Consider the following 121,896-nt stretch of genomic DNA (forward strand, 5'->3'; position numbering starts at 1 on the left):
GTTTCTGTAAAGTTTGGAAGGTAGGAGACGAGATACTGGCAGAAGTAAAGCTGTGAGTACCGGGCGTGAGTCGTGCTTCGGTAGCTCAGATGATAGAGCACTTGCCCGCGAAAGGCAAAGGTCCCGAGTTCGAGTCTCGGTCGGGCACACAGTTTTAATCTGCCAGGAAGTTTCAAATGCAAGTTTGTCGTCAGCATTCCTGAAGTTGTTGAGACATTCACCGTTGAAAAGAGCCTCGTCATCCATGTATCTGATAGCTTCTCGGTGAGATTAATACACAAGTGGCTAAAGAGCCAAGAGAACCATATAGAGTGTTAGACGAGTTTACTGTTGATCTGATACTCAACAGAAATATCTACTGTGTATGAGATCAGCACCAAAGTAGGTACCTTCTCGCAACAGATGAAAGAACGATTCACATTGCGACGTTCATTTCATAATGATAGAGTACACCACATTCAGCAAGCGAAACAAAGCAGATTTTGAACCACTATGAAATAGTGCCCTAGTAATCGTTGAGTCACGATGTCACTTGCTTTCCGGCGAGTATCTCCAAGTATACACTACAGTTTGTCTTTGTTCGTTGATTAAATTTTTGGCATTTAGGTGTTGGACGTGAAAATCTCCCTTCCTACTCACAAACCTTTCAACTTTTTACATCAGTATGGATTTTTTTATGCTATCCATTTCGTTCGGCCCTCCTCCCCCCTCCCCATTCTCTTTTCATCGCTTGATAGTTTGGGTATTGCACTGCCACTGTTTTCTGGTCTCGCTTTACTACTTTCAACCAGTATTGACCTCAGAAAATGTTTTGTTTATGCCTCACTATACGCTCAACGACCTTTATTTTTCATTTTTCTACTTTCTCGAGGGACTTTCTTTCTTCTTTTTTTTTCTTGCAGGACATCTGATTTGTTTTTCCTCTGAGGCTATTTCATTTTGAAAACTCCCCTAAACATGCTCATATTCATCGCTAATACTTGTTCTTTACATTCCGCACTCTTTGTACAGGTCTTTCATCCAAAGAGCAGCACATTCCAGACAAAAGAATTAACAAAAACGTTTCTCATTTGATGATTATTGATTTTCTTGTTTAGAGGCTTTTCTTGCCCTTGAACCAAATTTAGTAAGCAGTACCCGCTTTCCAATAACATATATGCAACTATTTTCTTGAAAAATGATGCTCCATCAATAGAAAAAATTTTTACGTTTTCTGTTTTAGGTGTTCCGAGTGTCAAGTTTGTTGTGATATGTTGGCCACTCTTGTCTACTACTACCACTTTTATTTCGTTACTGATTGCCCTTGGTTTATACATTTTAAGCGCTGCTGCAATTAAGTTCATTCTACTCACATCCTTTCCTGAATCAATACCTAAAATATTGTAATTAATAAATCATGTGCAACTGATTGCTTCCCCAATAATTTTAATCCCCTTTGCTCTCGTTGAGATTTTAATCGCTTCTTCAATAAATATGTTGAACAAGTACACTAGTGTCCAGAAGCTAAGCATTATCATGAAAACACGAAAATGAAAAGACAGTCTCCATAAATGTTTATCTGAACCCTGCTTGTTCACTTTGTAGAGGAAACGAGCACTCCTTGCTGTGAATGTCGGCGTAATCAAAAGGTAAACTAAAACAGTGCATGAGATCGCTCATGTCTCAGTATTGTTTGCCCGTTCATTGGGAGTAAAGTATAGTCTCTTTGTGAAACTGACAACGTAATGTCACAATGACGTCATCTGGATCCGCTTCGCAGGGCGGAATAATCGGTTGCCTGGAAGTTGACCAAACACGGACCGAAGTCTCAGTATCCTTGGATGTGCCACAAACTATAATTTTGAGGCTTTGTAATTGTTTAGAGACACAGGAGATGTCCGCCCCACGGCAGGACCAATTTCTGGCCGCAACTGCGTGACGAAATCGGAGTACACAGCAAGAAAATTGGCTGCAGGGCTTACAGAGTCCTCAGGAGTTGCTGTTTCCCGACAAACTTTGTAACGGAAGGTCCGTCCGTGTCCATACCGCTCACTCCTGCACAGAGACGGACCCGTGTGTTGTGGAGTCCAAATTAGACCATAAATGGTGGAATGTGCTCTACAGATGAATCCCGCTTCAGTTTGCAAAAGATTCCCATCACACAGTACTCTGGCGAAAAACTGGTAGCGGATACAACCAGGAAGATCGTGAAGAGAGACCGGTTTGGTGGTGATGGCGTCATGGTGTGGGGAAGCATCACATTGGATGGCCATACAAAGCCGCACATCTACGTTGGTTGCCGGACAAGTGCTGTAAACGCTCAGAGGTACAGATATAAGGTACTGCTGCAACATGTTCGCCTTTTTAGAGGTACAGTTGGGCCAGACTTCCTCCTTGTAGACGATAACATCCGTCCCCATCGAGCAGCTCTGGTGGATGAATTTCAAGAAGGTGAACATATCAGTCACATGGACTGGCCAGCGAGGTGCCAGGATCTGAATCTTATAGCATATGCCTGGATGCAGTAGGGAGGCGAATTCCCGTCAGCCTCCATCGAGGACCTTCAAAACCTCCTCATTGTTCTTACTGAGAAATGACACCGACTGCTAAGAGAGCTCTTGAAACATCTCGTAGAGAGCGTACCACGTCGCTGTGCAGCATGTGTGCCTGTTAGGGATAGCCATATCCCCTATTAACAGGTTCTTTTGTTGTGATAGAGATTTCCCAGTTGTGTTATTTCCTTAAAAATTGAGTATCTTACCTACCAGAACGTTTCTAGCGTTATGTTTCGGGCACTGTTGTATGCCAAATGTCTTGTGATTAAGCTGCAGCTTGTTCAGTAATTCTTCCGATTTTACGATAAGGCAGTCTGTCCTATTTTCGTGATTATGCTTAACTGTTGGACACTAGTGTATAATGGTGCACTTCTCACTACGAGTCTTCTGTCAGGTATCATCCACAATCTTAAAATTACTTTCTTCGCTCCTCTTACAGATTTGAAATTGAAATGGTCTTCCCCTCTGTATGTTCTTTCGTATACAATTTCAGAATAAAAAACGTAATGACCCAGTGAGGAAGAAGAAAACGAAATGAAACTTCACGAGTCTCATGTTATTTCAGTGATGTCAAAATAGAGTCAAATTTAGAAAGAACTTGACAGTAAGAAGGCCATTTATCAGCATGACATTGCACCCCCTCTGGCCAGAATGAATGCACTAAGTGATTTGGGAAGGGCGTCATAAAACCTAAGGCAGACTGGTTCACAACTGTTGTAACTGGTTCTAGATATCCTGAACTTTGGCACTGAGACGTATTTGACGTCCATGCTGGGACAATGTATGCTATATCGAGAGCAGATCTGGGAATATCGCCGGCCACCAAAGAACCTAATCAATCAGACAGTTCATAGAGAAACGTGCCATATGTGAACGAGCATTGTCCTGTTGAAAAATGACACCACCATACTGTCGCATAGGAGGTAACACTTGGGGACGCAGATGCCCGCGACGTACCGTTGTGTCTTCAAAGCTCCCTCAGTCACCAGAAATTATAGCCCACGGCTCCCCGCTCTGTGACGTCAGAAGTAACACTGTTGTCCCTCTCCAAAACAGTGGAAGGATCGGACCTCTCCCTGGGTCGCCACTATACTCGCCGATGATGGTCATCCGTCGTAGTGCAGAAGTGCGGTTCATCGCTGAAGACAGTACGACGCCATTCGTCGACAGTTCATGCTTTCTGGTCACCGCATCAGTTCAAATGCATCTGTTTGTGTTGTGATAATAATAGCAATTTACGCACGGCATAGTAACTCCCTAGTCCAGCTGCTCCTAGCCCCAACCAATAGCGTGGAATGACGCAGAACGTTGCAGAAAAGCAATCCATTACTTGTTTCAGGATGGTAGGCTCAGATGTGAAAGGTTACAATGTACTTGATGCACAATACGGCGATCGTCCTCTGTGGTGTCTGACGTGGTTGACCTGGACCTTGACGACGACTATGGCTGCCCTCACGCACCTATCCAGTCCATCACCACGCCACTATCACACCCGAAAGCTCCAGAAACGTAGACACTGCACGATTCGACCAGCTGGCCGAATAGTGATCTCCAATGAGGCCTGTCTGGTGCTGATAACGATGTTTGACACGAGTACGCAACAGCTTCGTTTTCTTCAGTCATAATTCAACATCTCGCGCTGTTCTAGCACCTTGTATACCCTAGCAGTGCTGGTAACAACAACAACCGCAAACAATGTCCACGTACTCTGGTAACCATTCGTTTGTCACGGAGATATACAACTCTGGTCATTTATATATCCACCGATGGTCTGTACGAAGTTACACTGATAGCCGACCATGTCTTCTGGGTACTTCCCTTTCTATGTCAGGTAGTGTATCTTCGTTGCCCTGTAGCACTAAAACATGATACTTCTTTTGTATTTTCCGCAAACATTACTGCAATGACGGGATTTTTGAGGTGACGTACTAGTTACACGTAAAAGGTACAGCACATACGGACAGTTGTCACGCGGAGACTTTATGTTGAAACGTTGTACAGTGATTACACGAGGAGTCAAACGCGACATGACTCTTATATCCATCATCAAAATACAGGGTTATTAGAAACAATCTGGAAAGCTTCTAAGGGTGCTGCAGGTTAGATTATACTGAGCAATAACGGGCAAGAAAAAATTCGAAACGTTGCGCCGTTTCCGAGTTAATTAACATTGAAGCTAGCCTATCAGGCCATTGCGCGCGCAAATTCAAGCTGCCCGCCATAGACGGTGTGGCCTAAAGCCGAGCAAGACAGCGATAAGCCGGCCGGAGTGGCCGAGCGGTTCTAGGCGCTTCAGTCTGGAACCGCGCAACCGCTACGGTCGCAGGTTCGAATCCTGCCTCGGGCATGGATGTGTGTGATGTCCTTAGGTTAGTTAGGTTTAAGTAGTTCTAAGTTCTAGGGGACTGATGACCTTAGAAGTTAAGTCCCATAGTGCTCAGAGCCATTTGAACCATTTTTCTATTACTGCAAAGCGCCATGTAACAGGTTATCAGGAGTGCCTCACTGAAATATACTGCACTCTCATGAAGGATTGCCTCCAATTTAAAAATAGTAACGACAATATACAATAAAGTAATGTAAATATTATAAATAACGTTTCTTTTGTAAATAAAAACCCCTTCCCTTGCTGCACTACATTTTATGTTCTCAACGCGTTTCGCCTTTTTTTTTTTTTTTTTTTTTTTTTTACTGTAAGGTTCAAATGGTTCAAATGGCTCTAAGCACTATGGGACTTACATCTGAGGTCATCAGCCCCTAGACTTATAACTACTTAAGCCTAACTAACCTAAGGACATCACACATCCATGCCCCAGACAGGATTCTAACCTGCGACCGTAGTAGCAGCGCGGTTCCGGACTGGAGCGCCTAGAACCGCTCGGCCACAGCGGCCGACTCACTTTAAGGCATCAGCAGTGGAATCTATAATGTCACCGTTATGACATACTTTTGTTTTGATATGCATTATTCGTAGAATATAAAACACACGCACACGCACATATAAACATAATAGAAAGGTATAGACGTTAGTTTTCAGCATAAACTTCGTTAGGTTGGCAACATGTACGTGTACGTAAACAAACCAAACAAGATGAGATACACAATGAACGCAAAGGAGTTATTTCTATATTAGTGTTATGTTTGCATTAGTTAAAGAAGACTGACAGTGCATCAAAACAACAAGTGCAAACAAAATGAAAAGTAGGAAGAAAAATGTTCGAAACAAAAAATATGGTTATGTTTCGTAAATAGAGCGGTAGTTCGACCTCCATGTGACAAGATGAGAGAACACACCGATGCCAACTAAAAACAGGAAGAATCGTAAGTAATGCTATACAAATTAATATATATAAGCTAAAATTGCGTTCAATGTTATGTAATGATATACATTTATTTTCTCGACTGATTTCGGTTGAAAAATTGCGGAATTTGTTGTGGGACATCGTGGAACATTACCCTGCAGCCCCTACAGTTTAATGAAGTTCCGGTAGTTTTTGTATATACATATATATAGCTAATGTTCGTCCGAACGTTTATTAGATCACCATGTAAATATCTGAAGTAAGTCGGTCAATAACTTTTCGAGATTTTCGATAACGACGTAAAAACAACGGCTTATCTTTGTACGGTAGTAAATACACAAGGAGCGTCCAATATGCATTTATTTTCTCGGCCGATTTCGGTTTAAAAATCGCAGAATTTGTTGCGGGACATCATGGAATATCTCTACTTCAGCCCCTACAGTTTGACCAAGTTCCGATAGGTGGTGGCGCTATACGTATCCTCCAAAATGGCGTCTGTAACGGAGATGGGCTCCAAACAGAGAACTGTCATTAAATTTCTTTTGGCGGAAAACCAGAACATCACAGGTATTTGTAGGCATTTGCGTAATGTCTGCGGAGACCTGACAGTGAACAAAAGCACGGTGAGTCGTTGAGCGAGGCGTCTGTAATCATCGCAACGAGGTCGCGCAGACCTGTCGTAACTCCCGCGTGCCGGCCGGTCGCACGCAGCTGTGATCACTGAAATGTTGGAACGTGCGCACACTTTCACTCCAGCTGACTGACGGATGACAACCAAACACCACGCTGTTCAACTGGACGTGTCTGTTGATTGTGCTGACACACTCGTCCACCAGTTGGGGAACTCAAACATTTGTGCCCACTGGGTTCCTTCGCTACCTACTGTAATAGAAGACCATGAAGAGCAACGAAGGACCATCAGTACGGAATTGCTGGTGCATTATGGGGCTGATCGTGATAATTTTTCGTCGACATAATCACAATCGATGAAACGTGGATTCACCACTGGAAAAGAAAACGGCAGTCCGTGGAATGACACCACAAAACCTCTCCCCCCGAAAAAAAGTTCAAAGCTGCGACCTCAGTCGGTAAAGCCATGGCGACAGTCTCTTGACTCTGAAGAGATTATTGTGTTGTCCTCCCTTATGGTGTAACGATCATCTCTGAAAAGCATTTGCTACCCTCAGAAACCAGAAGAAGAAACGACTTCATCATGTTCATTGTCACAAAAATGCAAACTTCTCCTTCCCCATGACAATGCAAGGCTTAACTCAGGTCTGTGTACCCGAGAGGATTCCACAAAATTTGATTGGGCTGTTCATCCTCATTCACACTACAGCCCGATCTCGCACCTTTCAGCTTCCTTCTCTTTCGCCCAGTAAAGGATGCACCGCAGGACGCAGTACGTGGATGAAGGTGAGGTTATTGATGCAGCAAGACGTTGGATTCGACGTCGACCAACAGAGTGGTATCATGCAGACATACCGACCTTCTCAATAAGACGACGCAAGGCCGTCGCATTAAACGCAGACTGTTTATAAAAATGGGTTTTGTAGCCAAAAGAGTGAGGAACATGTGATGTACTGGAAACCTAAATAAAACCAACTTGTTTTTAGAAAAAAAAAGAGTGTTGCAGTACTTATGGAATGCCTGTCGTACATTGTCTCTTGGTAATTTGCCGGTGATACGTTTCGAAACAATAACTATATCTCATGTGTAATGTTTAAGGGCAGTGTTTTAGAGAGCTGTCCAAAATTTTGCATGCCGATTCAATTCGAAGTACGATATTGTTATTTAGACCTCCAGTCCGAAGACTGGTTTGACACATTTCCCCACGCTAGTCTATCATTTGTAAGTGTCTCCATCTTTGCGTAACTACTGCAAGCTGCCTGCTTTTGAACATACTTACTGCAGTCAAGTCAAGGTCTTCCTCTAACTGTTTTGCCTCTCACTATTCCGCATATTCCAAACTGACGATTCGATAATGCCTCATGATGTATCCTACCAATCGATCAGTTCTTTTAGGTGATGTATGCCATACATTTCATTTTTCCCCTGTTCTATTCAGTATGTCCTAATTAGTTGTCCGATTTATCCATCTAGTCTTCACAATTCTCCTGTAGCACCACATTTCTTCTTGAATGAACAATTTATTTCCCACGTTTCACCTTGGTACAGGGTCACACTCCAGACAAATACCTTCAAAGAAGTCATCCTAATACTTACATTTTTATTCAACTTAACAAATCTCTCTTTTTCGGAAATGTTTTTCCTGAAATTTCCATTATTCATTTTACGTTCTGTATTTCTGCCATCAGCAGCTATATTGCTGCTGATGTTTCGTGTGCACTGTTAAAGGAGCAGTGGTTTCAGGAGCTATCCAAAATTTTGCATGCCGATTCAATTCGAAAATTAAAACACATTGTTTTTAGTACCATGTTATATCTGAGGAAATCAAGGACAGCATTACTCCAATTTTCTTATCAAAAATACAGTAGTACTCGTTCTCGGACATCCTCGTTCTGACAAGGAATGGAATGAAACTCATATCTAACCACACGTTTACCAGTTCCATTAAACGCTAGAAATCAGGCTGATGTAAGCTATGTATGCTTTATTTTGCTTTGTCCATAACTGCTGGAAACTATAAAATGGCGTTAATAATCGTTTAATGACCTGCTAGGGTAGCTTAATACGCTAGCTTGCGATACGGAGTATTCGACTGGTACCAGCCTTAGTGTCGTTTTCCGCGCTTCTTTAAACAAGTGGTGAGTTGATCCTCAATTTCTGCTTCAGAAAACAAAATACGCAAACTGTTAGAACACGACTACACACACACCAAAGTTTATACGATTCACAGACAGATGGCGTACACTATTTTCCCTGCTCATTATTTTCCCTTCTTTGTTAAGTGACGACTGTGCGACTGGAAGGTCGTCCGAATACAAATAAAACAAATACACAAAGATCACGAAAATAGCGGACCCCGTAGACTGGATACTCGCTAAGAGATATATATGGGTCTGGTCTTTTTTCTTAAGCAAAAACTTGGGGATTTGCTGATGACATTGTAATCCAACCGGGGACGCAAAAGACATGGGAGAGCACTTTAAAGGAATGGGAAGCGTTTTAAATGGAGGATATAAGGTGAACACCAACAAAAGCAAAAGACGGGTCATGGAAAGTAGACGAATTAAATTAGGTGATACCGAGATAATTAGATTGGAATATGATTGATTAAAAGTTGTGGATGAATTTAGCTATTTGGTCAGTAAAATAACTGATGACGACCGAAGTAGAGAGTATATGCACTAAAGACTTGCAATGCGAAGAAAAGCGTTTCTGAAGAAGAGAAATTTGTTAACATCAACTATAGATTTAAATTTTAGGAAAACTTCTTTAAAGGTCTTGTCTGGAATGTTGTTGTGTATGGAAGTGAAACATGGACGACAACCAGTTTAGAGAAGAAGAGAATAGAAACTTCTGAAATGTGGTGCTACAGAAGAATACCGAAGATTAGAAGGTAGATCGCGTAACTAATTACGAGGTGCAGAATCGAGAAATTTGTAGCACAACTTGACTAAAGGAAGTGATCTGTTGGTAGGACACACAGCAAGACATCAAGGCATAACCAGTTTAGTATTGGAGCGGAAAGTGTGTGTGTGTGTGTGTGTGTGTGTGTGTGTGTGTGACACGTGGTTGGTGTGTGTGTGTGTGTGTGTGTGTGTGTGTGTGTGTGTGTATGGACGGTGTGGTGGGGATTATCGAGGAAGACCGAGAGACGAGTACAATAAGCAGGTTCAAATGGAGTTTAGTTATGCAGAGATGAAGGGACTTGCACAGGATGGTGTGGAGAGCTGTACCAAACCAGACTTCAGACTGAAGACATGACAACACACATGAACGTACATTACGGTACGTACTGTTAAATACTTTTTTCATAATTTTTTATCGAGAGCATTCTCAAGTAGTATGCACAGCTCTCTACGACAGGAATTTTCTCGACATTTTTTTCAAAATTGCAACTGTAAACAGCCTCGTATTTTCCTAGCAGCATGAGCGAAATGCTGCTTACGTGTCTCAGAAAACTGAAGAAACGCAGAAAATCTGGTAGTGTTAAGACTTCTCACCTACTTAAAGTGTATTTATATCGAAAAGCAGCAGCTATGTAACCTGTTTAATTAAATAATGGCTGAGGAACTAGCATAAATAAATGCATCTGAAAGTTACATGAACTGCGTCCAGATCTCTACTGTGACCAGAGAGAAAATACGATGGTGGTAACCCTTACCTCACGACGACACTTTAGCGTCTGTGCAAATCTTGTCTTCCGCGCGAGTGGACCTCTCTTGCGTCATACTGCCAGTTGCTAGCTCAGTGCAAAACGGAAAGATAAATAAAGGGCCAGTCATCCGCCTGTCGTGGAGTGACGTTGTGAGTGACGCAAGTGTATGTCGGGAAATGACGCTTGCTCCTGGTTGTTGCATTGTACAGTGTTCATAAATCATGGATATTACAGCAACTAAGAGTTGTGGACGTCAGTAGAGGGAACGATTTTACGGGTAATCTTACCTGTTTGCTTTCTTTGCGTGGTGATACTTCTTTTAATTAAATAGGAAGCCTTTCGCTTTCTTAATTGTAGCAGTCTCATATGAGATGCCTGTCACCAGAATAACCGTGTTCTTCAGAGGAAAATAATAAAAGACCGGGAAGAAAAAAAGGAAAAATCTGTGCAATAGCAGTACCTAAGGTAAGTAGATAGTATGGTGATTTCCTGTGTGTGACAACGTTTAACTACTCGAAAGCAACAGATAATTGGTGCATTCAATAATGTTATTCTGGAAATATCGTAAGAAAATGGCTGCCACTGAGTGGCCTAAAAGACGATGACTTTGTTTCGTTAGCTAAAACTGTAGCTACTGATAAACGTGACCGTGATGTTTATGGAAACATCCATCTGTTTCACGAAGGCTGCTGTATACGCTGATTATTCTTGACAGTTACTGTGATTCCCTTTACATTTAATAGTGAATCGTCCGTGTCGTGTACTTCATCTCCTCGGACAGTCTCACCTTCCCAAATTTCTCGTTTTCTCGTCTGTTTAGATATCACTGTCTAGAAAAAGTATTTTGTTTGTCAGTTTAGAAAAATTATGTTTGTTACTTTACGTCCACCTACGAATGCAGTGCTACTAATCTCTCCGTAAGACACGAGTGAATTTCGCGAGAAATTACTCTGTGTCACCCGTACTGCACTCTCCATTTTGTATGCTTCAGATTACACCTAAACAGCTCTGTTGGCAGTGTAATATAGAAGAAGACGATGAGACATTCCAAGCATAGCCCAGGTTATTTATGTGACTGCAGCGTGCTGCATATTACGTCCGTTGGAATTTTCATTTTTTCGCGAGCTTTGCCTTAAGATGTTGAGCATCCTTCAGCATTATGATTGCAAGAAGCACAGAGAACGTTACGATACGTTCGTAAATTACTTCGCTATAGTAGGTTACGTTTAGTGCGTAACTTCTGGTGGAGTGTGCGTCAGATTATGATCTGAATAAATTGGAATGTAAACGTAGATTGCCTCTGTGAACCGTAAACAGGCTACCTGAAAATATGCTGGAACCACCAATACAGTATGGAAATATCTGAGAGACAAAGAACAGTTTGCACCTCCAACTGGATGTGAACGAAGCTGTTTGGTAATAAAGAACGTGTCAAAACTTTCGGCAGTGCTGTCCCCACAAGTTAAGCAGGAGAACGTCTGTAAAATTTGGAAGGTAGGAGACGAGGTATCGACTTAAGAAAAGGCGAAGGTCGCAGGTTCGAGTTCGGGTCCGATACAAAGATTTAATTCACCAGGAAATTTTAAATCAGCGCACACTCTGGTGCAGAGTCAAGGTACAACGTGGGGAAAAAAGGACATGTAGATGGGGAACACAGCTATAAGATCAAATAAGGACCTTCTGTAGTAGCTACTAGCAGCTGCACTGAAGTAATGTTTAAGCAAATTTATTGTGTTACAATTTTCACAAACAGTTAGCAATAGGTAGTTGCTAACTGTTTGTGAAAATTGTAACACCAAGAAGGAAACGCGTAAATTCAATTGATTTAATACCACAGGTTAGGTACATGGCAAGTAACAAATGATTACTTTTTCAAATCTGTACATGTCCTTTGAGCCCTACTACTTAATATGTCGTGTGGCCACCACGCGCTGCAATTAGAGCTGCTATAAGCCGTGGCATTGAATCAGTAAGGTTCTGAATACGTTCCTGAGGGATTTCCCTCCACGCAGTTTGTATCCGAGCCCAAATCCGTGACACCAGTTACTGAAGGACCGTGACGCACTAGGTGCCGGCCAAGCATATCCCAGACATGTTCAATGGGCGACTTGTCTGGCGAACGTGCAGACCAGGGAAGAAGTTGTACTCGTCGCTCATCGACGAAGGCCTGTGCATTCCTCGCAATATGTGGCCGGGCATTGTCCTGCTGAAACGTGGCCTGTGGAGTTGCCTGAAGGAGGGAGAGTACCTCAGGCTCCACAACCTCCGTTCGGTACCGGCTGCTGTTCAAAGTGCCCGCAATACGTACGCGGCGAGATCGGTTGTTGTAACCAATGGCGCCCCAAACAATCACACCTCGTGTTAGTCCGCTATTCCCCTCCACAATTTAGGCCTCCAAGTTGCGTTCACCCCGTTACCGCCGGACACGTATGCGGCCATCACTGTAGGACACGCTGAAGCGGGACTCATCCGAAAAGATTACATGTTACCACTCAGCATCCCAGTGAAGGTGCTCACGTGGCCACTGCAGTCGGAGGAGCCTGTGGTTTCTGGACAATGGAAGCCGACGTAATGGCGTGAGTGCAACCAGTCCAACCTGCAGCAGACGGCGACGAACCGTCGATGCAGACAAGTTCACACCAGCTTCAGTGCTCCAACGACGAGCCAACACTGTTGATGAACAGTCCGTAATGGCCATGTGGTCAAGATGACGGTCATCCCGTGCTGTGGTCATGTTCTGGGGTCCAGTTCCCGCTCGTCGCTGCGTACTACTTTCCTCTATCCACTGCTTCCACACACGCATCACTGCCGTAGCAGCATGCCCTGTGCGAGCCGAAATGTCATGGTATGACAACCTCGTTTCCCGGAGATCGATCATTCTGCCCCGTTCTAACTTGTTCATATGCCGATATGGCTCCCTTTGACGTCGTCGAGGCATACTGGCACTCACTGCATTGTTTCCACCTTGTGTGATAGCTCTGTACCGACTACACTAGGCGCAACACTGACCCTGTCGGACCGATAAAAGAGGGCCTTGCTCGGCCTACGTGTACCCCATCTCGCTGCAAAAGTATCACGTATTGCTTGCACACCCTTCGCCACTTCCACCAAGTGTGGCGCTATTCGGTTAATTCCTTCTCGTTGTTGCACTTTTCAAAAACGGCAGTGTATGTCTACAGTATATACGTAACAACACTGAAATCAAATAATCAAGTAGATCAATCCAACAGTGCATTTCCTGCAGCATCCTTCATGTTAGGAGCATCTGAAAGGTTCTTCCAGGCCGAGATTCGAAGCTATATCTCCCACTTATCATGAGTTTATGTTTCCCTCGTATCTCTCCAGAACAGTATTACCAGAGTTTCTCTGAATGGGTATGTGGAAGAGCAAAGTTATGTGAGCGTATTTGATGGAGACACAGGGCTGTATCACAGTTACTAATATTCGCGGAAACAGTGAATATAAATAAACCGGAAAAATCAAATAGCTAACACGGTCACTGGCTGTAATCCCGAGAAGAAGTGGGAGGGAATATTCGTGTTTAGCATGCCGACTCCAATGCGGTGAATAGACACGGAGCACGAGGTCTGATTAAAGAAGCCTGGGAAATTTATGGAAACAACGGGAAACCTGAATTTTTGTGTCTGGACGTGGATTTGGACCACCATACTCCCGAATGCAAGTCCACGTTAACTTAGACAACTGCACTACTTCGCACGGTACGAAACTCTCAGATCACTGACTTCGTAGCCATAAAATAAGATCGCAAATAACGATCCGCTCCGCACATTTGATTCTAGAGGTTCAGTTTTTGGGCGCAATTACTTTAACTCCAACTGCATAGACTCTTCATATCACGGATATCTGCTTATCTAGTCTCCGCAAGATGAACAACGTGCAGTAGAGCTATATCTCGAGGGTGGTGAACCAATCACTGCCTTATAACTCAACCCAGCTGTTGGTTGTCCGTGTAACAGAGTCACAGGTACACCGAGTGGGTGAAGGCGTTAGATCGTTCTGCTGAGTCGATTAACACGACCACTCGGCCGCCGTGAAACATAACCCAGCCGCCAAGGTGAGGCGGCTTACGGGCTGCCCGCGGAGGCTGTAGGGTTTGCAGCCGGCCGAGAAGAAGCCCATTTTATGAGGAGCGTATGTACATGTACACGGATACTCTACAAATCACATTTAAGTGCCTGGCAGAGGGTTCTTCGAACCACCTTCACAATTCTCTGATATTCTAATCTCTTATAGCGCGTGGAAAGAAAAAACACCTATATCTTTCCGTACGAGCTCTGATTTCCCTTATCTTATCACGGTGATCGTTTCTCCCTGTGTAGGTCGGTGTCAACAAACTATTTTCGCCGGCCAGGGTGGCCGAGCGGTTCTAGGTGCTACAGTCTAGAACCGCGCGACCGCTACGGTCGCAGGTTCGAATCCTGCCTCGGGCATGGATATGTGTGATGTCCTTAGGTTAGTTAGGTTTAAGTAGTTCTAGGGGACTGATGACTTCAGAAGTTAAGTACCATAGTGCTCAGAGCCATTTGAACCATTTTGAACAAAATATTTTCGCATTCGGAGGAGAAAGTTGGGATTGGAATTTCGTGAGAAGTTTCCGTAGCAGCGAAATACACCTTTCTTTTGACGATGTCCAGCCTAAATCCTGTATCATTTCAGTGACACTCTCTCCCATATTTCGCGATAATACAAAACGTGCTGCCCTTCTTTGAACGTTTTCGATGTACTCCGTTTATCTGGTAAGGATCCCACACTGCGCAGCAGTATTCTAAAGGAGGACGGACAAGCGTACTGTAGGCAGTCTCCTTAGTAGGTCTTCTACATTTTCTAAGTGACCTGCCAATAAAGCGCAGCCTTTGGTTAGCCTTCTCCACAACATTTTCTGTGTGTTCCTTCCAATTTAAGTTGTTCGTAATTGTAATACCTAGGTATATAGTTGAATTTACGGCTTTTACATTAGACTGATGTATCGTGTAACCGAAGTTTAACGGATTCCTTTTAGCACTCATGTGGATAACCTCACACTTTTCGTTATTTAGGGTCAACTGCCACTTTTCACACCATTCAGATATATTTTTAAATCGTTTTGCAGTTTGTTTTGATCTTCTGATGACTTTATTAGTCGATAAACGACAGCGTCATCTGCAAAAAACCTAAGACGGCTGCTCAGCTTGTCTCTCAAATCGTTTACATAGATAAGGAACAGAAAAGGGCCTATAACACTGTCTTGGGGAACGCCAGAAATCACTTCTGCTTTACTCGATGACTTTCCGTCAATTACTACGAACTGTGACCTCTCTGACAGGAAGTCACGAATCCAATCACATAACTGAGACGATATTCCATAAGCAGGCAACTTCACAACAAGCCGATTGTGTGGTACAGTGTCAAAAGCCTTCCGGAAATCCAGATATACGGAATCAATCTGAAATCCCTTGTCAATAGCACTCAGCACTTCATGTGAGTAAAGAGCTAGTTGTGTTTCACAAGAACGATGTTTCCTAAATCCAAGTTAACTCTGTGTCAGTAGACCGTTATCCTCGAGGTAATTCAAAATGTTCGAACAAGGAGTGTCCAGTATTCAGCTGGCAACTGAATCTGGGAGAAACGTAGAAGATAGTATGATGTAACATCTCTTTCAAGTACTGTAGCTTATTATGCAGAGTAAAACATTTGCAGACATCATATCCAACACTAATATAGACATAAGCTCCATAGCACTTGTAAAGGGAAAGCCACTACCCCTACATATTAAAAAATCGATAGCATAGTGACTGAGTACCCGAGTGCAAGCAGAAATGACCGAAAGAAACATTTACACAATCACACAGCCATAGTCTGCAGACCAGTGTTAACGATTGTAGTGCTATGTGAATTACGTAATGGTGAATGCACACTTCAATTTTGTATTGTGTAGATTTGGATATTGTAAAAGTTGTCAAGATTTGTTACTATTACAATTCTTAAATCAATTGCATGACACATTTATTTTATAAAGGTGTGTAATACAGGCGGCCAGGAGGGAGGTGATCGTGGTCCGTGGTGAATAATTTGCGTAGTCTTCAATTTGCTGAACTGGTCGGAGATGAAAGGAATTGTAATGCAGAGAAAAATAGAAACCAGTTCCTTCATTTATTAATCCATTTTATGCGTTTCGGCGTTAGCTATCATCAGAATCTGTATATAAAAATGGAGACATATGTAATACAAATGTATGGAGGCACCTAGGGCTAGCATATAGCGTACAGAAGGTACGTCGAATAATTACACATGAGAAACATGTTGCAAAATGGATCCATATTGTATATGAAGACTAGAAACATTCGTTTATTTTACGAAAGAATACCTACCCTGGTTCAGATAAAAAAAGAGATTACACAGTTACATGCTTGACTTGCAGCGAACATGAGAACACTGATAAAATTCACGTTGTGAGTACAGAGCGATACAACGGCATGGTCACTAGGTGGTATCTCAGTACATTCTTGCTGCAACCAGCGCCACCCAAGTAGAACAACAGCAACACAATTACCTAATTACAACAATAAAATAAATCGTCAACGACACTGGATAATCTGTATAGATAATAAATTATTTTAATATACGGTACATAGTTGCCCAACATCTAAAACAATTGTACGAAGAGAAACACAGAGACTTCTTTATTACTACATGGCACATGCACAGTGAATAATCTAGAAACGTCAATTGTCAAATTACGACAACGTTACTCATTAAAGGGAGAAAAGGATAAATATAATAAAGAGCATATTAAGAGAAACATAGGTACTTCATATACAACTGTATGTAAAAACTGCCCTCCTCCTCGGGCATTTCCAAACAAGTGATCAGTGCGCTCATGTATATTTCACATTTTGCCGTTATGTTGTTACCTCTAACTTTGTTGTTTTTTTTTTTTTACTATTTCATTATGTTGATGTTGTGGTCTTCAGTCCTGAGACTGGTTTGATGCAGCTCTCCATGCTACTCTATCCTGTGCAAGCTTCTTCATCTCCCAGTACCTACTGCAACCTACATCCTTCTTAATCTGCTTAGTGTATTCATCTCTTGTTCTCCCTCTACGATTTTTACCCTCCACGCTGCCCTCCAGTACTAAATTGGTGATCCCTTGATGCCTCAGAATATGCCCTACCAACTGATCCCTTCTTCTAGTCAAGTTGTGCCACAAATTTCTCTTCTCTCCAATTCTATTCAATACCTCCTCATTAGTTATGTGATCTACCCATCTAATCTTCAGCATTCTTCTGTAGCACCACATTTCGAAAGCTTCTATTCTCTTCTTGTCCAAACTATTTATCGTCCGTGTTTCACTTCCATACATGGCTACACTCCATACAAATACTTTCAGAAACGACTTCCTGCATTTAAATCTATACTCGATGTTAACAAATTTCTCTCCTTCAGAAGTGCTTTTCTTGCCATTGCCAGTCTACATTTTATATCCTCTCTACTTCGACCATCATCAGTTATTTTGCTCCCCAAATAGCAAAACTCCTTTACTACTTTAAGCGTCTCATTTCCTAATCGAATTCCCTCAGCATCACCCGACGTAATTCGACTACATTCCATTACCCTCGTTTTGCTTTTGTTGATGTTTATCTTATACCCTCCTTTCATGACACTGTCCATTCTGTTCAACCGCTCTTCCAAGTCCTTTTCTGTCTCTGACAGAATTACAATGTCATTGGCGAACCTCAAAGTTTTTACTTTGTCTCCATGAATTTTAATACCTACTCCGAATTTTTCTTTTGTTTCCTTTACTGCTTGCTCAATATACAGATTGAATAACATCGGGGAGAGGCTACAACCCTGTGTCACTCCCTTCCCAACCACTGCTTCCCTTTCATACCCCTCGACTCTTATAACTGCCATCTGGTTTCTGTACAAATTGTAAATAGCCTTTCGCTCCCTGTATTTTACCCCTGCCACCTTCAGAATTTAAAAGAGAGTATATTTCTGATTTCACTATACATTTGTAATTTAAATGGCATTATTAGTTTTTACATCTGGTTGTAGATAAAGTTTTTCGTAATATGCCCTCTATTACATTTGTCCTTTCACTTCCTTCATAATTATTATCGTTATCATAATTGACAATTGACATTTCTGTGGCTATTCACTGTTTTTATCTGAATCAGGGTAGGTATCGTTTTGTAAAATTATGGGAATTTCTAGGGTTCGTCTACAGTATGGTTCCATTTTGCTGCACGTGTCTTACGTGTAATTATCTATCATTCTGTTTGCTCTATGTTAGTCATAGGTGCCTCCATTCGTTTGTATTACATATGCGTCCATGTTTCATACTCAGATTCTGATGATGGCTAACGCCGAAATGCGTAAAAATTGATTAATACTCGTAAATGAAGGAATGCTGGCTTCTATTTTTCTCTGCATTACGCTTCCTTGATCTGTGACCAATTCAGCAAATTGCAGACTATGCAAAATATTTATTTTTCAAATTTTCGGACGAATGCGTTTCAAATGCTGTAGTCTCTTAATTGCAATTTCTTGAAAGTTATGCGAAAATAATTTACTAAGCACTGACATTATGTTTAAAACAATAGCAGGGCACATATACTTCTCAAATATGTGAACGAATGTTTTTCGATGCTATATTTCACTGGATTGCAATTACTTGGAAGTTATGTTAAACCAATATGCTAAGCACTGTTTTAAACAGATCCACGCCTGTTTTCCTTGCGTGCATGAACCCTGGAAAACTTAATGAGCAGAGCAGTTCCACTGCCAGACGGACAAGTGTCTTCTGGGAAAGCGTCATAAGGGAAACAATATTCAGTAAAAGCTCAGTAATTATAACTAAATGTGGCCAGTCTTAGTACGGTTTAATGGAAATCCGAATTATAGAAATATTTTCTAAAACAGTTTTCTGAAGCTATAGTTAGAAGTATGTCACACCGTGTATGTAGTGATTAACCAAAAATAGATGAAGTATGAAATTATGTAAAATTCTGTACTATAATTTAAAAGCAACTAATGTAATGATATCACAGTAACGAACAAAGCGATAAAATAAATTAAAGTCTTAGTACATATTAAAGAATTACATTACACACTCGACATAAATTACTATAACCATTCAAAAATGAAAGTACGCACTGTACTGCAAATTTGTGCGTTCAGTTTATTGTGCAATGGTACGTACTTTACAGGTGTTTACAGTTGTCATCAGGATCTATAATGAAACAGTCCACAACAACCAAAGAGACGCTATTACCTGATACTTATGCGATAACGATTCCATAATAGTTTAAAGAAAGAACGTATTTGTGGTTGACAGTCTTTTGTGCGCTGTTTCTTTTATCACTGCATCTCTTTTAGTATAATATAATACCTTTAGCAATCCGTATTAATCTCAATAAAATCGTTTAAGTGTCCGAAGACAAATTTCACTCTTCCAGAATAGCGTTCAATTCTTTACGAAATACAACGTCTCCACGTAAACTTTCCCCACATATTTTTCTGTTAGAGATGCCGTGCCGATCACTGAACAGCCATCCAGTATTAGCTCCGAAACCTCTTTGGCCTAAGTAATCAGAAAATCTTTCGGCTGCAGCCTGCAGATAGACTCCTCGTAACAGGAACTGCAACAGAGCGTTGTTGTTTGTGCTCGGCGTACGCAGCATCAGCAATGATGGTCAGTTTTGGTCCAGATGGTTGTTTACGTTTTTCAGTTAGTTCTTCTCGTCTTAGCACGAAATATTAAGTTTTATTACAATGTACCTTAATTTCGTAAAATGTTGACTTAGCAAAGTCGAACTTTAGCATGAGACTCGGAGCTGAAGCACCGGCTTTGATTTTATCAAGCACACTCATTTTTAGCATTTAAACTTAAGAATTTGTATTCACTTCTAACTCTTTATTATTGCAGTGGACTGTACACTTAAAGCCGGTCGCTGTGGACAAGCGGTTCTAGGCAGTCCGGAACCGCACTGCTGCTACAGTCGCAAGTTCGAATGCTGCCTCGGGCGTGGGTGCGTGTGATGTCCTTAGGTGTCCGCCCCAGTAGCTGAGTGGTCAGCGTGACGGATTGCCGTCCTCTGGGACCGGGTTCGATCCCCGGCTGGGTCGGAGATTTTCTCCGCTCAGGGACTGGGTGTTGTGTTGTGTTCATCATCATTTCATCCCCATCCGGCGTGCAGGTCGCCCAATGTGGCGCCGAATGTAATAAGACCTGCGATATGGCGGCCGGACCTGCCCCGCGAGGGGCCTCCCGGCCAATGACGCCAAACGCTCATTTCCATTTCCATGTCCTTAGGTTAGTTAGGTTTAGGTAGTTTCTAAGTATAGGGAACTGACGACCTCAGATGTTAAGTTCCATAGTGTTTAGAGCCATTTGAACCATTTTGTACACTTTAATAGAAGTTTATGCGATCACAAAGACAGGATTTAACACATCTAGTCGTGTGGGCTTCAGTAAGTGAACTGAGCGGGCTTTGACTTTGTTGTCTACATCTACATCTACATGGATACTCTGCAAACCACATTTAAGTGCCTGGCAGAGAGTTCATCGAACCACCTTCGCAATTCTCTATTATTCCAATTTCGTACAGCGCGCGGAAAGAACGAACACCCACATATTTCCGACGAGCTCTGATTTCGCTTGTTTTATCGTTGTGATCGTTTCTCCCTACGTAAGTCGGTGTCAACAAAATATTTTCGCATTCGGAGGAGTAAGTTGGTGATTGGAATTCTTGAAGATTCCGTCGCAACGAAAAACTCCTTTCTTTTAATGATGCCCACCCCAAATTCTGTATCGTATCAGTGACACTCTCTCCCATATGTCGCGATAATACAAAACGTGCTGCTGTTGTGTTCTCATGACCCTGATATGTGACAGTCTATTGTTGAACTGACACGTCCCATGTTTCATTTCCATATTTTATGTAAATTCACTTGGTTTGTGACTGATCGTTGTAAGTTAATGAACGCTCATATTTATAGGTACTCAGAGATTACGCAGATTAGGGACGTCTCTCCACATACACTGGTGGAAGTTGCATGAATTCCTTCCATAATTTTCTTGGAGTTGGTGAACCACAGACGGGAACTCCGCCTGTGAACAACGAGGCCGAAATCCCGTTCGGACCGCGGGGTGAATACCCTCTTATAATGGGAGCCAGGAAGTGTGGCTAAGCCAGGTTAGCCGTGGCACTGTCTGAACCTAGCGACCATTCTGCTGGGGCCGCATAGCGGATCACTAAGTACACTTCACGCTGTGTGTGGTCCAGTCGCCTTCTTGAGAAAATCAGATAACACAGCGGGCGAGCACTTGAACCTGGGCCGAAGCTGGGATAGCCGACCGTAACTGTTGACAAAAGAACTTTGTTTTCGCAACGAATGTTCTTTCCAGAAGAGAGTGCGACCTTGCGCTGCCATGGAAACGAGGAAGCCCTGTTCCTCCACCGGGGTGCATCCAGGTCACTTGTTGAAGATTTGCAACAGGAGTACTTATGGATTAGCAGTGGTCATTTAGCAGAAGGCAGTAGCCGAACACTGGTCTTCCGAAAATCCAAACGTGGAGCTCTGCACATTCGCTGGTGACAATACTCACATGCAGAGAAGGGACTTCAGACAGAGTTGTTAACAAATGCGTCCTTCTGTAGGTTAATACTACAAATCTGTAGCTAACTCGGCAAATTGTTGGTTTATTTACTACTGTACCATTGTTCAGAATATTGTAAAGTAGTGTCATTGGCGTACTGAATGTAGTGAAGGATCGGAAGCTCACTTAGAGTAGCCTGGAGAGCTAACCGAAATCACTTCTTCTTCTTCTTCTTCTTCTTCTTCGGCGATGGCCAGCGAGTAGAGACATCTCCGTCATTGGGCAATTAGTAAAGACTTCTTGTTCTCCGGCGGGCAGCGCGGAAGGACTTTCTCTCTTACAGCAGCAATCAGTGACAGTCATGGCACACACAGTCTTCTGCTTGAAAACTTACAGAATTTTGTGAAATTATGCCAGCTTAAGCAAACGGGTGACGAGACTTGTGGGCGTGATGATAGGAGTGAGTAACTGTTGCACATCTTGTAATTTCAGGAATAGTTTGAGAGCTCATTCACAATTTATCGTTTAGCGTAATATGCATGTTTTAGTTAATCATTCAGTCAGCGTAATAACGCAATCACTGAGCGGGCACTGCGAATTTGAACTTACGCGGCTGATTTATTAGATGACAATCTAACATATTCCCATTACCTTCCGAACATTGCCAAGACTTTGTGTTACCAGCATATCTGAAGTTCAGTTAGATCTGGTAACTGAATTTTTATTCACTTATTTAAGCAGCAGAACTACTGCAATAAATTGGTTTGATTTAGAAGTCTATTTCATTTCGTAGTGAGATGATATCCTGTTTAAGTTATATATTGCTATGTGGTTGACCCATGACACAGGTTTTATCAGGGCCATCACTTTGTAATTAATTTAATCCTTTGCGCACAGTTTTAATTAAAGTACCTCAGCTTATGGAAGTAAACAAATGTTTAACTCATTACAGGCCTGTGGGTGATCAATAAGCTTGGTCTGAATGACGTTCGGTACAATAAAACGCCGTTTCATTTGGCATTGAAGCAGCCAGCCAGCATTATTTCAAATAGCAGCATCAGTTAGGACTGTTGGTTTCAGCTGAGTACAGTGTGAAACCCAGACATAGTGAGGTTGAAGCCTGCACAGCAGGTCGAAGGCTGCACAGCAAATACAGATGAAACGGTCTATTACATTAGAACAGCACCTGTGACGTTACGACCAGGAGTACGTACTTACACGAAAATTATGCTCTGATACAGCCGAGAGTGCAGCGTACTAGATTGTGAGATAGGTGCAGTAGGTGAGCCAGTCCCAGTTCGAAAACCGCCTGGCGGATTACCGACAGTCGGTCTGATGCCCAGCCAGGCTTGAGTATAGGTTTTAGGTGGTTTCCTACACTCGTTTAGACAAATGCTGGACACTGATCGCCAGTCTCCGCCTCAGAAATAACGATACGCAAACACTTAAAATATGATAAAACGCAGAACAGAAGAAAGTTCAGGCGATTCACAGACGGTGGGCGCACACGACTCTCCCGTGTAGATTAACTGGTCATTCTGGTGGGAGGAAGGCTATCCGGCCACAAAGCTGAAGCGAAAATAAAATTAATTTGTCAAAACATGAAAAACAGTGGGGCCTGTACGACGGGATGAACGAGACACGAGAGATGCTCTCAATTGCACGAGGTCTGCTCCCCCCAGTTTATCACTTCCCTGTCCCTGAACATTACGAATCTCCGCCTTCTATTCGGCATCAGACTACCCCCTCCCACACTCCTCCGCTCCTCCTTAGATTCCTACAAAAATGAAACTTGTGTTCGTCACATAATGATACAAATTTCATTCGATAATGGCCATGAGTGTGAGACTACGAGAGAACTTCAAAAACTAAATTACTCATTATTATGAACAGAATTTGGCATAAAATAACAATCTGAAGAGCGATCATGATGTACATAATTTTTATTAAATTGTCTTGATCGCCAAGTTTTTTGAACAGAATTACCGATTTCAGCTTTGTAGTAGTCATCTTCAGAATCTATAGTGTCAGTAAAAGAACGTACATTACTAACTCCTTCATTAAGAGATTAAAGAAATGACAGAACGTATAACAAAAGCACCATATACCTCCCATTATCCGGCACTACAACAAATCATAACTTGTAAAAATAAAACGAATCAGAACTGCCATGCATATTTCAGCCAGCCTGCAAATCTATCCTAGAGGTCACTGTAGCATGGATAACGTACACATACTCATAAAAAGTAATTAAATGGAAATTCATTTACAAGCACAGTTCTTTAAAATATCCTCAGTTGTATATAAGGAAGTAAGATTTTTAAAAGTATTAAACCGTATGAAAAATGTACGTATTTGCCTTCTTACAGTTTAAAGTTGGTCAGAATTTAACAAAATATTCAGAAAATAAATACTAATTACAGAAATAGTTTAAAAATTGAACACACAGCGATGCCTCTAAAATTAGTCTTATAAATGACAAAGACAGAATAAAGTTCGAGAAGATGCATATTGTTCCGTTTCTCATATTACAGTTTATATTTCGATTAGAACAATAAATAATAAATACCTGTACTTTGCGCACGTGTCAACAACCTCTAGGATAGTTTGCTTCATATCCTTCATATACACTGAAGAGCCAAAGAAACTGGTACACATGCCTAATATCGGATGGGACCCTACCCTCCCCCGCTCCCTCGAGCACGTAGAACCGCCGCAACAGAACGTGGCATGCACTCGACTAATGTCTGACATACTGCTGAAGAGAACTGACAACATAAATCCTGCAAGGCTATCCATAAATGGGTAAGATTTAGGGTTGAGATCTCTTCTGAACAGAACGTTCCAAGGCATCCCATATATGCTCAATAGTGTTCATGTCTGGGGAATTTGGTGGCCAGCGGAAGTGTTTAAACTCAGAAGAGTGTTGTTGGAGCTACTCAGTAGTAATTCTGGACGTGTGGAGTGAGGCATTGCACTGCTGGAATGGTCAGAATGCACAATGGACATGAATGGATGCAGGTGATCAGACAGGATGCTTACCAACGTATCACCTGTCAGAGTCGTCTCTAGACGAATCAGGGGTCCCAATCACTCCAGCTGCACACGCCCCAAAAAGAAATGACTGTCGGAAGGACAGACTCAGAATACAGGAAAGTCAGAACAACCATCGGTGACATTAAAAGCAAAGGTGATAACATTCAGAGTGCAACGGGAATTCCACTGTTAAATGCAGAGCAGAGAGCGGATAGGTGGAAAGAATGCATTGAAATCCTCTATGAGGGGGAAGATTTGTCTGATGTGATGGAAGACGAAACAGAAGTCGATTTAGAAGAGATAGTGGCTCCAGTATTAGAATCAGAATTTAAGAGAGCTTTGGAGGACTTACGGTCAAATAAGGCAGAAGGGATAGATAACATTCCATCAGAATTTCCAAAATCGTTGGGGGAAGTGGCAACAAAACGACTATTCACGTTGTGTGTAGAATGTTGAGATACCATCTGACTTTTGGAAAAGCATCATCCACGCAATTCTGAGGACGGCAAGAGCTGACAAGTGCGAGAATTATTCGCTAAATCAGCTTAACAGCTCACACATCCAAGTTGCTGACAAGAATAATATACAGAAGAATTGGAAAGAAAATTGAGGATGTGTTAGGTGACGATCAGTTTGGCTTTAGGAACTGCAAAGGCACGAAGAGGCAATTCTGACGTTGCGGTTAATAATAGAAGCAAGACTAAAGATAAATCAAGGCACATTCATAGGATTTGTCGACCTAGAAAAAGCGTTCAACAATGTAAAATGGAGCAAAATGTTCGAAATTCTGAGAAAAGTAGGGGTAAGTTATAGGGAGAGACGGGTCATACACAATATGTACAACAGCCAAGACGGAATAATAAGAATAAAGGGTATAAGACAGGGATGCATTCTTTCGCCCCTACTGTTCAATCTGTACATCGAAGAAGCAATAATGGAAATAAAAGAAGGTTCAGGAGTGGAATTAAAATTCAAGGTGAAAGGACATCAATGATACGATTTGCTGATGACATTGCTGTCCTGAGCGAAAGTGAAGAAGAGTTACATGTTCTGCTGAACGGAATGAACATTCTAATGAGTACAAAGTATGCACTGAGAGTAAATCGAAGAAATACGAAGGTAATGAGAAGTAGTAGAAATGAGAACAGCGAGAAATTTAACATCAGGATTGATGGTCGCGAAGCAGATGAAGTTAAAGGATTCTACTAACTAGGCAGCAAAATAACCAGTGACGGACGAAGGATCCAGGACATAAAAATCAGACTAGCGCTGGTTAAAAGAGCATTCCTGGCCGAGAGAAGTCTACTAGTGTCAATCATAGGCTGTAATTTGAGGAAGAAATTTATGAAAATGTACGTTTGGAGCACAGCATAGTATGGTAGTGAAACGTGCAATGTGGGGAAATTTGAACAGAAGAGAATCGAAGCATTTGAGATGTGGTGCTACAGACGAATGTTGAAAATTAGGTGGGCTGATAAGGTAGGGAATGAGGAGGTTCTGCACAGAATCGGAGAGGAAAGGAATATGTGGAAGACACTGATAAGGAGAAGGGACAGGCTGATAAGACATCTGTTAAGACATGAGGTACTAGAGGGAGCTGTAGAGGGCAAAAACTGTAGAGGAAGATCGAGATTGGAATACATCCAGCAAATAAGTGAGGACGTAGGTTGCTAGTGCTACTCTGAGATGAAGAGGTTGGCACAGGAGAGGAATTTGTGGCGGGTCTCATCAAACCAGTCAGAAGACTGATAAAAAAAGAATAAAAAGATTTCTCATTCCAAGTGCGGTTGTTGCAGCTGAGCACTGCTGGACCTCTTGACAAGCTCACCTCTACTGGCTCATCTCTCAGCTGAAGAACGACCGTTCAGCCTGTAATGATAGAAATGATTTTCAGACACGTACCATACACCTGCCAGCTTGAACCTTGCAGCGCATTTCGTAATACGGTCTGTTCGTCTAACTGCATCGCAGGATCTTGGATATGTTGCATCTTGCTGGTGAGCTCCATATTGCACCTATGACGTCTGAGCTGTGTGCTTAAACAATCTGACCTTCAACAGGGGCGCCGATTTATAAAAAATATTGGGGGAGGGGCATACTGGGGGTCTTGCCCGGGAAATTTTCTAAATTTTAGATGAAAAATAGTGAGTTTTAAAGTTTTTTAAGCATTTTAGAGTCCTATGATCAACATTAGAACCCCGAAAACTGGACTCTCGATAACTCAACACTCCGGGAAAAGATACAAAACATAAACATTCACGGTATTTTCGTAAAAAGCTAATTTAATTTACAGTAATAATCATGTTTATAGACTATTACAGAGTAGTGAATATATAGCTCTGAAAAGACTGAAATTATATTTAAATAAATTCTAAGCTATCATTAAAAGAATAAAACATAAAATATTGCTGTCACACAGTAATAGCACTTTGATTAATAAGTGAAACAGCTAGTTTAAGCTTACTTTGAATAAGGCTCAGTGTTCATTAAATAAAAACAATATCTCAAAGTTAATGCTTTAATACAGTTAACGCCTAATATTTCCGTCAAAAAGCATGTAAATAGCGGTTTTTAATTGGGTCTTACACCCTAAAAATATTTAAGGATTTGAAAATAACTAATACTGTACTATAGTAATATAATAATTCAGTACTAAACTAGTACTAATATTTCGAAACTGAAAATTTAACATTATGTATGCATTTAATTCTCTATTTCATAAAGATTTTTAATATCGGTCTAAATTCCATTACTAGGGCTAGAGTGTCTTTAGAAAGGTGCAAATGTCGACCGTCTGACTGGATTACTGAATATGAAGTCGTTGATGACTGGCCGGATATCCAATCCATCCGAAACATCACGGTGGGCATGAAGAACAGCCAATTTGTTCAATCGCTTCTGTCCCATTGTTGATCGGAGATATGACTTCAGACGACTAAGGGCGCTAAATGACCGTTCTGCTGTTACTGGCGTGATTGGAACTACTTGGAGAAGCTTAATGCACTTCACTACTTCACATAACATTTCTCCAACTGCAGGCTCTTGTGTAATGTACTTTTTTACATCACGCATTTTTTAAGACCAGTTTTTTTTTATTAGTGATTTCGGGTACCATATTCAAGTGTAAGTGCAGTCTCTCAATGTCTAGCTCATTTTTGAAAAACTCAGTAGATTTTTCCAAATTTGTTTCACCTCTGTTTACTAAATGCAAGCACTCTTGTTCAACTGCAATGGCCTGTATGAGTCCAGTTGAAGCAAACCGCTCAGCATTGCAAGATTGCGCCATTTTACAAACTTCAATGTAAATAGCTTTGTAGTATTCCTTTGGGGTTTTGAACGTGTGCGGTGAGCTGGCTCCGTTGTTTTCATACTTCTTTGGTATACTTTGATTCCGAGGAATCGAAGGATCATCAACTTGTGAAGATTTTTCTTTTGAACACAATTCCCAAAAGTGTTCAAAACTGTCACGCCTTCCATTCAGTATACAAATCAAACCCTCATATATTTTTTCCAGATCAGCAACACTTAGATGAGGGAACTGAATTTTTTTCATTGACATCCTCTACTGGATTCATTGCATGGCAATAAAGACGTAAAAAGAAATAATTCAAGAATTGTAACATTAACTCAAGGTAGCTTGCACATTTGTAACCTGCCTCTGTTTTGTCCTCTGCAGAAAATGTTCCAAAAAACTCCAGAAGTTCTTCAAAGTTTTTCAATATTCTCAAGATACTAGAAGTTCGCATAGTCCATCGAGTCGGCACTCTCACAGCGTATGTTTCTGAAAAGTCCCATCCTTTTGTTGGATTCGCTTATGGTGTTTACTAAGTCCTTGGCTAAAGCCATAATGTCCCTCAGAGATGTAAGATGGTGGAGACTGTCTACAACTGTCAAGTCTAAACTGTGAGCAGTGCAGTGCACATAACGTGCTTTTGGTTGTATATCCAAAACTAACTTTTTTAGTCCTTTGAACTTACCTCTCTTATTCGAGGCAACATCAAAGCACTGTCCTCTTAAATTATCCATTGCCAAATCAAGACGAGCAAACACGTCTTTTAAAATACTAAACAGAGTTTGTGATTGAGTGTGGGAGGTCTCGTATAAGCCACTAAAGTCTTCGTTGGCAATTAAGGAATCATCGACAGTACGAATACACCATGACGTTTGTTCATGAATCGAAGAATCACTTGTTTCCGTCAACCATAATAGAAAAATGTTCAGTCTTCTTGATGAAGCCAATACCTTTCTCAGCACAGACTTTCCTAGTTCATCAATGATCTCGTTTTGAATATCGTGGGACGTCCACGTATACCCCAAGCGCCCTAACCAGCCTTTAAACTCAGGAATGTCATTCTTTCGGAGTTCCAACAATTGAAAAAAAATGAGTTTACATCTTCGTGCCCTCTAATTGCTAGTCCTTGTCAGCATAGAAATTGCACGGTAGTAAAAATAGTCTCAAGAGCTAAATGGCCTTTCTTCACATCACTGTCTAACTGTTCATTCAATTGGGAGGCCACATTTTGGTTAGTGATAGAATTTAGTTACAGAACACCTTCTTTATGCGTAAACGTATTTTCATGAAGATGGTATTTTTCCAAAGCCTTTTTCCATTTAATAGACCCTACAGAAGTAAATGCATCTTCTTTTTTTGAAGAAAATGGCAATAGATTTTTAGCATCTGCCTCTTTGCAGGTTTTGCAAAAAACTTTTTCGGTAGATGCTTCATATTCTAGCCATGTATATTTGATCAACCAAGACTTCGAAATGATCTTCCCTTACCGGATTGTCCAGGTTTTGGCTGTGAATGGTTCTCGCCTGAAGACGACAAAGCAATTGACGACACAATAATTGTTGTAGGTTTACTTGCAGTATCAACTTCCAAGCGCGCCTCTTTGATAGCAAATTTATCCATTACAAACTTAATTCACAATACACTAGGTGACTAAAGTAAACGCATAAAATATAGTCATATAAAATAGGCCACTACACACTAAAGTTCGAACACGAAACACGTCTGCAGGATGCACTGAATGAAACTATCCGTACTGAATGACTGCGACAGCAGGGTGACATTTATGTAGGCGCGGCGTCACAATGTCTCGAAGCGTCAAGGCGACGCGAGGCCTCAGAAACAGACCTCCAGTAAATATGCGTGTCAAAATAAAACAAAACGTCTTGTCGACGATGAAGTGATGAGTGATGTACTGACGGAGCAAAATCTCGAATTAGGGAAGGACAGGAAAAGAAATCACCATGTTCTTTTAAAAGGAAGCGTTCCGACATTTGCTTTAATCATGATGAAGTGATGATTGTTGTATTGACGGAGCAAAATCTCGAATTAGGGAAGGACAGGAAAAGAAATCGACCATGTTCTTTTAAAAGGAAGCGTTCCGACATTTGATGTAATCATTTTACGGAAACCATGGAGATGTGAACTGCAGTGCTCCAGTGTGCCACTCACTGAGCCACTCCCCTGGAATCTATCTGTGTGAAATAGAAGACGTCGTCGAAAGTAGGACTACGAAAGAAACTTAGTTTGATATTTTTACTAGCGTCTTTAAGCTGAATAATTATTACCAAGTTAAAGCTAAAAAGTTCATTTTATCTGTCCTTTTCGGTCTTAATTTCTGTTTTAACTGAGCCTCGGCGATGTTAACAGTGTTTATAGCCACACAAATGAGATGGATTGACAAAGGTTTTAAAAATGATTATGGTTCAAATGTACTCATGCTCATCTACTGCTGAAGGCTAAAGACTGGGCCACAGTGTGCAATGTGTAATATTATTTCTAAGCCATTGTATGCGACGCTGCTTGATCACTAATTAAAACTGTGTGCTGGGCGGGCTGACAGAAGTGGACGTTTGGTCTTGTTATACAGAGCTGAACTGACAGAGCACGCGTAATGGGAGCGATTACGAAGTTCGATATCGCTTTTAATAATTGGAAACTGAGAAATTTCGGTCAAGTTCCGTAAAAACGTCACACTTCGGTTTCGATGTTGCCTGCACAGCTTTCAGCCCAGGGATCTGCATAAAGTTGGACAGTCTAAGGCTAATTAAAGTTTGATGGATATTACCATCCGTTAACCTGAAGATATTCTGGAACACTACATTGTACATTGCTCACCGGTATTTCATGCGTACGCCCTTCTGACAAGCAGCGACTGAAGCGATCTCCTCTCGTCGGAACAGGCCTTGGAAGAGTCAACGGTACCGACCAACTGCCATATCATCCTCCGCCGATAGGCCTCGATTCGGATGTGGTCAGCACACCGCTCTCTTGGGCGTTCTTTCTTGACCGGACGCTACTTCTCAATCAAGTAGCTTCACAACTGGCCTCACATGAGCTGAGTGCACTCCGCTTGCCAACATCGCTCGGCAACCCGGACAGTGACATCCAAGTGCTAGCCAAGCCCAACAGCGCTTAACTTAGGTGATCTGACGGGCGCCGGTGTTACCACTGCGGCAAGGCCGTTGGCGTACTGAAGCGATCACCGTGATATAAACTGGTTAGAAACAGTCTGAAAACTTTGCAAGCGTGTCCCAGAGAAGGTTGTGCTGAGAAATAATTATTGAGAAGAAAACTCGATACGTTGCGCGGTTTCCGAGTTAATTAGAGCTGAAATTAGTCAATAAGGTCGTTACAGAAAAAACGTGCAACCTTAGGCAGCCCGCCATATACAATTAGTGTCAGTTGTTCTCATAGCATACATGATAGCGCAAGAGACTGCTCAGCCTGTTGCTCTGATTCGATCCTTACTACCATCCCATGTCTAATTTTTGTATCGCTCGCTTGTTCGGTTTTAGGGAAACCAAACGAAGAGCACGTTCGGAGACACAGTCTCCGGCGGGCCACTTGAATTTGCGGGCCCAACGGCGTGATTGGTTAACTTCAATGCTAGTTAACTCGGAAACGCCGCAACGTATCGAACTTTTTCCTTAACAATTATTTCTCAGCACAACCTGTTCTGCAACACCATTACAAGCCTTTGAGCCGGTTCCTGGGCAGCCTCCATATAAAAATAATTTGTGTGCGTGGTGCACCACGTAAGAGCAACACATCTAAAAATGGACAGTATCCTAAGGTTACTCCGTTGTATACGTGCATTTTACCCCCGACAACGATGATGCAAAAAAGTTTTCTCTCTTAATACCACGACTGGAATGGTGGCATGTAGTGTGCTAGTTGGTTGATTGTGATTCACTTCGAAGATTGGAACAGCTCTCTACACTGGTCTGTACTATGCAAACTCACTCACCTCTGCGAAACTACTGCAACCTCCATCCATCTGTATCTGCTAACTGTATTCATCCCTTCCTCTTCCTTTATAATTTTTACCGTCCACTTTTTCCTCCATTTCCGAGCTGATGCTTCCTTGATGTGTCAGGATGTGAAGTTGTGCCATAAATGTCTTCCCCTCAGTTCATTTCAGTACTTCCTCTATAGGTATCCGGTCTACTTATCTAATATTCATCAAGTTGCAGCAGCACCGCATTTCAGAAGCTTCTGTTCTCTTCTTGTCTGAACTGTTTATCATCCAAATTTCACTTCCGTGCAAGGCCACATTCCAGAAAAATATCTTCAGAAAAGACTTCTTAACGCTTAATTTATATCTAGTGTTAACAAATTTCTCTTTTTCTGAAACATTATCATTGCCATTGCGAGTACGTATGTTATATCCTCTCTACTTCGGCTATTGTTAGTTATGTTGCTCCCGAAATAGCAGCATTCTTCGTCTACTTGTATTGTCTCATTTTATAATTTAGTTTTCTCAGCATAATCCGAGTTAGCTGTGCTGCGCTGTATTGCCGTTACTTCAGATTCGTTGGAGTTCATTTTTAACCTCTTTCCAATTCACTGTCCATTACGTTCAGCTGCTCTTCCAAGTCATTTGCGGACTCTGACAGAATTACTCTGTCATCAGCAAACATAAAAGGTTTTATTTCCTCTTTCTTTCAAATCCCTCTCTAGTTTTCCTTGCTGCTTGCCCAATATACAAAATGAGTGACATCGAGGATAGGCTGCATCCCTGTCTCACCCCCTTCCGAACCACTTGGAGTCAACATTGTAAATAGCTTTCTCTAAATCTACACTTGTACAAACCTAGGATTGCTTTTCTTTAACGTGTCTGCTAAAGTAAATCGTATCATCGATATTCCTACATATCTCTCCAACCAAAACTCATCTTCCCTGCGGTCAGCTTCTACCAGTTTTTTTATTCTTCTGTAAAGAATTCGTGTTAGTGTTTTGCAACTATGACTCATTAAGCTGATAGTTCAGTAATATTGCCACCTGCCAGCACCTGATTTCTTTGGAACAGGAATTATTGCATTCTTCTTGACGTGTGAGGCTATTTCGCCTGCCTCATACATCTCGCACATGAAAGGGAAAGTTTGGTCACGGTTGGCTCTCTCAAGGCAATCAGTAGTTCTGACGGAATCTCGTCTACTATAGGGGTTTTTGTTTCGACTTAGGTCCTTCAGTGTTCTGTCAAATTATTCTCGCCGTATCATATTTCCCATTTCATCTTCATCTACGTACCCTTCCTTTTCTGTAAGGTTCTTTTCAAGTTCATTTCTCTTTCATAGCTCTTGTATTCATTCCTCACACTTTTCAGCTTTCGTTTGTTTGGCTAGTACTGGCTTTCCATCTGATCTGTTGATGTCGATACAGCTGCTTCTCTTTTCTCTCGACATTTCTTTTATTTTCCTACAGCCACCACTTACCTTTTTCCTAGTCATGCGTGCATATGGACACTTATATTTGTTCTTTAGTCATCCCTGCTTAGCCGTTACCTATACCCTGTCAGTTTCAATTTTTAGACGTCTCTCTTTCCTTATGCCTGCTTCATTTGCAGCATTTTAACATTTTCTCCTTTCGTGAGTTGAATTCAGTATCTCTTGTATGATCCAAGGATTTATATTAAGTCTTGTATTTTTGCCTACCTGAAGCTCTGCTGCCTTCACTATTTCATCTCTTAAACCTACCCATTCAACTTCTGTTGTATTAATTTCCCCTGTTTCGGTCGTTGTCTAGTACTCCCTTTGAAAGTCTCAGCAATTGCTGCTTCTTCGTATTTATCAATGTCCCTTCTCTTTAACTTCCTATTTTTCTGCAGTTACTTCATTTTTAATTTGCAGCTCATAAGCAATATAATAAATTGGATTTGATTGACGGATCCTACAAGTTTTTTAGAAATCTGGTTTGGAAATCACTGCCTTACCTTTATATTATCTGCCTGAAAACTTCCGGCGCCAAATTTCTACCAGGCGATTTCCCCTTTCATTTCTTTCACGGAGTCTGTATTTTCCTGCTATTTTTCCGTGTCTTCCTTTTTCTACTATCTATTTCAATTCTCCATAATAATTTTAAGTTTCCTGACGATAAACAGTTCGATAGAAACTGATAGTAACTAATGGACTGATTTACTAACAGCTCTTGATGTTATTCAAAAATGTCTTGATTTACATCTGTTAGCTTTGTGGACATTCTGAAAAAAAGCTGTTGCTCTTTACCCCAGATAAGTAACTTAAATCTCTTTATCATTTAGAATGAACACTTATGTTATTTTGTGATGCCCAAACAAAATAAAGAGTGTCTGACAAAATGCGAAGAATGTGCTAATGTAAATGGGCTGTAATTTTTCTTCGTAAATGGAAAGGTATTGTTCGGTCTACATAAGACAATAATTAAAACAACATTTCATTTGTTCATCTTTCATGATTAACCACATTTTGATAAACTTTGACAGGACTGCTTTAATGAGCTCACATCAGTCTCAGAAGCCGTCCGGGGTGACCGAGCGGTTCTAGGCGCTACAGTCTGGAACCGCGCGACCGTTACGGTCACAGGTTCGAATCCTGCCTCGGGCATGGATGTGTGTGATGTCCTTAGGTTATTTAGGCTTAAGTAGCTCTAAGTTCTAGGGGACTGATGACCTCAGAAGTTAACTCCCATAGTGCCATTTAAACCATTCAGTCTCAGAAGTGTAACTCTGGGAAATCGACAATAGGACTATATCCTTCATCTGCAGCATTGCCTTCAGTAATTCAGTTGTTTCCGAAAGTGCAACTTAATCGCCGTTGATGGGCAGAAATGAAACCACGAGGAACCTTTGATATCTGCAGAGAGGCTGCAGTAACAATAATGATAATAATAATAATAATAATAATAATAAGTCCATTCTGGTTCTGTCTTGCCCTGAATCCACTATCCAACATGCTAAATAATACAAATTATGGATACAATATTACTGGAACATACCCACACAAAATCACACATTTGCTATACATGGATGATCTAAAACTACTGGCAGCAACAAATCAACAACTCAACCAATTACTAAAGATAACAAAAGTACTCAGGAATGATATAAATATGGCTTTTGGAACAGACAAATGTAAGAAAAATAGCATAGTCAAGGGAAAACACACTAAACAAGAAGATTACATATTGGATAACCACAGCGACTGCATAGAAGCGATGGAAAAAAACAGATGCCTATAAATATCTAGGACACAGACAAAAAATAGGAATAGATAATACAAATATTAAAGAAGAACTAAAAGAAAAATATAGACAAAGACTAACAAAAATACTGAAAACAGAATTGGCAGCAAGAAACAAGACAAAAGCTATAAATACTTATGCTATACCAATATTGACCTACTCATTTGGAGTAGTGAAATGGAGTAACACAGACCTAGAAGCACTCAATACACTTACACGATCACAATGCCACAAATATAGAATACATCAGATACATTCAGCAACAGAAAGATTCACATTAAGCAGAAAGGAAGGAGGAAGGGGATTCATCGACACAAAAAACCTACATTACGGACAGGTAGACAATTTAAGAAAATTCTTTCTAGAACGAGCAGAAACTAGCAAAATACACAAAGCAATCACTCGCATAAATACATCGGCTACACCACTGCAACTTCATAACCACTTCTACAACCCTTTAGATCACATCACATCAACAGATACGAAGAAAGTAAATTGGAAAAAGAAAACACTACATGGCAAGCACCCGTATCATCTAACACAGCCACACATCGATCAAGACGCATCCAACACATGGCTAAGAAAAGGCAATATATGCAGTGAGACGGAAGGATTCATGATTGCAATACAGGATCAAACAATAAACACCAGATATTACAGCAAGCGTATTATTAAAGATCCCAATACCACAACAGATAAATGCAGACTTTGCAAACAACAAATAGAAACAGTAGATCACATCACAAGCGGATGTACAATATTAGCAAATACAGAATACCCCAGAAGAGATGATAATGTAGCAAAAATAATTCACCAACAACTTGCCATACAATATATACTAATAAAACAGCACGTTCCCACATACAAGTATGCACCACAAAATGTACTGGAGAATGATGAATACAAATTATACTGGAACAGAACCAGTATAACAGATAAAACAACATCACATAACAAACCTGACATCATACTGACCAATAAAAAGAAGAAATTAACACAACTAATCGAAATATTCATACCCAATACAACAAATATACAAAAGAAAACAGGAAAAAAATTGAAAAATACATCCAACTGGCTGAGGAAGTCAAGGATATGTGGCATAAGGATAAAGTTGACATTATACCAATTATACTATCAACTACAGGAGTCATACCACACAATATCCACCAGTACATCAATGCAATACAGCTACATCCAAATGTATATATACAACTACAGAAATCCGTAATTATTGATACATGTTGAATTACCCGAAAGTTCCTAAATGCAATATAACATATGCCGTACAGTTAAAAGGAAGTCACGCTTGATCAAGGTCCACGTCACTTTCCATTTTTAACCAGACTTAACGTCTGAGAAAGTAAAGAAATAATAATAATAGAGCATGAGTCAATGACCTGTTGCCCGTCTTTCAGTTAGACGCCGCTTCGACCCAGTTGTCCAACCGGGGAAAGAGGACCTACAGTGTAACGTGGAATTCGAACCACGTGTCGGTCTTGGTGCATTTTACATTGCTGAGAGGAGAGGCGAAGGCTACTTGAATACAGAATGAAATATTTCATGGTTCGACTGGAACTTCATTCCGCACCCTTTCGGTTTCGAGCCGCTGTGATTCAGCAAAGAAAAGTCGTATGACATTATTTCCCAGGAGACCACGAGGGATAGAAGAGGGCTACTGCTACCTCCGAGTGAAGAATCCTATACGTTACTACATTAGCAATCTCGTTTACGGCGGCGGGAATGGATTCAATTTTTTTTTATGAACTTGGTAGTTGCTCCAGTTATTTTTGGTTTTCCTTTGTGTCGAGCTACTTTCCGCAGATTCTGCAAAAATGTCGAAATTTTAGCACAGTTGAAGAGATACAAATATATCGACTGAAACTTAAGAGGATCGATAAACCGTCGCTGGAGGAATGCCTGGAAACTGCCTGCGATGTCCCAAGAGAGATTTCGGCAAAATGGACAGCTAGTGGACGGGCACGGAGGCCTGGTCGATGTCGTACCGCGTCGCCCGGCCCAATAGGCTCCGTGGCCGCGCGAGTCCTGCCGCTTTCAGTCGTCAGGAACGACCGCGCCTCTACATGTCTCAGCGGTGTTGCTCGACGCAGCCATCAGGAAATTCCAGTGCCCTGCGGGCACCACCGGTATGTTGCCGTGTCCATCACGACATAAATTTTATGAGCAGAACGTTTTATTTTATTTAACTGTAATTTCTGGTGTCAGTGCCGTAAAGCCATCTTCAGATCTAAAACTCAAATACAGGAGGACAGTTGCTACCACTGGCGTCAGCTGTCACGCGTCTTTCCAGCTAAGCAGTTAGCATGCATACAGTGTGAACTATTTTGTTTCAAAACGACAGTCTGCAACAAAAATATTTGAATGGTTGTGTCTGAATCTGCTCAGAATGACGTTTGGTCTACAGATTACCCGGAGACTCGCATTGATGATCCAAAACATTATTAATTTATGCGTTTATCGTATGGCTTTTCAAGTACACACTATACTACTAATAATGCTGTACAACGACGTGAACACGGTAATCTCCAAAACTACTATACGAATTTTCATGGGGTTATTAGGGTAACTTGAGCCTACCTTGGGGCTACATGTAGGCTTTATTTAATCAAAATCGGAACATGGATGAAAGAGAGATCGTAATTTAAAGTTTTATCTAAAATCGTTAACTCAGCTTACTAGTCCTAATGTTTACCCCATTGGCACCTATATCACGACGTAGCACACCAAAAAGCCAATAAATGGGACTGTTAGTTTTTTAAGTCAAATGGCAGATCTATTTTTGGAAGTTAACGCCAATGATAGAATTTAAGCCCACTGCAACTGTGAAACGGAACGAAACCTAAAGTTACTTCTCTCCAACGTACTATCATAGAAGGGGAAACTTTGACGGGAAGTGGCGCAGGGGGGCGAGTTTTTAGCAACTGCAACAAAAGTCTTATTAAGACCAGGCGCGTTTTCGCTTTATTCCAAAGCCTCTTCAGAGGTCACAGTAACAATGTTTTTTCTCTTACAATTTTATTTTTATCATTTAACAGTTCGCATGCTTTACTTATTACTATAAACAGTTTTTATTCTTTTCGTTACTCACGATTTTGTTGTTGTTTATTCCGTTCTTCTTCGTCTTCCACGTGTGTGTGGTGAGTATTTACACTTTCACTGCATTTAACGCATTTATACTTCTATGCACCGTCCTCTCGCCATTTTGCATGTTTTGTTTTGCTGTTTCGGTGTGCGTTGCTGTTTTTTTTGGTTTGATAGTGGTGGAGGCGTCTGCTATCGCTCTGATTGTATTTATTTTTTCTGAGCAGGAAGAATGAGTGTGTGTGTGTGTGTGTGTGTGTGTGTGTGTGTGTGTGTGTGTGTGTGTGAGAGAGAGAGAGAGAGAGAGAGAAAGAAAGATAGCTCGTGCGCTTGAAGGAAAGAGAGAGAGAGAGAGACAGAGACATATCTTTTTCTGTGAAGTACTTTTTTCCCTTTCTGTAAGGTTTTGTTCTTTTTATTTTACTTTATATTTTATTATTTTTTTTAATAATTGGGGTAATTATCTTTGTGTGTGTGTGTGTGTGTGTGTGTGTGTGTGTGTGTGTGAACGGAGCTAACATGTCCTGGCTACTACGTGAGTAAATTATTGCTTTATTATGGTACAGTGGTCGATGATTTAGGGTGGGGATATTGCCTAGTTTGTGGTATTATTTTGTGCAGTCTGTGGGTGTTGTTCTTCCTCAACAATATGCTTTATTGGTTTAAATAGCGTCTGGTTGATGAGTTTGTCTGGTTATTTATTGTGTTCTTCTCTATTATTATTTTTTTTATTTTGAAGTTTTCTTGTACGTTTAGATGTCTCTTGTTGCTGAATCTGACTACTTTCATGTCCTTTTCTATTGTGGTAGGGTGGTGGTTTTCTTGACAGTGGTGTTCTGCAAACTATGAATGGCTGCTGCCATATTTCCATCCTCTTTTGTGTTCCTTATACCTGTTCTGCCTGTCTGTTCTGGGTACAGTGCTTCACAGCTGTTACACTGGACTTGGTAAATTCCGGATTTTTCTTATGTGTCTATTTGATCTTCCTTTTTTAAACTTCTCTCTACAGAGATGTTATTTTGGTATGCTATTTTTTATTCCTTGTTTCTTGAGGATTTTCCCAGTCCTGTTTGTCACTTTATTTCCGTATGTGAGTGTGTACCAGCTTGTCTGTTGAGTTTCTGTGTTGTTCTCCTGTGTAGTGGTGATGACGCTGATGTGTGCGTTTGTGCTCGATAGTGTGAGTCTTTGGATTTGTGTGGTGTTTTTTATTTTTATGTGTTTCTGGATTTTTGTGCAGTTTTGTTACTAGGGATTCTTGGTATCTATTATTTTTTGCTATCTGAATAACTATGTCCAACTCCTTATTATAGCTATGTTTGTCAAGTGGTACTGTGTTTAATGAGTGGATCATCTGTCTGAGGATGGACTCTTTTTTGGGCCTGTGGGTGGTTAGATGATTGATGTAATATTGTGTCTGTTGTGTTTTTCCCATGAAGGCTGACTGAGTGTTGACTATTTTTCTTTGTGATGGATATATGTAGGAAATTTATTTGGCCTCTTTGTTCTGTCTCTGAGGTCAACTTTGTTTTTGTATAACGTGTTTATCTCTGCATGTAGTTGTTCTATTTTATCTTCTGGTTCATCTAGCAAGCAGAGGATGACATCCATGTATCTCCACCAATACAGTATATTTAATTTTCTTGATACCATTTTCTGGAAGTATCTTTCTTCTGTTTTGTTCATGAAGATATTTTCCAACTTTCCTGAAATTGGGCACCCCGTTGGCAATCCTTCTTGTAGGTATAAATCTTTGTTGAATTCAAAGCAATTTTGACCAGTAAAGAGTTGTTCTTGTGGTAACTGATTGTAGGTATCTAGTCCTTGTTCTATTATCTTGATTGTTTCCTTGACTGGGATAGTGGAGTACATGTTTTCTACATCAAATCACATCAACTGTCTGGGATATATAAATCTTTTATGTCATTTATTAGTTCTTCTGTGTTCTTCATCGTTCTGTCAGTTTGTGTTTTATACTGTTGTGTAAGAATCTTAAGCATATGCCTGGCGAGGTCATATGTGGGTGCTTTTCTATAGTTCATAGTTCACGATGGGCATCACAGCGGTATTTTCTTTATGAAGCTTTGGTTGGCTCCAGAGTTTTGGGGCATAGGTTCAATATGTGTCATATGTGTGTTCGACTGTCATTAGCATATTTTTCATTTTTGTATGGAACCTGTTTGTTGGATCTGACATCAGTTTTGTGATTTTATTTTGTGAAATGACTTCTTGCATCTTACTACTGTATGACTTTTTATCCATAATGACAACTGTATTCCCTATGTTGACCTTAGTTATCATTCTTATGTCTCTGTGTAGTTTTTCTCTTAGAGTTTTCAATATTTTAGCTTCTGTGGTTATCTCCCTTATTTTATTGTGTTCATGTCTTGTACCTATGATTTAATTTCTTTGCCTATTAATTCTCTTGTTAGACTTTTGTTCGTGATACTCGTGTCTTTCATCTGTTCTTGAGACATTTTGTTCTCAGATTCTATGATCAGATTTTTTATGAAATGTTCATTAACTTTTGTGCTTATATTGTGTTTTAAACTTTTCTGTAGTAGCTGTGTTTGTTAATCTTTTAACTTTGTTGTCTGTGAGGTTTATGAGGCGTGGGTAGAATTGATGTGTGTGTGTCGGTCTGTCTGTCTGTCTGTCTGTTGGAGACTGTATTTGTTTGTCCATAAGTGTATTTAGTTTCTTATTCTGTTTTTGCTTTAGCTGTTCTATGGTGTGTTCCTATTCAGTATATATATCCTAAGTCCCTCCTATTCCTAATGCTTTACCATTTCGCCTTGAACGTGTACTATTCCCGGTTTGCCTATGTTTTGCCATGACCGTAAACAAAACACAAGGCCAGACATAGTGTGTTTCGGGCGTGGACTTAAGTGTCAGTTGTTTCTGCGCACGGCCAGCTCTCTTTGGCTCTCTCCCGTGTTAGAGAAGCAAACAAGCTTTTCATTCGTGTCCCTAATCAAACTGCTTCAAACGCCGTATACAAAGAAGCACTGTAAGTCTCCTGCACAGTTATTAATAAATACCTGGAAAATGACGAGTTTCTCAGCTGCTATTAAATAACATACAATCTGTGACACATTTAGTTTACAAACAGACATTGAAATGTTTAATGTAATTAGTTACGTCGTTCGTTGCTATCAGGAAATTGTCGAAAGTTCCACGATATGAACTCTGGGGCATTCCCCTATGACAACGTAGCAAACGGTTTGCCTGGCTGCGCTACGGCTGCATTTTGGAGATGGTGCCTTGCCACATCTATAAAGACAGTTTGCGGTTCTGCCATGATCGGTGGGTATTTTGTTAATCACTGTCCATGTTCTGGGCGATTGGTCGAAGGCATGGGGTTTGTTTCATATGCGGGGCAAGTTCTGGCAAAGTGGAGGCCAAGTCTCTGTCCAATCTCGGTCTCGTGAGTCAGTCAAGTTTAACTGAGACTGTAAGTAGGTTGTTTATGTTTTCTTATTGGCAACGTTACGTAGCGCACTGTATGAAAATCACTGGCTGTGCTGTGTGCAGTCTGTGGCTAGTTTGCATTGTTGTCTGCCATTGTAGTGTTGAGCAGCAGCAGCTGGATGCGAACAGCGCGTAGCGTTGCGCAGTTGGAGGTGAGCCGCCAGCAGTGGTGGATGTGGGGAGAGAGATGGCGGAGTTTTGAAATTTGTCATGAACTGATATATATATTATGACTATTAAGGTAAATACATTGTTTGTTCTCTATTAAAATCTTTCATTTGCTAACTATGCCCATCAGTAGTTAGTGCCTTCAGTAGTTTGAATCTTTTATTTAGCTGGCAGTAGTGGCGCTCGCTGTATTGCAGTAGTTCGAGTAACCAAGATTTTTGTGAGGTAAGCGATTTGTGAAATGCATAGGTTAATGTTAGTCAGGGCCATTCTTTTGTAGGGATTTCTGAAAGGCAGATTGCGTTGTGCTAAAAATATTGTGTCAGGTTAAGGGGACGTTTCATATTTTAACTGAGACGTGTACAGTTCCTTAGCTGTTTTCGTGGATGATTTCCTTGCTATATGTCGATTTCTTTCTAGTATAACCGCGTCTTGATGGACAGGGAGTTACGGGTTGCCTTGTATGTGTTTAAACTCGCAGAGAAAAACTGATTTTCGAAGACCAGTGGGCGGTGGGTGACTCAGTATGTGCAGCCATTCGATGGGGATTCGTGTCAGTGTATCACTGATAATTCTCACTGTGTTGTTCAGATGTGCGTCGAGCATTTGTATGTCGCGGTACTGAGCCATACAGGAGTGCCATCCCTTGCAATAGAGTAGACTAGTCCAAAGTTCGAAGTGTGCAGAAATTCTTCAACGGAATCCCAGATTTTCGACTCTGTATGTTCAGAACAGGGAATCAGTGATCATAAGGCCGTTGCAGCATCCCTGAATATGGAAGTTAATAGGAATATAAAAAAAGGGAGGAAGGTTTATCTGTTTAGCAAGAGTAATAGAAGGCAGATTTCAGACTACCTAACAGATCAAAACGAAAATTTCTGTTCCGACACTGACAATGTTGAGTGTTTATGGAAAAAGTTTAAGGCAATTGTAAAATGCGTTTTAGACAGGTACGTGCCGAGCAAAACTGTGAGGGACGGGAAAAACCCACCGTGGTACAACAACAAAGTTAGGAAACTACTGCGAAAGCAAAGAGAGCCTCACTCCTAGTTTAAAAGCAGCCAAAACCTCTCAGACAAACAGAAGCTAAACGATGTCAAAGTTAGCGTAAGGAGGGCTATGCGTGAAGCGTTCAGTGAATTCGAAAGTAAAATTCTATGTACCGACTTGACAGAAAATCCTAGGAAGTTCTGGTCTTACGTTGAATCAGTAAGTGGCTCGAAACAGCATATCCAGACACTCCGGGATGATGATGGCATTGAAACAGAGGATGACACGCGTAAAGCTGAAATACTTAACACTTTTTTCCAAAGCTGTTTCACAGAGGAAGATCGCACCGCAGTTCCTTCTCTAAATCCTCGCACAAACGAAAAAATGGCTGATATCGAAATAAGTGTCCAAGGCATAGAAAAGCAACTGGAATCACTCAACAGAGGAAAGTCCACTGGACCTGACGGGATACCAATTCGATTCTACACAGAGTACGCGAAAGAACTTGCCCCCCTTCTAACAGCCGTGTACCGCAAGTCTCTAGAGGAACGGAAGGTTCCAAATGATTGGAAAAGAGCACAGGTAGTCCCAGTCTTCAAGAAGGGTCGTCGAGCAGATGCGCAAAACTATAGACCTATATCTCTGACGTCGATCTGTTGTAGAATTTTAGAACATGTTTTTTGCTCGAGTATCACGTCTTTTTTGGAAACCCAGAATCTACTATGTAGGAATCAACATGGATTCTGGAAACAGCGATCGTGTGAGACCCAACTCGCTTTATTTCTCCATGAGACCCAGAAAATATTAGATACAGGCTCCCAGGTAAATGCTATTTTTCTTGACTTCCGGAAGGCGTTCGATACAGTTCCGCACTGTCGCCTGATAAACAAAGTAAGAGCCTACGGAATATCAGACCAGCTGTGTGGCTGGATTGAAGAGTTTTTAGCAAACAGAACACAGCATGTTGTTATCAATGGAGAGACGTCTACAGACGTTAAAGTAACCTCTGGCGTGCCACAGGGGAGTGTTATGGGACCATTGCTTTTCACAATATATATAAATGACCTAGTAGATAGTGTCGGACGTTCCATGCGGCTTTTCGCGGATGATGCTGTAGTATACAGAGAAGTTGCAGCATTAGAAAATTGTAGTGAAATGCAGGAAAATCTACAGCGGATAGACACTTGGTGCAGGGAGTGGCAACTGACCCTTAACATAGACAAATGTAATGTATTGCGAATACATAGAAAGAAGGATCCTTTATTGTATGATTATATGATAGCGGAACAAACACTGGTAGCAGTTACTTCTGTAAAATATCTGGGAGTATGCGTGCGGAACGATTTGAAGTGGAATGATCATATAAAATTAATTGTTGGTAAGGCGGGTACCAGGTTGAGATTCATTGGGAGAGTCCTTAGAAAATGTAGTCCATCAACAAAGGAGGTGGCTTACAAAACACTCGTTCGACCTATACTTGAGTATTGCTCATCAGTGTGGGATCCGTACCAGATCGGGTTGAAGGAGGAAATAGAGAAGATCCAAAGAAGAGCGGCGCGTTTCGTCACAGGGTTATTTGGTAACCGTGATAGCGTTACGGAGATGTTTAATAAGCTCAAGTGGCAGACTCTGCAAGAGAGGCGCTCTGCATCGCGGTGTAGCCTGCTCGCCAGGTTTCGAGAGGGTGTGTTTCTGGATGAGGTATCGAATATATTGCTTCCCCCTACTTATACCTCCCGAGGAGATCACGAATGTAAAATTAGAGAGATTAGAGCGCGCACGGAGGCTTTCAGACAGTCGTTCTTCCCGCGAACCATACGCGACTGGAACAGGAAAGGGAGGTAATGACAGTGGCACGTAAAGTGCCCTCGGCCACACACCGTTGGGTGGCTTGCGGAGTATAAATGTAGATGTAGAATGTAGCGCACAGCTTATGTTGGATGTTGTTCCTAATTCGATTTTCGCTGTGGTGTTTTCCAGGTGTCTTTTATAGGACAGTGTCATGTCCAATGTATTTCCTAAATATTTTTGTTGCTGATTTTGGTATAGTAGTCTGTCACCAAAATTTACCTGGTGGTGTGTATTCGCCGCTCTATTGCACAAATGAAAGAAAGCCGTCTCTGCCTTTGCGGGGTTTGGTCTCAGTCTCTTCCCCTCCGAAAGTATGTTCCCATTATCGCCAGATCAGATGTTAAAAATGGCTTTCGTATCTTCAAAATTTCGGTGTCCCACTACCAGCACCCGGTTATCGGCATATCCAAATTAACGAAATCTAGTTTTAGGCATATCGGTGATGAACAGATTTAATAGCAGTGGAGGCAAGGACAGATCCCTTAGCAGCTCGTGGTCGTGCGGTAGCGTTCTCGCTTCCCGCGCCCGGGTTCCCGGGTTCGATTCCCGGCGGGGTCAGGGATTTTCTCTGCCTCGTGATGACTGGGTGTTGTGTGATGTCCTTAGGTTAGTTAGGTTTAAGTAGTTCTAAGTTCTAGGGGACTGATGACCGTAGATGTTAAGTCCCATAGTGCTCAGAGCCAGATCCCTTAGGTAGTTCATTGTTTAGCGCCTTTGAAGACTTTATCTTGTTTCTCAGTGTGACTAGAAATGACCTGCCGGCAAACATGTCATTAATTAGTTGGGGGATTATTTGAATTCGTTTGTAGAGAAGACTGAGTTTCGAGACTGTGTCGTAAGATGCTGAGAGAGCCATAAATGAAGTTGATATTTTTAGATTCTTATGAAAGCCTGCTTCTATGTAGGTCGTGAGTGACGTTTTCTGGTCTGTACAGCTTCTTGCTAGGTGAAAACCAGCTTGTTCAGTCAGAATTTCCTATATTATTATAGCTGATATTCTTTTGCAGATCACTCTTTCAAGAAGCTTGTATACTGAACTAAGAACGGCTATTAGACGATAACTTTTTGGCTCCTTACTTGGTTTTCCTGGTTTCAGGATAACGATGACGTTGTACTTTTTCATTTGTTCGGGATCTTCGCTCTCATTGCAATTTCGGTAAAGAAATCTGCTAGCCATCTTTTGGTTTGTTTACCACAGTTGCGGAGGAATTTTGGATGAATTCCATCAGCCCCTGGTACCTTTCTCTCTTTAACACCTTCGAATCCATTGTTACGATGTCCTTGACACTAAGTGCCCGGCAAAATAAAATCTGGTCGGGACTAGATATATTCAAAGCCGTGATTCATGTCTGATGTTGTTGGTGTTCGCTTTGTCCCGCGGGGTTCTTGAAATAGTCTCGACGTGATTCGCTGTCGTGCCTGGGTGTAGGGCCGTTTCACCTCCTGCAATTTTAACACTTCCGCCTGATTTGCTTAGAAGTGACCTGGCTTCTCTGCTAGACTTTTTGGAGTCCAGTTTCGCAACTATTTCTGTCCATTTGTTACGTCTTGCCACGTGCAGTGTACGTAGCAGATAGTCAGCTACCTCTTTGCCCTCTCCTTTGAGGAACTTTTTGTATAAATTTTCACATTCAGTATTCCATTCTGGTATGTATGCCTTACGGAATCCTCTATGAACAGACTTCTTTGCTGTTTCACTGATGCCCTTGTAAACCTTTGGTAGCTTTCGACGATAGGTGGATTTCAGTCTAGGCAATTGTCAAGGTGGTTGGAGAAATAGTTACAATCTGCATTCCTTAATTTCCATCTAGGAATTACACCGTCTTAACGGCGCTTTTGTTCACCTTTGGATCGCAAAGTAGGTTTGCAGAAAAGGTATGTGGAACCAGATGCCTACACACAATTTAGTCAGTTCTCGTAAATTCTAGGCTGGTGACGTGTGGCCGACGAGCTGTCGTAGGATAACGTCCCAGATCCCTTCCACTAGATGCAGATCACGCGAGTTTGGTGATCAAGATATCAACGTGAGTGCACTGTCATGCTTCTCAAACCAGGATTCTGGCCATGTAACACATTTACCTTGCTGGTAGATACCCTCACTGTCGATGGCGACATTAAGTATGAAAGGATGCAGGCGACGCGCGATAATGTTCAAGTAGTCAACATCGTGCTGCCTTTGGTCATAACCACATGTGCCATAGATCGAATGATCAAAAGTCCAATCTCGAAGATCCCGTGCCCGCTGCAGTTCAGTTGTTATCGATGATGTCGTTGGGTCAACGTGGGAACACGTAGCGGTTGTCTGCTGCAGAAACCTATGTTCAACAATGTCCTCTGAACGGTTTACTCCGAAGCGCTTGTGTCTTCACTGGCACTGCGCTCTGTCATTAGGCCTGCCACAGATCGCCGCTATTATGCTTTACAGAGTTGGCAAGCCTCTGACCCCCACATTCTGTAATGATGTCGTCCACTCGTAGTTTCACCGTTTTTCAAGCACCTCCCATCGGTTTCACAGCAGTAGAATGCGTACAGCCTGTCGGTTTCGCCGTTTCCAAGATGCACGTTCGCAGGTACCGCGCCATAATAATCCGTCCTTTGTCAAAGGGAATTATGTCAGTGTACTTCCGCACTTGTAGCTCATATTATTGATAAGGATGATTCCTCCTTTGCTTCTACTCTGTTTATATACACTACTGACCATTAAAATTGCTACATGAAGGAGAAATGCAGATGATAAACGGGTATTCATTGGACAAATATATTATACTAGAACTGACATGTGATTACATTTTCACGCAATTTGGGTGCATAGATCCTGAGAAATCATTACTCAGAACAACCACCTCTGGCCATAATAAAGGCCTTGATACTCCTGGACACTGAGTCAAACAGAGCTTGGATGGCGTGTACAGGTACAGCTGCCCATGCAGCTTCAACACGATACCACAGTTCATCTGGAGTAGTGACTGGCATATTGTTACGAGCCAGCTGCTCGGCCACCATTGACCAGACGTTTTCAATTGGTGAGAGATCTGGAGAATGTGCTGGCCAGGGCAGCAGTCGAACATTTTCTGTATCCAGAAAGGCCCTTACAGGACCTGCAACATGCGGTCGTGCATTATCCTGCTGAAATGTGGGGTTTCGCAGGGATCGAATGAAGGGTAGAGCCACGGGTCGTAACACATCTGAAATGTAACGTCCACTGTTCAAAGTACCGTCAATGCGAAGAAGAGGTGACCGAGACGTGTAACCAATGGCACCCCATACCATCACGCCGGATGATACGCCATTATGGCGATGACGAATACACGCTTCCAATGTGCGTTCACCGCGATGTCGCCAAACACGGATGCAACCATTATGATGCTACCTGGATTCATCCGAAAAAATGACGTTTTGCCATTAGTGCACGCAGCTTCGTCGTTGAGTACACCATCGCAGGCGCTCCTGTCTGTGATGCAGCGTCAAGGGTAACCGCAGCCATAGTCTCCGAGCTTATAGTCCATGCTGCTGCAAACGTCGTCGAACTGTTCGCGCAGATGATTGTTGTCTAGCAAACGTCCCCATCTGTTGACTCAGGGATCGAGACGTGCCTGCACGATCCGTTACAGCCATGCAGATGAGATGCCTGTCATCTCGACTGCTAGTGATACGAGGCCGTTGGGAGCCAGCACTGCGTTCCGTATTTCCCTACTGAACCCACCGATTCTATATTCCGCTAACAGTCATTGGATCTCGACCAATGCGAGCAGCAATGTCGCGATACGATAAACTGCAATCGCGATAGGCTACAATCCGACCTTTATCAAAGTCGGAAACGTGATGGTACGTATTTCTCCTCCTTACACGAGGCATCACAACAACGTTCCACCAGGCAACGCCGGTCAACTGCTGTTTGTGTATGAGAAATCTATTGGAATCTTTCCTCATGTCAGCAAGTTGTAGGTCTCGCCACCGGCGTCAACCTTGTGTGAATGCTCTGAAAAGCTAATCATTTGCATATCACAGCATCTTCTTCCTGTTGGTTAAATTTCGCGTCTGTAGCACGTCATCTTCGTGGTGTAGCAATTTTAAAGGTCAGTAGTGTGCTTCCCGTACCCAGTCACCTGATTGCAACGCCACCAGGCGGCGTTCGGACTCGCGGTGGGCAGCAGTGACGATGTTTGGCTAATCAGTGTACCTGTCAAGTTTGCAAAGCCATGGAGTAAAATGTTTTCGCACACTTCCAAGTGGTAATGTTCATAACTTGTCACAAGAATTCAGTGCATATCTAAACGTTCGTACATTTTGCTTGCAACATAAAAATGCCATAATACGCCATCTGAGTAAGACTTTAAAGTAGGTGCCTACGCTATAACCAGATTAATTCCGGGCGTAACAGGTCTCTGTTGTCGGTTAGCGAACAGTGACAACTGCACTGTAGAGAGTGGCTGACAGTGAAATGATTCATCTAGGAGATATAAAACAATGATGACGCTACTTAGAAAAATAACTTTCACGTTCGGCTTCAAAGCAATTTCTGAAAATATTGACATATCATCCCCTGAAATCGCAGAATAGTCCAACAAACTCAGAAGAATTATGGTCTTTGCGAAAAGGATTGAAGCATCTGGTTTCTTCTAACGGGGCGCCAGGTTGTAGCGTTTCGTACTTTAGTCTAAAGTGTATCATACTGTGTTTGGAGATATTGGGAGTATAGCTGTACAGTGGGAAGCGGGTGCCGTGTTGTGCTTACGAGGGAAACAGATGAGCACCTTGTTTAAGCATTGCAAATTAAAAATGAAGATCCACATATACTGTTCGGTTACATTAATGTGACCTCGTGTAAGAATCCTGGGTAGCCACATTTTGTAGCGCTGACCGCTGCCAGACGTGCAGGAAGAGATTTTCTGGAAGTACCAGCAGGGATGTGGAGCAATGCTGACTACAGTGCTGTGGCCAGCTGCACTAGGAATCTCTGTTGAGGATTCATGACGCGAACAGCCCGACCGAAGTGATCCCACAGATTCTCGATTGGGTTTAATGGGGAATGTAACGGAAAATGTGAACATTTATTTACAAAATCATTACAGCCATATTTATTAATGTACAAATCTAACATTTTGCGTGTGTAAAGCAGAAGACCTGTGTTTTAACGGAAAAATATAATAAAATATGCAGGATTAATATTTTTAAACTTCCTGACAGATAAAAACTGTGTGCTCTAACACACTTGCCCACGAAAGGCGAAGGTCCTGATTTCGAGTCTCGGTCCGGCACACAGTTTTAATCAGTCAGGAAGTTTCATATCAACGCACACTCCACTGCAGAGTGTAAATCTCATTCTGGATTAATATTTTGCCAGAAATTTTAATTTTTAATTTTTTATTCTTTTTTATAAAAACCTATAACTGAAATTCTTGTCATGCAATTAATCTGAAAATTTTATTTAGTGTCCTTAAAATATTATAAGGTCACTGAACTACAGTTATTAATTTATTGTACAAATTGTATGATTAATAAAGTTTTTAATTTTGCACATACAAAATTAACTGTTTTTTCTACATACAATCATCAAAAAAATCAGAATGTAGTTATAGGAACTCGTATTTTTTTATATCCAGGGAGACAGCAACACGTTGCGAACAGTTCCTGAAAATTTCATAACATTAGCGCTTATAGTTTTAGCGAAAATGCTTCTAATAACGTAAAAAATGTAAAATAGAGAAAAGGAGGTTCAAAGATTTTCTTCTCATATTTCTAAATGTAATAAGCTTATCTCAATTTTAAAATCCTCCATACTGATACTCCTCATCCTCCAGGTTTCTCTTCTCTCCTCTTCGAATCTGCCTGGCCTGTATTTGCAGGTGAGACACTGATCTGTTAGCTTTCTTGACCCCGCTCTCGTCGATGGTGTAAAAAATGTTTTTCTACATGATTACTCTGCAATTCACATTTAAGTGCTTGGCAGAGGGTTCATCGACCCACAATCATACTATCTCTCTACCATTCCACTCCCGAACAGCGCGCAGGAAAAACGAACACCTAAACCTTTCTGTTCGAGCTCTGATTTCTCTTATTTTATTTTGATGATCATTCCTACCTATGTAGGTTGGGCTCAACAAAATATTTTCGCATTCGGAAGAGAAAGTTGGCTACTTAAATTTCGTAAATAGATCTCGCCGCGACGAAAAACGACTTTGCTTTAATGACTTCCAACCCAACTCGCGTATCATATCTGCCACACTCTCTCCCCTATTACGTGATAATACAAAACGTGCTGCCCTTTTTAGCACCCTTTCGATGTCCTCCGTCAATCCCACCTGGTAAGGATCGCACACCGCGCAGCAATTTTCTAACAGAGGACGAACGAGTGTAGTGTAATCTGTCTCTTTAGTGGACTTGTTGCATCTTCTAAGTGTCCTGTCAATGAAACGCAACCTTTGGCTCGCCTTCCCCACAATATTATCTATGTGGTCTTTCCAACTGAAGTTGTTCGTAATTTTAACACCCAGGTACTTAGTTGGATTGACAGCCTTGAGAATTGTACTATTTATCGGGTAATCGAATTCCAACGAATTTCATGTGGATCACCTCACACTTTTCGTTATTTAGCGTCAACTGCCACCTGCCACACCATACAGCAATCTTTTCTAAATCGCTTTGCAACTGATACTGGTCTTCGGATGACCTTACTAGACGGTAAATTACAGCATCATCTGCGAACAACCTAGGAGAACTGCTCAGATTGTCACCCAGGTCATTTATATAGATCAGGAACAGCAGAGGTCCCAGGACGCTTCCCTGAGGAACACCTGATATCACTTCAGTTTTACTCGATGATTTGCCGTCTGTTACTACGAACTGCGACCTTCCTGACAGGAAATCACGAATCCAGTCGCACAACTGAGACGATACCCCATAGGCCCGCAGCTTGATTAGAAGTCGCTTGTGAGGAACGGTGTCAAAAGATTTCCGGAAATCCAGAAATACGGAATCAACCTGTGACCCCCTGTCGATAGCGGCCATTACTTCGTGCGAATAAAGAGTTAGCTGCGTTGCACAAGAACGATGTTTTCTGAAATCATGCTGATTGCGTATCAATAGATCGTTTCCTTCGAGGTGATTCATAATGTTTGAATACAGTATATGCTCCAAATCCCTGCTGCAAACCGACGTCAATGAAATAGGTCTGTAGTTCTATGGATTACTCCTACTACCCTTCTTAAACACTGGTGCGACCTGCGCAATTTTCCAATCTGTAGGTACAGATCTATCGGTGAGCGAGCAGTTGTATATGATTGCTAAGTACGGAGCTATTGTATCAGCGTAATCTGAAAGGAACCTAATCGGTATACAATCTGGACCTGAAGACTTGCCCGTATCAAGCGATTTGAGTTGCTTGGCAACCCCTAAGGTATCTACTTCTAAGAAACTCATGCTAGCAGCTGTTCGTGTTTCAAATTCTGGAATATTCCATTCGTCTTCCCTGGTGAAGGAATTTCGGAAAACTGCGTTCAATAACTCCGCTTTAGCGGCACAGTCGTCGGTAACAGTACCATCGGCACTGCGCAGCGAAGGTATTGACTGCGTCTTGCCGCTTGTGTACTTTACATACGACCAGAGCAAGTATTTTTGCCAACATATCGAGGGAAGGTTGAAGTCCCCACGAACTATAACCGCATGAGTGGGGTATTTATTTGTTACGAGACTCAAATTTTCTCTGAACTGTTCAGCAACTATATCATCGGAGTCTGGGGGTCGGTAGAAGGAGCCAATTATTAACTTAGTTCGGCTGTTAAGTGTAACCTCCACCCATACCAATTCGCACCGAGTATCTACTTCGACTTCACTACAAGATAAACCACTACTGACAGACACAAACACTCCACCACCAATTCTGCCAAATCTATCTTTCCTGAACACAGTCTGAGACTTCGTAAAAATTTATGCAGAACTTATTTCAGGCTTTAGCCAGCTTTCTGTACCTATAACGATTTCCGCTTCTGTGCTTTCTATTAGCGCTTGAAGCTCAGGGACTTTCCCAGCACAACTACAACAGTTTACAACTACAATTCCGACTGTTCCTTGATCGAAGCACGTCCTGTATTCGCCATGCACCCTTTGAGATTGCAGCCCACCCCGTACTTTCCCGAGGCCTTCTAACCTAAAAAACCGCCCAGTCCACGCCACACAGCCTCCGCTACCCGTGTAGCCGCCAGCTAAAAACACACCAGGATCTACACCAACTCTCTTCACCACTTCAATTCGGCCGTTATTTCCGTTATTGTAACGTAAAACTGCATTACAGACACCTATTTTGAGTACTTCAAGTCCACAGAATGGCCCTTTTGAGCATCTAATCCAAATTCCTCAATAAATCAGGGCTTAATTGCATTCATAACAGGTTCTCGTAATGAGTGTTATGTGAATACGTCTCACTTATGTTCTTGAGCTTACATTAATCGTCTTTCGGACACAGATTGTGCATCAGTGTTTGGTCAGTGGATAGTTTGTGGAAAAAAATTTCCCATACAGCACGCCTCATTGCCTCTAAATTATGTGTGGTTTTCCTGATAGCTCTCCCATAAAATAACTGAAGAGAATCAATTTCTTACAGAGTAAGCCTGCCTTTTCTTCCTAGTGGTTTTCCATTCTCAAGTACTTTTCTTCTCTTTCAGCAAGCGACGAAGCCTACCATCACGCCTCTTTTGGATGTGGCCAACACATCCCAGCTTTTCTATTGTTGTATTGTACTAGTACGGATTTATATCTGTTACAGCTTTGAACGAAGAGGAGTCTCCATCACCAAGGTATTTAGTATATCTAATACCATACTGGTCCTCAGATCTGGAGAACATCCTCACAACTGCAGCAGCTTCCATGTCCGCACTTGAGCCACTGTAATTTTTAGAACATGCTACTGCATGCTTTTCTTGCTCAGTTTCTCACTGTCTTCATTGTTGGAAATTTTCCTTGTTGCACAGTGGCGGCAGTATTTAGACATAATTCCTACATCTAAAACTTTACCTGAGTCAATACCAGTAAACAGATCAACTCCATACAGAGATGTGTGACCCCTTTTCATCCAGGTCCCATCTACAGACACACACATGTCAGTAGCATTTATAGGAGATTCACTGTCATGAATATCTACCCCAGAATCTATTTCTTTTTGGTTTATGTCCACTAATCCCTCCTCTACTTTCTTCATAGAAACTTTGGCAGTATCGCATACAGCATCAGACATTTCTTTATTTATTTTTTTCTAACCTTACACAAGGTGGAGGCATGATCAGAAAACCACACAATAAATTACCACCTTCCCTGCCCTGTCCATAGCATCTCAGAGGATATGCTAACCTAAAATTGCTTTCATAGGTACCAGTGCCATCTTTTTGGAGGAGGAAAATGAAAATTCATAGCCACATGAATTACAAATTAATTTAACATCACAAGCTATTCCCATTCTTCTTTCTTCAACACCAATATGCATTTCGAAATTTTAAAGCTAACACACAACATAAGAACTTTATAGCCTGGCAGAGAAGCTCTGAAACCAGTGGGATCCATATCAACATCATTCACTCATCTGTACAATTCTCTTGTTCCAAGTTTCGATACTGAAGCTGAGAGCTTATGTTCTTCATTTCGAGCTGCTTCCTCTTTTTTATTGGTAAACTGATTTCCATGAAACCTCCGTTTCCTACACAGTTTTTCCACCACCCATTATGCATAAATCTTGACTTCCACGTAAAGGTTTGCGAAATCAGCCTTCCACCTACTAATACATCGTCAAAACGTAAATAAACCACATGCAAGAAAGTTTTCAGGCAAAGATATAGAGGTCAGCCAGAGGTATAGATGTCAGCCAAAGAAAATAGCCTTCACACTGACAAAAACTCCGCTGAAGCAAGCAGTTTCCCAAACGTCGGAAAAGGTGGGAGTAGCCGCCAGTGCAGGGTTAAATCAGTTTAACAATTTTACGGCGTTTTTATAGCTGCTAATACGATAAAACTCACACACAACATAGCTGTGTGGGTCAAGAAAACATTTTTGAAAAATCGATTTTTTGGACCATAATCCATTTCATCCCCCCGTAAATCCGAGGGGTTTGGTAGGCAAGGCAGCACTGTAAACTTATACTGTGCTCTTTGAATCACGCAAGTAGAACACGAGCTGTGTCACACGTTGCATAGTCCTGCTGGTAGATGCCGTCGTGCCAAGGAGAAACAAACTGCATATAGTATGTTAAGATGGTATCTGTTCTTTCGCACATGTCCGAAAGAACAGATACCACCTTCATATAATTAAGGCTAACCGGCCATTGACCTTCATCTTCTGTGCTGGATGCACACGCCTTGCGCGACCTCTTATGGGACTCGGTAAGATTGTCTGCTGCGAGTAATGAGTGTAATGGGCAGGGGCACTACGAATGTAGTGTGTGGACATTAAGTTGGGAATGTGGGTCTCACGGGGAGCATGCAAAGGATAAATCCCTGCAGTCGCACTACCCTTTGTGCCCTCGGTGGCTCAGATGGATAGCGTCTGCCATGTAAGCAGGAGATCCAGGGTTCGAGTACCGTTCGGAGTACACATTTTCAACTGTCCCCGTTGATGTATATCAACGCCTGTCGACAGCTTAGGGTCTTGATTTCATTATCATTTTAACTGCATGTAGGGATGGACATGGTCCCCAGGAACAGAGGAATACTTGTGTTGGTCCATTGAGCCTTCCAGAATGACGAGATCACCCAGGGAATGCCACGAACACATTCCCCAGACCATAACGCTCCCTCCTCCAGTCTGGACCCTTCCGACGATTGTTGCAGTGTGCTTGCTTTCAGACGTTTCACACCGATGGATCATAAAACGTGGTTCATCTGTAAAGGCCACCTGTCACCACTCAGTGCATGTCTAGTTACGGTAAGGGGTGCAAATTCCAACATTCATCGGCAATGAACAGCAGACAGCATGGGTGCATGAACCAGGCGCCAGCTACGGTGGCCCATATGCAGCAACGTCCGCTGACCGACGTTGAGGAGACACTGTTGCTAGTTCCTTGGTTCATTCGGGCGATTAGCTGCTCAACAGTCACACGGCTGTTCGTCCGTACGCTTCTCCGCAGCCTTCGTTCACCCCTGCATCTATGCCCGTGGTGTACCACAGTTGCCTCTGCTCTGGTTTCGGATAGAGCCATTTTTTCAAACACAGTATACTTTAACCCACGGCGGTACGCGAACAGTTTACAGACGTAGACATTTCGGAAACGTTTCCAACCTTAGCTCGAAATCCAATGACTATGCCCTTTTGGACGTCAGATAAATTGCTCCGTTTCCTCATTACGACAGCGACTGTACAAGATTTCCGTGTCCCCTATACACGCTTTATACGTGCCCTCCACTGCTAGTGCTGCCACCTGCCGTCTGTCAGTGGCTATTCCACGTTGACGTCGAACACAGGCAGAGGCCACATTAACGTGACTGGGCCATGTAAAATTTTTTAAATTGCAGTCCACTTGAAAGGACTGGTTCGCAGGAGAGCTTCTGTGAAGTCTGGAAGGTAGGAGACGAGGTACTGGCAGAAGTAAAGCTGTGAGGACGAGGCGTGAGTCGTGGTTGAGTAGCTCAGACGGTAGAGCACTTGCCCGCGAAAGGCAAAGGTCGCGTGTTCGAGTCTCGGTCCGGCACACAGTTTTAATCTAACAGGAAGTTTCATATCAGCGCACACTCCACTGCAGAATGCAAAATCTCGTTCTGCAGTCCATTTTCCTAACTCAGAAATAGTCAACATCAATACTCTGTAAACTACTATAAAGCGGATGGCAGAGAATACTTCGTATTGCTCCCGCTCCATTCACGTACAGAGCGCGGGAAGAATGACTGCTTAAATGCCCCTGTACGCTCTGAAGTTGTCTAACGTTCGCTACCCGGTCGCTATGGGAGCGACGTAAAAGGGGCTGTAAGATATAGCTGGATTTCTCACCTAATACTAGTTGTTGACACTTTGGAAGTCGAGTTTAGAGAGATAGTTGGAATTTAGCTTTAAACATCTGCCGGTTCTGGCTTTTCACCATTTCCGTAACGCTCTCCCGTTGGTCGTGCAAACCTGTGACCATTCGTGCAGCTATTCTTTGTTTACATGCAGTATCCCGTGTGTGTCGAATTTGGAATAGTCCCCGACATGCTCGAGCAATACTCTAGGATTTGTTGCACAGTTTTTTGTAAGAAATATACGTTTACAGGCAGAGTAAATAAATCCCGGGGTCCTACCAATGATACTCTTGATTAAGCCGACGTGATCATGACATTTTAAACCTCCACAAACTTCTACATCCACATATTTGTGTTTGTTGACTGTTACCATTTGTGGCTAACTGATATTCTGCTCATAGAAAGCTCTTTTTTTTTCATTTTGTGAAGTGCACGATTTTAGATTTTTCAACATTTAAAGCAAGTTGCCAGTCTCTGCACAACTTTGAAATCTTATCATACTTGTGCAACGTTTTTCGGACAGCACTACACTGTACAACAAGGAGCAGAGACCACCTGCAGATACAGGACGTAAAGTAGTACATAAATCCTCTATTTTCCTTGCAGACACACTGTTCAGTTGGTTAGGCAGAACAGTTAAAATCCGTAGACGTTCAGAATATTGCAGCAATTCGTGGTCGTCCCTTACTCTTCACGCTAACGGTGGACAGCAGAATCTATTGCTTGCGTGATCAGTACGATCGCCTGACCTAAAGCCACTACGTTTATCCTTATCGAATCATGTGGAAGGCAGAAAACAGCTTGTTGTCAGAAAGAGAGGAACGGCGAAACTCAGCTAGAAGTGCGAGACAAAAATAGCGATAGGTGTCCACTTAGTATTGATACTAACTATTTACCCGGTATAAATACTAACTGTTCTTAATTGTGTAAATAATACATTTATAAAACAAAACCTCTATTAACATTACAGCTGAGGATGCGTTTAAAGTAAAGCGAAAAGCTTTTTTGGTAAGAATTACTTAACACATTGCATAAAAAAAACACATTGTTTTTCGAATAGATTACTGGGAGATCATGATGTTCAACGCTTTGGTTGGAATGAATCCTGATATTTGCTCACTAATAGTGCATTCTCTGGCTAAGCTGTTCCATTCTTTCGTGTAATCAGAGAATGCTTGTTTTCTTACAAGAAGTTTTGTCCTGGACTCTTCTGTCTTAGACGTTCCTAAAGGTTTACCAGTCTTAATCACTTTTTGTTACGCCAGGTTCTGTTTTTAGTAGCAATTGTTAGGCACTATGTTTAGATACACCGCTTACTACAGACACCAATCATTTTACTGTCTGGTACAGTCCTCCTCTTCCAGCAGCAGTCTATCGTGGGTCGCTATAGGAACGAAGCGTCCAAAGTGATTCGAATAATAAGCAGGTCATACAAGCCGAAAACCTCGTCTAGTGGAATCAACATGGATCGGTTCTGCGAACAACGCTAGTATGAAGTTAAGCTCCTCTGTTCGTCAACGAGACCTACAGGGCAGTAGAAATCGGCGGTCAAGTTGATGGCGTGCTCCTTGCTGCTTAACGAACAAAATAGGATCATACGAAATACCAGACCAGCTTGGTGATTGTATTACGGAGCTTCTATACTCTGTTCGTCATAAGAATAGACCTGATGTAAGCAAACACAAACGCGATGATTGATCAGAAGCCGTAGCACACGTTCATTGGTGTTGTTACACTCTTGGAAGCAGAGCCTACTTACGTATTAGATATCTTATCATTAAGTTACGTTAATGAAACTTTGAGATATTCTAATGTATTAACAGTCATCACGCTTTAGCTACGTAGTTTTTATTTAAAAAATCGAGGACAGTCACAGTTACTGTTGTGCTCCGATTGTTGCGCCGGTAACACACAGTACGAAAATGGCTGCGACTGTTTCCTGCTCCGCAGTGAAACGCGCGTTTGGAGCACGGTTAAAAAGTGCCAAGAAATAGGTTGTTCGTAATGTTCTCATAAATGTAAAGAAGGAACCGGCTTTGAAGTTTTCCGAAGGATTGTGTTTGATACAGCTGAGATACTAACACACATTGGATGTTTAGAGGAATCGGTGGCGTGGTAGATTGATAACGTAATACAGTTCTTGGACCGCTGCTACAAGTCTCGCCTTATTCTATTTTTCGTTAAATTTGAAATACTTAAACCTCGTAATTGTACAATTCATCACCATTTTTTTTTGAAAAATGCACGCCTTCTTATTTCTAATTACATAATGGACGCGGGATTCCTGTTTTTATTTCAAATATTAATTCTTAACTATCGATATTTAATGAAAGATTTTTAGTAAAGGATGCTTACATTAACGAAACACAACAATTTAATTTTTTAGATAAAAATGAAAAACCAAATACTTTTTATTTGGACTACGTCCATTATTTTCTACTAAAGATGTAGTCTCACACGAACCAGTGTTGTAGAAACATCAAAAACAATCATTTTCACAGCATCGAGCATGCCATACAAATTCTGAATTTTTACATTTTACATATTACTATTACAAAATGAACCCAACAGAACTGATCTGGAGCCAAATTAAGGGATTTAGTCCTAGAAATAAGAACACTATAAAGCTGACAGATGTACTGGAACAACCCACGCAGCTTTGTTACATCTCACTGCCGAACGCTAGGGGGATATAGAAAATGGTTCAAATGGCTCTGAGCACTATGGGACTTAACATCTATGGTCATCAGTCCCCTAGAACTTAGAACTACTTAAACCTAACTAACCTAAGGACATCACACACATCCATGCCCGAGGCAGGATTCGAACCTGCGACCGTAGCAGTCGCGCGGCTCCGGACTGAGCGCCTAGAACCGCTAGACCACCGCGGCCGGCGGGGGATATAGAACGGCACGTCATAAAAGAAGAAGAGAAAATGCGACGCCTGGGTGTCTTCGTGGATTCTGTTCTTGATCGACTCGTTATCACACTTCCGGAACTGAAATGTATTCATCGGATTCGGATACAGAAGGAGGTAAGAGATTACCAGACGACTGATTGCAATTAATACCTTCAGTGACTTCAGTATTCAACTGTACGGTGAAATCCGTGTAGTATGCTTTTGCATCACACATAGCTCGCTCAGAAAAATTACCCTGTGTTTAAGTAGGCATTTTCATCACTCTTGTTTGTTATTAGAATTCTATGTTAGTTGAGGACGAGAGCATTCTATGCTTTCCATCTGGTCACCTAAGAAGCGTGCGGTAGTGCTGGAGTTTTGCCGAATGTTATTTCATTGTCTGTAAAAATTAAATGACATTCGAAGCTATATTGTCTCTTTGCTGCTCTATTTTTACGTCTGAACTGCAGCTGCTCACCTCATTACAGGCTAATTGGACCAGCTAGCTGGCCATTGCTGTCAAAGTTTAATCCGCCGGTAAAGCTGTCCCGCTTTATCGCTCAGTCTACGTGCGTGTAACACAGCATAAAACGTATCCTTATGATCTTGCTTGACTGCACTGGTCACAGCTTTGCTTCCGCTCCACGTGAAACGAAATCCGATGAGATTCAAGCAAACACGGAAGAACACATGGCGTAATGTTTACTTCAGGTTAATCCTATAATGAACAGAGCATAGCAAACAGAGCACAGCACATTACGTTTAACGGAGAGAAAGGGAATGTTGTAGTACCATTATAGTCACAGTATATATACACTATCTGATCCAAAGTATCAAGACACGCCTATGTAATGCGGAACTCTCCACATTTACAAAAGGAAGCGGTGAGCCTAATCATTGGACGTCACATGAGTAACAAATCCATAAGGGATAATTTAACCCTTCTAAAGTTGCCCAAGTTGTGACGTGATTCTGAAGTGTAAAATGCGAAGCGATAATTGCAGCTATACTAAGACCAGGCGGATCTCTTGCACTGTCGGGCACCGACCGTCGAGCACTGCAGAGGGTGATTGAACAAAGCCGCATGATATCAGCGGAAGGAGTCACTCGAGAGTTTCGGTTTCGGCTCTTGAGGAAGAATGTACTGCCATTCCTCCATGCACATTCAGACTTCTGCATAGTTCACGTCGTAAAGGCTAAGGATGGACACAGGTCATATTAATGTTCACTGATAGGAGTCTGGGCACGTTTGATCGGATAGTGTAAACGACCTAGCGGATAGCGATGGGAGCCCCATAAGGCTATTCGGGTCTGATGCCGTTGTGTGTAAAGTCGCAACGCATGAAAATTGCAGCGAAGTGAAGGAAAATCTGTAGAGGCTCGAAACTTGGTGCAGGGATTGGCAGTTGACCGTCAACATAAAGAAGCGGAAGTCCTTGTTACTGTATGATTACACAATCGCTGAACAATAATTTGGAAGCAATTACATCGATTAAATACCTAGCAGTATGCGTAGGGACCGATTTGAAGTGAAAATACCACATCAGATTAATGGCATGAAAGCCTGATGCCAGGCTGAGATTATTGGAAGAACCTTCAGAAAGTGTAGTCAACCTTCAAATGAGGTAGCTTACAGCACCGTTACGTGACTGTGGTTCGTCAGTCTGGGATCCTTACTGCTTAGGGTTGATAGATCAAATAGATGTGATCCAAGGAAGGTCAGCACGTTACGTCGCTGGATCGTCTAGCAAACATGGAAGCATGGCGGACATGCTCATCCGGCTCCAGAGGCAGGCGCTACAAGAGAGGCGTTTCACATCATAGTGTGGTTCACTGTTAAGCTCCCGAGAGTGTACATTCCTGGAAGACTCAAACAATAGGTTGCTTCCTCCTACATGTGTCTCGTGAAAACACCATAGAGGTTAAAGCAAGAGAAATTCGAGCTTACATGGAGGCCTACTAACAATGATTCCTTCTGCGAACCATTCGCGACAGGAACACGAAGGAGGGGAAGTGAAGTGGTATCCATAGTACCTCCGCCACATACTGTAAGATGGCAGTGTTCAACTCCAGTCATTCTTATTGAGGCAGTTCTTCGTCAACTGTTGCTCCTCCTCTTACTCACTGGAACCTTGCGTGAAAGATTCGGCTCCAGCAATACTGGAATCTGTAGGTTTTTCGCAATTTTTGCTGTTTCAGCTGTAGTTCTATGGAAGTTTCAGTGATAACAATGAGGTATTTGGTCTTTTCTGCTGATATCTACAGTCCTATCAGATCCTTTTATTTAAAAAAATCGCTTAAGAACGAATCATGTTCCAACATTGTCTAGTTGCGGTTACATACTAGGCCTACTGATTGGATGTAACTATATCCTAAAGTATTCTTCGTAGTAAGAGGCTCAGAGTTATGAAATGCGAGGGTTGCCCAGAAAGTAATGCACTGCATTGTTTTCCTCAGCCGAAAACAATGCTACGAATGCGAAACGTCACTTATGTGTTGAAGTCTCCTGAGTGACCACTCCAAGTTTCCGTCACTTCCGACACAGACCGTAGCTGCAGGACAGTTTCAAAACGGCGTCTCTAGGTGATGTACGTTACAAACAACGTGCCGTCATTGAACTTCTCACTGCAGAGGACGAAACTTTAGGGAATGTTCACAAACGCTTGTGCAAAGTCTGTGGAGCATGTGGTGTCGACAGAAGTACAGTTAGCCGCTGGGCACGGAGGGTGAGGTCATCAGAAGGTTGTTCAGTGGAGCTCCACGATTTGCAGCGGTTGGGGAGACCATCCACGGCTGTCAGACCTCACACATTGCAGCGAGCTGACGATGTCATTTGCGAAGACAGACTGGTACCGACAGGACATACACGCCCTTATTTCGCACTGGAGGAAGGACATAGAACAGGATGGAGATAACGTGGCGAAACAGCGTCTGCAGATAAAACACCATTCTTTCGTGTATGTTATTCTCATTATGTTCGACAAAGAATTGTTGAAGAAAAAAATGCGGTGCATTACATTCTGGACAACCGTCGTAAATCTAAAGAGTAACTACGACAAGCGAACCATCAGATATTATCCAGGGTGGTCAAAAACAGTCTGAAAAGCTTGTAAGAGTGTTGGGTGTTTGCCGGCCGCGGTAGTCTAGCGGTTCTAAGCGCTCAGTCCGGAGCCGCGCGACTGCTACGGTCGCAGGTTCGAATCCTGTCTCGGGCATGGATGTGTGTGATGTCCTTAGCTTAGTTAGGTTTAAGTAGCTCTAAGTTCTAGGGGACTGATGACCATAGATATTAAGTCCCACAGTGCTCAGAGCCATTTGAACCTTTTTTTGTTGGGTGTTGTAGGGTTGGTTGTGCAAAAAAATAATTGGTAAGAAAAAAATTCGATACTTTGCGCCGTTTACGAGTTAATCAGCATTCAAGTTAGCCAATCACGCCGTTGCAGGTGCAAATTAAAGCTGCCAGAATGAGACAATGACGCCAAATGTGCTCGTTTGCTTTCCTAATACCAAGCAAGACAGCGATGCATGGGACGACAGTAAGGATCGAACCCGATCCAAAGGCTGAAAAGCCTAGTGAGCTATCATTTGCGCTATGAGAACAACTGACGCTAATTGTATCTGGCGGGCCGCTTGAATTTGCTCGCGCAACTGCGTGATTGGCTAACTTCCATGCTAATTTACTTGGGTTGGTGCAACGTATCGAGTTTTCTTCCTAACAATTATTTCTGAGCGCAACCTTCCCCGCAACACGCTTACAAGTTTTTCAGACTGTTTGTCACCACCCTGTATACATCAGCGAGGTTGGAACCTATCGAGCCGACCTGTGTGGACGAGCGGTTCTAGGCGCTTCAGTCTGGAACCGCGCGCCCGCTACGGTCGCAGGTTCGAATCCTGCTCCAGGCATGGATGTGTGTGATGTCCTTAGGTCAGTTAGGTTTAAGTAGTTCTAAGTCTAGGGGACTGATGACCTCAGATGTTAAGTCCTATAGTGCTCAGAGATATTTTAGCCATTTGAACCTATCGAAACACAGTAGCTACTTCTCCGCTTCAGTCAAATAATTGTAGTCTCTTTTATTATTCAGAAAGAGCGCATATCTCATTTCATAACAACTAGTTAAATATAGGGTGCTGAAAATTACGAAAATGCATGAGAGCTGCTAATATAATCAGCAGTAAGTCTTCTACGTAAAGCGAGAGGTACTTTTCATTCTACATCATCCAATAATTGTGAAATGACGTTTTTATATTCCTTTTCACGTTACGGCACTGATTTGCTGCATTCGCACAAATGATATCGCTCGACAGAAGGCAATGGTATTACTTTAATGAGCTCACATCAGTCTGAGAAATTTATCTATACAAAGTGGACGTTGGAACAATCTCATTTGTCGCAATGCCTTGAATCAAGTTACTCGACAAAAAATATTCATTTTCTGTGACTTGTCTTTGACTAAATTTGTCATCGAAGTCATGATCCAGGTGGTATAGTGAAGGCAAGCTAGACATAGTTATTAATTTTCTACATTCGTTCACATAAATGCTTCTCCACTTGAGAAACTCAACAAAGAACAACTTATTAAAGACAAAAAGAGCGAGAAGTTAACATGAGTGGAACTGCACGCTCCTATACTGTAAGGGGCGAAAGTTTACTTTCGAAGGGCGCCCAGTCCAGAAACGGTATGCCAGTGAGGCAAAATCGCTGTGAGCATTGAGGCAATCATCCCACCGCCGCACCAAGTTGAAGATACCCATTTGTTAAAGCTTCACGTTCTCGTTCATCAGGAATCGACGATCCTTGGAGGCCTTTTATAAGAGACCAAAGGCGTGATAGCCGCATGGGGAGGGATTAGTATCACTTAAAGCTGGCGCAGCTTTTGCGTTACGATCGACAGGCGTCTTGTGTCGAATCACAAGCAGCACGGAACCTGGCACGCCATTCCGCAAAGGTGGGTTTCGACAGACATGCTGCTCCATACACATTCTTCGTTCTCTGCTCGATGTTTCCCGGTGTTTGTCCTTCGGCAGCAAACAAGGGAACCTCCCCATCGCACCCCCCTCAGACTTAGTTATAAGTTGGCACAGTGGATAGGCCTTGAAAAACTGAACACAGATCAATCGAGAAAACAGGAAGAAATTGTGTGGAACTATTAAAAATAAGCAAAATATGAAAACTGTGTAGTCTATGCGCAAGATAAGCAACATCAATGAGAGTGTTAGCTCAGCAGCATCGTGGTCCCGTGGTTAGCGTGAGCAGCTGCGGAACGAGAGGTCCTTGGTTCAAGTCTTCCCTCAAGAGAAAAGATAATTTTTTTTATTTTCAGACAATTATTATCTGTCCGTCCGTCCGTCCGTCCGATGCGAGGTAACTGCGTTGTAGTATGGGGACGCTACACCTAAACAAACATCGAAACACACGGCGTCAGTCGACTACAGTGCACGGAAGAGAGAGTATTCCTGCTAACGAGGCTCCCTGGCTGGCAGTTGACTGTTCGCTACTTTGGACGAGAGTGCATTAAATACGTGAGATGTATTCCGTGGGCAATATGAATCCAGCAAAACACAGACACTAAACTCATTACAGTGAACAGAGACGTCAATGAACGAACGGACAGATCATAACTTTGCGAAAATAAAGAAAGTAAAATTTTCACTCGAGGAAAGACTTGAACAAGGACCTCTCATTCCGCAGCTGCTGAAGCTAATCACGGGACCACGGGGCTTCTGAGCGTACATTATCCTTGATGTTGCTTATCTTGCGCATAGACTACTCAGTTTGTATATTTTGCTTATTTTTTTCATAGTTCCACACAACTTCTTCCTGTTTTGTCGATTGATCTGTGTTCAGTTTTTCAAGGCCTATCCACTGTGCCAACTTATAACTAAATCGGGGGGGGGGGGGGGGGGGGTGCGATGGGGAGGTTCCCTTGTAAGGAAACAATAACAGCACATCGGTCCTGTTCGGATGCATTTGGTAATAACGTCGCCATAGTTCATGTTTCTCCGTTTTCCGCAGACATGTCGGAAATACACAAATGCCACACTAATCCGTTGCCTAGATGTTGGTGCTTATACACCCGCGTGGGAGTCGCGCTGCATTACATATACAGTGCAGCAATGCCCCCAAACTCAAACTTTCTGATTGCCCCTTAAGACTTAGAGTAACTGACGGCTTCAACAGTAGGAGCAGCTAAAGCTCTCAGAATAAAAAGGTAAATAAAGTATCGCCCTAGTGAGTCAGACAGCAGCCCCGTGACTCTGTAGGCACAGTCAAACTTCTAACACAGTGGTTCCCAACTATTCTGAAACTGTTACCCCTGAATGCGATCAGATACTAGCTAGTACCACCTCGCTCCCCACACTCATCGTGTACAACATTCGCATCTAACTTAACTTTAGAAAGAAAAATAATTTTCTTCGAATAACGCTGTTTTTAAAATGACGAAAAATAAATGATAGTTCGTCTTTTAGATATTTTATTAAATCACGAACTAATGAGCCAGCAAGACAGTTGGTACTGCTTATTTCCAACAATCTTTTTCGTAGAACGATGAGCAGTTTTCGAACCATCGCGAGTGCTACCTACAACTACTTTTCAGAAAGGAAAGCTGTCTACAATGAGAGTAGACACTTGTTACGAAACATTCCTCCTCTGCACCACTATTTTTCCTAGCGACACCCTCATCTAAAATTAACCAAGTTAAAATGTGTACAATATACTTAGCTTTCTAAAGCACTTTTTTCACAATTTTCGTATGTTTGCACTTCACTCATACACGAATATTTTTGTACTATAGTTACCTCTTCTTCAAAAGACGGCTCTGCTGACACATTCTGGCGTTTGTAGTCTGATGTAGCAACAACTGCAGAACTGGTGTCTTTGAAACTGGAATGTTTTATTGCTTTCGATGTTATATCTCGTCTGTGTAATACTTTTCTCTTCGGCCCCAGATGTGATTAGCTTATGTGGTGTGATAAATTGTGTAAATACTGCATTACATACAACTTTCCTATTTCACTCATTCATAAACTGGTTCGGTTCGAAATGTAGTAAACAAAGCTTCATATTATTCTGTAGATCTACGACTTATCTCTGCAGCAGGTCATGTCTTCCGCTGTTTACGTCCATTGCTTCCTCTTAAGCAGAAAAGTTATTCTTCAGTAAATGTCCAGTGGTTACCGAGAACCGTAACTAAAAAATTCTGTATGTGCTGTTTCATACTTCTCATCGTCCTTACGATGCAAGTGTGGCGTCTTCTTTTTCTTACTGTTGCAATTTATTGAGCTACGTACGCACCCTTTTGTGCAAACCATGGTACTAATCAATATAAAAAGTCATCAGTGATAAAATCCGCTACGGTTGTAAGAATTATTTACTTCTAAAAAGGAAAGCACTAATCGATTTCAGGAGATATGTCCCATCTTCAGGTACACCTTAAAACATGAGTCCACAAAGGATGCATAACTAAGCTTCAAGTAGTTTAAAACACATTAAAATAGTGCATCCCTGATACATAATGTGCAAGATTATATCTGGACCTAGGACTGACGAGGATATGCTCTTGCACACCATGCTCCAGGGATGTACTATTTTAACATATTTTAATCTTAGTTACATATGCTTTGTTGGCTCATTTCTTTATGTGCAACTAAAGATGGAAACCGGGTAGTGCCTTCTTTTTTTAGAAATAAATATTTTTTACAACAGCAGCGGATTGTAACAGCGACGATGAATAACAGTTGTAGTTATCTCGTCAGGAGAAAAAAAAATAAAACAAAAAGTACTATTCGCATTCGTAAGATATTGTATTGAAGAGTGTAGCTTATTGTCCTCTTGGCGTGCTGCTGTCACAATGTATGACAAAAATAAGCTGCAGTGTCGCTATCGTATTTCTTAGACTGTGGAGTAGGTCCGGCTGCTCCTCCTTCACTAATTCATAGCAGTGGCCCGTGCTTCGCAGAAGCGTGCAGATCTGCAGGATTGCCATCTATTTCGGAGCGGCAGCTGCTTCGCGAGCGCGCGGCCTGGCAACACTTGCAGCCGGATGTTGTGTCACGACACGGGGGCAGATTTAGTGGCGCGAGTAGCCGCCCGCCGCCCGCCGCCCACCTGTCAGCCAGTGCGTGGGCGGCCTGTCACACGCCACTGCCAGCGCCGACGGACTTATCAGCTTCCCGGCACAGCGCGCAGCCACACGCCGGCTGCTCGCGCTTAATCAGCACAGGAGTGCGAAAATGACGCCCCGGGAGCCTCTTCGCTCTGTTCCGTTATGACTGCAGTATTCCAGACTACTGCCAAAAAGCAGGTGTCCGAAGAGTGGTGAAAGGGGGAGGGGTGTGCGAATAATTAAAAAATAGTGTTTTCGTTCAGTACATGAAACTGGAGAGAAAATAACATCCATTCGGCATCAACTTCAGTAGAAGGGAAACACAAAGAAGATTTGGGATTCACGTCCCGTTAAAGACAACATCATTAAAGACAGAGAACACAGTCGGATTAGATACGGATAAGGAATGAAATTGGTCGTGTCTCTTCCAAAGGAACATCCAGGCATTATCCTTAGACGATTTTGGGGAAACACGGAAAATCCAAATATATATGGTCAAACGGATATTTGAACCACTGTCCGCCAACCGCGAGGCCCTTGTCTTACCACTGCGCCATATACACAAAACAAAGTTATCACACTGGCAAGAAAGAAAACCATGTATCGACGACTACCTTGCTTAAGATACAATATTGTGTCTGTGTGTCTTTACTGAAGCTAGTAGACCGTATCACTATCTGCTTCTCTATTCCTGATTTTCACCTTGCTATGCGTTACCATCTCGTCCATCTTACTTATGCTCTAAAATATCTTCGACTAACCCTAGACTAACGTACAGTCCCAGCCTACAAACTATCCAACAAAAGCCCCACAAAAGACGAAAATAACTAAAACTATTAACAGGTCGTTCATTGGAATTACAGCCTTCCACTAGTCTCTACATCTACGAGTAAAATAGCCGTATGCGATCCATTTCCACTGTCACCAACGTACCTTCGATCTCCACGCTCCCCCAAATTTTTACCTCATTTTAAAAGTCCTATTGCACATGCACTCTATCTCGCATTCCATATCCGTATTCCATCACTTACACACATCCCCTATCAGCTGGAAACATCACCCTTTTCCTGAAACTACTCGAACATCTCCGCAAGTGCTATACATACAATAAACTCGAAAATCAGAATCCGATTGCCTCCTCAGTCCTCTACAATCTCTATCCACTAAAGTGCATATAACAACATGCGTCATCTTGCCTTCTGACAACAGTAACCATCCATCTATCCATCCATCTGTATTGCCTCTGATTCTTTGATCATTCTTTCCCAGCCTCCCATTACTTACTGTGTGCTGACTTCCACTCCAAGGACTCGCCAGTATCAGCATCATCATACACATTTCAGTACCAGCCTTTGGGAGGGGAAGGGGTAGCGGATATTTTTTAAATTATGGAAGATAAATTATATTTAGTTTTTGTAGGTGTTTTAATAAACCACGAAATCATGAGTCAGTGAGAGAACTGATGCTGCTTATTTGTAAGAACTCTCAGTGCATGACAGTTCCTTCTCAGAAAAGGAACTTAACTTTCCACGTTGATGAAAGACACTTGCTACAAAACATGGTTCCTCTGTACCACTCCTCTCCTAGTGACACTTGCTTCACCCATACCCTGCACTCCCATTTAAAATGAACGAAGTTGAAATGCGAGCATTGTGTTTACTGTTTGTAAATTGGTTGATTCTAAAATGACAGAAACTGGAAGACTTAATGCGACCAATGCTTTGTGTTTGTCCACTCCTACTATAATAATAATAGTAGTAGTAGTAGTAATAATAACACAGTGCAGCCCGCACAGCAGTGTAGTAATCATTACACAGGTACTGTTATATTGTGCTGCCAATGAGATTGTCTAGTGTTGCGAAGTCAATGATAAAGTAATATCTGCCCTTTTTCGGGAACTAATTACAACTTGGAGAAGGCATTTGCATGAGGTATTTAAGAACATGTGACTAATTTTACTAGCATACATTGTACAAATTATGTATTCAATGGGCTGACTATGTGAGGAAGATGTTTCACAAGCTACAACCTCCACTACACTTGTGTCACGCGTAAAGGCTAGTATCTGAATAAAAGAATGTAATTTTTGCTAACTTATGTAATCAGTGTTAGAGTCTTAAAAATAGTGATGATAATAATGATATATTAAATAGAATTTGGTGTCATGACCGAAACACAAATGAAATATTTTGTTTGTACCCCTCAACAAAATTTCATTTTACCCCTCATGGGGTAACTACGCCTAGGTTGGGAATCACTGGCGTAGTGTCTCGTGAGATACTTAAGTGTGACGAGAACTTAACCCCATATGCTTGAGAGACTGCTCCAAGATGCAGTCAGTGGCCCCTCCCGTTCCTCCGGTTGTGCAGATGACAAGAATTGACGAGGCACGGGAAACTTGACTTGTCTTCTTCACTGTATGCTTTATTATGACGCACGTAATGTACTGAGATGACAAAAGTCTTGGGATACCTCCTGATATCATGCCGGACCTCCCCTTGACCAGCGTAGTGCAGCAACACAACGAGTTGTTGATGTCCCCTGTAGAAGTACTGAGCCATGCTCCCTCTACGGCCGCCCGTAATTGCGGAAGTGTTGCAGGTGCAGGATGTTGTGGATGAACTGATCTCTCTATTATGTTCTATAATGAATTCATGTCAGGCGATATGGGTGGCCAAGTCATTTGCTGGAAATGGCCAGACTGTTTAACGAACCAATGCCTAACAATTTTGTCCCGGTGACATGACATCGTTGTTTGGTAACATGAAGTCCATGAATGGTGCAACTGGTCTCCAAGTAGTCGAACAGAACGATTTCCAGTCAATGGTCGGTTGATTTGGATCAGAGGACCCAGTCCATTCGATGCAGACGCAGCCCACACCTACTAGCTTTCACAGTGTCCTGTTGACAACTGGGGTCCATGGCTTCCTGGGGTCTGAGCCACACTCGAACCCTAGCATCACCTCTTACCAACTGAAATTGAGACTGATCTGACCAGTCCACGGTTTTCCAGTCGTCTAGGATCGAACCAATACGTTCACGAAACCAGGAGAGGCACTGCAGGCGATGTCGTGCTGTTGGTATAGGCAATCGCGCCAGTCGTCTGCTTCCACAGCCTTATGACACTAAATTTCGTCTCAGTGTCCTAAAGGATACGTTCGTCGTACGTCCCACGCTGCTCTCTGCGTTTATTCCACTCACCATTGCTTGTCTTTCAGCACTGACAACTCTACGTAAGCGCCACTGTTCTCGATCGTTAAGCGAAAGCCGTCGGCCACCGCGTTGTCCATGGTGAGAGATAAGGCTTAAGTGTGGTATTTTCGGTACGCTCTTGACACTTTGGCACTCGAAATTTTGAATTCCCTAACGATTTCCGAAATAGAATGTCCCATGCGCCTAGCTCCAACTACCATTCCGCGTTCCGAGTCTGTTAATTCCCGTCGTACGGAAATAATGGCGTCGGAAACCTTCTCACATGAATCATCTGAGTGCAAAAGGCAGCTCCGCCAATCCACTGCTCTTTTATACCTTGTGTACTGTATATGTACATATAGCTATCCAATGACTTTGTCACCTCAGCGTATTACTGAACTAATTCGACAAGGAACCATTTCGCTCCATTCAAGTAGTGCTCCCAACAAAACCCCTATTTGTAGAGGGTAACAGTTTTCTCATTTTTGCGGCTTGTTGCCCAAATACTTTGTACATCAAACGGACGAATTAGTGCTAGATTTATATGTGCCCGGAAAGTGTCATTTTATTTCTAAAAATGTCGAAGTTTCCTAAGCGAACTTGCTTATCAACTACGTCATTGGCTAGTTAGATGCATACCGTAGAGTATGGGCGAAGTCATTAGGTATTTGCGATCCCAGGTGAGACTACGATGTTGGCCGCGGTGGCCGAAGGTTCTAGGCGCTTCAGTCGGGAACCGCACGACTGCTACGGTCGCAGGTTCGAATCCTGCCTCGGACATGGATGTGTGTGATGTTCTTAGGTTCGTTATGTTTAAGTAGTTCTAAGTTCTAGGGGACGGATGACCTCAGATGTTAAGTCCCATAGTGCTCAGAGCCATTTTTGAGACTACGATGTAAAATCTTTTGAGACGATGTGCTTCTCATGAAGAGCCAGCGCTGCGATCTTCTGTCATCTGATGACAAGCAGTCGTCTTCGTGATCATCACCACCATCATCACCACCATCATCATCATCATCATCATCATCATCATCATCATCTTCATCATTAGACACTCTGTCGTGCTCTTGCAAGGCGGCGAGCGTCGTACGGTAGCAAGCAAAATAGTTAGTGGAAGAAACAAAACCTGAATGCAAGAATTCAAGCACTGCTTTGTGGAACCAGGCACAGTCCCTGGACTTGGTTGTGCGTGGATCGCACTTTCTTTTATTTTTTACTACCCCTCTCGCTCAAATATAATTTACTGTAATGTTGAAGATGCCGCTACGCGTGAAGGTGGCCTCCTCATCTGTGAATTGGATGGATGGCACAAATCCTGGAATCGTGGTTGCCTGCCGAACAAACCAGTGACAAAACTGCTCCCGATGAGGAAAGTCTGTCGCTAGTAAGCCCTGCACACGCTGTAAATAATAAGGGGAGTAACAATTGTCATGGAGAATGTTCCACACGGTCCTCTGGCTTACCAAGTACTAGCGGACCTACTGGCTGGTTCTGACACGGCGGTCGCCTTCCACAGTGTTAAATCACTCTTTCCTCCAAGTCTAGTGTTGGAAAACTTCGGATACGTCCTTCGTAATTTCCTGCTTCCTGAAACGACTCTATCTCAGACAAACAGCGAAACACTGTTGCAAATATTGAACGCCGTGGTTGTTGTCGCCTGGGATAGGTCTCCTGATACAACCTCGCTGCCCGCCGCCCGTTGCCATTTGCCTTTCCGAAGGTAAACACCATGTCGGCAAGCTCTCGCTTCGAATACGGAACCATTGTGTACAACGCTGTATCACATCCACTGCAGGGTAAATGGAAATGAGCGTTTGGTGTCATTGGCCGGGAGGCCCCTTACGGTGCACGTCTTATTACATTCGACGCCACATTGAGCGTATCCTCTCATCTGCGCGCCGGATGGGGATGAAATGATGATGAAGACCACACAACACCCAGTCCCTGAGCGGAGACACTCCCCGACCCAGCCGGGAATCGAACCAGGGCCCCTTAGGACGGCAGTCCGTCACGCTGACCATTCAGCTATCGGGGTGGACCACTGCAAGATGATTCAGCAAGAGAAGTGAACCGGACACAATATTATCAATAAGTATGGCAGGAGAGAGCGCTGGGGCATGACGTACGAGGGATAGTACCACCCTTTAGGAGGGAACCATGCATACTGTAACGGTGGTTGCATGGTACAGCGTGTTTTAGATCGCAGTTTCTATAACAAATGGTCTCTAGCATGGAAACTATGCATTTTCTGACATAAGTTCATGAGAGCTATTTTGTTCCGTATCCTCTCATCAATCAATCTCTAGACTTTTTACACGGTAGAAAAAAATCACCCTGTAGATTGCAAAGCCAATGTTTATAGTTATTTAAGATGTTTTACCTCATATGACCCAAATCGCAAAACCTCACTTCAATAAATATGACTCAATACAAATACGCATATAGTCGTGGTATCTTCCTTAATGTTTTTAGAATAAGAAAATGGAAGAATGTAGATTACATTAAACACTTTGGTTACGGATATATATTTATATGCCGAGTGATAAAGAATGTGCGATTAGCAAAGTGAAACACAGAATTACGTTTGTGAACAAATGATATGCAAAATTAATGAAATATTTATGTCCGCTGCTAAAGAGTTGTTAGTTCAGAGATTCACTCTCATACTTAGCATACAAATATGAGTAGTTTCATTTTGAAATAGGTCACCTAGAGTTTCTAGTACAAGAAACATAAATTGAAAATGCTGCAGAGGTTAAGATTTGCCTTCATCCGCAGCCCTTATCCTACAGTGTAAAATGCTTTTATTAATGGATTGGGGTCAGTAAAAGAGGATGGACTACACATGTTTTAATATCAAAGTGCATTCATTTTTTATTCGTACCTGGTTTAAGTCGCCGCTTCTGTCGTTTCGTGAGATGAGAAATGTGACGCCATTGATAATTGTCCAAACACAAGACTGTGCGACAAGGGGAGACGTTCCTTCCGGTATTAAGACTTGTTAATGGGGCGTATGATAACATTCGAGTCTTCCTCATTATTTGTACTTTAGATGATCATCTATGCCGACACAATCAGAACTATGCAGTTTACAGATGCAGATAACAAAACCACCTCTGTGGGAGACTGACCTTGAAAGCATTGGGAATTACGCTACACACCGTGTGGCCCGCATGAATGTAACACTTTTTTTAGAGTAGTATATACACTCAACGTCTTCAATTATTTTTTGGATATGTGCCTTTCTCTGACTTCCCACACAGTTTTACTCCTTACAGCTCCCTCTAGTCTTACGACAATTATTCCCTGGTTTCCTAACACATGTCCTACTATTTTATCCTTTTCCTAGTTAATATTTCTTGTATATTCCTACCTTAACAAATTCTCCACGGAATCATCTCATTTCTTATCTTATCAGTCCACCTAATCTTCAACACCTCAGACTCTTCGATTCTCGTCTTTTCTCGTTTTCCCACATTCAGTGTTTCACTTCCATAGAATTCTGTGCTCAAAAGGTACATTCTTAGAAATTTCTTCCTGAAATTAGGGACTGCATTTTATACTAGCGGAAAAATTCTCTCATCGGAACACAAAACAGGCGAACATGTTCTTGTTTTTAAAGGCTGAATGAAAGTGGGGTGTGGTGCGAGTTGCCTCACTCGATCTTCCTGAGCACTTTTAAAAATTTTCCCAAAAGTTTTGGCATACGAACAGATTCGCTCTCTTTTTAACATGCAACTCATCATTCTCACAAGCTCCCCTAAATGTAACTATCTCACAAGCACTAATCCATCGCTGCAAGTCGCTCATACTAATCCACTCCCACTTGTTTATTCTCACTCACTTATTCAGCCCAACTCATTGCCATTATCTCTTTGTCTCTCTAACTGTCGCTGTCTGCTGTCTCCCAGCCACCATCTCCTTCGTTCTGCGCTACTACTATTGTCTCTTCTCACTGTCACTGTACCTTCCTTGCCCTCTCTTATTGGTGCCACCTCATTCATTCCTTCCCTCTACCATTGTATCTTCTCACTATCACTATATCTCCCTCTTCTTCGTTGTCATTGTCATAGACTCTGTCACTTCCACTGTGTCCTTCTCTTTATTCCAGTCCCACTGGCACTGTCTCCGTCACTTTTTTTTCTAGCGCTGCTCCGTCAGTGTCAACTATCTTCCCTCTCTGAGTCTCACGCTGACATTGTCTACATCGCTCTTTATGTACCACAACCACTATCTACTACCTCCCGTAATTCTTACTTTCCCATCTCCTTCCCACTGTCACTGCCTCCATCTCTCTCAGCATAAAAAAGTGCGAATATGTTGGCATACCAAATTTTTCGGGAAATTTTTTAAAAGTTCTGAGGAAGGTAGAGTGAGGCAGCTGGAATCCCTCTTTTCAGTCAGAATCTCTTACATTTAAAGAGGAGCATATCCGGCTTTTTTGTGCTCCAATAGGAGAATTTTTCCGCTGGTTGCCTTTTTTTCCTGCTACAACAGGGTATGTTACTCATATGGAAAGAACTTTATGGGTCAGTAGAATTTCGATAGTTTACTTATGTGAAACTGAAATGGTGCGAAACTAATTTTACACCTCAGACCGGTTCTCACATGCACAAAAATTTTGCATAAGCTTCAGTACTGCAAATGTGATTCCCAGAAACCTTCTTATGGTGAAGGAGACACTTTAAAGTATATTTCTCCTTTTTACGTCACTGCACACACTGCGTTTTCGCCTCCCACCGGATTTTATGCCCGTATTTTAGTGTACAAGTAGGGTAACTTTGCACCTCTCTATCTGGAAAACGGACAAACAAATCAAGAAAATTTTCAAGGTCATTCGAGATTGGCGTCTTAGGAATATGTCGTAGAAGCTACAGCCGTTTTCTGTCCATAGCCATCTAGGAATCTACTGTTCAGCTTTGTTACCCAAAAACCATGTTTTTGGGATGTTTCTCAATAACGGACAAAGATTTTTTAAAACTGGAAGATGGCACTTCTAAATAAATGTCTAGAGAATATGCTGTAAAAATTTGAGCAATTTGCTACGGCTATTTATTATTTAGATTTCGCCTCACACCGGATTTTACTTGCGTATTTTACGTGTACATGTAAGGTAACCGTGAACTTTTATATTCCGGAAGCGAATAAAGACCTCTTATTTTCTGGGAGAAATGAAAAGGGTGTGTGTTTGAGGGGGAGGGGGGAGGAGGTTGCATAACGATAGGCAGAGTCCGGGATAGGGTGTGATAAGAAGAGTGAGATAGATGATGCTAAGAAAGAACTTCCACAAATAATTTAAGTTTGATACTAATAAAGTAGTGACTGTCTTATATGACAATCAGTAGAGTTTTTTTTAGGAAGATGAGGCTACTTATAACATATTTGTAGTATTCCGTCAATTGCACGATGCTAATGCTTTTGTAATGTGTAACGTGTGAATCCACGCCCGGGTTCCCGGGTTCGATTCCCGGCGGGGTCAGGGATTTTCTCTGCCTCGTGATGGCTGGGTGTTGTCTGCTGTCCTTAGGTTAGTTAGGTTTAAGTAGTTCTAAGTTCTAGGGGACTGATGACCATAGATGTTAAGTCCCATAGTGCTCAGAGCCATTTTTGTAACGTGTGAATAAAATAAAACTGTTGCATGATTTATATTACTTTTGCACTTATTCTGCACATACTGTTCACGTACAATAATTATGTAATAAATAAACATGGAAAAGTAAACACGCATGACAAAGAGAGCAAAAATGGCTGCTGCTTTAATATTCACTGGACTTGCTGTAAACAATTGAGAATGACAGCTCGTGGCAATTAAAAAGTTTCTTAATATCTTTTTTTGCTCGTATTGTTATCGTTACTGTAAACCTTCTGTCGTATTTTGGCTGCATGCTGCGCCTTTCTTTCTTCAGCTTCCTCTTTAATTTATCTCTCTACGAAATGGGCTCTGTCTTAGTCTTCCATCGAGAATTTGGAAATTTTGTAAAAGTGTTAGTAACTTTAAGGCGGTTATAAAGTAGCTACAGTCGCACTATGTGCGTCTCAAGTTTGGTTCGTTATTTTGGTGGAATCTGCACATCGACAAACATCCTTTTACCAGTACTTAATCTTAAACATATGTTAAAAGCTAGTTACTGTTCTTTAATCAAAGTATCTTTGATAAGATTCAGTTCACAGCTCCAGCAGAAGATACACACTGGCATATCCCTGCACTACATTTGCTGTGCTTATTATGGCACGAAGATTTATTTCTGTAATCGTTCCTTTGTCTTGTGTCACATGCATCTTACTACCTGATCCCCACGTATATTCACAAAAACATCATCACCTCAACACTTACTGTCGCTACCAACGTACATCATTTAATCAAAAATCTATGTACACGTATTAGTGGACATTAATATCCGGTGTGTACACCCTTTGCCTCTTGGACGGCTTGAACTTTGCTGCGCAAATTTTCAATGAGGTATCTGAATGTAAGTTGAGGAATGGGGGACCATTCTTCCTCAAGAACCGAAACCGGAGAAGGTAGTTACGTTGGATGCTGCGGTCTGAAGTGAAGCTGTCTAAGTCGTCCTGGTGTTCCACTGAGTAGGGACTCTTGGTAGGCCAGTCCATTGGAGGAATGTTATAGTCCACAAAACATTGCTTCACAGTGCTGCTTTATAACAGGCTGTATTGTCAATCTGACATAGTCAGTCGTCGTCTCTGAACAGTTCCTCTACTGCATGCTGTGGTGTCCTGCCCACCCATCTCTGATAGGGTGCCTAAAGATTGTTGCTGTCTCTGACAGCTAAACAACAATTCAAGCAAATCACATTAATGGCTTGCCCACCCATCTCTGATAGGGTGCCTAAAGATTGTTGCTTTCTCTGATAGCTAAACAACAATTCAAGCAAATCACATTAATGGCTTTTATTAAAATAAAGTAGATCGACAATACTTAATTTTGGGTCGCAAGCAAATGGCGACATGCAAATAATCAATGTCCTTCGCTATATACAATATCCATACAAGTAATTCATACAAGTTCACATGGATCACTAATCACGACACTTCTAGTGCGTGGTTTCTAGTCCGGGTCTGCTAGCGCCGGTCTACTACTGTCCGACTGAGGCTGGCAGGAGCGGCGCTTACATTCTCTTCGGATAGAGGCCGCTCCTGTCGTGGTGCACACAGCTTTCTCTGCTCTTGTGATCTTCACCTTCGTGCCGGCGCTTTGTCGTTACGCCGGAACACATGCAGTGCTCGATGCTGTAAAATTTGTTCATATCATTCATCATTTAGCCTTTTCTTAAGCACTATAAAAAGGATCATAGACTGACCATGAAAACAACACATCCATACCTTAAAAACACCTCATCCACATTTCACTGTTATACATATGTTATCAGGTAACGTTCTCCAGGCATGCGGCAAACACAAACCTTTCCATAAGATTCGACAGGGTGTAGCGCGAATCACCACTCCAGCTCACTGGTTTCCAGTCATCCATTGTTCAGTGGCGTTGCTGTTTACACCATCGCAAGTGTAAACTTTGACCATTGTTCCCTATTCTTTTTGTGCTAGCTAGACTGATGGTAACAGTTTGAAGCTCGCGAGTGATCCATTCTGCTAATTTCAAGCGATTTTACAACCACTCTCCGCAATGCTCTACGATCCCTGCCCGTCAGTACATGAGGTCTGTCTGATCTTCGTTTAGCTGTTGCTGTTCCTTCACGTTTAGACTTCACGGTCACATCACCAACAGTCGACTTGGGCAGCTTTAGAAGGGTTGAAGTGTCCTTGATGGGCTTGTTACTCAGGCGACATCCGAAGACTACTTCACGTTAGATGTCGCTGAACTCTCCTCACCGAAATATTCTATAGTTACTGCTTCTCTACTGACAACACAATATTGCCTGTCTCCTTATATATTGACCAGATAGCTTCTCTTGACATCTAGTGACCGATTCCGCATTGCATGGGTGTGTCTGGGCACTTTTGATGAGTTAATGTATCTGTTTACAAAGTCCAAGACTATACTGGGTTATCAAGCTAATACAGGGACTTTCTATAATTACTGCCCCGTTACACAGGGTGGTCCATTGATAGTGACTGGGCCAAATATCTCACGAAATAAGCGTCAAACGAAAAAACTACAAAGAACGAAACTCGTCTAGCTTGAAGGGGGAAACCAGATGGTGCTATGGTTGGCCCGCTAGATGGCACTGCCATAGGCCAAACGGATATCAGCTGCGTTTTTTAAAAATAGGAACCCCCATTTTTTATTACATATTCGTGTAGTATGTAAAGAAATATGAATGCTTTAGTTGGACCACGTTTTTCGCTTTGTGATAGATGGCGTTGTAACAGTCACAAACGTATAAGTACGTGATATCACGTAACATTCCGCCAGTGTGGACGGTATTTGCTTTGTGATACATTACCCGTGTTAAAATGGACCGTTTACCAATTGGGAAAACGTCAGTGGTGAGAATGCTACATCAACATCGACTGCACCCGTACCATATTTCTATGCACCGGAATTGCATGGCGACGACTTTGAACGTCGTGTCGTGTACAGTTCTGCCACTGGGCAAAAGAGACGATGACAGATTTTTTGCACGCGTTCTATTTGGCGACGAAGCGTCATACTCCAACAGCGGTAACGTAAACCGGCATAATATGCACTATTGGGCAACGGAAAATCCACGATAGCTGCGACAAATGGAACATCAGCGACCTTGGCGAGTTAATGTATGGTGCGGCATTATGGGAGGAAAGATAATTGGCCCCCATTTTATCGATGGCAATCTAAATGGTGCAGTGTATACTGATTTCCTACAAAATGTTCTACCGATGTTACTACAAGTTGTTTCACTGCATTACAGAATGACGATGTAAATCCAACAAAATGGAAGTCCGGCACATAGCTCATGTGCGGTTGAAGCGGTATTGAAAAGCATATTTCATGTCACGTGGATTGGTCGTCGAAGCAAGTTCATCGGATCTGACGTCCCCGGATTTCTTTCTGTGGGGAAAGTTGAAGGATATTTGCTATCCTGATCCACCGACAACGCCTGACAACATGCGTCAGCGCATTGTCAATGCATGTGCGAACATTACGGAAGGCGAACTACTCGGTTTTGAGAGGAATGTCGTTACACGTATTGCCAAATGCAATGAGGTTGACGGACATCATTTTAAGCATTTATTGCATTAATGTGGTATTTACAGGTAATCACGCTGAAACAGCATGCGTTCTCAGAAATGATAAATTCACAAAGGTACATGTATCACATTGGAACAACCGAAATAAAATGTTCAAACGTACCTACGTTCTGTATTTTAATTTAAAAACCTACCTGTTACCAACTGTTCGTTTAAAATTGGGAGCCATATGTTTGTGACTATTACAGTGCCATCTATCACAAAGCGAAAAAAGTGGTCCAAATAAAACATTCATATTTCTTTACGTACTATAGGAATATGTAAAAAAATGGGGTTTCCTATTTTAAAAAACGCAGTTGATATCCGTTTGACCTATGGCAGCGTCATCTAGCGCGCCAACCATAGCGCCATCTGGTTTCCCCCTTCAAGCTAGACAAGTTTCGTTCTTTGTAGTTTTTTCCTTTGACGCTTATTTCGTGAGATATTTGGCACGGTCACAATCATTGGACCATCCTGCAGAGTTGGCGACGCGTCAACCCTTCTTCTCTCTGTTAATTTTATTTCAGCTCTCCTCAAAGAGATAGATGACCTTTAAGCGCTCTGTGATATGCCTTTCTGTCTCACAAAAGTCCGTGGGCTGAACAATACGTGTCAGGAATTCGATTCCACCTTTATTTCTGTACGGGTTTATGGTAATGTCTGCGACAGAGATGGATGCACAGAAAAAAAATTCCTTGTAGAATCGCTCTTTCTATCATCTCGACAGTCGAAGAAGATGTTGGGGCCTTTCCGCATCTTTTGACGTCCGGTATACCCCCCATGAACCATGGACCTTGCCATTGGTGGGGAGACTTGCGTGCCTCAGCGATACAGATGGCCGTGCCGTAGGTGCAACCACAACGGTGGGGTATCTGTTGAGAGGCCAGACAAACGTGTGGTTCCTGAAGAGGGGCAGCAGGCTTTTCAGTAGTTGCAGGGGCAACAGTCTGGATGATTGACCGATCTTGCCTTGTAACACTAACCAAAATGGCCTTGCTGTGCTGGTACTGCGAACGGCTGAAAGCAAGGGGAAACTACGGCCGTAATTTTTCCCGAGGGCATGCAGCTTTACTGTATGGTTAAATGATGATGGCGTCCTCTTGGGTAAAATATTCCGGAGGTAAAATACTCCCCCATTCGGATCTCCGGGCGGGGACTACTCAGGAGGACGTCGTTATCAGGAGAAAGATAACTGGAGTTCTACGGATCGGAGCGTGGAATGTCAGATCTCTTAATCGGGCAGGTAGGTTAGAAGATTTAAAAAGGGAAATGGATAGGTTAAAGTTAGATATAGTGGGAATTAGTGAAGTTCGGTGGCAGGAGTAACAAGACTTTTGGTCAGATGAATACAGGGTTATAAATACAAAATCGAATACAGGTAATGCAGGAGTAGGTTTGATAATGAATAAAAAAATAGGAGTGCGGGTAAGCTACTACAAACAGGATAGTGAACGCATTATTGTGGCTAAGATAGACACCAAACCCACGCCTACTACAGTAGTACAAGTTTATATGCCAACTAGCTCTGCAGATGACGAAGAAATTGAAGAAATGTATGGCTCAAAATGGCTCTGAGCACTATGGGACTCAACTTCTGAGGTCATTAGTCCCCTAGAACTTAGAACTAGTTAAACCTAACTAACCTAAGGACATCACGAACATCCATGCCCGAGGCAGGATTCGAACCTGCGACCGTAGCGGTCTTGCGGTTCCAGACTGCAGCGCCTTTAACCGCACGGCCACTTCGGCCGGCTGAAGAAATGTATGATGAAATAAAAGAAATTATTCAACTAGTGAAGGGAGGCGAAAATTTAATAGTCATGGGTGACTGGAATTCGAGAATAGAAAAAGGGAGAGAAGGAAACATAGTAGGTCAATATGGATTGGGGTTAAGAAATGAAGGGGGAAGCCGTCTGGTAGAATTTTGCACAGAGCATAACTTAATCATAGCTAACACTTGGTTCAAGAATCATAAAACAAGGTTGTATACATGGAAGAATCCTGGAGATATTAGTAGGTATCAGATAGATTATATAATTGTAAGACAGAGATTTAGGAACCAGGTTTTAAATTGTAAGACATTTCCAGGGGCAGATGTGGACTCTAACCACAATCTTTTGGTTATGAACTGTAGATTAAAACTGAAGAAACTGCAAAAAGGTGGGAATTTAAGGAGATGGGACCTGGATAAACTGACTAAACCAGAGGTTGTACAGAGTTTCAGGGAGAGCATAAGGGAGCAATTGACAGGAATGGGGGAAAGAAATACAGTAGAAGAAGAATGGGTAGCTTTGGGGGATGAAGTATTGAAGGCAGCAGAGGATCAAGTAGGTAAAAAGACGAGGGCTAGTAGAAATCCTTGGGTAACAGAAGAAATATTGAATTTAATTGATGAAAGGAGAAAATATAAAAGTGCAGTAAATGAAACAGGCAAAAAGGAATACAAACGTCTCAAAAATGAGATCGACAGGAAGTGCAAAATGGCTAAGCAGGGATGGCTAGAGGACAAATGTAAGGATGTAGAGGCTTATCTTATTAGGGGCAAGATAGATACTGCCTACAGGAAAATTAAAGAGACCTTTGGAAAAAAAGAGAGCCACTTGCATGAATGTCAAGAGCTCAGATGGAAACCCAGTTCTAAGCAAAGTAGGGAAAGCAGAAAGGTGGAAGGAGTATATAGAAGGTCTATTCAAGGGCGATGTACTTGAGGACAATATTATAGAAATGGAAGAGGATGTAGATGAAGATGAAATGGGAGATACGATACTGCGTGAAGAGTTTGACAGAGCACTGAAAGACCTGAGTCGAAACAAGGCCCCGGGAGTAGACAACATTCCATTAGAACTACTGACGGCCTTGGGAGAGCCAGTCCTGACAAAACTCTACCATCTGGTGAGTAAGATGTATGAGACAGGCGAAATACCCTCAGACTTCAAGAAGAATATAATAGTCCCAATCCCAAAGAAAGCAGGTGTTGACAGATGTGAAAATTACCGAACTATCAGTTTAATAAGTCACAGCTGCAAAATACTAACGCGAATTCTTTACAGACGAATGGAAAAACTGATAGAAGCCGACCTCGGGGAAGATCAGTTTGGATTCCGTAGAAATATTGGAACACGTGAGGCAATACTGACCCTACGACTTATTTTAAAAGCTAGATTAAGAAAAGGCAAACCTACATTTCTAGCATTTGTAGAATTAGAGAAAGCTTTTGATAATGTTGACTGGAATACTCCCTTTCAAATTCTGAAGGTGGCAGGGGTAAAATACAGGAAGCGAAAGGCTATTTACAATTTGTACAGAAACCAGATGGCAGTTATAAGAGTCGAGGGAAATGAAAGGGAAGCAGTGGTTGGGAAGGGAGTGACACAGGGTTGTAGCCTCTCCCCGATGTTATTCAATCTGTATATTGAGCAAGCAATAAAGGAAACAAAAGAAAAGTTCGGAGTAGGTATTAAAATCCATGGAGAAGAAATAAAAACTTTGAGGTTCGCCGATGACATTGTAATTCTGTCAGACAGCAAAGGACTTGGAAGAGCAGCTGAGAGGAATGGACAGTGTCTTGAAAGAAGGGTATAAGATGAACATCAACAAAAGCAAAACGAGGATAATGGAATGTAGTCGAATTAAGTCGGGTGATGCTGAGGGAATTAGATTAGGAAATGAGACACTTAAAGTAGTAAAGGAGTTTTGCTATTTGGGGAGCAAAATAACTGATGATGGTCGAAGTAAAGAGGATATAAAATGTAGACTGGCAATGGCAAGGAAAGCGTTTCTGAAGAAGAGAAATTTGTTAACATCGAGTATAGATTTAAATGTCAGGAAGTCGTTTCTGAAAGTATTTGTATAGAGTGTAGCCATGTATGGGAGTGAAACATGGACGATAAATAGTTTGGTCAAGAAGAGAATAGAAGCTTTCGAAATGTGGTGCTATAGAAGAATGCTGAAGATTAGATGGGTAGATCACGTAACTAATGGCTCAAAATGGCTCTGAGCACTATGGGTCTCAACTGCTGTGGTCATAAGTCCCCTAGAACTTAGAACTACTTAAACCTAACTAACCTAAGGACATCACACACATCCATGCCCGAGGCAGGATGCGAACGTGCGACCGTAGCGGTCGTGCGGTTCCAGACTGTAGCGCCTTTAACCTTTCGGCCACTTCGGCCGGCTCACGTAACTAATGAGGAGGTGCTGAATAGAATTGTGGAGAAGAGGAGTTTGTGGCACAACTTGACAAGAAGAAGGGACCGGTTGGTAGGACATGTTCTGAGGCATCAGGGGATCACAAATTTAGCATTGGAGGGCAGTGTGGATGGTAAAAATCGAAGAGGGAGACCAAGAGATGAATACACTAAGCAGATTCAGAAGGATGTAAGTTGCAGTAAGTACTGGGAGATGAAGAAGCTTGCACAGGATAGAGTAGCATGGAGAGCTGCATCAAACCAGTTTCAGGACTAAAGACCACAACAACAACAACAACAACAACAAGATAACTGTTGTGATGAAATGTTAACTGTTGGACCATAGGGCCAGAACTGAATTGTATACGTGATATTTCTTGCTACTTCATGGAAGGAAAAGAATGCTTAGACCTGGTGGAACATAAAAGTGGGGTAACTAGGCACTATCGAAACGAAAACACCTGAAGTATTGCTTTCAGTTGTAAGACAGGAATTTGAAAAAGTGAAATTATCTCTTAGGAAAGGTACTTTTTCTGCTGTTGTCTATCGCTTGTAATTTTTTTTTTTTTTTTTGAGAAGATCTAGGGAAACGCTGACATAATAGGGGTCAATAATTTTAAAGTCGGACGTTTTAGTTGCAGTCGATGAGTCGTTAAACCTTAATCTTTCTTCTTTTTCGAGACAGGTAGTGTCAACTGCAGCTGTTAGACGACGTCGTGCGTTTCGTAACGTCGGTGTCGGATTTGTGAGAGGTTTAGGGTAACCGTGACCTGTTTATCGTGCGGCGGAGCAGCTGTTGTGGTTTCCAGAAGTGTGTCAGCGGCACACATCTGCGGCGCCTTATCAGCAGCGTCAGCAGCGGCGACGCTCTGGCGTGCCGACGGTAATCCACCTCCTCTCCTCTTCTTTCATGTCTCTTCCAGCATTTAGCCATTAAAGCTGCAACACCAGGAAACATAGCACACAAAGAAATTTTACTTATTGTGCGAATACAATATAGTAGAAAGAATGCATAATTAAATTTGTAGGTATGAAATTCAGCACACAGAGCCACCATCTCTGGCAGCAGTGACTTTAAACATCTGCATCTACACCGTAATCCGCAAGCCATCAAATGATGTGTGGCGGACGGTAGTTCTGGTACCGCTAACTGATTCCTCCACCCCTGCTCCATTCGCGAACGGCGCATGGGGAGAATGATTGTCAGTAATTTCTCGAATTTTCTCGTCGTAGTCGTTTCGTGAGATGTATCCGGGGTGAAAGAATATGTTGTGCAATTCTTCCCGGAAAGTGCTCACACGAAATGTCAATAGCAAATTTCTTGGTGATGCACAACGCCTTATCGTAACGTCTACTACTGGAATTCTTTGAGCACCTCTGCAACGTTCTCGTGCCGATCAAAATTACTTTGACGAAACGTGCCGCTCTTCGCTGTATCTTCTCTATCTGTTCGATCAGTCCTACCTGGTAAGGAGCCTAGACTGATGAGCAATACTCAAGAATCGGCCGAAGAAGTGCCAAGTAAGTCACTTCCTTCGCCGATGAGTTACAATTCCTAAAGTTTCTTCGTATGAAACTCAATCTGGCATCTGCTGTTCCTACTGTTTGTTTTATGTGGTCATTTCACTTAAGGTCGCTCTGGGTGAACGGGGTACAACATTCCACGCTATTTCAACTCTGTGCCAGAGGTCATCGGCAGTAGTGGCTGGCAAATGGTGCACCGCTAGTCGCTCGGTAACTTGTAACCACATGAAACTTCCTGGCAGATTAAAACTGTGTGCCGGACCGAGACTCGAACTTGGGACCTTTGCCTTTCGCGGCCAATTGCTCTACCAACTGAGTTACCCAAGCACGACTCATGCCCTGTACTCACAGCTTTACTTCCTCCAGTATCTCATCTCTTACCTTCCGAACTTCACAGAAGCTCACCTGCGAACCTTGCAGTGCTAGCACTCTGTCCGACACACAGTTTTAATCTGCCAGAAAGTTTCATATCAGCACAGACTCCGCTGCAGAGTGAAAATTTCGTTTTGGAAATAATCCCCCGGGCTGTGGCTAAGCCATATCTACGCAGTATCTTCCTTGCGGGAGCGTTAATCTTGCAGAAATCGCAGGAGAGCTTCTGTGAAGACTGGAAGGTAGGAATGAGGTACTGGCAGAAGTAAAGCTGTGTGTACAGGGCTCAGTTGGTAGAGCAGTTGGCCGCAAAAGGCAAAGGTCCCGAGTTCGAGTCTCGGTCCGGCACACTGGAATCTGTCAGGAAGTTTCATATCAGCGCGCACTCCACTGCAGAGGAAAAATTAATTCTGGATATGGCCATATGTTTTCGATTGCTGAGAGATCTGGGGAATGTGCTAGCAAACAGTAGTTGAAAACCCTCTAAATGATGGTAGTCGGGAAAGCAAGGGCAATGTACTGTTTTACGTTATTTCATTGAAAGGAAACCTCACGGACATTTATAGAATATCGATGCTTGGTGCAGGGATCGAAAATTGACACTCAATACAAACAATGGAGTTTATTGTGCATAAATAGGTGGAATTCCCCGTTACTGTATGTCTACACAATTGCCAAACGCTCACTGGAAGCAGTCTCGTCCACTAAATACGAGAGAAAGCGCACGGAACGATTTAAACTGGAACGACCACATAAAACTTATCGTAAGAAATGCAGATGCCAAACTGGATTTCATTGAAAAAACCACTAGCAAGTAGTTGCCTTTCGCGGGCAACTGCTCTACCAACTGAGCTACCCAAGCAAGAAGGAAGTATTTTACAAACCCTTGGTTCAGTCGTCACGTCAACAGTATTTATCTTCGGTGTTAGATCCTTACGAAGTAACATTGATACAGTAAATAGAGAATATCCAACGAAGACCACCGCGTTTCATTCGAGAGCCGTAAGTTCAAAGAAGAGTCTTTTTACGTACCAGGTCCAATCAAAAAGTTTACGTTTGAGGGCGTACCTGCAACGTATATGCAACGTGGCACGATTCCGATACAGGTATATAGCAACCAACATCTAGGCAAGGGATTAGTGTGGCAGTCGTGTTTCTCCGAAGTGCATGCCGTAAATTCGGAAACGTAAACTATGGCGACGTTATTACGACTTGCGTCCAAACGGGCTGTTATTGTTTTGTTAGCTGCCGAAGGACTAACATCGGTAGGCATCCATCGGAGAATGAATAATTTGTATGGGGCAGTAAGTCAGTCATAAACTGCCATTGTGAAATCGTGCGCCAAGTTCCGTATTGCCGCTTCGTGATAAAGCACGTACCCATATCACTAAAATCGTAAAATAGAGGTTACACCAAGACAAATGCTCATCATAGTTCAGAGGAAATAAAAACACTGCCAGAACTCTAGAATCGACCAGTGCCACCATACGACAATTGACAAAATCTAGGTCCAATAATAATTTTTGACTACAGGGATCAATGCTGCTGCTTAACGTGCTTTGGGTCGCCTATTGAAACCCGACCACCACCACTTATGTGTTATTTAGTAGTTATCGTTTCTGGAATGTTTTTGAAATGTCTTATGTTTGTACACTATTGTTCAGAAAACACAGAACACCTTTAACGACTAAAGGTAGCATGTTCATATTCACAGGTCACGTACACTACTGGCCATTAAAACTGCTACACCACGAAGATGACGTGCTACAGAAGCGAAATTTAACCGTTCAGGAAGAAGATGCTGTGATACGCAAATGATTAGCTTCTCACAGCATTCACACTAGGTTGGCGCCGGTGGCGACACCTACAACGTGCTGACATGAGGAAAGTTTCCAACCGATTTCTCATACACAAACAGCAGTTGACCGGCGTTGCCTGGTGAAACGTTGTTGTGATGCCTCGTGTAAGGAGGAGAAATGCGTACCATCACGTTTCCGACTTTGATAAAGGTCGGATAGTAGCCTATCGCGATTGCAGTTTATCGTATCGCGACATTGCTGCTCGCTTTGGTCGAGATCCAATGACTATTAGCAGAATATGGAATCGGTGGGTTCAGGAGGGGAATGCAGAACGCATGCTAGATCCCAACGGCCTCGTATCACTAGCAGTCGAGATGACAGGCATCTTATCCGCATGGCTGTAACGGATCGTGCAGCCACGTCTCGATCCCTGAGTCAACAGATAGGGACGTTTGCAAGATAACAACCATCTGCACGAACAGTTCGACGACGTTTGCAGCAGCATGGACTATCAGCGCTGAGACCATGGCTGCGGTTACCCTCCACGCTGCATCACAGACAGGAGCGCCTACGATGGTGTACTCGACGACGAACCTGAGTGCACGAATGGCAAAACGTCATTTTTTCGGATGAATCCAGGTTCTGTTTACAGCATCATGATGGTCGCATCCGTGTTTGGTGAAATCGCGGTGATGGCACATTGGAAGCGTGTATTCGTCATGGCCATACTGGCGTATCACCCGGCGTGATGGTATGGGTTGCCATTGGTTACAATGCACGACCGCATGTTGCAGGTCCTGTACGGGCCTTTCTGGATACAGAAAATGTTCGACTGCTGCCCTGGCCAGCACATTCTCCAGATCTCTCACCGATTGAAAACGTCTGGTCAATGGTGGCCGAGCAACTGGTTCGTCACAGTACGCCAGTCACTACTCTTGATGAACTGTGGTATCGTGTTGAAGCTGCATGGGCAGCTGTACCTGTACACGCCATCCAAGCTCTGTTTGACTCAATGCCCAGACGTATGAAGGCCGTTATTATGGCCAGAGGTGGTTGTTCTGGGTACTGATTTCTCAGGATCTATGCACCCAAATTGCGTGAAAATGTAATCACACATCAGTTCTAGTATAATATATTTGTCCGATGAATACCCGTTCATGATCTGCATTTCTTCTTGGTGTAGCAATTTTAATGGCCAGTAGTGTACTTCAGTATGTTCTGCAGAAATGATTAGTATCTCAGTCACCCTGGCTCATTACATGTCCTGTTGCCTTGCAGGCATAGGGTCCGCCATGGCCCTGATAACTAGTTTCATGTGTGATGCCATCGACGCGCATAAGGCGCGATTGACGCCATGTGACATAGCCATCCATGGTGCATTCACCTGGTTCCAAAGTTCGTCTGTGGTGGTTGCATTGGGTCACAACGCTGCACCCGTCGTTTCACCATATCCCACACATTTTCGATTGTCGACAAGTTTGGTGACCTGGCGGGCCAGGGCAAGAGGCTGATCTCCTGTTCGTTCAACAACATGTGTTCGTGCATTGTCTTGCTAAAAATGGCGTTTGGGGTGTTTTGCAGAAAGGGTATGGCTACGGCTCGCAAGATGTCCTTCACGTAGACCACATTAGTCACAGTGCCCTGGACACGCACAAACTGTGTTGTGCGGTTATACCCACTAACATCCCACACCATAAGGTCTTGATTTCGGTGTTTATGTCTTGTACGAAGTCAGTCACTGCGACAGCAGTCACCTGTCTGCGTCGAACGAAAATGCTGCCATCATTTTTAAACAAACAGAACCTGGATTCGTCCGAAAACGTTGTTTCATGCCATTGCTGTCCACAGTGACATCGTTCCACACACCTTTGCCATCTATTATGTTTCTGCACTTTCTTCAAATGTAGGCGGAGAAGCGGACGACGCGCACTTAAGCCATGCTGTAATAAACGACGACGGACTTTCACTCCTGATAGTGAACGATGTATTACATTGGTCCACTGTTGCGACAGAGTCGAGGAGGACGCATATCTGTCCTGTAATGTCATTCGGATGAGGTGTCGATCTTCTCGGGGGATGGCCTGGGTGGTGCGGCCTGACCCATTTCGTCGTGTTCTACGGCCTTCCATGAACCATTCTGCAGACACCCGTTGCACTTTGCACTGCCGAAATACTTCGTTCCATACGAGCAGAAATTTGTCGGATAGATGCATCACATTCTGTCATGCCAACAATGTGCCCTCTTTCATACTTGCTGATGTGCCGGTACGGTTCGCGCATACTTCTGCGAGGCATCCTGTACGTCTGCGCAAGCCGCACTGTTCCATTACCTTCAGTTTATAGCGAAAACGAGAGCCACAGTCACATTTCACCTGTAGGTGGTCTTGCGCCGCGATTTCGATTTTGACCTTGAACCCGCGGGCCTACCTGCTTCAAATGCTAATCACACTAAACTACATATCCTGTGAATATGAACGTCATGTGTCTAGTCGTTGGAGATGCTCTGCTTTTTTTTCTGAACGTGAATGTATATATTCTGGAATAATCGACGTTTGTATAATTGCTGTATTCTCCGTCCAGGAAAGCACTTCTATTCTGGATGCGTGTTGATGGCAGCAATAAATGTGCTTTCACTGCTAAGTGTTTGACTGTATTGACAACCATGCCTTTATATTTGGATATGATTGTGATTTAGACGTGACAACATCAATAATATAGAAGACGTACTTTGCATATAATACTGGAGTTATAATTACCATTAACACAGGTATTAAAGCTATCTTCTATAAAAACACTGTGTGGACAGCCGACAGCCGTTCGGGGATACAGTAAGTTTCATGTACTTCCTGTCAAATTTAGTTCTCACGGCACGATACGTTCCTAAACTAGTCGAATCTGCTAGAGTGGCAGCTGGAGGGTTCACCATACAACGTTTATGCCTGGACCTGCAACTTCACCGTTGAGAAAGATCAACCACATTAAGTAACGAAAATGGCAACCTAAACAGTCAAGTTTAGTTACCAATCCTTCAAAGTTGGCTGTAGGTGAAGGACCTGGTGCTGATGCTGCTCCAAACGGGGTAGTACGACAGACCTGGGACCAGCGACCTACACCCAACGTCGGCGCTCACTTTCTATGCATCTTCTAATGTTTATCTTTCCCTACAATGTTTGGTCTCTACTGCTTGTTCTAGCGCCCTCGAAGTTATTCCCAGATGCCTTAACAGGTGACATACAATCCTGTTCCTTTTTATAGTTAATACTTCGCATATATATAGACAAGAAACGTATTGCTCATATACAGGTTTGAATAATCCTAGAGACCAACGAGCAATAGCTGAATACAAGGCCTGCAAAGCAGATCTGCAACGAGTTTCTCGCCATTGCGCAAATAGATATTGGACCAACCTTTGCAGAACTATTCAGATCTGCCGAGACAAAGGAGATTATAGTGGCATGTGTCAAGGCATCAAAAAGGCCATTGTACCAACAAGTAGGACGTTCGCTGCAATAAATGATCTAAATGGAGACTCAATCAACAATAAAAACCAGCAGCTAGATAGGTGGGTGCAGCACTATGCTAAACTATACTCAGAAGAAGTCAACATTTCTTCAGAAGCTTTGGGTACTTTACCAACTTACCCTGTTATGTCTGAGCTTGACGATCCTCCTACTGTTGAATTAAAACTCGCACTTAAAAGTCTAAAGCTAGGCAAGAGTACAGGCCGTGATAACTTACCAGCAGAAATCATCAAACTTGACTGCGTTTCGCCGATGTTGTATCAAATCCTACTGCAGTGCTGGGAAGAAGGCACAGTACCTCAAGACATGCGAGATGCAAATATAGTAACAATCTATAAGGGAAAAGGCGACAGAGGTAATTGTAACAACTATAGAGGAATATCTCTCTTGAGCATTGCTGGAAAGGCCTGTGCAAGGATAATCCTGAAGAGACTGGAAACCTTGGCTGCTCGGATCTACCCTGAGTCACAGTGTGGATTTCGAACTGGCAGATCCACAAGTGACATGATATTCACCTTGCGCCAACTACAAGAGAAGTGCCGCGAACACAGAGTGCCATTATATGTGGCTTTTGTTGACCTCAACAAAGCCTTTGACACCGTCAGTTGGGAGGGACTCTACAGCATATGGGAAAAAAATTGAATGTCCCCCAACTTTGCTGTCTTTAATAAGATCTTTTCACGACAACATGCGTGGTTCTGTAATCTTTGATGGCAGTACATCTAAACCATTCAGTATGAACTGTGACGTAAGACAAGGCTGTGTGTTGGCACCTACACTTTTTGGAATTTTCCTCTCGGGTCTGCTCCAAGTGGCTTTTGAGAATTGCGATGTTGGAGTACATCTGCATACAAGGAAAGATGGAAGGCTTTTCAATGTCAGTCTTCTGAAGAGTAAGACAAAGCGCTACGAGATAGTCGCTCGTGAACTCCTTTATGCTGATGATTCTGCAATTGTTGCGAACTCCGCAGAAGAGCTGCAAGAGCTAGTATCAAGATTTAGTCACGCATGCCACCTATTCTCGATGAGTGTAAACAGCAGTAAGACCGTAATTATGGTTCAGATTGCTAACACAAAGCCGAATATCACACTAGATGGCACTACTGTGCGAGTCGTAGATAACTCCTGCAATCTTGTCTGTTGACAAGGAAATTGATGCTTGCGTTGGAAGAGCTGCGACAACTTTTGGCAAACTCTCTACACGTGTTTGGAAAAACAACAAACTCTCTTTGACCACCAAAATTCTTGTATATCAAACTTGCGTCCTCAGCATCCTTTTGTATGCATCGGAAACATGGACTACCTATGCTAAACAAGAACGTCGCCTTAATGCTTTCCACATGCGGTGCCTGAGATCCATCCTCGGAGTAACGTGGAAGGACTGAGTGACCAACGAAGCAGTGCTATCTAAAACTAACTGCAACACTGTTTCAGCTATCTTGAAGCAGAGACGACTCCACTGGCTGGGACACGTCCACCGTATGGATCCTGACAGATTACCACGTGAGGTGATGCTTGGAGAGATCTCTATAGCCAAAAGACCTGTAGGACGTCCTGTATTGAGGTTCAAGGACTCTTGTAAAAGGGATATGGAGAGCTTTGGAATCGACACACTGCTCCTGCCTCAGCAGCCAGATACACTTGTGACAATTGCGGCAAGAGATGCCGTGCTGCCATTGGCTTGACAATTCATATGTAAAAAATGCAACCCATAAACACACAGACACTGCAACAATCATCTACCAAGATGTCGTGGCCAATATATATATTTTCCTATCATAACCGATCCTTCAGATAACCACCTCATTTTTTACCTTAGCAGTCCCCTAATTTACAACGTCTCAAACGCTATGATTCTCTTCTTTTCCGATTTTCCTACAAACCGTGATTCACTTCCATACAGTGCTATGCTACAGACTTACATTCTCAGAAACTTCTTCTTCAAATTAAGGCCTAAGTTTATACTAGGAGATGCACTACTACTTCAAACCAGAATCAAATCCAAGGTGAATTTACTAAATCGACTGACAGCTGTGTTATATGTCTGCCCATGGTGTCGTTTAGAAATGGAGAGAGTCGGTCGACGCTAATAAACGAATATATATATAACTTTTTTTCCGTCAATCTAAGTAGTCTGGTGTGGCTCGCCACGACTTCCTGTCCTGTATCAACCTCTTCATCTCCGAGAAGCAGTTGCAACCTACGTCCTCAGTCATCTGCTGGATCTGTTTCAATCTTTGTCTTCCCCTGCAGATGTTTGGTGCTACGGTTTCCTCTAGTACAATTGAAGCTATTCCCTGACGTCTTAACCCATGTTCTCTTATCTTGTTCCTATTTCTTAACAATGTTTTCCACATAAGCCTTTCCTCGCAGATAACCTCTTCATTTCTTATCAAGAGTGTCCACTTAATTTTCAACATCATTCTGGAACATCACATTTCAAACGCTTCGATTTTCTGTTTTCGTGAAGTTCCCGCAGATCATGTTTCACTTCTGTTTAGTTCTGTACTCCAGACATATATTCTTTTGGCTAGGAATGTTCTCATTGCCCGTACTTGTCTCTTTCTTATATTCTCCTTTCTTCGGCCGTCATTTTGCATGACCTTGCCTCCTAAATAGAATGTCTTCACTATTTCTACTATGAGATCCCCATATACATTGCAAAATTAGTTTCTGCTGCTCCTTAATACGTCCATTATTCTCAAACTAATTTCTATCCTCAGCAGAGTGTTGAACACATTCAGCAGGTCCTGCAACTCTTCCTCACTTTCGTAGCGGACATCTATGTCATGAAGGGATCTCGTCATTGGTACCTTATCTCCCTGCCCTTTAATCCTACTTCTAAATCTTTCTTTTGTTTACTTCACTATTGCTTCCATTGACTGGTTAAACAATAGAGGAGAAAGACCACATGTCTGTCTTACGCTATTTTTAATTGGAGCACTTTCCTCTTTACGTTTAATTCTTATTGTTCGTTGCCGGTTATGGTAGGTAATGGATATTACTCACCTTTTTTCTTAGTGTAAAGTTATCTAGGGTTGACACAGCTTTGATCAGAACTAAGAAAGCCACTACGGACTCTTGTACCACTTTCATTAAATAAAAATGGAGATTCTCGTAACACAAATCTTCGTGGTAATACGAAGGTAATATTTTGTAGAGCAGATACGTCAGCAAAATATTGCTGGAATGCAGGTGGACGTCTGAAAATGCTTTCCTCAGTCGCAATATGGTAGCAAGAGAGGAATGCTCAAGACACAGGCGCACAAGTAATATCAGGTATGCTAGAGGGAACGAAGATCACTTTCTTTCATGCTATATGCATTGCTGGCCATTGAAATTGCATCACTGGGAAGAGCATCTAAACACTCATCGTGTGTATGTGAAAAGAACACATAATTAAATCTGCAGGTGAGTGTATAAACCCAGAGAGGCGAAGTTTAGTACACGGAGTTTGGATGACACACACTCTCAGACAAAAAACGACGCACCACGAAGGAATTATCCCAAAGGAACGGAAATAGATAGACGTACATGTACAGACAAATGAATACTATGTCAGAAAAATTAGATGTTTTACGAGGGTGGTTTGAGAAGTTCTCGGAACAGAATGGAAAAAAGTACTTACATCACTGAATTTTTTTTTCAATATAGCATCCTTGTAGATTAATGCACTTGGTCCAACGATATTCCAGTACCTTGATTGAAAATGTGTTTCCTCCAGGCCTGCAAAATAGCTGTCAACTCCGGCTATCAATTCTCCGTTTGAAGTGAATCTTCGTCTACCAAGAAAAATTTTCAGTTTTGGGAAGAGATGGAAGTCTGACGGAACCATATAAAGTGAATTAGGAGGGTGTGGCAACAATTCAAACGTTAGTTCGTGTAATTTTGCCATGGTGACGGCACATGTGTGCGGGCGCGCAATGTCTTGATGGAAGATGACTTTCTTCCTTGCTAAACCTGGCCTTTTTTGGCGTATCTTTTGTTGCAATTTGTCCAGGAGGTTTGCATAGAATTCTCCAGTAATTGTTTGCCCAGTGGGAAGATAATCTACAAACAGAATCCCCTTCGCATCCCAGAACACTGATGCCATGATCTTTCCTGCCGAAGGAATTGTCTTTGCTTTCTTTGCTGGCGAGGAATCAGCATGTTTCCACTGCTTTGACTGTTGTTTTGCCTCTGGAGTATAGTATTCACCCAAGTTTCATCTGTGGTCACAAACTGGCGCAAAAAATCTTGTTCGGCACTCCTAAAAGGAAAGGCAAAAGGAAAGGCAAACCTACGGTTCTAGCATTTGTAGAATTAGAGAAAGCATTTGACAATGTTGACTGGAATACTCTCTTTCATATTCTGAAGGTGGCAGAGGTAAAATACAGGGAGCGAAAGGCTATTTACAATTTCTACAGAAACAAGATGGCAGTTATAAGAGTCGAGGGGCATGAAAGGGAAGCAGTGGTTGGGAAGGGAGCGAGACAGGGTTGTAGCCTATCCCCGATGTTATTCAATCTGTATATTGAGCAAGCAGTAAAAGAAACAAAAGAAAAGTTCGGATTAGGAATTAAAATCCATGGAGGAGAAATAAAAACTCTGAGGTTCGCCGATCAATTTGTAATTCTGTCAGAGACAGCAAAGGACCTGGAAGAGCAGCTGAATGGAATGGACAGTGTCTTGAAAGGAGGATATAAGATGAACATCAACAGAAGCAAAACGAGGATAATGGAATGTAGTCGATTTAAATCAGGTGATGCTGCGGGAATTAGATTAGGAAATGAGAGGCTTAGAGTAGTAAATGAGTTTTGCTATTTGGGGAAGAAAATAACTGATGATGATCAAAGTAGTGAGGATATAAAATGTAGACTGGCAATGGCAAGGAAAGCGTTTCTGAAGAGGAGAAATTTGTTAACATCGAGTATAGATTTAAGTGTCAGGAAATCGTTTCTGAAAGTATTTGTATGTAGTGTAGCCATGTATGGAAGTGAAACGTGGACGACAAATAGTTTGGACAAGAAGAGAATAGAAGCTTTCGAAATGTGGTGCTACAGAAGAATGCTGAGGATTAGATGGGTAGATCACATAACTAATGAGGAGGTATTGAATAGAATTGGAGAGAAGAGAAATTTGTGGCACAACATGACTAGAAGAAGGGATCGGTTGGTAGAGCATATTCTGAGGCATCAAGGGATCACCAATTTAGTATTGGAGGGCAGTGTGGAGGATAAAAATCGTAGAGGGAGACCAAGAGATGAATACACTAAGCAGATTCAGAAGGATGTAGGTTGCAGTAAGTACTGGGAGATGAAAAGCTTGCACAGGATAGAGTAGCATGGAGAGCTGCATCAGACCAGTCTCTGCACTGAAGACCACAACAACAACAACTCCTAAAACGGGCCAAACATTTTTCCGATATGTCCATTCTCGTGTGTTTTTGATCCAGCGTCAATAGTCGCGGCACCCATCTTGCAGACAATATTTTCATTTCTATTCTTTCAGTTAAAATGTTATATACCATTTCAGATGTCATCTGGCAAGCGTGAGCAATTTCATGCAGTTTCAATTGGCGATCCTCCATGACCATTTTGTGCACTTTTGCAATGATTTCTGGAGCAGTGACACATCTTGACCGACCACTGCGCGGATCATCATCGTTGCTCTCCCGACCAAATTTAAATTCATTTGTCTACTGGGCAACAGTTGAATATGAAGGAGCAGAGTCACCCAGTGTACTCTGGAAATCGGCATCAATGTCCTTTGCTTTCATACCTTTCTTAACGAAGTACTTAATCACTGCTCGAATCTCGATTTTTTTCATCTTCGCAAATCACTACGCGGGATCAATAACACAGCCACGTCACCTCTACAGATCTCTTCCAAGAGCACTGACGTGGCACGTGTTTACAGGCAACAGTCCAATGAATATCACGTGATGAACTCGTTGCACTAACACTGACCTCTCGTGGTGATTCCGAGAAATTTTCAAACCACCCTGGTATTCAAGAGAGAGAGAGAGAGAGAGCAGCTGTTCGGCTTCATCACATCTGCCGATTTCTGTCCCATTCGGATAATTCCTTTTTGGCGGGTCTTTTTTTTATGTAGGTCTATATGCTTACGTAATTCCATGCTGCTCTAACTTAAACTCTGCCAGAGTGTTAACACCAACATTTAATATCACTCGTCATTTTTATTTGCTTGTATATCATTTTTTGTCTGTATTTTATGCGTACTTTGTTTATATATTCTGAGCGACTTCTTTTCCCAACCAAGATTTCTTTTGCAATAACAATAAACAAGGCTAGAGGTCAGAGGGAGGAGGAAGAGGAGATGGACAGAGAGGTGGGGGGGGGGGGAGGGGGCAGGAGATGAACAGAGAGAGGGAGAAGGAAGACGAGATGGGCAGAGAGACGAGGGAGATATGGGCAGAGTGAGAAGAAGGAGACTACGACGTATATCCGATTCTGACACATATTTAGAAATTACGAAGCACTGCCGGGTGTGCTAGTGTGATATAATTACAAAATAAAAATTTTAGGATTTTTTTCCTTTACTTCTACAGTGCAACATTGTTCCTTGCCAAATTTCACGATTCTAGGACAACGGTAAGCACTCTTTAGGTTCAACGGTAAACGCTCTATAGGTTTTGATGATGGAGTTTGCGAGTGTCAAAATATGTGACATAAATAGCCGTATCTTTTGATTGCACTGACTTATAAGCTTAAATGTTTTACACCGCCAAGGAAGAGTAGACCTTAGTATTTGACATAAATTTCCATTTGATACTTCTACCCGTTGCTGAGAAAAAGGGGCGTTAACAAAAGAGCAGACAGACAGATGGACAACAAACTGTTCTTATGAAGGTTTCGTTTTTACTGACTGAAGTACGGAACCCTAAAAATAAGTGACATTAAGACTGAAGTCCATGAGACCAGACACAGCAGAATGTTATGGATCTAGAAATCAACGAGTTTTTGCGTTCTACTTATTACGTGAACAAAGAGTTTAGCGTCTAGAATCAGATAGAAGTAGCACCCGATCTGTAGACCACTCTTAAAATTAGTAAACAAATTGTCCATACTTCCGCAATTGATTGTTTACTTCTACATCTCGTTAAACTACACCGGGCACTCTTAACTTAAACACTAAATGAACTCTGGAATAAGAAAATAATTGCGCATGTACTTGCATACAGAAGGCAAAGTTGTATTTTTCGATCTCTCAGCTATGTTTTGATGCCTAAAAATAGCTGCTAGGAGGTAAAAACACCGACATTAAGTGCAATTTACAGTTAAAAAATCTGCAAAATTGTAAGAGATTATGTTCAACGATTATGTTTCAAAAGAATTACCATGGTAGTTATATTTGAATAACCCTCAGTATATGCCATTTGCAACGGCATGGTCGATTTCCTCGACACCTGAGTTCTTTTCGAGTGACTGTGAGAGAGCGGATGGCGTGAGCATGTGATGGACGCTAGCGCCGTCGTGACCGAACTAGGAACAGACATGAACGGGATAGTCCGTCATCTGGAGCAATTGGAGCTAGCAACATCTTCTGAGTCCAGCGCCGTCGCCACGCTGGGAGCGGCACATTTGGCGCAGAGGCCGAGGTGTCAGCAGCGGCGGGCTGGGCCTGACGTTGTTGGAATGGTCAGTCGCTGGAGTGACACGAAGACGTCAGTTCTGGGCGGAGCCAATCTGAGGTACTCAAGAAGGTGGGGTGCGCGACAGTTAGCAGACGAGACGACAGTCAGCACAGGCGGGGATCCCAGCCTGCTGGAGCGGCTACAGTCTTTCTCGGTCGGACGCACAGCATTCCAGTGAAGCTGAAGGAACGAGTTCTATGTGTAATAAGGAGCACTACCTGAGTGCTTTCGCAGCTGACGGTGGTATGCTGGTGGTGGCATTGTGACTGAGGCGATGCACAGCGTCACATGCAAACCGTACAGTGAGTGTAGCCTTTTGTAAACAGCTTCCTGCATTGAATTCTGTGTGTGCTGTGTAACTAGAGTTTCATAAAATAAACTGGAAATGTCCAAGAAACAGTAACCTTTCGGCGAATCACCTTCTTACAATGCACTTACGAAAGACTTCGTGGACATTTCAAAGTATTTCGGAAATGATTAAGAAATTTTGAGTCGGACTGCCGAAGAAAACCATCAGAACACGTTCATGATTAAATCTAATAAATAAGGGCACACGTCGTACAGTGTTGTGAGATGGTGTTACAAGTTCATCAGTCGTAATGGCTGTCGAATGGAGGTGCGCCACTGTCTAGGCAAATCACGTCCAGATGTTTTCAATGGAGGATAGTATGAAGAATTTCCTTGTCTAGATAACACTGGAAAATCTTTTCAATCGAAGTAGGTCGAGGAAAAAAACACAGGCAACACGCGGTCTCGTATTATCTTGTTGATAGATAAAGTCATGGAGACCTCGAAGACAGCGCGCAGCCATCGACCTTACCACGTCAGAAATGTAACGCTTGCTATGCAAATTGCCAGCTATACGAACCAGAGGCGATCGTCTAGTGAACAAAATGGCAATCCTTACCGGGACGTCAGGTGCTGGTGCTGTATGACGATTACAAATTCTCCTGGAAGCCTCCACATGTGGGTGTCTCTTTCTAGATGCTATACCCGAGCTGGGACTCATATGAGAAAACGATGTGGTGCGATTCTTGTTTCCAGTGAAGCCTCTGGACGCATCACTGTTGCCGTACCTCCACCTTCTACCCTGTCGAGGGAAGTGGCAATAGTGGTCGACATTCTAACAGCTTGGGCTGCTGCTGACTTTACAGCACTGTCCCTGTGGATACCTATCTTTCTGAAAACAACCCCATTACCTGACGTGAAGTCGCTGTACAAGCGTGCACAGTTGAGCGAACACTATGCCTCTCCCTATGGGCATTACAGAGCGAGACGTCAGAGAGGTAAGACACCGGACATTCATTTCCAGCCATCCATTTTTTTATTTTTCCTGACTTTTCCTAAATTTCTTAAGGGAAATACAAGGTGATTCCTTTTTAAGTGCTCGGCCGATTTCCTCCACTATCCTTCAATAAACTGAGTGTGTACTCCTTCTCTAATGACATCATCGTCAATTGAACCTTAAACTCTAAGCTACCTTCCTTCCCCTCGGTCACTAGTCGCGTGGGGCCGTTCAGATCCTGCATGGGGATAAGTATGGCCCTCGTGAATCCATCGTTCCTTATTCATTCGACATTCGTTGGATCCCGACCGACACGAGGCTCGTCGTTACTGAATGATAAACTATACTCTTGATGGGCCACTATCCTTCCGCTGTTGAATTCCGACGATACTAATAAACGTTTTTCCTTCTTACAAAAGGCATAAAACTGTTACTGTCCTTCAAAGTAGTCACCAGCGTTGTATAGAACCCGTTGCCAGCGATGTGGGAGGCGTAGTATACCGTTAGCAGAGCCTGATCTGTTGATGGTGATGGAGCGGTCTACTGCCTGTCGAATCTCTGGAACAGTGGTTCCTTCATCTTCGGGTCCGCCCCGGTAGCTGAGTGGTCAGCGTGACAGACTGTCAATCCTAAGGGCCCGGGTTCGATTCCCGGCTGGGTCGGAAATTTTCTCCGCTCAGGGACTGGGTGTTGTGTTGTCCTAATCATCATCATTTCATCCCCATCGACACGCAGGTCGCCGAAGTGGCGTCAAATCGAAAGACCTGCACCAGGCGAACGGTCTACCCGACGGGAGACCCTAGCCACACGACATTTCCATATATTTTTTTTCATCTTCGGAATCAAATCAAAGTCACAAGACTTACGTCCGGGGAGTATGGTGGATAGTACAGTACTTCCCAGTCCCATCGACCGAACGGAGCAGCCACAGCTTGGGCTGTATGCGCCCGCGCATTGTTGTGTAAAATGATGGGTGGGTTGCTCAGAAAGTGTCGCCACTTCTTTCGCAAAGCTGGTCACAGGTGATGCTCCAATAACGAACAATAATACTGTGCACTGACGATCTGCCGTGGAGGAACGTAATGCGTTAGGATAACACCATCGCAGTCATACACGAGAATCACCATAACTTTCACCATACTGGGGCTCCGACGCACTTTCGACTTTTGCGGCGACCCATAATGACGCCATTCGTTGAACTGGCGTTTCAGTTTTGGCTCGTACGATGTGGCCCATGTCTCATCCAGTGTTACGATACGGCGTAAGAAAGCCTCTCTTCTGCGCTCATAGCGCTCCAAGTGCGCCTGAGCAGCGTCGTAACGCATCTATTTCTGCATTTCCGTCAAGTCATGCGGAACCCATCGTGATGCAATTCTTCGTATGCCTAGGCATTTCTTCAGGAATCGAAGCACAGTTGTATGCGCTAATTCGGTTTCGTGGACGAGCTCAGGAATCGTATGGCGTCGATCACTGTCCACTAACGTGGCAACAGCATGCACTTCTTTTTCAGAGCCGCTAGGACGACAGGCCCGGTGCCTGTCTGCCACATTTTGCCGACCTCCGTTGAAGGCTTTTACCCAACGCGCCACTGTTCTGTACGGCAATACCGTTTCCCCGTACGCCTCTTGAAGACCTTGATGACACTGTCGTGCTGTACGATCTCTGGCACATTCAATCTTGATCCAACTCCGTTGTTCCTGTTTCGAAAACATACTCACACCGTTACGTCAGACCACTCGTTCACTAGTGACTGTTTTTCCCTCGATTGTGCGCGAGCCGGTGACGTGGGACGGGCGAGTCGATTTGCTCGGAGCTAAGGTAGGTATGTCAACAACGTGTACTATCAGCGACAATAGTAGATTCCATTACGTGGTGTCTCCAAAGCAGTGTTGCCACTATTTAAGTTCCAACCTACGCATAAATACTGTAGATGGCGTTTCCCTACTTTGTGCTGAAACACTAATTATATGCATACCCAAGCACGCAGTACACTATCAATAAAATTCTTCTGGGCTGTTCACCGCATTGTCAGTATATAAAATTGTACGACGTTTCGGCCACTGTTGCAAGTGGCTTTCCTCAGGGTTGTGCTGTGTCCGAAACGTCGGACAATTTTATATATTGACAGTGCGGCCAACAGCCCATAAGAATTCTATTGAGAGTCACAACGGCCACGGAAGCCCACGCTTACATGTGGTACACTACTTGGCAGTTTGACGTTTGTTGCATTCGACCGTCATGGCGCTAAATTTAAAGACAATCAGTCTATTTTTCCCACAGCGATGCGTGCTTCTACGCCTTTGCATTTTTCTTTTTCTGTTTTGTCATTTTGTACTTCCTGTCAGTTTCAATTTTTAGCTGTCTTCATTCCCTTTTTTCTGCTTCATATGCTACATTATTATTTTTTCTCCTGTTACCAATTTAATCCAATGTCCTGTGTGTTATCAGTGGATTACTACTAGGTCCAGTCTTATGCAATCTTTCATCGTTTACTATCTTCACTATTTCATCTTTCCAAGCAACTCACTCTTCCGTTGCATTCCTTTCTCCTGATTCTGTCAACTGTAGCCTAATGCTCCCTTTGACCCTTTGACAACCTTCTCATTGACTGGTTCTTTCTTCTTATCCAGGACCAATCTCCTTGATTTTGTATCTTTCTGCCATTTCTCCAGTTTTAATCTGCAGTTCATAGCCAATAAATTATATGGAGGCGTGCTGAAAAGTAAAGCCTTCAATTTTTTTAAAAATTTTGTTCTCAATATCGGTTTAGGTACTACGTGTCGTGCATAGTACTTGTTCGATTTTCCGCTTCGCGAAAGAAGTAGCAACTCTCTGCCGCTAGACGGCTCCGACTTTTAGCGTGCAACATGGCGATTTGTAACGTTTAAGTGTGTCGATGCGTGAAAATATCGTGATGTAATCGAATTTTTAACGGCAGAAGAGTTCGTTCACACATGAAACACCCGTTTCCTTCAGCACGACAAAGCCAGACTGCACGCGAGAGCTGCGACACATGCAACAATCCGACGCCTTGGGTTCACTGTCATTGATCATCCTTCGTTCAGTCTCGACTTGGCCTCATCCAATTTTTATCTTTCTCCAAAAAACCTTAGAGAACACCTTTGAGGACTTCCTGTGATAGTGAAGAAGTGGTGCAAGCAAAGGTGAGGGTGTGGCTCCGTCAAAAAAGTTACACATTCTACAGCGGCGGTATCAACAGACTGGTCCCTCTTCTACTGCCTGAGTCTACTAGTGCAGCTGAGCCCATTTTTATTTCTTTATTGTACTTCAATGCCCCTTATGGGGTGGGCTGGCAGCAGCATAGGCGCCGCTCTTCAGCCAAGAGACAGACAGTAAGTACAGAACGTGGAGACATTTAAAACGGCATAAAGGAGGAAATACAGGGAAACAAACATATAAAAGAGGAAACATTATGGAAGATGGCTTACAAAAGGGTGGACTGTAAAAATGGGGATGAAAATCTAAAAACTGTACACAAAAAACCACACACTGTGACGATTAAAAGAAACACGAGGTGAAATACGGCCGGAGCATAAAAGTAGTGATGGGCGGTGTAGCACATAACAATCACTGGCAGCAACATTATGTGTAAGTCCAGCACATGATTAATATCACAGCTCTTGATGTCATAGGAGAACAGCACCAAACACAACACTGACGTAGCACGCCAACGATGACCAACAATCTGAGAGGGTCCGCCAGGTGGATGGAGACGAGGGAGAAGGGAAGAAAGAGGGGAGGGATAGTGCTAGAGGGGGGAAGGGGGGGAGACGGTCGGAGGGTGCGCCGCAGGGGGCCAGGTAGGGAAGGATGTGGGAGGGAAACAGTTGAAGAGGGGGTGCAGAGACTCATGGAGAGAAGGAGGAAAATCCGCTCTGGGAGAAGGAGAGGAGAGGAAAAAGGGGGCCCTGGGGAGAGGAGAGAAACAAGGCCAGGCTACAGTTGGTTGGAAGGGTACATTTCACAGCGAAGTTCAACATCTAGGAGGGGGAGGTGCTAGAAATTGCCCAGATGAAGGAGATGGAGGGTGTGGGGGTGGAGAGAGGGAGGGATACAGCAGGGGGAGGAGAAGAAGGAAGAAACCAGGGGGTGGGGGATTAAGCCTGTGGACAGAGTAAAAGATGTGGATATGTTGGAGGAAAAGGAGGAGATGGGGAAAGGGGATGAGATCATACAGGGGTTGTGTGGGGGAAGGAAGGCAGATACAGAAGGTAAGGTGGAGTGAGTGGAATTCTAGGATTTGGAAGGCCTTATAAAAGTGTGTGTGTGGGGGGGGGGGGGGTATAAAAAAGGATAGGACAGTTGAGGGATTTGTAGGTGTGGAGGATGGTGGAAGGATGCAATCCCCATGTCCGGCCAGACAGGAGCTTCAGGAGGCGGAGACAGGAATGGGCTGGATGGTCAGGAGATGAGGGGTACAGCTGAGGTGATGGTCGAGGGTGAGGCCAAGGTATCTCAGGGTGGGGGTGAGCTGGATGGGACTACCATAAATGGTTAGGTAGAAATCATGGTCGGAAGGAGCGGGTGGTGCGGCCTATGATGATTGCCTGGGTTTTGGAGGGTTTGATATGAAGGAACATTAAAGGGTAGGATAGACAGCCAGAAATGTAGTGTCATCAGCATATTGGCGGAGGTGGACAGATGGGGGTGGCTTGGGCATGTCTTCAACAGCGTACAAGAGGTAGAGGAGAGGGGAGAGGATGGAGCCCTGGGGGACGCCACCAGTGGGATAAAAGGTCAGGAGTTAGTGTCATGGAGGGTGATATAGGAAGAACGGTGTGAGAGAAATGAAACGATCGGGCAGACAAAACTGATGGCAGGGCATAGGTTTGGAGTTTAAAGAGGACACCGGGATGCCATACATGATCGTAGGCATTTTGGAACAAAAATGGCATAGCAATGGGAGTTGAAGTTGGAGGGCGAGAAGGTGAACAAGGTTATAGAGTTGGTCTTCGGTGGAGAAAGAGGATTACAAGCCACGATGGGTGTGGGGGAAGGGATGGTGTTGATGAGGGTGGTGATGGATACGACTCTTCGGTGGAGAAAGAGGATTACAAGCCACACTGGGTATGGGGGAGGAGATGGTGTTGACGAGGGTGGTGATGGATACGACAAGAGAGGATGGATTTGAAGACCTTACTGAAGATGGAGGTGAGGCAGATGGGATGACAGGAAGAGGCGATGGAAGGGGGTTTGTTGGCTTTGAGTAATAAGAAAATGCAGAAAGTCTTCCACAGGTCAGCGTAGAAGTTGGTAGAGAGGATGATGTATAAATTGGCAAGGACACTCAGGAAGGAGAACGGGCATTCTCTGAGGTGGCGTTAGGTGACACAGTCATGACCAGGGGTTGTGTTGCGTTTTGACCAGAGGATAAGTTTAATGTCTTGTGCTGTGACAGGAGTGTTTATGTTGGAGGGGGGAAACTGCCCCAACTACTGGAGACTGGGAGCAAGTGGAGCTACCGAGGTATGGGTGCATTCCATGATGGTGGGGAAAAGGGAATAATCAAAGTGGGGATCATCAGGGATGGAGAAGTTCTCAGAAAGGTGGGAAGCAAAGTGGTTGGCCTTACTGAGGTTGTCAGGAAGGGAGTGGTCATTATGGAGAAGGGAATAATGGGGTGCGGAATGGGAACCAGTTAGGCAATGGAAGGCTGCCAGTACTTGAAGGAGTTTATAGGGAGAGTGGCATTGAGTCATGTACATGTCTGGCACCAGTCCCGGCGTTTCTTTGCCGTAATGAGGTGACCGAACGTATCGCTACACTTGCCAGTGGTGTTGGAGTGTATCCCTGTCACGAGAGCAGCAGAGGTCAGGCGGCCCGTCACTTTTATTCTCTTCGTACAAGTGCCATTCCTGTCGGTGACGTCCTAGCCAGCTTGCCATTGGCTGACGTCATCTCACAGCCCTCTCTGCTGTACCATTCTTGATCTTCGTTCCAGCACTTGTCCTTATGCTGGAACAACTTCTTTACCAGGAAGTAAAACCATTGCTCTCATTGCAACCTTTTCTTTTTTGTTAACAGGATGACACACTCTGGGTGTCCTGCGAGGGATACCACCCTTCTGATGTGGAGCATGTTGGTAACATTTCATACTATCCGCAACCTGGCTTCAAGGCAGTCTACTTTCCATACAAAGAAAGTTCGAACTATTTGTCGCCCATAGTCGCAGTTAAGTTCAGCGAGCCCATGAGTAAGTAATTCTATTTAATGACCTTAGTTTTCTGAATATGCTCTACATATAATAGTCAGAAACGACACTCATTAAATTGACAGTACGGTTTTCCTACAAAAAAAGAAGACAAGCAGTTCACATAGGTTGTTGATGGAGCTGATACACAGGTTAAATCCCGAAATGGTAAGTGATGGAGCTCCAGCTCTTTTCAATGCCCTGCCGTCGTTGGATAAGCAGCTGCAGCAGCAAGTCGTATACTCCTAGCTCACTCATTTGTTACATAGTTTAATTTTTAATTTCTTTGCGTGTTTTTGGTACTTGCATTGTTTAATTCATAAATTTCGGACGTATTATAGTATTTGAGAGTTGTAGCATCGCGTTTTAGTACCTGAATAGTGTAAAATCGCGTAGTCTCCTTCCGCCGCCGAGCAGTGTGTCAGCAGTGCGCAAGTAGCAGCATTACTGCATTTACTAGGCAATCTTGTATTTTAATAACGATTTAAATTTTGTCGATTTGTTTGCGCTCTCTGTAGATTAGTTCAGACGTTCTTTGCACAACAGTTTTTAGCATGGATAGGGACTGCGACTGTTGTGTTCGGATGCAGGCTGAGTTGGCATCCCTTCGCTCCCAGCTTCAGGCAGTGTTGGCTTTGGTCACACAGATTGAGGCTGTTGCCAATGGGCATCACTGTGGGGTTCCGGATGGGGGTTTGTCGGGGACGGCCAGCTCGTCCCACGCATCCCCCGATCGGACTACGACTGTGGTTGTCCGGGATACTGCCCGCATTGAGGCTGATCCCTCACCTGTGGTAGAGTGGGAGGTCGTCTCAAGGTGTGGCAGGGGGCGAAAGACATTCCGGAGGGCTGAACGGAAGGCCTCTCCAGTTTGTCTGACGAACCGGTTTCAGGCTCTGTCTCAGGCTGATACTGATCTTCGGCCTGACATGGCAGCTTGTCCTGTTCCAGAGGTTGCCCCTCAGTCTGCTAGATCCGGGCGGTCGGAGAGGGTGGGCTTACTGGTAGTTGGGAGCTCCAACGTCAGGCGCGTAATGGGGCCCCTTAGGGACATGGCAGCAAGAGAGGGGAAGAAAACCAATATGCACTCCGTGTGCATACCGGGAGGAGTCATTCCAGATGTGGAAAGGGTCCTTCCAGATGCCATGAACGGTACAGGGTGCACCCATCTGCAGGTGGTCGCTCATGTCGGCACCAATGATGTGTGTCGCTATGGATCCGAGGAAATCCTCTCTGGCTTCCGGCGGCCATCTGATTTGGTGAAGACTGCCAGTCTCGCTAGCGGGATGAAAGCAGAGCTCACCATCTGCAGCATCGTCGACAGGACTGACTGCGGACCTTTGGTACAGAGCCGAGTGGAGGGTCTGAATCAGAGGCTGAGACGGTTCTGCGACTGCGTGGGCTGCAGATTCCTCGACTTGCGCCATAGGGTGGTGGGGTTTCGGGTTCCGCTGGATAGGTCAGGAGTCCACTACACGCAACAAGCGGCTACACGAGTAGCAGGGGTTGTGTGGCGTGGGCTGGGCGGTTTTTTAGGTTAGATGGCCTTGGGCAAGTACAGAAAGGGCAACAGCCTCAACGGGTGCAGGGCAAAGTCAGGACATGCGGGGACCAAGCAGCAATCGGTATTGTAATTGTAAACAGTCGAAGCTGCATTGGTAAAGTACCGGAACTTCAAGCACTGATAGAAAGCACCGAAGCCGAAATCGTTATAGGTACAGAAAGCTGGTTGAAGCCAGAGATAAATTCTGCCGAAATTTTTACAAAGGTACAGACGGTGTTTAGAAAGGACAGATTGCATGCAACCAGTGATGGAGTGTTCGTCGCTGTTAGTAGTAGTTTATCCTGTAGTGAAATAGAAGTGGATAGTTCCTGTGAATTATTATGGGTGGAGGTTACACTAAACAACCGAGCTAGGTTAATAATTGGCTCCTTTTACCGACCTCCCGACTCAGCAGCATTAATGGCAGAACAACTGAGAGAAAATTTGGAATACATTTCACATAAATTTTCTCAGCATGTTTTAGTCTTAGGTGGAGATTTCAATTTATCAGATATAGACTGGGACACTCAGGTGTTTAGGACGGGTGGTAGGGACAGAGCATCGAGTGACATTATACTGAGTGCACTATCCGAAAATTACCTCGAGCAATTAAACAGAGAACCGACTCGTGGAGATAACATCTTGGACCTACTGATAACAAACAGACCCGAACTTTTCGACTCTGTATGTACAGAACAGGGAGTCAGTGATCATAAGGCCGTTGCAGCATCCTTGAATATGGAAGTTAGTAGGAATATAAAAAAAGGGAGGAAGGTTTATCTGTTTAGCAAGAGTAATAGATGGCAGATTTCAGGCTACCTAACAGATCAAAGCGAAAATTTCTGTCCGACACTGACAATGTTGAGTGTTATAGAAAAAGTTCAAGGCAATCGTAAAATGCGTTTTAGACAGGTACGTGCTGAGTAAAACTGTGAGGGACGGGAAAAACCCACCGTGGTACAACAACAAAGTTAGGAAACTACTGTGAAAGCAAAGGGAGCTTCACTCTAAGTTTAAACGCAGCCAAAACCTCTCAGACAAACAGAAGCTAAACGATGTCAAAGTTAGCGTAAGGAGGGCTATGCGTGAAGCGTTCAGTGAATTCGAAAATAAAATTCCATGTACCGACTTGACAGAAAATCCTAGGAAGTTCTGGTCTTACGTTAAATCAGTAAGTGGCTTGAAACAGCATATCCAGACACTCCGGGATGATGATGGCATTGAAACAGAGGATGACACGCGTAAAGCTGAAATACTAAACACCTTTTTCCAAAGCTGTTTCACAGAGGAAGACCGCACTGCAGTTCCTTCTCTAAATCCTCGCACAAACGAAAAAATGGCTGACATCGAAATAAGTGTCCAAGGAATAGAAAAGCAACTAGAATCACTCAACAGAGGAAAGTCCACTGGACCTGACGGGATACCAATTCGATTCTACACAGAGTACGCGAAAGAACTTGCCCCCCTTCTAACAGCCGTGTACCGCAACTCTCTAGAGGAACGGAAGATGCCAAATGATTGGAAAAGAGCACAGGTAGTCCCAGTCTTCAAGAAGGGTCGTCGAGCAGATGTGCAAAACTATAGACCTATATCTCTGACGTCGATCTGTTGTAGAATTTTAGAACATGTTTTTTGCTCGAGTATCATGTCGTTTTTGGAAACCCAGAATCTACTATGTAGGAATCAACATGGATTCCGGAAACAGCGATTGTGTGAGACCCAACTCGCTTTATTTGTTCATGAGACGCAGAAAATACTAGATACAGGCTCCCAGGTGGATGCTATTTTTCTTGACTTCCGGAAGGCGTTCGATACAGTTCCGCACTGTCGCCTGATAAACAAAGTAAGAGCCTTCGGAATATCAGACCAGCTGTGTGGCTGGATTGAAGAGTTTTTAGCAAACAGAACGCAGCATGTTGTTATCAATGGAGAGACGTCTACAGACGTTAAAGTAACCTCTGGCGTGCCACAGGGGAGTGTTATGGGACCATTGCTTTTCCCAATATATATAAATGACCTAGTAGATAGTGTCGGAAGCCCCATGCGGCTTTTCGCGGATGATGCTGTAGTATACAGAGAAGTTGCAGCATTAGAAAATTGTAGCGAAATGCAGGAAGATCTGCAGCGGATAGGCACTTGGTTCAGGGAGTGGCAACTGACCCTTAACATAGACAAATGTAATGTATTGCGAATACATAGAAAGAAGGATCCTTTATTGTATGATTATATGATAGCGGGACAAACACTGGTAGCAGTTACTTCTGTAAAATATCTGGGAGTATGCGTGCGGAACGATTTGAAGTGGAATGATCATATAAAATTAATTGTTGGTAAGGCAGGTACCAGGTTGAGATTCATTGGGAGAGTCCTTAGAAAATGTAGTCCATCAACAAAGGAGGTGGCTTACAAAACACTCGTTCGACCTATACTTGAGTATTGCTCATCAGTGTGGGATCCGTACCAGATCGGGTTGACGGAGGAGATAGAGAAGATCCAAAGAAGAGCAGCGAGTTTCGTCACAGGGTTATTTGGTAACTGTGATAGCGTTACGGAGATGTTTAAGGAACTCAAGTGGCAGACTCTGCAAGAGAGGCGGTCTGCATCGTGGTATAGCTTGCTCGCCAGGTTTCGAGAGGGTGCGTTTCTGGATGAGGTATCGAATATATTGCTTCCCCCTACTTATACCTCCCGAGGAGATCACGAATGTAAAATTAGAGAGATTAGAGCGCGCACGGAGGCTTTCAGACACTCATTCTTCCCGCGAACCATACGCGACTGGAACAGGAAAGGGAGGTAATGACAGTGGCACGTAAAGTGCCCTCCGCCACACACCGTTGGGTGGCTTGCGGAGTATAAATGTAGATGTAGATGTAGAAGGGATATGTGACATTTACACCACCCTCACTGGAAACGTGCATCCCACAGACAAATGATAGACGAAACTTCCTGGCAGATTAAAAATGTGTGGCAGACCAAGATTTGAACTCAGGATGTTTGCCTTTTGCTGAGCTACCCAAGCACAACTCACGATCTCTCCTCACAGCTGTACTTCTGCCAATACCTTGTCTCCTACCTCCCAAACTTCACAGAAGCTACCCTGCGAACCTTGCAAGATTAGCACTCCTGGAAGAAAGGTTATTGTGAAGACATGGCTTGTCCACAGCCTGGGGGATGTTTCCAGAATGAAATTTTCATTCTGTACTGATATGAAACTTGTCGTCAGATAAAAACTGTGTGCCAAACCGAGGCTAAAACTCAAACTCGGATAAAGCTGTGAGGACGGCACGTACGTTGTGTGTGGTAGCTCAGCGTGTTCGGTCACAGAGTTAGCGACCCTCTGCAATAAACAAAACTGAGTTAATAGGTTAACGATGAATTTAAACAAGTGTCATAGGATGCCCGCCCTGAGCAAACACAACAATCAATTATGAGCAAAAGCGAGAAAAAAAATTGTCTCTAGAGCACTTGCCCACAAAGGGCAAAGGTCCTGAGTTTGAGTCTCCGTCCAGCCTGCAATTTTAATCTGCCAGGAATTTTCATACCAGCACACATTCTGCTGCGCAGTGAAATTTTAATTCTGGAAATATCCCCCAGACTGTGGCTAAGCCATGTCTCCACAATACCCTTTCTTCGAGGAGTACTAGTTTTGCATGTTTCGCAGCAGGGCTTCTGTGAAGTTTGGGAGGTAGGAGATGAGATACTGGTGGAAGTAAAGCTCTGAGGATGGGTTTTGAATCATGCTTGGGAGCTCAGTCAGCAGAGCACTTGTTTGCAAAAGGCAAAAGTATCGAGTTCGAGTCTTGGTCTTGCACACGGTTTTAATCTGCCAGGGAGTTTCATGTCAGCGCACATTCTGCTGCAGAGTGAACATTTCGTTCTGGAAGTGGTAGGTGATCTGTCAATAATTAAGACTGGATGAATTTAGCATTTTTATATTCTGTTTGATAAAACAAAGTTAGAACTTTCATAAAGCATGACTTTATGCCCAAAGTCAGCAGCCCAAGATTCTGTGGAGAGTGTCATAAACCTCCAGGCGACCAGTTAAATGACCACAACAGCAGGACAAGAATCCCCATATTCAGTATACTAATATTTTAACTGTGTAACATCTCATCAGACCTAAAAAAAAGATTTATAATGCTGCATATGTCTTATATAGTCTGTTATTCTGGCACAAAAATAACATAGTCCTTAAAAAATGTTGGTGGCTATATCTCGATGGATAAAGAAGTTGAAACAAATGTCGATCCTTGTTTCTTGAGCCTTTGTTTACTATTCCTCCAGGAGAAAAGAGATTACAAATAATTTTAGCATGTCAAATTTTTGTCAGCTGAAACTGTTGAGTGTATCTCCCTGTATTGCCTGGCCAACTGAATAGTCATTCCTAAATCTGTGACTCTGTGTAGAGGTTTTTGTCAAGGAAATAGGCTATTCCTCTACTGTGCCTGACACTTGTTATTGGTACCACTGTCAGCAATGGCATTATCAAGGAGGAACTTCAGGAACATACTTAGACTAATATTCTTCTGATACTCCTTCAAAATCAGTTGATAAAGTCCACTGCACCTAATAAATACTGTTTGAGCCATAGTCAGACATCCTTCTCAACTATTGCAAATGAATTCTGCAGCAGTGCAGCTGCTAACATCAGTGTCAGAATGATCTATTGACAAGCTGCCTGATCAGAAGAACAAATGACCAAAATTATTAATAATGGTGGGAACAAAATAATCATTTGTCTGTGGAATAGTGAATGATTTTTGTTATGTCCTGGTGGTGTGATGGGCGCCTTAATTGTGGCGCGATTATCAAGAGAACTACGAAGCAGGAGCAGCGCTTTTTGCCTAAAATGCCTGCATGAACTGGAGAACTTACTTATAATATCAGATGATTCAGAGAGAAAAAACAGATTTCAGTTTTTTGTTACAGACCAACCATGCAAGACGGGCAGACCAGAAAGATCAAGTTTCTCAAACAACAGTGTGGCATGTTCTTGTAAAGTTTCAGTTACTGCAGCAATCACATCCGGGAACCATAACAAAAGGTAAGAATTTTGCATTTCATTTCTCCAGCATATGGCAGAGAATACTTTTCCTCAACAGCTCATCTTTTCAGATGAATCGATGTTGCCTCTGTTCAGTAAAGTAAATCGTCATATCTATGAATTTGGGGGTCACAAAATCCAGGCATCATCAACAAAAATGAAAGACACTCACCGAAACTGAATGTATTTTGTGTCGTTTCTGTACCTAGAGTTTATGGAGCTTTCTTTTTTGTGGGGGAAACTGTGACAGGAATGTCATACCTGGACACACTGCAAAACTGGTTGATTCCTCAACTTCATGAAGATTTTGATTTCATTTTTATGCACGACAGTGCCATGTCTCACTTTCACCTTGAAGTGCGGCATTATCTTAACATCATCCCATGATGCTAGATTGGCAGAGGTGGGCAACAAGACCATGTTCATTGTTTTTGGCCACCCATGTCACCAGATCTCACACCTTGTGATTTTCTCTGTGGGGGTACGTAAAAGACAGTCTTTGTCCCATCTATTGCAGCTATCCTTCAAGTGGCGAGAAGTCGAACTGTTGAAGCTGTTGAATCAATAAATAGAGACCTATTGGTTCGTGTGTGGAATGAAATGGACTACTGTTTCGATATTTCTTGAGCAATGCGTGGTGCACATGTTGAGTGTATAGTATAGTATCTGTTGTTGTTGTTGTTGTTGTATTCGGATCCCGTTCCATCTACTGCCGGGTCTAGGTGCTGACAAGTCCTCCCCATTTGGCTCGGTTGTCCCGCCACTTTTCTGCCTCCACTTGCTGCTAGGTCACACCTCTCCTTTACACAGATATTCTCACTCCCGTTTCCCACTGAGTTCTTCGGTACCCTCTAGGTCTCTTTCCATCCATCTTTAGTTCTTCCATAATTCTGGGAAGTCTGTGCCCATGCATCCTCTTAACTTGCCCATACCATCTTAATCTTTTTTTTTTTTTAATTTCTTCTCTCATACTACATTCCATACTCTGTCCATTCTTGTTTTTCCTTAACTGCTCTGAGAAATTTCCTTTTCCCTGCTTGCAGTCTGCTCCAGTCCCTTTCTGTCATTGTCCATGTTTCTCCTCCATACGTGACAATAGGGAAGTAATAACTCTTCTACATAAGGAGTTTCGCTTTTTCTGAAACCTCCTTATTCCAAATCAGGTGTTTTATTGTTTGGTAGAAATTGCCTCCCTTCTGTAACCTCCTACTAATTTTGTTAGTTATTCTTCCATCACTAGATATTTCACTCCCTAAATAAGTGAAACTGTCTACCACTTTGAGAGATTCTCCATTCAGAGTAATATTCCTGTTGATTCCTTTGTCTCTTCCAAATACCATTACTTCACTCTTGTCCTTATTTATTTTTAATCCATACCTTTTCATTAGTTCCTTCCACACATCAAGTTTGTAACTGTACATCTACCTCTTTGTCGCCGCATATTACCATATCATCTGCAAAAATCATCTTTTTGTCTTTTCCTTTTAATATACCTTTAACTGCCCTATTCATTCCCCCCATCACAACATTAAAAAGTGCAGGAGATAGAATTCTTCCTTATTTAAGTCCTTGTCTTATTTTGAAGTATTCAGAGTTCCCCAATGGTGTTCTAATTCTTCAGTTGTGTCCTCTATACATTGTCTTTATTACATTAATGTATCCATATTCTATACCTATCTTCTTCATTACTTCCCGGAGTCTTTCCCTGTTAACTGTGTTGTATGCCCTTTCTATGTCTATAAAAACCATTATCTCCCTTTTGTTATACTTCCAACATTTTTTCCATCAGTTGATGGATAGAAAATATCAGGTCGATCATGCTTCTTCCTTTCCTAAACCCAGGCTCTTCTTCACTCAGCTTCTTTTCTATCTTTTCACTTATTCGATTCAGTAAAATTCTTTCAAAACTCATGGCTGTATGACTCATATCATAAGGGATATTGCTCTGTAGTTTTTACAGAGTCTTTTATTGCCTCTTTTGAAGATAAGAACAATGTCTCCTCTTTTCCAATCATCAGGTATTTTACTATTTCTCCACACACTTGACAGTACTCTATAAAGCCACTGCATTCCCACTGGACCTGCTGCTCTTATCATGTCCACTGACACTTCATCAGGTCCTGGGGCTTTCCCCCATTCACCTTCTTCACAGTTATTTCCATTTCTTCCCATGTAGTTTGTCCTAATTCTGCTTCTCAGCTTCTCTCAATTTATCCATTATTTGTTGTTTTCTTGTGTACCTGCTCCTCAGTGTTTAACAGTAACTTAAAATGTTCTCTCCAGAGATCTTTTATATTCGCTGGATCTTCAATCACAGTACCATCCTCTATTTCCATATTTACTGGTACTTCAGAAGCCTTCCTTTTATTTTTCATCATTTTGTAGAACATTTTCTTATTGCTCTTTACATCTTTTTCAAGTTTTTTTGTAAACTCTTCTCATGCCATTTTCTTTGCTGTTTCTTTGCACTTCTTCTTTTCCTCTGTATATCTTTTATGGTCCTTGTCATTTTTAGTCTTCCATCTCTTTCACCATGCTCCATTTTTTCTTCTAACTACTTGGATTGTGGTATCATCCCACCAACTTGTCTGTCTTACTTTTTCCTTTTTGTGCTGCTTCAACTAAAGTGTCTTTGAATAAACTCCATTCTTTTTCTACATTGCAGGAAACTTCTTTTGGAAATTTTTGTGTGATTAATTCTCTATACTTCTCAGCACTTTCACCCCCCTTCAGTTTCCAATCCTGTATCCTCATCACTTTCTTCTGTTTTCTATTTTTCACACAGTGATTCATTTTCCATTGTCTCACCAATAATCTATGGTCTCCATTTGCACCCACACTTGGAATTACCTTCACATTTGTTACTTTCTCTCCCCATTCCCTATCTACTAGAAATTTAGGGGAATGTATAGTATCTGTGTGAATATAAAATTATGAATCTTCCGCTATCAAGTGATGTGCTCAATGTGTTTCTATCTTTCATAGTTTGTAATAAACAACTGAAATATGTTCTTTCTTTTTGAATTGCCCTGTACTTAGTTGGAGCATGCTTATGACATGTGAGTCACTAGAAAATGGCCAAACACCAAAAACTAGTTGTGGAGTAAAAGGTTTATATATATCAATAAAGTGCAGTCTCAGGAGGGTCCAAATGGACCCAGAAGACGCTTGGCAAAGGGTATTGACCTGAGAGTTATGTGTGTGTGGCTAAAGACGATGTAGTTGGTTAATGGTCTGGGGCCATTTTTCATGATCTGGAATTGAACCATTAATTTTGACCCAAGGTAAATTAAAGAAGGTGCTCAGCATAATATATTGGGCAGTAGCATACTTCTGCTACAGTGGAAGTACGAGGAATACTTATAAAAATAAAATTTCAAAATCAACACATTTTTCCCTAGCATAACTTATATGTCACATACCATTCTGCCATTTTTTATCTTGTTGGCAACAGCACAAGCTTTTGGAACGCTTTTTGTTGCAACACATGCAAACAAAGTTGATACTCAGTGCTGTTGTTGATGGGAGTGACTGGAAGGGCATTTCCCATTTACAATCACTCCCATTAGCCACCACACCAAATGTCAATTTTGCTTACGTGACTGTCTCCAAAGTAAGAAAGCTCTGTTGTTGATATTTAAGAGGGTTTCTAGCAACAGACAGTCGGAAGACGACGGTATCAGGCACTTCAGGTACACAAGACTATTCTGAGTAAGACCATGTCTTGAATAACAAGTAAGTATTATTTTCTGCCACAAGATATCACACAATTTTTAAAACTCTTTCTTGACGATAATCTTGAAAGTGCTAAAATTTGTGATATAGATTAAGTGCAAAATGCAGTTCATTATTATGGTTTCTAATCCAGTTTTTAATTTGTGTTACACATATGTTATGCTAGGCAGAACAGTTGTGGATATTACATATAGTAGTGATGTAGGCTACACTAAAAATAGTCAACCACATAATGATTTAAGTAGATTATTCAATATGTGAACGCAATACGAACATCACTTCACTAAGCATGTTGCGAAACACAAAGGAAGAGAGACAAGTCAAAGATGTCAGCATAGAGGACAATACAAAAACAAGCGATTATGCTTTACCACTGTCAACACTCACCACACAGTCAATATAATGTTTCCTTCTTTCTGAGAAGCCATTCTATGCATGAAACCCTGGTAATTCTTGAGAAGAGAAAGAAGCTGCAACATACTATATTTATTGAGCCTCCTGAAGCTAATATAGAGTTGAATGAAGATTCTGGTGAAGAAGATGGGGGTGAAAGAGACATAATCTTTGATCAAGGCAACTTCATATTTTGGAATGACTGGGGATGGTGGAGAGTTGGTGTAGGAAGTGGTTAGTGTCTTAAACATGTGAGACTAGCTGTCGGGCAGCTAGTTGTAGGTATCAGTCAGCAAGAGTGGAAATTCTTTCAGTGGGCACACATGTGCAGGGATCCTATCCCAGTGGGGGAACAAGATGCAACACTTGCTCAGCCCACCCACACAGCATTTCCTACTCCAATACGTCACAGGATTATCCTTCCCCATCAGAGGCCAGACCTGTAAAAGCAGCTGCATTACATACGAACTCTTTTGCAGACTGCACGGCTTTTTATGTCAGTATGACTACCAACCAGTGTTCCACCAGGATGACTACTCTGTGACACAACACTTAGGTGAGCACAATCTGCTCAATTTAAGTGGCTGCTTCACAACCTGGGCCATCTGGATCCTTCCCTCCAACCTACCTCCTCTGAACTACACAGCTGGAAATTATCTTTACAACAAATGCTTCACTCATGTACTGTGTACAGTTTAATTTATTTGTCATTTAATTTATAACAGTCACAAGCTAATCTAAAAATCTATTGCAATTATTAATACGCAAACCCATCTAATTGGTGGCCTGTAAGATATCCATTAATCTGACTGATTTATGATTTCCATAGCATTTCCTTCATTCCTATCTACCACAATTTAGTGCTATATCTGGAAAGATGTTACAACTATTTTCTTCTGAAGAAACTTAATTTTGTTAAGTGCTGAAGAACCAACCATTTTATGATTGGTCTTAAAATTGTAGGCAACTTGACCCCGAGTTTTCTCATTAACTTTACAAATTTAAAGTTACAGGCATGAAAATTTGTCCTACACACAATCCTTCACAGCCCCTGCCAGGTGGTATCCTACCATCAACCCAATTTATGAAATATCTTCATCCAACCTTATGCCGTACCTGCTTCCAAAACCTTGCCACATGAGCCATGCCCCTGTAGAAAACCATAGTGCAAAACACAACACAACAAATTTAAATCTTGTTACAGGCATATTTTATTCCATCTGGTGCAGGGCCACCTATGAAAGCTGTCATGTTATGTATCCACGCAGAAGTAACTTTTACACAGGTTTTTATGTGAGCATGACCACCAGTCAGCTGTCCTCCCAAATGACCTGGGCTACCCATTGGTGGAATACTCTGCAATGCCAATACAATTTAATTGTCTGGTAAAATGAAGGTGTACAGAGGAGGAGGAGGAGGATATTGGTGTTTAACGTCCCATCGACAACGAGGTCATTAGAGATAGAGCACAAGCTCGGATCAGGGAAGGATGGGGAAGGAAGGCGGCCGTGCCCTTTCAAAGGAACCATCCCAGCATTCGCCTGGAGTGATCTAGGGAAATCACGGAAAACCTAAATCAGGATGGCCGGACGCGGGATTGAACAGTCATCCTCCCGAATGCGAAGGTGTACAAATGTGTATCTTTGGTCTTGTTTACGTATCTATCAACCACTCAATGCCTCAGCGATATGTTGAATTACTATGTTTCCTTCTTGCATTGTTTATGTTCTGCCCAGGACTTTTCATTATCATAGGTATGAAAATACTTAAACCAATGCATTCTGATTCAAAAATTAAAGTAAATGTTTATTGTTCCAAGGCAGCACATCAGTTTGTAAAGTTTCGCATTCTGAGGACTGAGAGCATATGGAAGGTTGGAATCAAAGAATATAAATAATTTTGTATACCACTGTATCTATTTTAGCAAAAAAGATTAACTGTATTCACAAAATGACAAGATGAATTGTTATATTTTGTGTGCAGTCTCGGTTATATTAGATCCGTCCATTACCTGTCCTATACAATTTATAAGTAAACATACGAAAAACAGTTTAAAATTAAGTACTAAACTTGTTATTGTACAAGCAACAGAAGTGAAATATATGTTATTAAAAAGAGAAATTATAGTTCAGATACGTGAATTTACAAACCTGAATTTACTATTTCTCATTTTTTTTTCCTTAGAAGATCTTCTGATAACAGTGAAGTGCCGTGCTTGGGCAAAGAACATTGGAACATTCACTACAGAAACTGGACGAACAGATTATCAACTGATGATTGGGCAGATGCCACGTCCCAAACAATGAATGAAATTATTTTGTGGAAATTTAGTCAGAGGGCTGGTAATAGCTTTTTAACTCATTTGAGTAGCTGTCAGCAGCCTGTTTTAGTAAACCACTAGATTACTCTACTTCTCATTTAAGAAACTAATTATTTTATTTATTTTCCAATGTACACTATTACAATAGTATTCCATTTTTTTATCTAGTGGTGTGGTGATAAATTCACTTTATTTTCAAGTAAAAATTTAAGAAAGATCTATATTTTTGTACCTGAGAGATAAACAAATGTATACCCTTGTATGTTCTTTATCCTAGGTTTGCAGGAGCAACAAAAAACTGGTATGTCACATTAGTCTGAATAGTTCAGGGTAAACTTTTAGGACAACCATTATTTTGAATTATTGTAATGAGGAGGTGTTTAGAAACCTAACGTTTTGCAGAGACATGCTATTGATTATCGTCATGTGGACAAACTATAAAAATAGGACATATGCCTTTCCTCCATGCAGCTATACGGGGAATCCTTCTATGATAGTAGCACATTTAATAAAATTTTTACTAACTCAGACTGCATTCATTTAGGAATGCAATACATAATTCATATGACTTACCAAATAAAATACATTAACAACCCTTCCTCAAGCAGAGTAATGTTTATTCTCGCACTACACCGCACATTCGAACTCTACAGGTCCATCACATACATACACTCAGAATAATCGTCTGCATCTTTGTAAGGTATAGCTTGGTAAAATTTCAAATTGTTTTGGAGTATCAACTAGATCAAGGTCTATAAGCCTGCATTCTTAGTGGAATATGTGAGCTTCTCTCCAGGAAGTACGTCAAGAAGGACAGTGAACTGATGACAAATTATGTCATCATCTAATGTCAATTTCTTGGAAACTGTCATCTGATAAATGTACTTTGCAAGACATACATCATTAACACATTTTAAATAAGAGACATTTCATCATTATAAGAAACTTTTATGATGGAAAAGAAGGGAAAATATGTATTGTTCATCCTCTGATTTCACCTCATACATCACCAAAAGTTTTTTACTTCACATATTTGTCTAAATTGGCTCAATCACATGCATCAGGGATATCCATCTTGGAGAAATGAAACATCTTTTGCATTACAGAATGATTAACAGGTGTACATGATTGCAGTTTTGGTGTTCTTTTTTGACAGTAAAATTATCAGACCAGATAGTTAGAATCCTTCTTTTGCGTGTGAGATTAATTTCAGTCCATTATAATTTCAATACCATGTAATGGCAAATCATGTATTGTGAGTAGTTGATTTAAATGTCCAGACCTCAGAAAATAAAATGACAGGGAGTTGGTATGACATGGTGACAAAAGTCATTTTAGGAGGTCCACCTTAGTGTGACTTCTTTTTACTTCCATTTTGCCAGCTTTATTCTGGGACTGGGCAGCTTTTTTCTGGTGATATTTTGTTTCCAGTTGCACCACCTCCATCTCTTCTTCTACATCTACATCCATGCCCTGCAAACCATTATGAACTGCATGGCAAAGGATATGTTCCTCTGTACCAGTGATTTGGGCCTTTTCCCATTCCATTCACATATGGAGCATGGGGAGAATGATTGCTTCAGTGCCTCTGTGCAAGCTGTATTCGAAATATAGCACTGGACTTAATCTGACAGCAGATGCCAAAAAAGTATGTGACACTGTGACCAATTGACTAAAGAAGATTTAAAAACTCTTATGTAGTTAGCAGCTTTCAAATTATTGAACAAAAAAGTTTACTTCATTCAGAAAATATTTCCCACCCACTTAACAAAATACATTTTCATTAAGGTACAGTTACTTCATTTGCCACAATAGATTGAACAATGAACTGTCAGTGAGTTATCACAATAACAGTTTTAAAGGCTTTACATTGGTCTGTCATCTGTTTACTTCCCTCATGGAACATTTCGTTGAAGAGACATTCACTGAAGTACACAAAACTTTGCAAATTGCATTAACTATATTTATTTCAACAATAGAAGGTGAGTAAAGTTTCAACACTTTAAAAAATTAAAACCTTCCTCTGAAATAGTGTGACTCAAGAAGGACTAAACTCAAGGGCTCTTTGTTCCATTTACAAGGAGTAAATTAGTGAAATTCCAAACTTGAACAACAGAGTGA

The 121,896-nt window shown here is 42.5% G+C and overlaps 1 protein-coding gene across 1 annotated transcript; it reads left to right on the plus strand.

The window, feature by feature from the left end:
• The first annotated feature begins 37,266 nt into the window (after nt 1–37,266).
• Nucleotides 37,267–119,761, plus strand: LOC124775750 (sodium/potassium-transporting ATPase subunit beta-2-like). The gene is made up of 3 exons (XM_047250579.1): nt 37,267–37,416; nt 106,575–106,743; nt 119,640–119,761. The coding sequence occupies exons 1-3, from the start codon at nt 37,267–37,269 to the stop codon at nt 119,759–119,761; spliced, it is 441 nt and encodes a 146-aa protein (XP_047106535.1).
• The last annotated feature ends 2,135 nt before the right edge of the window (nt 119,762–121,896 follow it).

Source organism: Schistocerca piceifrons, chromosome 2 (assembly GCF_021461385.2).
Source record: "Schistocerca piceifrons isolate TAMUIC-IGC-003096 chromosome 2, iqSchPice1.1, whole genome shotgun sequence".
Classification (NCBI taxonomy): domain Eukaryota; kingdom Metazoa; phylum Arthropoda; class Insecta; order Orthoptera; family Acrididae; genus Schistocerca; species Schistocerca piceifrons.

What these genes read in the sequence shown, in the direction of transcription:
- LOC124775750 (XM_047250579.1), top strand. Translation starts at nt 37,267, where the DNA reads ATGTCGTACCGCGTCGCCCGGCCCAATAGGCTCCGTGGCCGCGCGAGT. An exon ending in GTGCCCTGCGGGCACCACCG is followed by an intron (nt 37,417 to 106,574) that starts GTATGTTGCCGT and finishes TTTTGTTAACAG; the next exon opens with GATGACACACTCTGGGTGTC. An exon ending in TAAGTTCAGCGAGCCCATGA is followed by an intron (nt 106,744 to 119,639) that starts GTAAGTAATTCT and finishes TTTTTTCCTTAG; the next exon opens with AAGATCTTCTGATAACAGTG.